Below are 125,762 nucleotides of genomic sequence, written 5' to 3' on the forward strand. Positions count from 1 at the left end.
AAGTAAATGTTAAGAAATGAATAGAGCTGAAGTGAGGAACATGGAAGTTCTTCCAGTGCCAAATATCAAGGAAGGCGTTACAGAGACTGATGGAGGTTTACAGTACATGGGAGCAAAGAAATACTGAAACATGACGTGAGCATCAGAAGAAAAAACATTCAAAATGAAAATGTATATTGTTAGTTGTCTGGAGTGAAATTTCTACACAAAAAAGGATAAATACTCTGGGCTCCTTTACTGCTGAAAAAAGTGAGATACCTTAACCCTGCGTAAAAAAAATAATCTTACATTTACACAAGGCAGTGAAAACAGCCAGCCAACAACCTTTCAATTCTTCAACCTGGGAGCACACACCAACATCATGTCAAAGGAAACAGCCTGCCACACCATCATGCCTGCTTGCAGGACAGCATACTTGGGCGGGGAGAGAAAAAAAGGCTATGGAGTATACTGTAGGTATATGAGGGTAAGAACACATTACATTCTGTATGTCCAGACCCATTTTGAGATGCTGTGGAAACTATTCTCAAAGCTATATTGCACACTACCTGTAATTAACAGCATCAATATACTGAGAAAAACAAACGAAAACACAAACTCAGGGTTCCCACTACTCCAATTCGAGTTTGAGACACGGATCAAGTTTAATTACTGTTACAACACGAGAACTGAGAAAAACATGCATCATTCAACTTCAATCAAGTGACCGCCGCACTTTCGAGGCAGGCAAGTAAAAAAAAAATCAAAATAACAAAATAACAATTTCTATTCTTGCACAAAATATATGGATTCAAGCACTTTCAATGACCCATATTTTCAAAAACTTTTAATGACTGGATTTTTTTCTCAAATTCCCAAACTTTCAAGGATTTCAAGGACCCATGGGAACCCTGTCTAATAAATAACAGCTTTAACAAGTAAATAACTGTTGAGGCCTGTTTATTATTTAAAAAAAATGCCAATGTATCTGGACAAACAGAATACCACAGAAACATAAGACTTTTCCATCCCCAAACATCTGGTTTCAAAGTTAAACATGAGTTGTTTTTAGCTTTAGGTTAGCAGCAGATCAGTGGCAAACAAACATTTTACACAAAGACCATTCATAATGTGTGAGGCGCCCATGTGTTTTATCAGCAGTATGGCTTGAACTTGAGTGGGTCAAACCAAGACTGATTGCTCACACTCCTCTCTGGCTGGCTTCAGGAGGAAGTTCCCCACTTATCACTCCATTTGCTCCTGCAATGCACTACTACAAACAGAAGAGTGAGATCTGGTGTGTGAGAGAAGAGGGGGAGGAAGGGGACGGCAGAGAGGACAGGGGTCAGGTAGATGAAGAGGGAAGAAGGAAAACATGTTGAGATCAGTTTCCTCAACGGTATGCTGAAACAGTGGTCAACAATGAACACATTCAAAAACAGTGATGCTCCGAGTTTACAAGATCGATTTGACAACCTTGTTATCGGATGGAATTTGTCCTTTTATGGAAGGTCATGTTGGTCCCATGTGTCACCACGTTTCTGATTCAATCAAGAACATCAACAATGTTTGCATGAACCAAACACTAACTCGCCCACCTAAAATTGCTACTTCGGGTTCAATTTTCAATATGAAAGTTGGCATGGGACACAAAACTGTGGCAAGATGCCTCATGGCAGGCAAAAAGAGTAACTTCAGTGAATGGTAGACAACCATTTATGCAGCCAAGATAATATGCTTAGGGATCTCAAATTGATACATAAATAGCTGTTAGGCATCTAAAATGACAAAATAATTACAAATGACATCTGCAAAAGATTTGGTTTGGGACAGCCTGGCATAAAATAAATGACTGTACTGCAATGATTTGAAGAAAGTAAATCAACAAAAATAACAGCTTGTTGTCAGGTGGCCCTAAGAGAAATTAGTACCAGAATCTGGCAACTATCAACCCCCTCCATTATATAATCACTGCAACGATAAAAGGCAAAGCAATTCATCCATCTTTAAATTTACATATTCACATCAATGGTCTTAATAGTCTTGCGAAAAAGAAAAAATATCACTTACCCCCCCTTGTGTGAAAAATTAAACAAAAACTAAGCTACACACTAACTGAAAAGAAATTCACAGCCATATGATACATTATTCACAAAAATATACTCTGTAGCTAAGCCAGTAGATTTTACAGTAAGCCTGCATCAACTCGTTCTTCAGTCAATCACACCACATACATAAAATAGCTCAAGATGTCTACACTAGCAAGCAAGCAGTAAATACTGTTGAAAGACATGAAAAGGAAATCATCGTGAGGAACATGTCAATCTATGTTTTATATTTTTGGACATTCATTTTGTAGTAGACCCAAAAGGTGGGGCATTCTAATGACCAACTCTCTAATGCCTAATCAATTGGACAAAAATATTCCCCAAATATTCCCCTTCCTGACGGGACAAGAAACGACAGTTTTTTTTGGAGGAGGGGGGGGGGGGGGGGGGGGGGGTCACGTGTAAATGCCTTCTCTAAGTACATATGATCCCAGCTGTGCCTTTATAGGAGATCCTGGAATGACATACTGGGTCACCACTATGACAATTAATGCAGGTAGTGATAAGCACCAACCTATAGAGGATCAATGGACCAAAATCGCATCAGAAAAAGCTCCTCGCTCCACTACAATCCCATTCCAATTGTCCTTGAAATATCCTTTCAATTAATATGACCGTGTCCTGCATATACTGGAGCTAAGGCTCGACTTGCCAGACTGGTTTAATGTAGAAAAATATTTAATGAGCAGACTGGATAAGTTGGACATAAAAGCACTACCTAACTCTACTTACACCCCGCCCCTATTTAATGAAAATTATTGTATACAAAAGTGTAAAAATCAAAAAAAAGTTTTGCTTTGAATACTTGACCATGACATTCAGACAGCAGCATATATTTGTGCATCCCTGGGATCTTACTCAATCCACTTTTGGCAGTTTAAAATTTGCTTTATCACCAATTAATTTGACCCAAATCAATAGGTTGCATTCAAAACTGACTGCAGCTCCAGAATTCATGTTTCTACTTTGCAATCGTGCCAGTGGGTAAGGCCAATACTGCTGTGCCAAACAAAAACAAAAACAAAAAGAGGAAAAAACACACAGATAAAACACTTATCATCTATGGATGTAAGCTAGCCATTACGTTATTCACACACACCGCGGGAATGTGAGGCGTACACCACATCACTGCAGTGCTGTCATCCAACTCCTTCCACAAAAGTCCCATTCTCTTACCAGCCATACATACGTGCTCTGCCTGGGCGACCAGAGCCATGGGTAGCATACAAACCACTCTCGCCGTTTCTCCATGGAGGAGCAACAGGGTTTCCCTGCTGCTTCTTCGGGGCAGAATCCATCCACCTCTGTATTTGAAGATCACAGCGTTGCTGCTTCCGTTTCTTTGGATTATGAGCTGACGACGTGCAGACAGACGGTGCCAACACTGGAGCTGAAGATTTAAAGATGTGATTCAACGCTGCAATCCACCATGAAAGGAAGTGCTGACCGGGCTACTCTGGACACCAAGCGCTGACCGGTGAATCTCTCTACCTGGGAACGATGGAAGCAGACTCTCTCTCTGCCTGTAGCTGCTTTTGGATTAGAGGTGGGAGGCCAGCTGCAGAGATGAGGGGATTTGGAAGGCCGTCTTGATGAAGAACACTGGTCTGCATCCATCACCATACATAAAGTCAATGCTCGTTAGATTGAGATGCATTAGAGACTAGGTATCTATCGAAGGCAAAGCTTTTCCAAATGCTGGGCAACCACTTCCAAAGTGTGAGCAGGAAGTGGTTACATACGCATGAATACAACTAAATCAGGAACCAGGCTTTGAATTGATCAGTCCATAGCTTTCAAAGGGGGGTATGGTTGGGCGGGCAGGAACAGGAAGAACGGCCAATCGTAGATAACTTTAGGGAATAGGGAGCAGGACAGGATATACAAACCACCATCTCTTCTTCCAGATAGGTTGCTGGCATCTTCTCACATCAGCATAGGCTTACAGTCTCTAGAGGAAGATGTAAAGTTGACCTAAATCCCTGGGCTTGGCTTCAAAGCGGATGAGGGCCTGATGCATGACTTGAAGGATAGCTTCCTGCATTTCCCTTTTGGTTGACAAGGCTTGACTCTTCAGGAGTTTGGAGCTGTTGACTTGAGGAAGGAAAAAACATAACAGAACACTGTTAGCTTTGACATCTGCGTGTGGTAATGGCTAGGGAGCGCTCTTCTCTGATCTGGTTCTGTTACTACTTGGCCTTTCAGTGAGGGAAGTACAGGGTAATCCCAATCTAAGATGTTCAACTCATGTTTCTGGCATCATAAATATCTTGAGGTAACATGGGACACTAAACTACAATATTTGATTGGTTGTGTATGCAGACATTCTCCCTCACGTTTAAAACAAGTCCTCATCTTTGAGAGTGGCAAGATTAAATCTACCCTTAGATCTTGAAGCGGAGTCTGCTAGTACTCCTCTTTCTCTATGGGACTTCAAAGTTCTTAGTCTACTAACTACTCTCCATTTCATCTACTCATCTTTTTCTATGGGACTTCAAAGTTCTTAGTCTACTAACTACTCTCCATTTCATCTACTCATCTTTTTCTATGGGACTTCAAAGTTCTTAGTCTACTAACTACTCTCCATTCCATCTGGCTGAGGTGTCTGAAGTGCAGTGCATTCATATTAAAGGGTCCCTGCTGGTCCCTAACTATTTCCCTTTAGTGTGCTTCCCCCCTCCCCAGAATCCCCCCCGCCTCAGGAGGCAGCCAAAACAGCTGAGCTGGCTTTGCAGTCTATCTTATTGGGGTCAGAGAGGAAGAAGGTGACTCCTAGACCAGTAAGATAGGCCATACAGGAGTCTAAACACGGGAAGCCCAGAGCGGACTGCACATACTCCACTGGCAAGTCGGGTCTAAATCTGCGGACAGAGGGAAGAGAGAACAGGGAGGTCAGCACTTTGGATTTGGACCTAAAATCTTTGCACAGACATCTAACTGGAACATGACTTACGTTTTGAGTATGGCCCGGAGTGCGATATTTCTCTCCCTCTCTAAAAACTTGTCAATGAGGTAAGAGGCCATGCGTGGGGCTGCCAGGTACAGCTTAAAGAAACGGTGATAGTTGCCTAGAGCCCAAGCAGCACGGAGCGCAAGAGCATGAGCCACACACTCATCCTCCCGCAGTGCTGGGGTCAGATACACTAATTCAGTGGTCAGATCTGGAGGTGGAGACAAACACTCACGATTAAACTGAGAACCATAACAACATAGCCCTGGAAATTAAAGTATTTGAGTCCAGTCATTAATATGCCATTTCTACTAGGTGCTTTGAGGCCAAATGTCCTACAGAAACAGTTGACAGTTACTATAATTAATGCAGAGGACAAGGAAGTGCTTACATGCATAATTGAATTGAATTGAATTGATTAGTTTATTTGGTCATATTATTCCAGAAATCAATTATCAATACAAGAATTTTCATATAGATCAAACAGGACCAAAAGGTGTAGACTGAAGCCGGGGCTTATTATGTCTACCCTTTTAACACAATCTCAAAAAGCCATTATAGTGCAAAAGAAAATATTTAGAGAATGAAAGAAGCAAACTAAAGAAAAATAAAAAATTAAATAATAATAATGCTGAGTCATCAAAAAAAAAAGCATACCTCCAGAGTTCTTGGTGAAGATGTAATACATCAGTCTGTATGCTGTAAACTCTCCGATGTTCTCCGATGGATTCTCCTTGTACAGGGCCTTCAGCTGCGTCTGGCACTGGTTGAACTCTTCATGGTCGCCCTGAAGACAAACATTTAACCAATATTTAAAAAACAACAAAAACACGATGCACAATGTTAATATTACCAACTACTGAAATGCTACCAGAGAAAAACAACTCACCTTTTCCAGCGCGATGCGTGCATGACACTCGTACACCTCCACAGTGAACTCAGTCCGAACTCCTTGGACCTGGAGGGTTGAGGAAGGTAGAGTCCAATTAAGAATTCTTCAAAAAGTTGAAAAATGCCAAAGACAGGAAAGGGGGAGCAATGAAGATAACTAACCGTGAGGTCCTGTCGTATGGACTTCATCTGTTCACAGGCGTAGGTGTAGTCCTGGTGGGTCCTCCAGTGAGTCTTCACTATCTGCAGAGATTTTCTCAGCACCTTGGTGAAAACGAGTTCAGAAATAGATCAGAGCCTGGATCGTTGCTGCTCTGTGGTGCAGCAGTGTAAGACTGTAAGGTACATAAATAAAATAAAATAAATATATATACATAGATTTATATCCATGATTGTTAAAGACATTTTTAAGAACTAAATCCTATCTCCTGGACTGCAGCAGGACTTCAACAGGACAATGAGGCTGTATCTCCTCAACTGCTCTCCAGAAAGATAAAGCATTCTCTTGGGGCTGTGAATCTACAGGAAGGAAACAAACAAAAGATGAGATTAACAAAAGAGTATGTCTCACATGCACAGGGCGCACGGTGGCGGGGTCGGGGGCACAGGTGAGCCTCAGGTAGGTCTTGGTGATGTCCTGGCAGGTTCCCACAATGGGGCAGTCCTCCCAGCTGAGGCTCTCCTGCGTTCCGTTGGGCAGGTCCAGGGAGTTGATGGAGAGGACCAGGGGCTCCGAGCGAAACTGCTTGTGGAAGCGGGCCGCCCTGCTCTGCTTCTTGGCCTCGCGGTTAGGGTCATGGAAATCCAGACCAGCATTGCCGCCTTTCCTCTTCTTGCCCATACCAGAATTGGTGTCATCCATGTTTCTGGAGGGAGTTTGGGAGGGGGACACTTTGTTACACCCAAGTTAGTCCCATGGCTTATTAGCAAAAAAAGACAGAGATTGGTTTTCCTCTAAATTCTAAACAGACATTTTATCCTACCCGAAGACCAGTGCTCAACAAGTTACATTTAAGGCCTGGTTACTCAATTAGATTTTTTTTAGGGGGGGGGGGGGATTGTTTGCCTTTCTTTAGATGGGACAGTAGGCAGGTGGGGAGAGGGGGGGGGATCACATGCGGCAAAGGAGCTCGGGTCGGATTCAAAGCTGTGCCACCGTTGTACGTGTGCTACCAGGTGAGCCAACAGGATGCACAACTTATTTGGAACATTATTTTTTGAATAAGATTCATTTACCTCCTTCCTCTGTTGGCTTTTCCTCCTCTTCCTCTGCCCCTCTCTCCACGTCCTCCCGCCCTGTCATTGCCACGGCCGCGCCCTCCTTTCTGATTTCTTCGAGACAGCTGAGGTCGGAGGTCGCTGGAAATACTGCCGTCTGACTGGGAGCCAGAATCACTGGTGGCACAGAGACCACACATTTAGAAAACCAATCCACTGGGCACCCGCAGTGATCAAAGACAAGGTGGGGACATGGTGTCTTACCTGCGCCTGTGCCTCTGGTTGCTTCGGTCCCTGTGCCGGCTGTGGGAGGGGGACGGCGAGCGAGAGGATGAGCGGGAGGAACTGGAAGACGGGCTCCTTTGAGAGAAGACATTCCTGTAGTTGCCCAATCTGTGTCCAACACCCCGGCCTCTTGAAGCTGCCGCTGTATTTCCACCACGGCTAATTGAGCTGTCCAATGTCCTCTGGGATGGCATAGACTCCCAACGAGACGGCTTGGCCTTCAGTCTAGAGGGGCAGAGTTGACAAGTCTGTGCATTATGTTCACACTGAAAGCAAAACAATCAAGTCATTGGAAATCCAATAATTTCCTATAGAACTGAGCAACCGGCGGCTGATGTGTTTGCACCCAACAAACTTGTCTGCTGCGGAAAGTTGGCCACAGCTGATTTTTTTTTGCATCACAGCAAAAAGATTTGCCTGTTTTGGCAGCGGCTTTGTTGAGTCAATGACAACAGTCGATCCCCCCCCCCCCCCCCCCCCCCCCCCCCCCCCCCCCCCGACAACTAGTTAACTAATTAAAACAATGCAATTATTAAATATAAATTCTAAATTTTAACCAGTAAAACAAAGCAGCTCATACACAACACAGGGGTTGGAAGAAATCGGAAAACGTCTAGATAACAGTTAAAACTATACTAAGTGGCTGATGTGTTTGCACCAAGTAGTATTCCTCTTCTCAACCTACTCTGGCAGTGGCTCATGGGTCCAGTCAATGGTGTAGGCAGAGCCATCCTTCAACCGGTCCTGCAGAACTTCTTTCAGCACCTTCTCTGTGCGATCTTTGTCTTCTTCCGTCTCGCACGCCGTGAAACAGCGCTGCACATACTCCTTCATGGCCTGGGGCCAGTCCTGGGGACTGCAGAGAGGGGGTCAAGAGTCAGGACATCATTCATAAAAGGGGAAAGGAGAACAGTCAGTGGAAACAGTCCAGTTCTCTTCTCACCGTGTCTGACCAGCTCCAGCTGTGGCACTGGCAGCAGCTGGTGAGGAAGGAGATGGATTCATTCCTGAGGGCTGCTCCCCGGGGGGGAACGTCTGATTGGGACTCATGGAACACTGAACCTGATAGGGCCTCTTGTTAATATTGAACTTCACAGCATTTGACCCAGGTGCCTCTGTGAGATCAGAAATTGTAAAACACAAGATATGAAAACTGATAGAAAATAAGCTTTTGATAATTGTTCATATTAATTAACTACACCCAGCTCTCTGTAACGATTCAATTGAAACATCATACATAAGCTGATTGAATTCGCTTTAGCTTAGAGTTCAAATCTTACGTTTCATACGGTGCCAGAGTTGCTGTCCTTGTTTTTGGTTTTTGGTTTTGTTGAGATCTCCTCTGCCAAGCCCTGGTCCATACTGGCCTGGCTGCTGCTGCTGCTGGGAGTTGCTCTGAGATGCCTGATAGGCAGTCTGGGCCTGGTAGCTCTGTCCATAGTTCGGCCTCCCCTGGGCATGATTGTAAGCTCGCATTTGGTTGGGGTCGCCAGGTGGATAAGGCATAGGGTTGTTGGGATTGTAAGCGCTTGGTGAAGGAGGAGGGGGATACTGGGAGTTGGGTGGGGGAGGAATGGGTGGGGGTGGGGGAGGAGGGGGTTTCTCTGAGGTTGTTGGGCTCTGGGGGGGCTGAGGGACAGAAGGGGGAGGGGCCTGGGGTTGAGAGGGGTAGCTAGATGACTGCTCATCCATTCCAGGCACAGGAGGTGGCTATGAAAGGAGAAAGGTGGTGAAAGGAGCTTTTTACCAATATAACAAAACTATGAAAGCATTAGCGACCAAAGTGTGCATCAGACCAAACACAGCAATTTAAAAGTCCATCACGCGTTTACTGTCCGATAGCACAAAATTAGCATCTGCTGCTAGGGTTTGATAGGATTGGCGATCAATTGTAATCACTCAATTACTTTGCCAGGCGCTGAGATTTCCAGCTTTCAAAAACTCATGAAGAGTGAATGACAAAGCCAACTCTCGTTAGCTCCACGATTACATCTATGAGGATTGGAAGGGAACTACTATGAGTAGTCAATAGTAGCAGAGGAAGTTTGCGCTCTTTAAGACTCAGGCTTCCAAACGATTGCTCAAGGTGTGTGAGTAACCATGCATTTTTAGAATTATTCAAACCTCCTTTAATTCAGTCTTTAGATTTTTAATCAGAGAGATTTAAGATACATAACATTCATATTTGAAACAGATGAAGGATCACTGCACCCCAAAATGACAACGCAGGTGCATGACTATTCACGTTCTCTAAAAACAAAAAAACTATCACGAGTTAAATATAGGAGGCAATTGGGTAAATCAATGCCTCTTTTGGAACTCTAAACACATCCTGTTCACTTCAGTTGTTTTTGGAGAAAACTGAGATGTGAGTATGAAAGCTAACTTGCTGTTAGGGCTGTCCCGACGCGTCGACTACATATATGCCCTCCGCCAACAAGTGAGCAGTCGACATGCATGTCTGTCCAGACTTTGACATTTGAGCCAAATGTGAAGACATTTTGTCAAGGTGTTACTGAGATATGGCGTTACCGAGCTTGAAAATGGCGTTCGTGACGTCACAGCAGGGTAGATTAACTTTTTTTTGCCCGTGAAATGTTTTGGGGGCATTTTTGATAAATTCCGGGGCATTTTTTTAATCAAATGTTTGGAGATACCTTAGTTGCTGTAGTTCTTCTATGTTGCATGACAGACCAATATTCAATAACTTGTATCCAATCTTATTTATTTTATTATTTTATTTCAGCTTTCATTGAAACAAGCTGAAACATCTGTTAGACCAATATCCTTATTTCTTTACTCTTTCCGTTACATGAGCATAACAGGGGTCACCACAGTATAGGCATCAAGAGTTTTTAAGGGCTCGTGAGCCACAAGGTTGAGAACCACTAGTTTAGTTAATAGTTAGTAGACGAATATGACCAAATTAAAATTAGGGATGCACCGATTGCAAAATTTTGGGTCGATACCAATTTGTTGTTGTTGTTACTTATTTACCCCTTTCGTGACAGGGAAACAAAGAAAAATCTTCATTATAAACAAATAAGTGAACTATCATCTTTCAGCCCTTCACACTATCTTTGGATGAGCACAAATGCAATCATACAAATTTAATTATGAAACAAAATACCTTTAATATAACATTTTACCACATGCCAAAGATTCTTGTTTACAAAATAACTTTCAACGTTTTTTTAGCCTGCTATAGAACTACCTACTCAACGTTGAATGTCTCAGATTACGAACAGCGCTTAGAAATGGTGGGTTTTTATTTTGAAAATCCTGACCGGAGGTGTTGTCGTAAATGCTTGGTTTTCTCTTTTTACAGTCTATAGTTTTCACACAGCGTTTTATTTTGAAAGTATCGGCCGGAGGTGTTGTGTAGTTGTCGTCGCTAGTTTGACGCTGCTGCATGAGCGAGCAGAGTGCAGCCAGAACGCAGAATTAAATGGAAGAAACTGTCTGTCTTCCTCCATCACGGACCAAGTCCTGCTCTTTGTTTAATGACGTACATGTGGATTGTGTTGGTGATATGGAAAGAGTCCATTTAACGCGCACATTCATCATTATCCCATCATGGAAACCTGTAGCCTACATGCATGCTGGATTGATTGACAAATGCCAGCGGCCACGGTGTGAAAAGGAGCATTTAGCAGAGGGGAAGAGCGTGGGTTCGGTTTTAACGTTACTGTCTGTGTTCGCCACCCTGTCTCTGTCGGGGGGGAAGGCATACAGAGTGCCCGGCGGGTGATTGTACTACTGGTGCGAGGACACGCTTTGCAAACAGTAATTGTAACATACAGAAAGTAAGTTAACTCATTATTTTACGAGGGCAAAAAAAAGCCCCCGTCATCCCAATTCCAAGGGCAATTTCAGATTTTTTTACAGGCAAAATTCCCCGAGCCCCCGCTAAATTTCGACCCTGCGTCAGTGACCTTGACCTTTGACCACCAAAATGTAATCAGTTCATCCTTGCGGCCAAGTCAACGTTTGAGGCAAATTTGATGAAATTCCATCAAGGCGTTCCTCTGATATGGCGTTAATGAACATCGGACGGACGTACGGACAACTCGAATCCATAATGCCTCTGGCCTGGCTATGGCTAAAAAAAAAAATCAGACCGGAAGTCATATTGTTGTTCTCCCTAGCCGAAGCCAGTCAGCTAATGTTAGGTAGAAAAGATGGCTGTGCCCGTCAAAGCATGTTCCCTTATTCCCAAGCGACAAGACAAGCTGCAGCTACAAAACCTGGTCTGCGATCATCTAAAGCAGTGATTCCAAAACTGTGGGCCGTGGAGGTACTTCTGCCAAACACTCCCCATTTTTGCGGGCAATAATGGCTGTAGCAGGGTCATTTTAAAAGCTACAGTGGAGATCTTGTTATCAGAAGAAACTAGAAGACCTCCATTGGTAACAAGCATAATATGCTAGCTTGTCAGGAAGGGGGCTAAATAACGCTCCAAACATAGGTTAAATGCTGACGAGGGAAAACTTATTTGAACGGGGCCCCTTGACCTCTCACCTCAATTTATCTGAATGAAAATTGATTCAATGGGTACCCACGAGTCTCACCTTTACAGATAAGGTAGCATTTTTTTACAGCTTGTGGATTGATTTATTGTTGTTGCTCATCACATTTTGTCTCAACAAATGTGTTATGTATGCAGTGTAGGAAATTAAAAACATATTTTGGAGGCAACTTTTGCCCCCACTGTCTAAAAAACTGGGGGCATTTACAAAAAGAATTGGGGGACTTAAAAAAAAAAGTAATTACTGCATAACATTTCGAAACAACAGCACTGTTTCTCTGAGTGTGTTCTTATTCTGGCAACCAGCTTGCAGGGGCTGAGTGTGTGTTTGAGATGGAAATGGAAAAATTAAATGAATTGAATGAAAAGAAATTTATCGAAATCTTGGGGGCAATTTTTGTCCTTGTATCATGGTTTTTAATTTTAGGGGCATTCAGAGATTTCTTTGTGCATTTTTGCCCTTGCCCCTGGCTAAATTCCTACACTGTATGCATGCAAATACTTCTGATGAGTAAGGGGGGAGAAAATGTTGGCAATCTGCTTTTGGGTATTTTGCCGAAATGTTTTTGTATGTGGATGGATTATTAATTTCCCTTATGCCCAAGTTCACATGCTGTTAATGAAACAAAAAATATGATATAAAAAACATACAGGGAAATACATCCCGGAACACTTTCAGATTTCAAAGTGGGCCGCGGCATTCTTAAGTTTGGGAACCCCTGATCTAAAGTGTGTACCTATTTTAGACCGAGACCCAACAATGTTCTGTTAAACTCTGCAAATTGGAAATTACGTTATGTATGGAAGCGCATGGAACATGGGCAGCAGACAGCACCAAGTCAGTCCTTAGTGTACTTTTTGGCCACGCATATTAGGATTATCAACACACAAAACATGTTTGTTAGTATAATGTTAGTCACTTACAGGGATGCAAACTAGTCACCTTTAGGTGACAGACACCTTTTTCATCCTAAAACAGGGAGGAATTCTGAGTGGTTTTATATCTCCCCTGGTATCAGTCACCTTTTTCACTACCCAAGACTTTGCATCCCTGCACTTAAATTAATGTAATGACTTCAATTACTTTCCTTGCCCCACACTAACGAAAACATTTATTTGCCAGTGATTATCTTAATATTACTCCAGTTTAAATATTAATCTGTCAGCAATCCTTTTGAATTTGAGGGTCAGTATTTAAAAAAAACGAAAAAATAGTCAGATTAATTGAGAAGAAAATAGTTGTTTAGGACAGCCCTACTTGCTGTGTTTGGTGGTTGTAGGAACTTCTGTTATGTACCTGTCCATTAGGAGTTGGGGATCCTGGGTAAGGCCCTGGAGGAACGCCATACTGATTTGGTGGATAAGCACCGCCATACTGAAAATTCGAAGAGACAACCATGTTACACAGTGGTGTGGTGGTGCATGGAGAAGAGACAGCCATGTTACCCAGTGGTGTGGTGGTGCATGGAGAAGTGGGTATACTATTAAGACCCCATTATTTTAAGCAGCCTGTACAGCAATGGATAAACATCCTCATCACTCCTGAGCAACGCGCCTTCACCTTCGTGAAGGGACATAACAATTGCTCAAGTGACATCACAATTGCTCGAGTGACATCACTGATGACATCACAATCGCTCAAGTGATATCACCACGCACTCTTCTGGCATGGAGGTTGAAGTTCTAATAGAAAAAAGTTCTAAGCGTTCCCAGGTGGTTCCAAGGTAACAGTATTCAATTCAGTGCACACCCTGCATCACTGAGTTGATCGTTAGAAAATGTAACAAAATACATAATTAAATCAATTTCTTATATACTTACTGGACCCATGGGGTAATAGTAGTTGTTGTAGGGATACGGGTATCCAGGATACTGCTGTTGATTTTGTTGGTACCACTGATAGTACTGCTGTTGCTGTTGCTGAATAGCAGCAGAGTCAGCCACTGGCACTGCTGGCTGAAACTGACCAGCCTGAAATGACACACATAGAGTTACAGACAGACAAAGCCTTGATGTTATGTTGGTAAATGGAGTATGATGTCTAAAAGTGAAAATAAATGATGCTCGAAGAACGCTAAATCTGTCAAGAAAATAAAGAAATGTTTGTTGATCTCTGAATACAATCTGTGCTCAGTTGGAATGTATTGGAGAGCAGGCAGCTGCAGCACTCCCTGCAAACAGAGGTTATGTACAGCTCTACAGAGAAGCAAAGCTAATTGATGACATTTTAATTGATTGGCATGAGAACACCTAGTCCCTATGTAAACTGACCAGCCTGAAATGACACACATAGAGTTACAGACAGACAAAGCCTTGATGTTATGTTGGTAAATGGAGTATGATGTCTAAAAGTGAAAATAAATGATGCTCGAAGAACGCTAAATCTGTCAAGAAAATAAAGAAATGTTTGTTGATCTCTGAATACAATCTGTGCTCAGTTGGAATGTATTGGAGAGCAGGCAGCTGCAGCACTCCCTGCAAACAGAGGTTATGTACAGCTCTACAGAGAAGCAAAGCTAATTGATGACATTTTAATTGATTGGCATGAGAACACCTAGTCCCATACTGTATGTTCCGCTGTTCTCCATTCCTCTGTGATCCACTCTGAACGAGCGTCACACAGCAAAGCACAAGGAAATTTGGGGGTCGAGTCAGTGTTCAAAACGCTCTCCTACTCGTCCCTAACGTCCGATCGCAGATCCAAAGATATAATAATATTCCAACAGAAGCCAGTAGTTTAGGTGGCGGAGTTAAAATGATATTCCTGCATTAAACTACCATTTAAAAACAATCTTTCCACAGCATGTGCCACATTTAGTAGAGAAGCTTCCTAGTGCCGACAGGAACCTTGGGAGTTTGAGTATTTCATGACGTTTTGCTTCCCAGGTGCTGGTTTTGATGATATGATCACTGTGCCGCAGTATCCGTGTGACTGCTATGTTGTTTGCTCGCTGCCTACAAGCAGTGTGCCATGATAGTGAGATCAAACACACCCTGCTGTAAATTCATCACAGGCTGTGGAAAGACTGCTTCTAAATAGTTGTTTTATGCAGGAATATCTGGTAGGAGAGGGTTTTGAAAGCTCGACCAGCCACACACACTTCCGGGATCAGAGGACAGCGGAACATATGGAGAGAGAACACCATGGGTTGAGCTACAGGAATAGCTCACAAGTATTTATTCTGACAGAGGAAAAATAATAGCGATAATAGCACACCTCTCGCACACACGTGTCTGCTGTGGTCCGGTTGGCTTGTGCAGTCTTAGTAGGGCTCTGATTCTTGCTAATGGAGGCTAGTGCTTGTCTTGCTTTCTCCCATTCTGGGTTCTCGTGAACCTGGCCTTCCTGGGCAGCTCCATATGACCTGCCATTAACACAAATATCATGAGTCAATGGCACGTATGGAAGAAAGAAATGTGTTAACGCTAAATCGAATTGAAACTAGCCCAAGTGAACGTTGGCCAGTGAAAAACGAAGCGAATTCTAGGCCCAACTTCGTATGTGTCGGGAGCATAAGCAACATTACCTAACGTTAGGCACTAGGCCAGATTTAGCTACACCAACTCCCGCACTCCCCGTAAGCATATAGCATGTATTTAACTATATAATATTGATTGTGAACTCATAAAGACTATACACAGTTACTTAATCTAATTCATCTGTGTTGGTTTGTCATATTATCTAGCTAGTATTAACGTACCAGTTAGCTGTAGGGGCTGTTTGTGTCGCATTGGCCGCCATTTCGCCACCGACCAGGCTGATAACGTTAGCAAGCTAACGCTAGAGCGGACGTTCGCTAGCAAGCTAGCGTTCTGGGCGACAGGACCAGAAGAGTAAACAAGTTGAAGTACGACGCGATAGTCAGGACTAATCAATCAATCAATCAAGAATAACGCTATTTACTCCAGCAGATCAGACATCAACTATGCTGACCAACCTACGAGATCTGAAATCAAGTGAATATTTTTATGTTAAATTTGTTCTCCGTTTGCGATCAACTTCGTTCGCCGGACTGATACAAAATGGCAGTTCAGTAAAATCATTGCCAAGTCAAGTGACGCTTTCCGTTCGTTCTTCACTTCCTCGTCTCATTGGATGAAGCCAGTGGATGAAGCCATGTCAGTGGCGGAAACGGGGGGAAATGTTCACTTTTGATCAGTAATCAATCAGCAATGATACAACAGCCTATCAGTTTGTCGAAATAGCAGTCCCCCTACAGTACTATAATTGGAGAGCTGTGTGCGTGTCCCTCCGTTTTTTTAACCAAGAAGCTCAATATCAATATTGGTAATGGACTGTAATACAGCCAAGAAAACCAAGAAAACCTATTGACATCACTGGTCACAACTGCTCGAGTGACATCACTGATGACATCATCACTGATGACATCATCACTGATGACATCACTGATTATATCATCACTGATGACTGACATCACTGATGATGTCACAATGTCTATGACATCATCAGTGATGTCATAAATCACTGATTACTTATGTACAGAATTGGTGATGTCATCAGTGATGTCACTCGAGCACTTGATGTCATCAGTGATGTCCTTCGAGCAATTGTGATGTCATAAGTGATGGTCATAAATACTTCCCTGCAGGACTCAGGAGGTCCCTGAAGATCATCAAATACACAAACCACCCCCACAACAGTCTGTTCTCCCTGCTACCCTCAGGGAGGAGATACAGGGTCCCAAGAGCACGCACAAATCGCTTGAGGGACAGTTTCTTCTCACAGGCCACAAGACTCCTTAACATACACAAATAGTGTAGTAGCCGTACTGTACCGCACTGCAGCTGCTACCATCACGTATGACTAATGTTCAATAGTATGTTTAATTAGGTATATGCTATTTGCACCTAACAGAATGTTATTATGTTTAATTATGTTTAAAGTATGTTCATGCCATTTGCACTATGGGCAGTGAATATGCCACTGTCTGTGGCGTGTCTTACTGCTTTATTGCTTGTTGCCTCTTGTTTTTATTTATTTATCTTTTATTTTTTGCACTATGTTGTAATGGAGCCTACAGCACAAGAATTTCACACGTGATACTTGTACTACGGAGTGACAATAAAAATCTTGAATCTTGACTTATAAAAGGTTGAGTAGGTTCCTCAGGCAGAATAAGTGAAAAAAGTGAACAGCGAGCACACCAAAAAATGTATAAATAACTTTGGTGCAAGGCATATACTAAGTCACAGCAGAAAAGGCCAGCACACAAAAAAGTCCTTTCAAAAGTTTAATACCTGTAGTCTGGGTAGGGCAGCAGCACAGCAACAAACAAGTTTCGGCGCGTAGGCCTTCTTCAGTGTTGTGGTCCTCAGGCAGAATAGTCAAGCCTGTCTGGCATTTCAGCAGTATCGACACTAACCACACTGAAAAAGAAAAAACTGAAAATGGCAGGAAAGATTGAAAAAGAAGAGCTGGAAGAACTGAGAGAGGCCTTCGGAAAAGTTGATCTTGATGTAACCGAGGTGAATCAGCGTTGATTCCTCGTGAGTCCAGTGTGGTAGCGAGTCAGTATAAAGGCATGTTAAACAGCTCTGCCAAGGGAGCTAGCTCTCTTGTACCGCTTTCAGACAGACACGGTTCTGGTTCTGGCTCTGGCTCCGTTCTGGAGTCTCAGAACCTTGGTGCTTTCTGGTGAACCAGCCCGTGTTCACACCAGTTTAAGCGGAACCAAAGTGGGAGGACATTATTCGGTAGTCCTTCTTCAGTTTATTAAGTTTATTAATTATTTGATCTGGCGTTCGAGTGAACCCAGCCTTGGTCATCTCTTCCGCAAGTTCGGCATATGACTTGTTCTTTCTTGTACTGCTTTCTAGCTTTTCTTGAGATTCGGTAGATGCCCAAATCGCCACCAAACATTTGGTTTCCTCAGGAGACCACTGCAAATTATTTTTCTCCATGTTGTCACTGCCTTCTCCTTCCTGTTCGTTTTCACAGCCTAGAATGAGACACGCCCACTGATGATGTCACGGTTCCCAAGGAAAAAACAACTATTTTTTGGTTCCGCTGAGAACCAACTTTTCAGGTTCCGAACCAATTATTTTTTCGGTCTGAACGCACCGGCCGGTTCAAATTTGGGTTCGGGAACCGGAACCGGCACGGAGCCCTGCCGGTGTGAAAGCCCTATCGGTGGAGTGGTTAGTGCCTTTGACTCCCAAGCCGAAGGCCGGCGGTTCGTATCCACCCCTGGGCAAGCCCTTAACATGGGTTGCTGAAAGTACCACCTACACAACGCCGTTGCTGCTTTATCTGTAACTATCAACTCAATGAGCTCTTCAAAGTGGCCAACCTTCCCCTGCCCAGATACAGGGTCCGAGAGATCATCCAGAAACTTGATCACAACAAGGATAATAACATCAGTTTCAATGAGTTTGTGGTGATCTTCCAAGAACTGAAGAGCAGTGAAATTGCAAAAAGTTTTCGCAAGGCCATCAGCAGAAGAGAAGGGATCCTGGCCATTGGGGGGACATCTGAGCTGTCCTGTGAAGGGACGCACACTCCTTCTCTGAGGAGGAGCGATTTGCTTTTGTGAACTGGATCAACTCGGCTCTGGAAAAAGACCCTGACTGCAGACATGTCCTGCCCATGAACCCTGAAACAGACTCTCTTCAATGCTATGGGAGACGGTGTCGTTCTCTGCAAAATGATCAACCTGTCGGTGCCAGACACTATTCATGAGAGGACAATAAATAAGAAAAAGCTGACACCGTTCACAATACAGGAGAATCTGAACTTGGCTCTGAACTCTGCCTCTGCCATTGGCTGCCATGTCGTGAACATTGGGGCTCTAGACCTGAAGGAGGGCAAGCCCCATCTGGTGCTGGGCCTGCTATGGCAGATCATCAAGATTGGCCTGTTTGCTGACATAAAGCTCAGCAGGAACAAAGCACTGGCAGCCTTGATTAGAGATGGGGAAATCCTGGAGGACCTGATGAAGCTGTCTCCAGAAGAACTGCTTTTGCGCTGGGCCAACTTCCACCTCGAGAACGCCGGCTGGCAGAAGATGAACAACTTCAGCTCGGACATCAAGGACTCCAGGTTATACTTCCACCTCCTCAACCAAATCTCCCCAAAAGGCACAGGAAGACCAGCCACGCATAGACATTAACATGGGAGGCTTCAGCGAGAAAGATGCCGTGAAGAGGGCAGAAGCCATGCTGCAGCAGGCGGACAGGCTGGGCTCCCGTCAGTTCGTCACTGCAGCTGACGTTGTCAGTGGAAACCCCAAACTCAACCTTGCCTTTGTGGCCAATCTCTTCAACAAATATCCATCTCTAACAAATCAGAGAATGATGAGCTGGAAGGTGAGACACGAGAAGAGAGAACGTTCCGAAACTGGATGAATTCCTTGGGAGTAAACCCACATGTCAATCATCTGTATGGAGACCTAGCAGATGCCATAGTCATCCTGCAGCTTTATGAAAAAATGAAAGTACCTGTGGACTGGACCAACAAGGTCAACAAGCCTCCTTACCCCAAGATTCGAACCAACATGAAAAAGCTGGAGAATTGTAACCATGCAGTAGAATTGGACAAAACAAAAGCCAAGTTCTCCCTTGTTGGCATCGGCAGGCAGGACCTGAACAACACCACCCTGACTCTCGCCCTGGTGTGGCAGCTGATGAGAAGGTATATTCTGAATGTATTGGAGGATTTGACAGATGGGCAGAAAGCAACAAATTATGACATTATTGTAAACTGGGTCAATAACACAGTCTGAGGCTGGGAAAGCAACCAAGATTTCAAGCTTCAAGGATAAGGCGATCAGCACCAGTTTGGCAGTGGTGGACCTGATAGATGCCATCCAGCCCGGCAGCATCGTCTACGACCACGTCAAGACAGGCAGCCTCTCTGAAGATGACAAGCTGGACAATGCCAAATATGCCGTCTCTATGGTGTGGAAGATTGGAGCGCACGTCTACCCTCTCCCTCGTGGAGGTCAAGCCCAAAATGGTGATGACGGTGTTTGCCTGCTTGATGGGTCGGGGGATGAAGCGGGCCTAAGAGACTTGCTGCATTGTTAGTGTGACGTTTGCACACACAAAAAGGTTCATGTATCCCCAACTCTTTGGATTAATAAAGGTGTTTACTGAAGAAAAAGTGCTTGTCCCTCTTGCATGGCACCGTAACGCCGGCGTTACGTTTCTGATTTTTTGCTGTTTATTTGTCATTTATGTGATTAATTAGGTAGTTAATTCTGAACAATGCTGTTCATGCTACATACCAAATTAACCGGCTGAATCTTGCGCATCGAACCATGTCTTCCTTTTTCAGATCAGATCAACACAGCAGAAGTTATAGCTGTCTTTGTACAAAGACAAAGACAACATTTCAGATTATTTGGCTTTTTCAAATGACTTTTTATAATGGCTTTTTGGAAATCCGCCTAGGTATCTCCCTACAAAAACCACTGCCAAATACTCATGTTTTGGTATTTTTTCATCTTCTTTGAGTTGGGATGTGGTAAGGCCTGTGGCTATGTCTCCATTGGGTTTCTAGCCATAAATACAACAACCACAGGTAACTGTTTACACTGTAAAAGTGTTTTTTATTCTAGGCGAGAATCAACCACTGTGTTTGAGCTGGTGTTACTCAGGGTGAGTAACACATAGAGTCATTCTGACACTTGGAACAGAAACTTCAAAGTCTTACCTTTCAGAAATGGTCAGGCAGTTGTCTGTAACCCTAGCGGTTCAGCCACAGTAAGCATTTTAGTTTGGGTATGTCGTTTTCACCATTTTCTTCAGAAATAGGCCCCTTTTTAAAGCCCACAATACTAAATTGCTAAAGACATGGGACTTGGGTTACAGAGGACAAATGGGTTACTGCTCAATATGCAAAACTTTATTAATGTAGTCTATAAGAATGTTGTTTTTTAACAGCAGCTGCAAGGTTATTGTTTACATACTTTTACTCAGAAAGACTTCTCAGTTAATTATATCCTGCAATACACATTCCTGGATACCATACTGATTAATTATTGCTAGACTTGGCAAAATGGAAGATGTTTGACAGGTTGGATGTTTTCAGCATGACACGTCATAACAAAGTACTTGGTGTAGTCTGAAGTATGTCAAACAGCAATATCAGGCTATTTTGGCTCAATTGTTGAGTATCTATGGGATCAATAATGATGCCATAGGCATCCACAAATTTAGAGAAAGTAAGCAAGTAAACTAGGGGGAGGCACCTTTTTCCAAGCTTTCCCTGAGGGGAGGCCCACAGTTGCAGACTGAAAACCCCTGATCTAGCAGGTTTTAACCAAAGAAATACACCTTTTCAAGTAGATACCTCTTGTCTCTGTGTGTGTGTGTGTGTGTGTGTGTGTGTGTGTGTGTGTGTGTGTGTGTGTTCTTTTTTGTTAGGTTTTTGTATGTACACCACATAATAATGTAATAGGAACACAACAGTCTGCCAACAATACACCAATGACTATAACAAAGAAAAATAATCAAATTAAGGGTATAAAAAGAGAAATAAGGTAACTAATAGTGCCATATAACCTTTCAATACAGTAGGTCACTGGTTCTCAAATGGGGGTCCGCGGACCCCCAGGGGTCCGTGGCACTTTGCCAGGGGGTCCGCGAAAAGTTTTCAAGTAAAATGCTACATGTTATTTATTCCTTCTCAAACTACTTCCTACATGGTGCTAGTCTATCAAAATATCTTGGCTGTCATTGATTGTGTTGCATAGTGGTTTTCTGTACTGTTGACAAATTGTGATATTGTAAGTCGCTTTGGATAAAACAAAAGTGTCTGCTAAATGACGTAAATGTAATGTAAATGTAATGTAATAAAAAAAAATTTTTTTTTTTTTTTTGCAAAATCTTCATAGTTCAACGAAAATAGTTTATGCTTTAAATCTAAAATGGTTCATGGATTACATTCTAATAACAAACCTATCAAATTAAAAGTCAAGCACGTTACCGTGGAAACAATTAAGCTTAGCCCAAAATCACAAATCAGAATGAGGGGGTCCCCGGTATATTTTTTATCTTGTAAGGGGTCCTTGGCTGAAAAACATTTGAGAACCTCTGCAGTAGGTTACTGATATACAGCAGCCTACACTCACAAAACGAATACCTATTCTTTTGACGTTTAAGTTACAACATTCACATTTTATATTAATGTTTTTATTTTATTTTTAACATCTGGTTTGTGGGATATATTGAATGGATCAATTTAAAATATAGCCTACATCTTATTGGTGACACAATTCTTGTCATTAAAGATCCAGCCCACGCAATATCTGGGGTAGCCCCTACGGAAGTCTCAGTGTCAGGCGCAGGCTGATGCACTGGCCTTTTCCTCACCATTATCACATCAAGGCTACTAATGTTAAAGTGGAAATCTAACAAGCCATCCACCCCATTCCCAATGAGTCTTATGACATACAGCTAGAACCCGCCAAACTTTGAAAAACCTCTTGTAGAAACAAGAGGCTCAACCCATAGTCGGCCTGGCCATCGGGAGCACCGGGACAAATCCCGGTGGGCCGGTGGGCCGCTTGACCAGGGCAAAAAAAAATAAAAAAAAATTGGTTGAGACAGTGAACCCCAGCGGCCCACTTTGGGAATGCGTTTTTTTTAGACAGTGACCCCCAGCCAATGAGATATTCCTCTAAATCTGTCTTCAAACAACCAACATTTTAGAAAAACAGACAAAAAATTTCAGCTGCGGAGGAGACCATTGGTCGTCGCTGAATGTTGCCCCCTCAGAATTCTGGCTTGCTCTTGTGTTTGTGCGTCGATGGGGCGGGGGTTGCAGAGTATCCGTGCCGCGGGCTGGTTGAGGTGGGCTGGTCTGGGTAGAAAAGTCCAGGGCCGTTCTTTAGTCCCAGTCTGAGCCTGGCACAACCAAGAGCTTTTTCAAAGTTTGGCGGCCATTTCTCTTTTACTTTGAACATGAATTTGTATCTAAACATCAGAAGTAGGTCTCCCTTAACTCCCCCCCCGCTCGATTCCCACAGTATGTATGTTTTGTTTTCTTCCCATTTCATCTGATCTGAGGCATATACAACGAAGCAAGATTAGTGGCTTAGCGAGGTAACTTCAGGTTTAACCCTGGGTTTGCCGTGCTACGACGCTAGTTAACTTCTTACCGAGATATATTTCCATAGCAACTTATGCTTCAGATTTAACCTGGTCCAGAGCAGGTTAAGTTGCAAAGATAAGATTAAACCTTGAAAGGCACCGCCCAAGAACCAATGAGCTTCCTGGAAAAGGAGAGAGAAGAGTCTTTTGCGACCGCCAAGACCCATTTAATCATACGTCTCCAAAGCGCACCGTGTGCGCAACGGAGATGCTGAACTTCGGTGGCGAAATCAAGCAAGCTGAATAACATTGAGACAATCTGCATTTTTTTGCCAGCCCTCCTTTCTGTGATTATTATGTGCAGCAGTGTTGCCTTTGGTTTTTATTACACCTTTGAATTATTCATATTTCCTTAAGATTATGGTTTGCTCCTCCAGTGTGAAGTATTAATTTTTATTCACTCCCAAGCACGACCCTGCCGATTGCAACTGAACGCTGCGTGGAGAAATATCACTAAATCACCTACATAAAAAGATGACCATAAACGTCTCCAAAGCGCACTAAGGTGCGTGCAAAGGAGCTGCGCATGTTTATAGGCTATTTTTTAATTCAATGCCCGCACCATATTGATTCAGAGCCTATAACGTTAAATCTATGATCTAAATAGGCCTACGGATTTTGGAAATTTAGACTGAGTTTACACTTCTACTCGCAAAAAACACATGCGGTATTATTGATTAGCCTATATTAATCTGCTGTAGGCAGAAACCAAATGGCAGCAGAAATCAAAGGACTGATGTGAATTGAATAAAAGCGATAACTTTAGACAGTCCTTCAGTAACAGACTCATATCCAACGCTCACTTTGATTCTGACATGCAGTAAAGCTCTGTTAATTAATAGCCTACACTTTGATGTGGCTTTCAATGAATGAGGAAATAGGCGTGTCTGACGCTGTAAAATCCGGAGCTGTCCATATTGCATTGTGATTGGCTAGTTGTTACAGACCACGCCTCTTTCGTGTGCATGAGCTCCTGTTCACGAGCATTTTCAGGTGCATGAGCTCAGAGCTGATAAGGAAATCAGACCTGGCTGATAACCGGCATCGTGGTACAGAATAGCGCGATCGCTTTGATCTGGTTAAGCCAAACCAGATCAAAAGACAGATCCTGGATCTGTTTATCCTCCATTCGCGGTATGGGCCTCTGTTCCATCTACATATTTGTTTGATGTTGTGTACTTTATGTTGTTTGGTAATATGTTGTCTTGACACCATATCTTTGAATATCTTAATAACAAATATTTAAATATATAGGCTATCATCATCATCATCATCATCATCATCAGTATATAAATGCGAGCTGGGGCTCTGTCTGTCTGTCTGTTTGTTTCTCTGTTTCTCTGTCCCACTGTGATTGTGCCACTGTGATGTCATAAATCCCACTGTGACATCATCTGTGATGTCATAAATCCCACTGTGACATCATCAGTGATGTCATAAATCCCAGTGATGTCATAAATCCCAGTGATGTCATAAATCCCACTGTGACATCATCAGTGATTTCATGAATCCCACTGTGAGATCATCAGTGATGTCATAAATCTGACATCATCAGTGATGCTGGTCTCATTGGCCACACAGCAGCCGAGCTGTGGGCAAGGCTGCGCAGCGGGCGAGCTGCGAATGCAAGCTGCAGGACGGGCGAGCCCGCGTAGCCTGTATACTAGATCCCTAGTATATTAAAGATCCCTACTCCCCAATTAATATTTTCCAAAATGGGCATTCAAAACACTTTTGCATTCAGTTGTACAGTAGACCCCTCTGTGGGAAACTGTCTGTGTCAATGACACTTCACCCCATCCACGTCTGATTTGTCCCCTTTACTATTTTTTTCAATGATGATGACTAGTTCCACAGGCCTACTCACTCACATTACATACAATGTTCTTCCTTTTCCACACTGCCTTTCTACCTTCCTGTCAAGTGCACAGCTGCAGGATGTGTGTTTGTGTGTGTGTGTGTGTGTGTGTGTGTGTGTGTGTGTGTGTGTGTGTGTGTGTGTGAGAGAGAGAGTGAGTGAGTGAGTGAAAGAGAGAGATAAGAGCAATCTTCTTTCCTCCAAATGATTTCTAAACATAATGAATTGGACACATTTATAGATCTTCATTAGTTCTATCAGGGGAATCAACTTATTGGCTCACAAATTTTGGCAGCAAAATATGTGACTATAATTGAAGGTAGCTATAGCAAAAGGACTCAAGCTCATATCGGCCTATACTGTAGTAGTGTATATACAGGTTAACTCACTATGGTATGTGTGATGTCATAGTTAGTTTACTTCTCAGGCCTAATATTTGTAGGTCATTCTATACCCCCCTTTTTTATATAAATGTATTGCTGTTGATGTGTTACTATTTGCTATGTAAGAAATCTCTTATAGAGCTTATTTGAATTAGATATAAGGAGGGGGAGGAGGGGGGGTCAATGCGAGGGATCAGCCGAGCAGCATTTTGGGAAACAAACCGTATCACTGGGTGGCAACGGCAATGGAACCCTATGGAGCCCAAGTGGCGCGAGGCTTGAATGTCTGACTCTAGCCAGTTAACTATGTTTACATTTTAAAAACTGCGACAGTTCACACAACTTTAACACGACATGCAGAATACTCACAGAGAGAGAAAGAGAGAGAGAGAGAGAGAGAGAGAGAGAGAGAGAGAGAGAGAGAGAGAGAGAGAGAGAGAGAGAGAAAGATAGAGATATTGGCTTATTGTTAAGTCATTTCCTGTCAGGCCAGCTGAGGGCCCTTCACATTATATCCTATAATGTTAGCCCAGTGGTTCTCAAACTCTTTCACATCAAGGACCCCTAAAGTGACACAAATTAGACCAGGGACCCCCATTTATTAAGATTTTGTCCCATGGGTCCATCTGATCAGATTTGAGCTTTTGTGACGACCCTCCCACTCTCTTGGTCCTGTCTTGCAGGAGCCTGGTTACCCAGGGTTAAGAAGACCTTCAGACCAATTCAGTCTCTTGCCCTCCTTTTCGATTAAACTGTTAAACAGCAGCAGATAAACAAATGTACAATTATCGAATATCGATATCAAGACTTATAATGTAGCACAATCATATATATTTATATATATATATATAAGAAATGTATCATGAAATACTACATTGCAGTGAGGTGAGGTGAGGCAGGTCCTAAACCTGCTAAATAGCCGATACATCATGTTGTGTGCTCATCTTATTTATTGTTATGTCTGGAATCGATTGATTGATGCCCGAGCTCCCCCAACTGGTTTTGCCAGATACTTTATTGCCCAGACAAACTGTATTTTGTGTAACGTTGCACTTGGCTGTTGTATCCTGTGTGTATGTATATGTTTATGTTTTTATGGCTGCAGTAAGCCCAAGACAAATTTCCCATGCGTGGGACAATAAAGTTAATCTTGAATCTTGAATCTTGCCGACGCATCTTTTGTTCTGTTCATTTAATGTAGGCTAGTTTGTGTTGTATTTTCTTTTAGTTTTAGTTAAGTCATACACCAAAGTAAAAGTTAAAACAATAATTTAACTAAGGGAGAATAACTAGACATCACAAACTGCATTAAACAAAAGAACAGAACGTGAGTGCACCAGGCCCAGGTGCACCCAATCAGCCTAACGACCCCAACACCAGGCTCCTGTGAGACAGGGCCAGGAGAATGGGAATGTTGTCACACTTTTAGATGTTTTATTACAGAAAGTATATGAAACCCATGACCAAAGTAATCATATATTCACTCACACATCATTGCACCCTATACACCAGAGTTCAGTGGCCCTCATTGGCCCTGCGCAGACTTCACTGGTACATTTTCATTTACAACTCCATCCTTGGTCTGCTTCCATCTTACCTTTGTGGGTATGTCTCCATCAAAACTAGAAATTATTGCCTGCACTCAAATGACACCCTGTTACTGTCCGTCCCCAAGGTTGGCACTGAACTTGGCAAGCAGGCCTTTATGTTCTCTGCCCCTGCAGCCTGGAACCACTTGCAGACAGACTTGCAGCTAGCTGAGCTGATCCCCATTAGTACATTTAAAAATATAGTGAAGGGCTTGGAGGCAGATTCAATTAGAGGTTGTGAGTGCTTCCATAGCTAGGCCCGTTTCCTCCTGTCTCTCTTTTAGTCATAGTCTTAGTCATGTCTTTGTTTTATATGTGCTCTTAATGTTTTCTTTCATACATGTTGTGTTTCATGTTTTGCTTTTGTGTTTTAATGTTTCCTTATGTGCTGCTTTCAGTGCTTTGTGTTCCTGTCTGTCGTTTTGGCTTTTGATTCTGTGATTTGCCACTGCATGTTTAGACATTATGTGCTTTTATTATTTGATTGTGTGTCTGGTTGAAACTGTATTGCTGCTATCTTGGTCAGGGCTCCCTCGAAAAAGAGATCTTGTCATCTCAATGGGACTCACCTGGTTAAATAAAGGTTTAATAAAAAATATATATATATTCTGTCATTGTGTTACTTACTGTATGCAGAATTCTAGTGAAAATAAAGTACCGGTACTACGCTTTTTGCTGGGGACCCCTGGAACTCCCTTACGATCCCCATACAGCTCATGTTGAGCACTACTGCTTCACAGAATCTAAAATAAATTATGATAATTTAGTTTTGTTGAGAACCACCGCTATAGCCTGTTAACATTATGCTGTGTGAGAGTATGTCTTCATCATCAGTTTCAATAAAATGCAAGAAAGTTGTAGAAGTGACAATCTGATTTCAGGATGTGTAACAGGCAAATAAATCAAACTGAATAACTGCCCAATGCCTTCATGATCTATGAGGGAACATTTTTTATTCACACTACTTGAGGTGCTGAGACAGGTATTGTAACACATATAAATATAGAATTCCACATTATATTATGTGTCTGCTGAGTGTATCTAATTTGTCCCACTTCTAGTCTTTCATCTTAAGGTCTGGGTAGGCCTACATCATCACACAAATATGTCAAGCATGTGTGAGAGGATCTCACAAACAATGACTCACTACCCTGCTCTATTGTATGAATACCTTGGGTTTGGTAATGCGTCTTCTGTTTTTCTAACCCATGGGAGGAAACTGAATGAGGTGGGTTCCTTAAAGCAGCAGCTCTACTGTTCTCCTGCTGAAATCTGATGACCTTTTCCCTCTGTCTTTCAAGAGGATCTCTGACTTGCTGGCAGTATGAGTGAGTGAGTGAGTGAGTGAGTGAGTTAGTGAGTGAGAAGTTAATTGAGTTAATTCTGCCCCACAGTCACGCCCTTCAAAGGACAAGAAATAAAAATGATATTGTCAACTGTAGTGGTGCAGCATGACTGAGGCTACATTCTGACTACAGAAATAGCCTCATGCCGACTATTCCTCATTACTGACTACATTCCATAAAAGGCTGCATAATTGCAGTCAGTTTCAAGTCAAACCCATCGTAATAAGTTCTGTGTGGTGCACAGAATTTGTCTGGTTTCCTGGTGTGCCATTATGCTTAACCATAGACTGAAAACTACTTTGAAGAGTCTTTAATATAGAGTGTGAAGTTCAGCCCAATGAGGCTTCAGCCACTCGCAGCTGTAGCCTATTATCTAGGGCCTATCATAATTCCATAATAACATGAGATCGCTGACTGAGAAGAACATCTTAAAGTGAATTATTAAACACTAAAGTAAAAAAAAGTTAACAATTAAGAAAATAGTAACATTTTAACAGTTTGGTTGACTCACAATTTGAACAGCTGTTAATATCTATTTAGAATATTCCCAATTAAAATATAATCTTTATCCCCTTTTGTCTGGCTAAAACTATTAAAACTGTGGTTCTTCTACCCGACAATGCACAACAACTTTCATCCAACACTCACTCCCTAATAACTGTTCGCGTCACTTCCTCAACCCATGCCCATCCCTTAGGAAAAGAAAAAAGAAAAAAGAAAAAAATCACACAGACGAACGACGGCGAGAAAAAGAGCGAGGAAAAGGTCGAGAGGGAAGCTAAAGCAACAAAAACAAAAAGCCAGATGACAATTTGGATACTCAGGAGGGAGCCAGCCAAACACCAGAGGATACAACACGTTGAAGTAAGTTTTCCATACTTTCATAAGTTTGAATGTTGTGGTAACGCTCACCGCTGGTGCTTGATAAGCAGAGTTTACAGCCTTTCCTCTCATTGCTTGCCCACACGCTCCATAGAGTAGAATTATCTCATCTATTTTAGCTATTCATATAGGGTAACATAATATTTCCTCAAATTATTTGGGATGACGTGTGTGTGTGTGGGGGGGGGGGGATGTACCCCCCCCCCTCTGCATGTTTTTTCCAAATGTATATAGCCTGCTGCCATATGTGATGATGCCGAGCTGATGTCAGGACTGCTGTCTCAAGTCAGCTCAGGTTTTGGGGGGTTAAAATAGGCTACTACTTGATCATTATTGAATAATTGATCATTAATGAAACGTGCGTCGATCAGTCTGTGTTGTCAACATGTTTATTAGAATTGATTGATTCATACACACGCCGATAGGCCTCTATTTGGCAATCATGATAACGTTAGCTGATAGCAAATCAGGCAGCAGACCTAGACAGCTTTTAGAAGAGAAAGTAGACTATAGTGTACAGTGTCTTGTTTCTCTTGGCGTGCTCCCTCGGGGTAGGAATGTAGAGACAAGTATGTGCTAACGCATGCGTGTGTCTCACGTAGCTACAAGTCCCAGCATGGCCTTCACGGCAGCGCCAGTAGCCTACCAAAAGACTCATTGCTTTCCCACAATCTTGCACAACACGGTGAAGTTTTTATCCTGGGCTGTTTTTTTACAAGGTCACTCAACAGAGGCCCAACATCTGTCAGCAGGGTCACTAAAGATCTTTCAGAGAAATCTCATTGGTTAGTGCAGTGGTTCTCAAAGTGATGCCCAGGGACCATCGATGTATTGCCAGGGACCCCCAGGGGTCCTTGAGGGGGTTCCTCCAGGGGCTCCCTACTGCTCATCAGCAAAAAGGGTAATCGTTTATTTTGACTATAAATCGATCCATAAGTAACACAATGACAATGTATGACTATTTTGGTCATGGGATTCATACTTTCTGTAATAAAACATCTAAAAGAAAAAAAATCCCATGGGGGACCCTCTGAGCAGAGCTCTGAGGTCAGTTTGTGCCCAGCTGAGATGTGGTATCCTGCCTCTGGCTCTGGAAACCGGGCGCTTCCACTCAATTCCTGAGGAGGACAGAAAATGTCACCTGTGTGATCTGGGAGAGGTTGAAAATGAAATGCACTGTTTTACTGTCCGTTATATCACAATCTTAGACATAGGCTTTTCTGTAAAATTTCTTTTGATGAAGGTCCTGATCTGTTTTCTATGTCTGATGATTGTAGACTTCAGTACTTGTTTACTGAAAAAGTGTTCCAGGTTGCTCAGTTTGTGTTAAATGCCTACCAACAGCGTAGGATGGTACTTTATGTTTGAGATATAATCTTTTCTTTCATTGTCTGACATGTTCTGGAGATGTATCATATTCTGTTCTTTCATTTTCTTTTTCTTGCTCCTGTATGCTTTGAAACTAGTGTCTTGAAGGCCCATGTGGGCTGGGCACCTTAAGGTGTATGACACTTTGAAAAATAAATAACTAACTAACTAACTAAGGACAAAATCTATCAAATGGGGGTCATTGGTTTAATTTGTGTCAGTTTAGGGGTCTTTGATGTGAAAAAGTTTGCAAATCACTGGGTTAGTGAATACAGCATTTAGTCAGTTTTTTTTAAATGCAGCGTTTTTGCTTTCAAAATAAACGAGAACAATACAGATATTCTGGTACAGTATTGTGTTTCATTGTGTTGTCAGCTCAAATAGCCGAAACAAATATTTCGTGGCTGGTTCATTCAAGTCATTATAGCCTTGAAGTAGCATTTGGCCTGTTTAAGTAGGCTATGCAATAATCTCATGTATCTTATCTAATGTGAAAGTACTTGTCAGTACAGATGCCTGCCACCATGTTATGATCCACATACAGTACATGTTCCAGCCTGACATGCCTTGTGCTGTCTTGTCTGTCACTCTCTTCACTCTCTTTCCAGTCTTTGTCTTATGTAACCTCTTTTGCTCGGTGTTTTACATCTCTCATTCAAATCTATGCTGAGTACCGACTTAAATAACTTACCATTCATCCTCTCTCTATCCTGCCCTCTGCTCTGTCTCCAGTCATGCCACTGCACAAGTCATCCCGGGCCCCACGCCTGGACCCTACCATGATCTCAGCGCCGCTGGGTGACTTCCGCCACACCATGCACATCGGGAGGGGAGGCGACGCCTTCGGTGACACCTCCTTCCTGTCCTCTCACGGCCCGAGCCCGGCCAGCTCTGACCTCGGTGCTCCTGGGATGCCGCCAGCTGCTGACTCCGAGATGCCAGTCAACCACAGCGACCTTAAAACAGACGGCTTGGGAAGTTCACAGGACAACCATCTGCAGCACTCTGAGTCTGTGTCTTCATTCGACCTGGACTTGGATCTGGGGCCGTCTATCCTGGGGGATGTTCTGGGTGTGATGGACGGACTGGGACTTGACTCTGAGTGGTCAAACACCAAGGAGGAAGAGGTGTTCGCTCCCACTAATGGTGCGGCCACAGTGGAAACAAAGCAGGGGAATGGTTTGGTGGAGATGTCCGTGAGTGTGCAGAATGAGTTGAACGAGAATAACTCGGCCGGGATTGATGGAAACCAGATGGGAGACGACAGGATAACAGATGGGAACGGGATCAAGCCAAAGGGGTTACGACCAAAAGTGAGATTCAGCGATAAGCGAGAGGAGATCATTCGCCAGGCGTCTGAGGAGGAAGGTCAGGGCTTTGACTTCCAGGATGAGGAAGAGTTGGAGTGTCCCAGCACAACGGCGGACGAGAGCGAGAGGGGCAACAACCTGGTAGGTGAAGCAGAGATCACCAATCACAAAGAGGATACACCACCTAGTCCTGCCTCGTCACATAGCTCAGAGTATGAAGGAGTCACCTCATTGGACAGGAGGAGGGTTGACAACTGCCATTCAGAGACTGACTCCGAGGAGGAGGCAGGTGATTGTGGAAGAGGCTACACATTTGAGGATGAGTTTGATGATGAGATCGGCCTATAGGGGAAGGGGATAGATATGGTTTGCCCATGAAAACAGATCTTTGCTGTCAAGTAAATCAATCACAGTTTATTTTCTTTAGTCGATCAGTCTAGTATCATTTGAAAGGGAGATTTACACCACATCATAAGGCAAACTGGACATTTCAAGATTTACAATGAAAGCATAGACAAAGTTCCTCAACTGGAAAAGACTTCTTTATATTTGATCTACATGGGTAACAGACTGTCGTTTGGACCAGAAACAAGCAAAAATATTGCTTAGGTGGAGTTATTACAGTGAAAGGTGTGTAGCACTTTGATTAATTTCATGCACCTGGGAGGTTTGCTATGAAACTGATGCTCAGTGGAAAGTTTAATTCAGGCTAAATGAATGATGCTTATTGATATGTTTTATGTTATATCAGATGTTTTCATCATCTGAAGTGCATACAATAGGTGATAATGTTTTTATATCATGGTGCCTTAAAGGGAGCTGTATACTTACATTATTGTACTCTGTCCTATAGCATTGTCTTAGTTATTTTTCATATTGCATGTTTATTACAATCTCCATGTCATTATTTGTTCATCAATATTCAATGCATTTGACTAGCTTTACAATCAAATGGTCCCCAGACCAGAAATATTGTAAGGAAATAAAGGTAACCTGTGTATCGTAAATTACTGTGAACTTGTCACATTCCAAATGTAGGCTATTGATGTGCAGTATGAAAACCTCTGGATCAGATCAAATCAAGCCTGTTTTCTTTGTCCGTTTATAACTGCCCATCTGTTTTGTTTTGTTGCAGTTCTTTTGTTTTATTGTTTACTATAGTTGCCAAAGCTCTTATTTTGTATTCTGATTTGTGTTGGGCTGTGGGGTTGAGCTACTATGAATGCTAAGACAATCTTTTATTTACAGATCATTGACAGATTGCAGATCAGGGCCAAGTGTATTTTTGTACATGCCTTTGCTTAGATGTATTTTTTGGAACAAATGGTTAAACAATGCTGTAAAAGGGGAGAGAACTTTAGGTTCATTCGTTTGTTCTGTTGAAAATGCTGGTTTAAACATCTTTCTGCGTTAGAAAAGTGTTTTGCCTTTGTTTCCCTACATGCTATCCTGTGGGTTTATAAAGATTGCAATGAAAACAATAAAACAATGTAATTAGGAGATGAACTTGATCACTATTTAATCATTTTCAGAAAAAGACTCTTGCGCAAACCTGGCGAACAGAATAACACTGTTCACTCACTGTGACTCTGAAGACGAGGATGTGATCCCCATGTCTGGCCCCATGGACATCAAGAAATGCCCTGCTTTCTTACATTATAAATAAAGAAAATACAAAGAGCAGACTGCATTCTCACCTAACAAAACTAGTATGAAGTCAAGGAGAGTAAAGAATACAGAACTACAGTTCGAAAATAGTTTTATTTTAAGCATGAAATTACAAATTCATAATAGTTATATAGTTAATAGTTCAATCATCTGTAAACATACAGATTGTAAGATCACTAGGAAAGATTGTAACCCAACATTATGGCCTACGTTGACCAATACAAAGAAGAAATATGAATACCTACTATGTTGTTTATGTACATTAATACAACCTCCATAATGATACGACATATATGGATTTACTACACACACACACATCAAATAAGTACTCAAGTACTACATTGGCACAGCCATCTGCTTCTCTCAGTATACAGCACACACACTACTCTAGTAGAGAGTGCATGCAGAGATGCTCACAAGTCATTTTTTGCAAGTCCAAGTCAAGTCTCAAGTCTATGAGCTAGAGTCCAAGTCAAGTCTAAAGTCTTTGAGATGCACGTCCAAGTCAAGTCTCTTATGGATGAGCGTTCTGTCATCTGCTCCTGCATGCTATCCGGTCTGCTTAGAACCCTGCATAGCTTAAAACGAAGGAATTCATAGCATGTACTGTACTATCCTCACTCCTTTATCTATTAGCATACAGTATCAGCATTGATTAGTTGACATTATTATTACCCATAGTAGACATTTCCTTAATAAAATAAAGATTGTTCACAAGTCCTAAATCTTGAGTTTGAGTAGTCTCAAGTCTTTTCCGGATGAGTCAAGTCACTGAGGCAGAGATGCTCACAAGTCATTTTTTGCAAGTCTAAGTCAAGTCTCAAGTCTTTGAGCTCAATTCCAAGTCAAGTCTCAAGTCTTTGAGGGGCAAGTCCAAGTCAAGTCTCAAGTCTTTGGTCACAAGTCTAAGTCAAGTCTCAAGTCTCTTATGGATGAGCGTTCTATCATCTGTTACATGCCATCTGGTCTGCTTAGAACACTGCATAGCTAAAACTAAGGAATTCAAAGCATGTACTGTATTATCCTCACTCCTTTATCTATTAGCATAGATTATCAGCATTGATTGGATGACATCAGTATAGATTTCCTTAACTCATTGAGTGCCAATGACGACTTTAGTCGTCAATTCGGATAGTAACGTTGAGTGCCAATGACGACTAAAGTCGTCAATTGCGTTTTTTGACGGTGGGAAGTGGATCAAAGCCAGATCCATCTCCTGTAAAATTTTGGGGCATGTTGAATGTGTGTAACCTATTTTACCGACCCATTAGGTGGCGACAGTGCTCTCCAGATTAGAGAAAGTTGAGGAAAAAAAAGCAGAAAAAGCCCCGTGATCAAAGAGAAACCGATTCATGAGCCAGAGCGGCACAGATTGCTCTGGCTGCCTGGAGCCAACGTTAGCTGCGAACAGCAGTCAATCCGCTCCCACAAATGTCTCTGTCTCTGCTGTATAGCTTCTCCACACGATTAGCCGCCAGAAAATAAAACCAAAGCCAAACCATTCTCATGAGAATGGTTTGGCTTTCAGTGTCGCGCTGGGAGCCGGCGCACAAGGCTGAGTGCTCCGAAAATAGACTGGGTGCAGCGCACTTTGAAACGCGCAGCAGAAAGCCTATAATCGGACGCAGCTTCATCCCAGCTCACAACCGAAACCCCAGAAACGCAGACGAACGCGAGCCCCATCCAGACTCCCCCGACGAGCGGCCGCCATCTGAACGTGGATCCGTGAGGCAGCAGAGCCTGCCATAGCAGGAGGCAGAGACTCGCCTGACACACGCAGCAGCCAGCACAGCGAGTAGAGCCACCAGAGACACTCCCAGGAGGAGGAGTTTGGAGTTGAGGGGGGTGTGGGTGCTGTTTATTGAAGGAAATTACTGTTCAGATGTTTCAGGTCAGAAAATATTAGTTCCAGAGTCAGTGATTTGCTTGAAATGCTTCATTTCACAAAAGGCTCAATATCTCAGCTCCTAGATGGAAACGCCTTTTTTTGCTGTTTTTGACCCATCTTCTCCGGCTGATAACTAAAGAACGGAAAATGATATCAATAAACTTTTTTTTGCTGCTGATACAATAGAGTCTCATCGTTCTTTGTGCGTGTTCGGTGTTTACATACGGTAGTAATATCACACAATATTCTGTGGGCCTCGAGAAATCACTGAAAACGCTCTGAAACTCTGGCACTGGGAGCGTCCGTTCTCCAAAAGTGGCTGGCACTCAATGAGTTAATGTTAATGCACCAAAAAAATAAAAATAAAATAAAGATTGTTCACAAGTCTCAAACCTCAAGTCCAAGTCAAGTCTCAAGTCTTTGAGGACGAGTCTCAAGACACTGTGAGTGGGACTTAAGTGCGACTCAAGTCCAAGTCCCAAGTCCAAGTCCCCATCTCTGCTGTGAGGCCATTTACACCTGGCACTAACATGCATTTTCTGTGATCAGATTGCAATCAGATAGTGCTTGACCACTTGAAAGTACAGGTGTAAAAGCCCCCAAGACACATTGAAGACAGATTGCAATCTGATCGGCCAAACCACCTCCGGAGGTGGTCAGGGACGCATTGTGAACACATTGAACACAAGTGTAAATGCAATGTGTCCTCTCAATCTGCATACAGCAACTGTATCTAGTCAGATTGCAATCAGATCACCCAAAACGCACGTTAACGCCAGGTGTAAATGAAATCAGGCTAATGTGGTCAAGCACTATCCGATTGCAATCTGATCACAGAAAACACATGTTAGTGCCAGGCGTAAATGGCCTCTGTGTGTTCCAACTTAAGCACGCCTTGAGTCCAAGTCCCCATCTCTGCTCTCTACACAGATATTGTCCTGAACAAGTTGAATCCTGACAGAGCAGTGGAGATCATCACACCAGGTACCTGTGGGTGCCAGTGGATCTCCTTCACCTCTGACTGTCCCTGGTGCAGGAACAGCAGCTGGGGAGGCAGGTCCTTCAGCCCCTCCGCCCTCGCACCCACATCACATGACTCCACCGAGAGATCCCATTGGCTGACGACGTCGTCTGCTCCTGCGGCGGCAAACACGCTGGAGTCCACGGGGTTCCACTCCACAGAGGTGACGGGAGCGCTGTGCTGCTTGAAGTTGGCCACCGGCCGCCCGGACTAGAGGGACGGGTCAAATGAGAGCGCTCAAGAGGTGACAGAAATCCTTCACATACAGCAGCTGGGCAGTTTTCTGTCACACTGCCTTGCAGCATGATGCAACATGGGTTCCAGTGACGGAATGTCAGCCATCTCGGGTCCCCAATTCAAAACAAAACTTTTTATTACCCGTTTAAGTGTTTGGGAGGACTGTTCAAACCATGCCCTCTTTGCACTCTTAATTACTCTTTCATACTTTGTACTAGGGGCGGGCGATATGACAATCTTAGATCGTTAACGATTACAATGGCTCCACGATCTGCCTTTCCAGACAGATCGTTAGAATCGCGCTACATGCAGTCAGTGCACATTCTATCAGTTGCATTTCTATGTCTGAAAGACGACTCCAAAGTCCCCCCCCCCTTCACAACACAGAGGAGGAGTTGGTTTGACTTGTCATGTGAACACAGAGTCTGTGTGTGTCTAGCCCTTTTCCCACATGCGTACCGGAAAATTACCTGCAAGTCAATATCGGACATTTCCCTGAATTTCCCTTCACACCTTAGCGCGCGCATATGGGAATCTAGTCGTCAAATAGCCGGTATGTTGGGGGGCGGGGGGAGCTTATTTGGGGGGTCGGCAAAACTTCACTCAGTCCTCCGTACTTATTCGCAGCAGCCTGACACAGGACAGACGCAGCGAGAATGGCAGAGGCTTGCAAGGCAAGCTGCCCAACGCTTGTAGCCTATGTATGTAGAGAAAGCAAATGCACTAAGCGAAATGTGGAAGTAGTTTGCTTTGTGTGCGCGAATGATTAGATGATGCACTTTGAAGAAGTTGGGATCCGTGTCTGAGAGAAATAGTTGCTGGTTCGATGTTTATCCGTTCACCTGCGTCGCGTTGAAGCACTTTTTACAGACTGGCTTCGTTTGATGTGTCCGGGGTTGCCTTCGGAAATCAGCAAGCTGACATACTGCTCTTATTAGGCTATCACAAGATCATTTCGCCAGTTTGCTTTAATGTGCGCGAATGATTAGATTATGCCCGCTGGAACATTAAGCAACGTGTGTAGGCTACACTTCGCCCATGATTGAAGGACCGCTGTCGCGGAAAATGACTGGACCCGTTTCCACTTGCGTCCCCTTAAGAGCATACCGCTCTTCTGACTGGCTCGAAACTGGTGAAATGTCGGGGACGACGGGGTCGCGCTTATACCGGCACGGCGCCTTTCCCACATGCAGGCATTACACCACGTTCCGGTCATTTTGCGGTACAAAGCGCATGTGGGAAAAGGGCTTAAGTGTGTGTGTCTGTGTCACAGCCGTCAGCGGCCAACGTCGCGTTGCCTCCACAGTTCAGACTTCATGTTTCGGTCACGCTGCCTGCTTGGTACTGTAGCTCACGACAGAGAGAGACGCGCTGCTCGGTGATAGCAGTTGCCTCGCTGTATGTGGTCAGATTGAAACAGTCCAGTGATTGGAGTTGCAGACAGCAATAACGTTACCTTGACGAGCAGCAGCGCCCTTGATGTTTGCCTCATTGGCTCGTTAATGCCGCAGCCTCTCTCATGTTGAAAATATTTAATCTTTTTGCGGCAACACAACCTGCATTTTGCTTGGCCAGGGCGGTCTGTTGCAGTTGCCCATGACATGATGTAGCCAGCCTATTTCTCCATTAACCAAGCGGCTAGTCTGCCTTCCTCCCTCACCGAGTTTATGGAAAGTGTCTCAGGCCACCACCAAACTAGTTTTCAGGTAATGTCGTTATTGAGCGCGTGCCTGCTTGTGTTAACGTTATTATTTCTTAGTGTTTCCCAAACTATGGGTCGGGACCCAATTTGGGTCGCGGACCCGTGGGGGGTGGGTCCCCAACTGGTCGTCATGGTAACTCATGTATCTTTTGGGTCCCAAGATGAAAAAGTTTGGGAACCCCAAACATGAATTATTGTAAACTCAGCATAAAAAATGAATTACATGAAAATATTTATGAAACCAATTTTAAATTTCCATGACTTTTCCCAAACTTTTTCTATAACTTTTCCAGGGCCTGGGAATTGTATTTTAAATTGGACTTTTCCAGGTTTTTCATGACCGTACGAACCCTGAAATTAGTTTGGATGTACTTGTACTGTTCAGTAACTTGTAAAATAGTCTTAAAAAGCAAGATGAAAAAGAATCGTGATAAGATCGTGGATCGTGATCCTGCCTGAAAAAATCGTGATATGATATTTTTGCCATATCACCCACCCCTACTTTGTACTACAAACTCCATTCAACTTTTAAACGGGTCACCACTTATAGTACTTTCACTATAGTGCTTTCACTTTAATTCAGCTTTTGATATTGTACTTTTTGAGAAATCACAGTTTAAGTTTTATACTTTTTTTTCCCAACCTTCCTAATGGGAGTCTATGGAGCCGGCTTAAGAGTGCATGATGTTGTGTTTTGAATTCGGGACTCAAGATGACAAGATGGAACCCATGTGACATCATGCTGCAAGCCATCTATAGTAATAATCCTAAAATCAGCACTGCAGGAAAACATGCGCTGCCTCTTTTCCCACAAGCAGCTGCCAGGGTCTAAGAGTATTCTCATGTTTGGTGAAAAAATAAACATTGCTGTTTTGGCAGGGAGGCAACATAACTGCAGTAATCAGACTATTGAGCAACAGGCACAAGATAGAATACAGATGATTAAAGTAAGCGGTTAAGAAGCTCAGGAGCTGTGCACATTTCTTATAGCACTGATGGTGAAATACTGTGGAAGGTTATGACGACACACCAATGCAGCAGGTAGACCTTTACTCCAAGTGTCACACAGCAAACATGTAATAACTCATGATTAAAAAGTAAGCTGATATAGTGGCTGTATGGCTATGAAGGCATTGATTTGGTTTTACCTGAAACTGCCGAAGGTCCCAAACTTTCAGGAGGCCATCGTCCCCTCCAGACAGGATGAATGGTTCACTCCTGTTCCAGCTGATGACGTTGACATCGGACGTGTGCGCTTCGTTAGCTGACAGCATGGAATTAGGCGGGGACCGAATATCCCAGATACGGATCGACTGATCCACTGAACAGGAAGCAAAAACCTGGGGCAAAGGAGAGTGTACTAAATATGAGATACTAGATTAAATATTTACACAACAAAGTCTTTATGGTCCTCCTGAACAATGAACTTCACCTTATTACCACTTGTAAAAAAAAACATTTTCTCTTTTATTAGGTGCATGGGAGGGAGGAGCATCTGTTAAGAGCTCTTTTGTGTTTGTAGCAAATACAGTGTGCGCTCTAGGGGTTGGAATCGCAGAGTAACTCATGATACAATACTATCACAATACTTGGCCCTCGATAACGATGGTATCACGATACCACGTGATAATCTATACATTGCAGGATATTTCATCAGGATATTTGTAAGTGAAGAGGAAAAAATACCCCTAAAAAAGGTAAAAAGCAGGAATTAACAAAGTACATACTGCGTTATTGCAGCGTTTATTTTTTCGGACCAGGTCCGAAAAAATAAACGCCGCAATAACGCTCAGCGAAACTTCGCCGTTGGTATGCACGGTTGCATTGACTGATATAGGTTTCGGAAAATATTATTGACGTGCAAATTAATCACACAAAAACACTCCCGATGTGTAAGGACCTTTAGTGTACAAACATACTGTAGCTTCAGTAGGAGACCACTGCAGATCCTCCACGGACTTGCTGTGGGAGCTGAAAGGCCGCTGGTCGATTTGCCATGAGGTCCCTCCCTCTCGTGGCTCCCACACATGGATGTTCTTTTTGCAGTCACCACTGACTAGACGACCTATTAAGAGATTAGAGGCATAACACTTTAGGGTGGATTCATACCTGTCTCATTCGGAGTAGGTGTTCCGAAACAGGGAGTGTTTTCCCCCTTGGTCGTTTAGGCATGTGTGAACACAGCAATCGCACTCAGATGCGATTGCATCTCGGTCCGCTTCCAAACGAACTCTGGAGCGGTTTGTGGTGAGAACGTGATCTGACACAACTGCAGGAAACACTGTGCATTTTTGGATAAACCAGCTCCGCTGCGCTGTGCATAATGGCCTGAGAATGGCAATTTTTATCGGTTAAAAAGATCTTCATTCTTCAGATCCTGTTTTGGCGACTCATGAACGCTAGCGTTTGCATGGATAAACTTTGATTGCAATAAATGATTGCAATCATTAGCAGTTTGGACTCAACCAACTTACAGCTGAGGCCCATACCACGAATGGAGGATAAACAGATCCAGGATCTGTCCCTTGATCTGGTTTGGCTTAACCAGATCAAAGCAATTAAGCTAATCGGTACCATGAGAGAGGTTATCAGCTGGGTCTGTCAATTTAGGATTTCCTTATCTAGCTCTGAGCTCGTGCACCTGAAAATGCTTGTGAACAGGAGCTTGTGCCCACGAAAGAGGCGTGGTTTATAACAACTAGCCAATCACAATGCAATATGGACAGCTCCGGATTTTACAGCATCAGACACGCCACGCCTATTTCCTCATTCATTGAAAGCACACATCAAAGTGTATTAATTAACAGAGCTTTACTGCATGTCAGAATCAAAGTCTGCATTGGATATGAGTCTGTTACTGAAGGACTGTCTAAAGTTATCGCTTTTATTCACATCAGTCCTTTGATTTCTGCTGCTATTTCTGCCTAGTACCTACAGCAGATTAATATACTCAATAAAACCTGCATGTGTTTTTTGCGAGTAGAAGTGTAAACTAAAAGTCTAAATTTCCAAAATCTGTAGGCCTATTTAGATCATAGATTTAATGTTAGAAATATAGGCTCTGAATCAACACGGGGGCGTAGTTTTCGTTTAATTAAAAAATAGCCTATAAAAATAGCAGCCCCATTGCACACAGGACAGTGTGCGCTTAGTGCGCTTTGAATGACGTTTATGGTAACGTTTTTATGCAGGTGATTTAGTGATATTTCTCCACGCAGCGTTCAGCTGCAATCGGCAGGTTCAAACGTGCTTGGGAGCAAATAAAAATGAATACTTCACGCTGGAGGAACAAACCATAATCTTAAGGAAATATGAAGAATTCAAAGATGTAATAAAAACCAAATGCAACACTGCTGCACATATTAACAGAAAGGAGGGCTGGCAAAATGCGCAATGTCTCAATGCGCAAGTTATTCAGCTTGCTTGATTTCGCTACCGAAGTTCAGCATCTCCGTAGCGCACACGGTGCGCTTTGGAGACGTATGATTAAATGGGTCTTGGCGGTCGCAAAAGACTCTTCTCTCCTTTTTCAGGAAGCTCATTGGTTTGTGGGCGGTGCCTTTTAAGGTTTAATCTTATCTTTGCAACTTAACCTGCTCTGGACCAGGTTAACTGTGAAGCATAAGTTGCTATGGAAATATATCTCGGTAAGGTTAACTCGGTTAACTAGCGTCGTAGCACGGCAAAACCCAGGGTTAAACCTGAAATTACCTCGCTAAACCACTAATCTTGTTTCGTGGTATAGGCCTCTGGTCTCCCATATGGTAAATGAAAACAAGTTGTGGTCATGGGATGGGAGCCAGCCTTCTTCTGTGATACAATCAGACTGATTGCAGTGTCTTCCTCGATATGTCCATAGGCTATTATTAAATTATTTATTAATATTTTATTCCTGAGGTGTTCATATGCGTAATCCTCTGAATTCTCCGTGATAGTAATAGCAGATGTTTAATATACTGTATATAAATAAATAAATAACCCCCCTCCCTCTCTCCCCTCGCACACCTGACGTAGCCTACAATGTAGGCATACCCAACGCACACACATACAATTTTATAAAATTTCTGGTAATTATTTTTTCCCATCCCAGGAGGCTGGCTATTCGTGGAGTCTTCTGGCCAATCCAGGAGGTTTGGCCATCCAATTTGGACCGTTTGATTTGTGGCTGTGTGAACACAAACGAACCAAGGCACAAATGCAACATTTGTATTAATTAAGCTCCTGAATCAGAACAAAGCAAACGAGCTGCAGGTGTGAAAACGCCGGCTACACGAGCTCGATTCCTAGGCTCGCTCGCCCGCCCTGCAGCTCGCATACGCCGCCCACCCTGCAGTTCGACCGCTGTGTGGGCTCACTTGCTCACTCGCCCGCCCTGCAGATGATGTCACAACTTCGCGTCACTGATGAGTGATGACATCACCACTTCTCTTATGACATCACTGATGATGTCACAATGCCTATGACAGCATCAGTGATGTCACAATGCACAATTGCTCAAGTGACATCACTGATTACATCACTTCTGGGACTTTATGACATCACTGATGACATCATCAGTGATGTCACAATGCCGGGACTTTATGACATCATCAGTGATGTCACAATGCCGGGACTTTATGACATCACTGATGACATCATCAGTGGGACTAATTTGGTAATTAGGGCAATCACCGAATTAAAAAATCTGCTCCGTCAGGTCACCCAAACAGGTGCTCTTTACACCCCCTGAAAGTTTCAGCCCGAGCGCATGTAAAACGGCATAGCTGTGGCCGGCACAAGAATTGAAACAGAGACATTGCCCACTTGCTCCCTTTTATAATAGGAAGGATGAGCCATCTACATGCTTAAAGGAACACTCCGCCCATTTTCAACCAGCTTTGTATCATAGAGAGGTCCAGGAACGAGTCCGCAAATCATCGATGCTAACAGCCCTGGTTCTTCACAGTTTTCGCCTATGGGAGTTTTGAATGGGTTTCTGGCGCGATGCTTCTAATAATCTCTCTGGGCAACGCTGGCTTAATCAAACGCGAACCAGTGTTTAGTAACATCATCTTCACACATGAAGACCACTTTTATGAGTTTTGAAGCTTTTATGTGCCGTTAAAAGGGTGGCTAGCTAGCAAACGGCTAAATGAGACTACAATGTCGACGCGGATATTATACGTCATCACGAGTGAACGCGGAAATTCTTTCTCTCGCGCCTTCGCGTGGACGCCTATGCGACACTGTGTGTAGTTCTGGATTAGCTTAGCACGAGCTTTTTACTTCTAGGGCTCGCATTTACGCTACAAAACTCATGAAAGTGGTCCTCATGTGTGAAGATTATCCCGCTGAACCTTGGTTCGCGTTTGATTAAACTTGCGTTGTCCACAGACCTTATTTGAAGCATCGCGCCGAAAACCCATTCAAAAATCCCATAGACAGAAACAGTGAAGAACCAGGAAGTTCGGGACTTCCGCATTCAGCCTACAAAAATACGTCATCCCTGGAGCTCTCTATTAGAACATCAGTAGTATATCAGAAAACTGTAAACGGTTTTGAAGTCTGTCATTTAATTTGACAGTTATTGAGTGTTAAAGTGTGGTCCACACTAACTCAAATTAATAACTCATTAACTCAAATCAACTCTCAATAACTGTCAAATTAAATGACAGACTTCAAAACCATTTACAGTTTTCTGATATACTACTGATGTTCTAATGATACAAAGCTGGTTGAAAATGGGCAGAGTGTTCCTTTAAGGCTAATTCTGCTCAATTTAAGCTTTAAATATCATTTATCAGTCATGTAACAGTTGACACCTGTCGGGGGGAACAAGGGCGTGCACGTGCCATTTTAACAATGGGCTTATGAAATGACTTTTCAAATGATTTTTTTCATCATTTTGGAAATAAATTGTAAATCCCAAATCTTTGCAAGTACCCCCTGCAAGCTGCCCCCCCCTAGGGGTACACGTACCCCCTGGTTGGGAATCACTGGGTTAGGCTACCATAATATAAAGCTCACTTTGATGCTGGGTTTCAGACAAACACTACGAATTGAAAAGTCCCTTTCCCACGCACTGTCAGTGCAGCTGCTCTAGGCCATGCATCAGTGTGACAAAATGAAGAATTTCATTTGAGTGGTTTGGATTGATTACTGGAAAAACTGACTCACTGCTTTTGGAATTATAGAATAAACCAACTTTGAACGTCTCAGGAGATTGTCTTAATCCACCCTGCAAATTTCAATGTAGTTAAAAGACTCACTTACCAGGTACTTTAGGTGACCAATCAATTGCAAAGCCTTCCGTCATGTGGCCCGAGAAACTGAAGAGGGCTGTGGCTTCCTTGTTTTTCTGGATGAAAGCCGTCATGGCGGCAGAACTGTGGACGGCCTCCATCTGAAGTCGGAGATCAAATATTTCTACCTGTCCCTTCTCTGACCAGACAGCAGCCAATGATTGCTCTCCGCGATGGGTCACCTGAAAGTAAAGAAGAAAAAACAGAAAAGAGTCCATAATTTAGAAAGGTAGGGAAAATAATATAGCTTTTTCAAGCTGGTTTTGATATTCATGGGAAGGTACACACAACATACTCTGACTCTGTTGATTCCTCCATAGTGAGGCATCATGGCCAGTTCCATCTGTGGCTTCTTATCTTCATCCTCCTCATCTTCATCACTCTCTCCTTCACTGCTCTCATCTCCCTCTTTCTCCTTCTCTTTCTCTGTTCCATGAAGGTTGTGCATGCGCATGACAAGAAGTCTGAGAGAAGGGGGAGGGGGGAATGCATAAGAGGACATACAGTTACACCTCTCCGATTCTATTATTTCAGAATGGTGAATCACATTGAGATTTTATTACAAAGTTTGCAGAGGATAGTTAGGAGTTGTAGGAGTCATTGCAGAGTATCATTGTATGCATAACTAAATTATTACTATTATTATTATTATTATTATTATTATTGCCATGTAATACAAATAACCTGGAAGTAATGAAGTGCAGAGTTTTAGAAAAAGAGAGAAAAAATAAAAACATACATACAAGTAAGTAACCAGTAACTGATTGAAAGGAAGCTTCCCACCCCTTCGCATACTATGTGGATGTGCGTTTCAAAAGATATTGAACTGCGCCACAAATTCAAGCCACATGCAGTCAGTGTGGTTTACGCCTCAACCCTCACACTTCCAAAACAATTTGCTGTTTATTTTACATGCTTAGTCATGTCCAGCCCTGGCCTCCACCACTGGCACCTTCTGCAATTAACTCATTGAGTGCCAGCCACTTTTGGAGAACGGACGCTCCCAGTGCCAGAGTTTCAGAGCGTTTTCAGTGATTTCTCGAGGCCCACAGAATATTGTGTGATATTACTATGTAAACACCGAACACGCACAAAGAACGATGAGACTCTCTTCTATCATCTGCAAAAGAAAGTTTATTGATACCATTTTCCGTTCTTTAGTTATGAGCCGGAGAAGATAGGTTGTTTTGAGCAAAAAGACACGTTTCAATTTAGAATCTGAGATATTCAGCCTTTTGTGAAAGGAAGCATTTCAAGCACATCATTGACTCTGAAGCTAATATTTTCTGATGTAATGACACCTCAAAAATAATTTCCTTCAATAAAAGAGTGAAAACAAAGGAATTTTGTTTGGCCAAATAATATTTTTTAGCTGCAACCAGCAGCGCTGGCCCCTGCGTGCGCAGACCCTACACCTTCTTGCTGGTCTTGATTTACTGCTGGTGGGCATCAGATAGCCTATTCTAGCTTGTTTGCCTGTCTCTGTGCATCGAGCCTGCTGCTGTGTGGGTCTGTGTTTACTGTCAATGGTTGTATGCTGTAGTGCCCTGCGTGCCCCACCCCCCTCCTCCTCCGTGGGAGTGTCTCTGGGGCTCTGCTGCGAGTGCGTTTGCTCTGCGTTTGCTCTGCACTGAAAAGTGCGCTGCACCCCGCTTTTTCACAGCCTGTCGCCGGCTCCCAGCTGAGAATAATGTAACTTTTCAGAAAGACGCTGGTGTCGGCAACTAAATCATATGGAGGGGCTATCGCAGCGGACACGGAGGGGCTCAATTGTGGCAGCAGATGACTGCTGTTCACAGACACAGCTAACGTTATGCTTCATGCATATCGATGCGATTTCCGTTTCCCCATTACTTCTTCTCTCTTTTTTCCTCGCCTTTCTCTAATCTGGAGAGCACTGTCGCCACCTAATGGGTCCCTAAAATAGCTTTTACACATTCAACAGCCACCATACTTTCACAGGAGATGGATCTGGCTTTGATCCACGTCCCACCGTCAAAAAACGCAATTGACGAACATACTCGTCCTTGGCACTCAATGAGGAGCCATGCTGTTTAACAGCAGATGTGCTGGAGGAAAGCTGTTCGAGTTTGAAACCCGCCTTCACAGTTCTGCAGTTCAGGCATTTAGCTGACACTGCAATTCAGAGGAGGCAAGACAGCTTTATTTGTGTAGCACATTTGAAGTATATATCAAGCTTTAATAATAAATAATAATAATACATTTTATTTGTAGTGCACTTTTCATTCACAAAGAATCTCAGAGTGCTACAGAGTTAAAAGTGGTTAAAAGCATAACAAGCAGACAATACAAATGACAAAAGTGAACATAAGTGAACATAAGAAAGCCTTCCTAAATAAAAAGGTTTTTAGGCCTGTCTTGAAGGAGGTCTGTGGTGTGCTTAGGTGATTAGGGAGGCTGTTCCACAGGCGTGGCGCTGCTAAGCAAAAGGCACGGTTGGCGATGGTGTGGAGCTTGGTGCTGGGGACCTGGAGGAGCAGGCTGTTAGCAGACCTGAGGGAGGAGCTTGGTGCTGGGGACCTGGAGGAGCAGGCTGTTGGCAGACCAGAGGGAGGAGCTTGGTGCTGGGGACCTGGAGGAGCAGGCTGTTAGCAGACCAGAGGGAGGAGCTTGGTGCTGGGGACCTGGAGGAGCAGGCTGTTAGCAGACCAGAGGGAGGAGCTTGGTGCTGGGGACCTGGAGGAGCAGGCTGTTAGCAGACCAGAGGGAGGAGCTTGGTGCTGGGGACCTGGAGGAGCAGGCTGTTGGCAGACCAGAGGGAGGAGCTTGGTGTTGGGGACCTGGAGGAGCAGGCTGTTGGCAGACCAGAGGGAGGAGCTTGGTGCTGGGGACCTGGAGGAGCAGGCTGTTAGCAGACCAGAGGGAGGAGTTTGGTGCTGGGGACCTGGAGGAGCAGGCTGTTAGCAGACCTGAGGGAGGAGCTTGGTGCTGGGGACCTGGAGGAGCAGGCTGTTAGCAGACCAGAGGGAGGAGCTTGGTGCTGGGGACCTGGAGGAGCAGGCTGTTAGCAGACCTGAGGGAGGAGTTTGGTGCTGGGGACCTGGAGGAGCAGGCTGTTAGCAGACCTGAGGGAGGAGCTTGGTGCTGGGGACGTGGAGGAGCAGGCTGTTAGCAGACCTGAGGGAGGAGCTTGGTGCTGGGGACCTGGAGGAGCAGGCTGTTGGCAGACCTGAGGGAGGAGTTTGGTGCTGGGGACCTGGAGGAGCAGGCTGTTGGCAGACCTGAGGGAGGAGCTTGGTGCTGGGGACCTGGAGGAGCAGGCTGTTGGTGCTGGGGACCTGGAGGAGCAGGCTGTTAGCAGACCAGAGGGAGGAGTTTGGTGCTGGGGACCTGGAGGAGCAGGCTGTTAGCAGACCTGAGGGAGGAGCTTGGTGCTGGGGACCTGGAGGAGCAGGCTGTTAGCAGACCAGAGGGAGGAGCTTGGTGCTGGGGACCTGGAGGAGCAGACTGTTAGCAGACCTGAGGGAGGAGTTTGGTGCTGGGGACCTGGAGGAGCAGGCTGTTAGCAGACCTGAGGGAGGAGCTTGGTGCTGGGGACCTGGAGGAGCAGGCTGTTAGCAGACCTGAGGGAGGAGCTTGGTGCTGTAATGTAAATAATAACCATTATTTTAAATTCCTTTGCTGTATGGCAGGAAGCTCACAATGTCATTGGTCTAAATACTTTATTGCTTCGTAACACTCCCCTATGGGACAACCCCAGTATTCCTTCCCCAGTCGCAGATGGGACATTAAAAAACTGGGTCAACAAAGGCATTAAAACAGTCGGAGACCATCAAGATAACCACCAACTTTCAGCAGTTAATTGAAAATTTTAATTTACCAAATCATAATCTATTTAAGTACTTTCAGATTAGAGACTGGGTCCGTAATAGCTACGCAGATTTCCCACAAATTCCACCAGGCTCCCCCCTTGATAACCATTTGCTTAGTGTTGCCTTGCACACTACTAGGGGTCTGACATCCTCTATCTATACTATTCTAAACAGCGACTTGCCAATCTATAATAGGATTGATAACAAAATTAAATGGGAATCGGATCTTGAATGCACGTATGATGAAATTGACTGGCACGCCCTCCTTGAAATGTCTCAGACTGTTTTAATCTCAACTAAACACAGACAGTTACAGTTTAATATATTTAACAGAACCTATTACACTCCACACAGACTCCACTACCATAATTCCTCTCCCAACTGCCAACGATGTAAAACCTGTGATGGGGATTTACTCCATATGCTTTGGAATTGCTCTCATTTAGAAGATTTTTGGAAATATATTGTTGAAACAACTTCCGGGGCCGGTTGCACCAAGTGGTCTTAACTATGCCTGGTCGTAACTCCTACGTCGGTCTTAGTTAAGACCAGTCTTTAGAGTGGATTTACGCCTGTTGCACCAACACGGCTTACGTCTGGTCTTAACTATGCTGGTCGTAGCAATGCGCGTTCATGTGAATTGTCGGGGAATGCCCTCTGATTGGCCCACAAATGTGCCTCGCGCCGTCACCCACTACTGTATGTGCGTCACTACACCCTCCCTCCTCCCACCCCCCTCCTCCTGTAGAAGCCCCTGGGGAAACTGGCGGCGGCGATTAGTGTCAGGCAGTCTGAATGAAATTGAATGTAACGTTCCCAATTCTATGTATTAAATTCAAAAACAATTAACGGCAACATTTGGGAAGGCTAAAGGCCGTTTCACACCGGTCCGGATTTTCGCGCGAATATTCGGCACGGAGATTTGCAACAAAATGTTTTAATGAGTTGCAATTGAACCTTGCACACCGAGGCGGAACATTCGTGCGGGGGTTTATTTTTCCGCACGGACTTTGACTTCGGCGGATTTTCGGATGCGGCAAGATACGTTTGACCAATGAAATCCTTTATTTACAACTGACGTCACATTGTAGTATGGAGCTGCGCTGCTGTTTGGCATGGTGATGATTCAATTTGTGTTCATAGCCTACTGTAACGTTACAGGCTATCTGCCTTCCTAGCGTGAACGTCCCCCCCAGTTTCGTCGTTTGTTTACAAACACTGATCCCTCGTATAGTGATTTCTTTTTAAAGCAAAATACGGTAAACAAAATAAATTACATGAAAATGCTCACCTCAAACACACTGCCAGTCGATAGGTTTGCGGTAGTTTGTGTGTTTCCTCATTATGTGAGGGGCTATCATCCCCAACAGAGCCTCAAATTGCTCAACTCCCATTCTGAAATACTGCCTGAAGCGACTGTGATACCGGCGCAGCTCCTGGACCAGCTGATGAAACTCGCCATGTTCTGTGCGCCTCTCTAAAATTGGGTGAACCCAGAACCTTCTTTTCCTCTTTCTCGTTTGTTTTCTCAGCAAAATGAGGAGCAGGTCATCATCACTGCTACTACTACTGCTTGACTCCATCGTGGTCTCTGCTCACTGTTTTTCCGCAGACGGAAAATTAACGTGGGAATGCGAATAATTCGCACCCGCACCTGTGTGTATAGTTTGCAATGTGGAAAATCCGCACAAAATATCGCATCGCATTTCGCAACGCATTCCGCACCGCACCAGTGAGAAACGGCCTTAAGCCACACAACTAGTTAGTTATAATCTTAACATCGTGCTTCAAAGACGGAGAACTGGCTGTGTTACGACGATGACGGTCAAAAAGGTCTCCGCGGAGATCTCTGTTACAGGCAGGCTCTACGCCTCCTCCTTACCAGGCGTAGGAGTAACGCCTGGGTGTAGTGAAAATAAGGCTTAAGCTGTCTTGGTGCAACCGGCGTAGCTGTTAGGTCGTAAAGTTACAACCAACTTAGCTTAAGACCAGTGTAAGACCAGTTGGTGCAACCGGCCCCAGATGTGTTAGAAACCCAGGTTCCTTATGACCCTAGGATCTGGATTTTGGGAGACACTCGATCTCTGGATGTGAGCATCAATAATAAATACTTATATATATTATTATATTATTATTATACATATTACTTGCAGGTACAGCTGGCAAAAAGCGTATATTGCTAAATTGGAAATCTGAACTGCCTCCCTCTCAGAGACATTGGTTGAACGAATTAACATCATATAGTACTCCTGAGAAGATCCTGTACAGTGTGAGAAGGAAACCGGCAACTTATGAAAAGAGATGGGGCTCCTTTCTGGCCTCATTACCTTCATTACACCCTCTTGGATAGTTGACTGGTACTGGCTTCATAAGGTTCTAATATCACCTTCATTATGTCCACTCCACATACCTAATTTGTTTATTGGTTTTGATTTGATTGAATATTACCTCCTGTAGTTTACTTTACTTTTATTTTATATTTGAAAGAGAGCGAAATGTCTACCATACCGGGAGGGGGGAGGGCGGATACCCTCTGTTTTTCTTTGTTGTTGTTTTTTTCTGTCTGTTTTTCTGTTTGTATTGTTTTCTGTTATGTATGGGAATTGAAAAATTGCCATTCTTGGTTCAATAAAAATATCTTAAAAAAGAAAAAAGTTAGTGAGGCATACTATTCAAGTCAAATGCACTCACGTAGGGATAGACTGTAATGGCTCATTTCCACCATATTTTACAGCCCTGCACAGCTCGTCACCACCCGGCTCTACTTGTTTCAACCCGATGGACGTTTTGCTTCCACCGCTGGTCATCTGCCCCCGCCCACCCCCGCCCACACCTGGTCGTCATAGCGACCGCATATCTGCCCTCCGCCCATAACCGAAGTAGTAGTAGTATAACGTTAAAATTAAATCCATACACAGAACTTCTAAACTGTTTATGAAATACTGGTGCCTCTAAATGACCTACAGTGTACATGGGCAAATGTGACAATCGGCCAGGAGAATGGATATCACTTTGTTGTTAGTCAAACTCACATGCATGCGCTGCGCGAGGGACAGGGGTTGCGCTACAGAGTGAAGCCTCTACCCCGGCGGCCTCTCACCAGGCAAGACCACGGCTTCACCAAAGCCCCGCCTGCGGCCTAGCGGAGCCGACGCTGCACACAGCTGCAAAGGGCTTCCTGAGGAGCGGATTTTTTTCTCTCTCAAAACAATTGAAAACCACCATCATGTTAAGCTGAGTAAGGAGATCGCTTTTATTTCACCAGAGCCGAAGGCAGCAACACAAAAGACTGATGGAAATAACATAACAGAAGAAGGTAAGCCCCCTGCTCCACTAAACTGGTATGCAGCTTCAGTCAGTAGATTAAACACGATTCTGCCTGACCAATCAGTCGTCTGCAGTGTTTTCACGTCACCGTATGAACCCGGGTTCACAGTGCTGGAACCTCAACAGAGCAGGGACTAAAAGCAGCACGACTCAACCCCGACTCAACCCGGGCTGTCCACGTTTTTGATCGGTGGAATGAGACAAAAAAGCGAGACGAGCTGGGCGGGGCCGCGTTGATACCAGCGGTGGAAATGGGCCATTAGGTTACTTCGGGGGATGCTAACGGTAGTGATCTTGTTAGGTGTAACTTAATAAATAATCATAGTAATAACGATCAGTGGGTAATCACGGTTAGTCCTCCAGCCTCATTTGTAACAGTTGTGGTCTCGTCTCGGGATGCGTTTGCACCCGTTTGCCACCCACAGTCTGATCTGCTGGCCACTGATCAGCTCCACTTTAGCGATTGGGGTTAAGGGCCTTGCCCAAGGGCACCTCAGTGGTGGTAATGAGGGAGGGGCAAGTGCTGCCTGTCACTTTCCGCACCCAGATTTATCCTGCTGGTCCGGGGATTGAACAACCAATGACCTTTCGGTCACAATTTCGCTTCTCTAACCTTTAGGCCACCATTGCCGACTGTGCAATTTCCAAAGACTCGTAATTAAGGCTATACACTGTGCAGTCAGTCTGCACTAGGGCTGGGACAGATCAGAAAACCCACGGATCGGATCGCGTGACGGATTTTGAGCCACGGATCACGGATTTTTCGGATCAGCAAAAAAATATATATATCAGATTTTTTCTCTCAAAATTAGATTTTCGATTAGATTTTTTTAATACTATTATAATTCTCTAACCATTTGTTGCCCTGCACAGCTCAAAAAATATTTTTTTCTCATAAGTGACACAATGTATGCTTTTACTCTGAAGGCAGAACAACCCAACTTCCTGTTTTAGGTGGCACTATGCCTAACTTCGTGGCTGTTGCTTGCACCAGTCACATGACACGGGTACAGACCTACAGACCAGGTCAGTCTGGAAATATAACGTTGATGCTATGTTTAAGCTACTCAGTGGCCCCACGTGTTGTTTTGTTGTTATGTGTCCTAAGGCAACATTTCACGTCCGGTGATAATGTGTTTGTGAAACGTGTGCGCGTGTGTGTGTGTGTGTTGTGGCTCTCGTTATCTTGTACAGCGCGCAACACGCTGATCGCATTCCTGTGCTTTTTCAGAGGTGTTGAAATAAGTTTGTGTGACGCTGTCTTTAGTAGCCACTAGCCACAGCCTTCAGAGAGACTTTACAGCAGCGACAAGGGATGAGGAAGCTCACTTGTGCTTGCCATGATTATGCCTGGCTGTGTCTGGCTGCGCTGGGCGTTCTCATACACTAACGTTAAACGTTAAATTAAACGAAGGGGGGGGGGGGGTCCGCGGACCATTGACATTCCGAACCGCGTTCCGAACCGTGGGGGCTGATCCGTACGGGTCACGGATTATCCGTGATCTGTCCCAGCCCTAGTCTGCACAGAATTAAATGTATTGATGACAGGATAAACCAGCAGGAGAAGTTTAATACCATTAATTCAAAACCATTAATTCTTTGCAGATTTTCAACCGGCTTTGTATCATTACAATGTCGGTAATATATGCAGATGGGCAGCTTTTACCTTGTCTCCATGTTTTCCTTCGCCAAGAGCTCTGCAATTTATTCCAGGCACTTCCATATCAGAATGATGCAAAACGTGTCATTCTGGACATTCTGGACGAGGACGTGAACAGCTGTTCTGCTCGAGGGCGGCTGTTCCAACTACAGATTGTTTATTTTCATTTTTTCTGTATGCGCACATCATGATGTACACATCATCACACATGGCCCATGCCAGCTGACAGGGGGCAGAGTTTCTGCAGGCAGACGAAAATGGTTTTCTCAATGTAGAAAACATATAGAGAAGGTAAGCACTGTCCATCTGCTTATATTACCGAAATTATAATGATACAAAGCGGGTTTAAAATCAGCAAAGCCTTCCTCTAAGAATTGTGATGTAAATTCTAAGCAAGAAAATCAAGATTCTCATTTTATCCAGAATTTTGCAACCCCACTATAGTCAAGTGTTGTAATCCGCTGTGACAACTTTATCTTTGTTATTTCCATGTAAGAAAGACATGGTACTGAGACAGTGCACCTGGCCTGTCAGTGTTCAGCACTACTGCCAATTAGGGGTGGGGGAAAAAATCGATTCACCTAAGTATCGCGATTTTTAATGTCACGATTTTTTGGATCGATCTTTTATTCCAGAATCGATAATCGCAAATTTAAAAAAAAAAAAAAAAAAAAAAAAAAAAAATTTTTTTTTTTTTGGGTGCTTGCAGTCAGGCCACTCACTGAACAGCAGGCCAGGCGCCGCCTACTGGTTTACTAGTGGTTTTATTACTTTATTAGTTAGTCTGAAGTAATAATTACACTTCAGGGTTAAAGTGGGTGCATCTCATTGTAAAATTGGACCCAAATCTGGCTTCAAACGGCCCAAATTTCACGCGCGTTGGCCCATATCGGCCTGGCCTGCTTGGTATCTAATGCCCGGCCTGAATTATGATCCCAGTCCGCCCCTGTTTTTAACTATATCGCCCAGCCCTACTCATGATATATAATATACAGTCTCTAGTGTATGATTCAACTTTTCCCATGTTCTAATCTAGTGTAAAAAAGCAAACAAACTGAAAAAATAAAAGAAAAAAATAAACAAAAATCGCAATAAATCGTAATATCGAATCGCAATAATCGTAGAATCGCAATAATCGTGAATCGCAATATATATCGAATCGGCACCAAAGTATCGTGATAGTATCGAATCGGGAGATAAGTGAATCGGCACAGCCCTACTGCCAATAGACAGCGACAGCCTGTCGTCTGTGTGTCGCTGTGGTGCTGAACCATGCGCTGTCCTCAGTGCTGAAACATCTGAGTGCAACTGCAACCTGTTTGCATTTTTATTCTTCAGAACAAGCTTGTCTGACAAAGTGGCTCTGGATTCACTGTATGTTTTCTAAGACATTGGCTTGGTTCAATTTGTGTTTATATGGATAGGATATATCAGCTATTTTACAGTTGTGAATTGTAATGATTTTATCTGTTGAAGGGCCCCTTGCAAATGCTGTGCCCCCTCTGTGCTGAGATTCTAGCTCCGCCCCTGTATGGTGTAGCGCCCATTATTCTACCATCATCAGTAATTGAGTACCAGCAGTACTCCCCTGCCACTGAAGCTTACCTATTGCTGAGCGCGGTGTCAGCCTGTGTCCCTGCACACAGCACCATGGACAGGGGGAACTCCTCCCTTCTCTCTCCATTCCCATCTTTGATTATGTCGAAGCTCAAACACGGAGCACCTGGACAGACACAACACACGCGAGACAGCGATAAGTATTGGATGACAGCAGTAATAAACAGTAATTTCTATATAGACAGTGCTGCAGTGGGCTAGTTGCTAAAGTTCGGGTCGACTCGCCTGTTTGGCACTCGTGGTACATGCGGTAAGCCGACCGGTCCATCTCCAGCTCCTCTCCCGGCTGAAGCGGCTGCATCCCGGGCACGAACACTTTGCTCTCCCCGTCTCCACCCGTCCGCTCTTCGTCCATTTCCTCCTCGTCGCTGGCGGCTTCGTCCATCTCCTCCATCTCCCCTGTTTCCTCGGTAAACGTGTCTTCGCCGGGCGCAGACATCTTGGGAGAGGGCAGGCAGAGTTTGCTTACTTCCGCTATTCTCGGCACGTGGTTTAAACCTCCTCCACCCCCTCGCATGCTCCCCCCCCTACCCGTTTACGGGAATTCAGCTGGGCCCTGGTGTTTGGCTCATCCATTGCCAGTAAAGATTAGCATTTGCCATGGAAGTCACCACAAGTACAATGATTTCTAAACATGAATATTCATGAGAGGGTGGTATTGAAGAATCTAATGGGTCATTTTCTTCACTGGTGAAGTGAAAGAAAACGATGTAACCAATTCACTCATGATTGCACAATATGTAGGCTATCAAACTTCTCTGGGGGAACACAGTGAAATATATATTTTGTTTTCTTGTTTATTTATTTATATAATTATTTATTGTTTGTTTGGTACATGCAGACTGCTGAGCACAAGTATCCATTCAAAGTTATGAGTCATAACTTATGACTGATACTTGTGAAGCTCCTGATGTGATCTAATAATGTGTTGTTCAAGATTCAAGATTCAAGATTTTTATTGTCACTCCATGGTACAAGTATCACGTGTGAAATTCTTGTGCTGTGGACTCCGTTTACGACATAGTACAAATAGGCAACAAGCAATGAGCAATAGGCAATAAGAAATAGGCATCAATAAGCAATACTAAGCAGCAATACTAAGCAAGTTGTAAGGACTTGCCTTTACCACACAGCCGCCTGGCACTGACATTGGGGTCAGTAAACCTTGTAATGAGTGTGAGCACCTTGCAGTGTGCTTCAGACTGGTGGGCAGCCTGCCTGCATGTTGCAGCATGCTTCAGACTGGTGGGCAGCCTGCCTGCATGTTGCAGTGTGCTTCAGACTGGTGGGCAGCCTGCCTGCATGTTGCAGCATGCTTCAGACTGGTGGGCAGCTGGCCTGCATGTTGCAGCATGCTTCAGACTGGTGGGCAGCTGGCCTGCATGTTGCAGCATGCTTCAGACTGGTGGGCAGCCTGCCTGCATGTTGCAGCATGCTTCAGACTGGTGGGCAGCCTGCCTGCATGTTGCAGCGTGCTTCAGACTGGTGGGCAGCCTGCCTGCATGTTGCAGCATGCTTCAGACTGGTGGGCAGCCTGCCTGCATGTTGCAGCGTGCTTCAGACTGGTGGGCAGCCTGCCTGGATGTTGCAGCATGCTTCAGACTGGTGGGCAGCCTGCCTGCATGTTGCAGCGTGCTTCAGACTGGTGGGCAGCCTGCCTGCATGTTGCAGCGTGCTTCAGACTGGTGGGCAGCCTGCCTGCATGTTGCAGCGTGCTTCAGACTGGTGGGCAGCCTGCCTGCATGTTGCAGCATGCTTCAGACTGGTGGGCAGCCGGCCTGCATGTTGCAGCATGCTTCAGACTGGTGGGCAGCCGGCCTGCATGTTGCAGCATGCTTCAGACTGGTGGGCAGCCTGCCTGCATGTTGCAGTGTGCTTCAGACTGGTGGGCAGCCTGCCTGCATGTTGCAGTGTGCTTCAGACTGGTGGGCAGCCTGCCTGCATGTTGCAGCGTGCTTCAGACTGGTGGGCAGCCTGCCTGCATGTTGCAGTGTGCTTCAGACTGGTGGGCAGCCTGCCTGCATGTTGCAGTGTGCTTCAGACTGGTGGGCAGCCTGCCTGCATGTTGCAGCGTGCTTCAGACTGGTGGGCAGCCTGCCTGCATGTTGCAGTGTGCTTCAGACTGGTGGGCAGTCTGCCTGCATGTTGCAGCATGCTTCAGACTGGTGGGCAGCCTGCCTGCATGTTGCAGCATGCTTCAGACTGGTGGGCAGCCTGCCTGCATGTTGCAGCATGCTTCAGACTGGTGGGCAGCCTGCCTGCATGTTGCAGCATGCTTCAGACTGGTGGGCAGCCTGCCTGCATGTTGCAGTGTGCTTCAGACTGGTGGGCAGCCTGCCTGCATGTTGCAGCATGCTTTAGACTGGTGGGCAGCCTGCCTGCATGTCGCAGCGTGCTTCAGACTGGTGGGCAGCCTGCCTGCATGTTGCAGCATGCTTCAGACTGGTGGGCAGCCTGCCTGCATGTTGCAGCATGCTTCAGACTGGTGGGCAGCCTGCCTGCATGTTGCAGCATGCTTCAGACTGGTGGGCAGCCTGCCTGCATGTTGCAGCGTGCTTCAGACTGGTGGGCAGCCGGCCTGCATGTTGCAGTGTGCTTCAGACTGGTGGGCAGCCTGCCTGCATGTTGCAGTGTGCTTCAGACTGGTGGGCAGCCTGCCTGCATGTTGCAGCGTGCTTCAGACTGGTGGGCAGCCTGCCTGCATGTTGCGGTGTGCTTCAGACTGGTGGGCAGTCTGCCTGCATGTTGCAGCATGCTTCAGACTGGTGGGCAGCCTGCCTGCATGTTGCAGCATGCTTCAGACTGGTGGGCAGCCTGCCTGCATGTTGCAGCATGCTTCAGACTGGTGGGCAGCCTGCCTGCATGTTGCAGCATGCTTCAGACTGGTGGGCAGCCTGCCTGCATGTTGCAGTGTGCTTCAGACTGGTGGGCAGCCTGCCTGCATGTTGCAGCATGCTTCAGACTGGTGGGCAGCCTGCCTGCATGTCGCAGCGTGCTTCAGACTGGTGGGCAGCCTGCCTGCATGTTGCAGCATGCTTCAGACTGGTGGGCAGCCTGCCTGCATGTTGCAGCATGCTTCAGACTGGTGGGCAGCCTGCCTGCATGTTGCAGCATGCTTCAGACTGGTGGGCAGCCTGCCTGCATGTTGCAGCGTGCTTCAGACTGGTGGGCAGCCTGCCTGCATGTTGCAGTGTGCTTCAGACTGGTGGGCAGCCTGCCTGCATGTTGCAGCGTGCTTCAGATGCAGCAGGCATCTTTGTGGTTTTGGTTTTGTGAAGAAGAGGGGAAAAAACATACAAATATGAAGCCCAGAAGAATGGTACACTTCCATTCATTTTTAGATTATCTTTTGTTTTCTGCATTCCCTTCCCTTGTTTTCTATGGGGAGGATTATGTAATTGTATTTCATGTTTGACCTATACTCCCTATCTGCTTACATTAATTTAAGTCTAAGTCCCCTGGAACAAAATGCCAGTAAGATCTCAATAGATGAAATCCAAAAGTCGATCGCTAGGGGCCAAAACAATGTAAGATTCCTTGGAAAAGAACTCAACAATACATATGCTTACTATTATGAAACAGCAGAGATGGCCCAGTGAGGATAATGGTGAAAATGACATCCGTGGCTGTCTGTAGCAAGTACAAAAGTGCAGCAGGCACCTTCAGGCACGACGGTGTGGAGCCCAGTTCAACTGCATTCCTCTCTCGCTCATATCTGCACTTTATCTTACAGGCTCTTATAACAGAGTTGCACCACAGTGATTAATTATCCGCTTGGTTGGAATGACTCTTTCAGTGATGATTTATAGGTGACCACACAACTACACAACTACTACTACTACACAAACGGCGTCTTATCAATGTCTCAGACAAATTAAATATTGACTACTTTAGCAGAATGGCCAAATAAGAATCTAAAAGTCTTCGTATTGAACAAACAGCAAGGAAGAACCAAAATAACAGATGCTACAATATTGTTTCCCAGATTTTACACAAACTAAAACAAGTTAAAAAGCAACTGACAGTGTTTGTATCTAAATGGCTTTAATTTACAATTATATACAAAAGTAAACTTATATGGACAACAATATCTGACATTTAAACATTCCTTGTAAACAGTGATGCATTTCACATCAAATAGACATGTCTTATGTGCAGAGGCTCGCCCAGCATTGTAACACTTGTTAGCATAAGAGCATAGCTAGCTGGAGCTTGTGGCTTGCTCTAGACAGGATGTTATGACTTTATAAGTGTGATATCAGCTGTGTGCAGTGAGCTCAAATATGTTTAAAACTACCTTTGGACAGTTAATGCAACCTGTGCATGTCACTTCATATTAACAACACTTATGGCATTACAACATAAAGACCATGTAAGAAATGGTAACACTTAACAATAAGGGACACTAAATGAATGGTTAGTTAATGCTTAATAAGCATTAATAAGCTTTTAATGCTTAATAAGCATGAACTAACCCTTAGTTAATGTTTATTAACTCTAACCCTAACCATTAACTAACCCTAAACTATTAAATAATGTATAAAGTAATACCTTACCATTCGTAAATTATTACTAGACACATTAGTTAAATGTTAATTAAGGGTTAGTTAATGCTTAATAAGCTTAGTTAAGCATTAACTAACCTTTAATTTAACTAATAAGCATTAACTACCCCTTAAATTAGTGATCCTTATTGTAAAGTGTTACCGAAACAATCATTCAGTGCCAGAAAATGTTTTTTGCATTTTGTGTGCATCATCAAAGATATCCATTTTAGTAACTATGGCAACAACCACCAATAAAGTCTAAATAGCAGAGCGCTCCAGACGGGAGCAGGAAACGATAGGGATAGCGGACCACTGTTGACCGGCAGTGATGTAATGTCCAACATGCTCTCCCTTTGTGGCTGTTCTTCCTCCCACCTGCGGACAGACCGGGTAGTCAAGAGTCTGACTCTGGACGGGGCGAGCTCTTCCCTCTCAACAGAGGAGGGGGGCAGAGTGGGGAGGGAGCATGTTTCAATGGAGGGTGAGCACCCAACCTTTAGCCACATAGAGAAGATCTCTGAGGTGAAAGTGAGCAGATCCTCTGGAGAGGACTCAATCGACGGGAGGCTGGAGAGATCCGTCTCCTCCTGGAACCTCTGTGAGAAAGGAGGAGCAAAGAAGTTAGAGCAAACAAATGGATGGAGTAAGTATGGAGTAAGAGAGAGGTTTCAGGTCACAAGATGTGTCTACAGCCAAACAAATACATGTCCCAGATGAATGTACTTTACTCAAGGTCACAGAATAAATGTAATAATGATGCCAATAGGGTCATGAATGCAGTAAACAATCACATGACAAGTCATGTGAGATAGTTCTGGTCTATTAAACATGTTTTTTTATTCATACCTCTGTATGCTTGTTCCTCTTTATAATTGTATCCAGTGTTTGCTTTAGATCGAAGATGAAGGAGTGATTTAGGTGTTCGTCATACAGGTTTCTGAGAAGCACATGCCAGGAATCCAAGAGGACAACTGCAGCGGGAAATACACAACACTGGAGGGAAAGAAAGAACAAATTCAAATTCATAATCTAATGATCTTTATTGAAAGTAAATTGTTTTTATAGTATCTGTTACCAAAGCAAAAAAGGTGTAATAAAAATAGCAAGAAGCAACACTTTATCATGCACACCTCTGACAAATGATGACAAGGATCACATCACTCAACCACTGATAGATGAAACTCAAGACAATTGGGAAGGAAGATGCTCTTGATGAGATTAACTGTGGGGACACAGAGCAAGGTCTGAGGGCTCTGTGTCCCATCAGAGCAAGGTCTGAGGGCTCTGTGTCCCATCAGAGCAAGGTCTGAGGGCTCTGTGTCCCATCAGAGCAAGGTCTGAGGGCTCTGTGTCCCCATCCCAAAATTAGGTGAAAGCTAATGGCCTTTATGTAAGAAAAACACTCAAATGTCTCACAGGAGAAGTTTGCTGTGGAAAAATATTGTAAGATCTATGACCCATTGTGTGTGTGTGTGTGTGTGTGTGTGTGTGTGTGTGTGTGTGTGTGTGTGTGTGTGTGTGTGTGTGTGTGTGTGTGTGTGTAATGCTTATTTTTCCTTTGTAAATGATGTAACAACTCACCGGATCAGTGTCACACAGCATGCCTTTTTTGTAGTGGTGCTTAACATCGTAATTTTTAGGGAATACTGTCCGCTAGAAGGGAAAAACAAGACAAAGATGTCAATAATATTTAGGAATTAAGGAGCATTTTAACTACAAAGGTAGCAATAGTATATAGTTGATCCTCTTGACCTTATGCAACTGGGCATGTGAATGGTGAACAGTAATACTTGACTCTAAGGGTCAAATGTATGACACTTTGTTAATTGGTTCAATTCAATCTCTTTAATAATTCATTACATTATATTTGTATAGTGCTTTTCTAGATACTCAAAGATGCTGAAAGACATGAAGAGTTTTTATTGAAAACTACACCTCCTTTGTTGAGCACATAGGAAAATCATTGATTGTACAATCAATAAAAGTGATGGTACGTTTGAATAGAAGGCAACTTAAGTCTGGTTAAGAACATGATAACACTCTTCCACACAGAAACATTGAATGATTGACTCACAGTCAGAGTATATACACAGAGTCAAGGTGGGAAGAGGGCCAAGTTAAAATCACTGTTAAAACTTACAAATCCGGTTGGGTTCGAGTCGATAGTTGTTTTTATGTTTTTGACACCTTCCCAGTCAAAGTCACATCCACCACATTGGACAGTCAAGAATGATAGCAACAGCAAAACTGTTTAGAAGACAGTGAGAGAAAAGAAGAGACAGATGTGGAGAGAAATTCAGATTAATTGGTGGAAACTTTCTGCGGTTTGCATGGAACGTTCAAACAGCATACTTTCTAAGAAACAACTCATTTCCTGCTTCAATTAGCTATTTGTGCAGGAACTATAAACATAGCCTCTTGCTGACTCAACTCCAATACAATGAATGTTAATACACTGGAAATTCAATGTAAATAAGAAGCCTGTCAAATAAAGTGTTACTGATTATTACACTGGACAATCTAATAATCAGTTCCGTTATTCAATCACTTTCCCATAGATTTGCAAATGAAAGTTTGTCAAAAAATTATTCAATCACTTTCCCATATATTTGCAAATGAAAGTTTGTCAAAAAATGCCTTAAGATGCACAAAAATGTTTCTCACCTGGCAGTGACATCCTTTTATCTTTCTAAGAATGGACACTTCTCCATTTCTCTTGTTGAGAGCCGTCACTCTGCAGAGGTTTTCAGAATCAGTCTGTGAAAGGCAAAGTTTCCTCCTCTGTGGTTTCTTGAGGTCTTTGACACAGAGAGCGTTGCTGTCTCTTCCTTCACTGCTCAGTCTCCAGTCTTCTTGTTGACATCTTTCAAAGTCCTTCCTTTTGTGTTCCTTTGGTACTTTCCAAACACAACCCCCTTTATCCAGACGCGCAATCCTGCTCTCACTTTGGATTTTCCCACTTAAGCCTGACTGGTTTCAGTCTCTCTGCCGCAGCTCTCTCTTTTTACAATATATCTCTCTTCCCCTGTCCCTTTCTGTGTTCCTGTTGACCCAGAATGTTCCTGCCCTGCCTGATTTGAATCAGTCCTTTCTCCGTGGAAACTGCTTAATGGATAGAGCGAGACAGACAGACCCAGGCCTGCTCTTCCCTCTCCCTCCCTCTGGGCGCTCTGTGTATCCTTACTCAAACAGAGGCTGGACTCAAAGTGAAAGTGCCTGCTATCTGCTCCCTTTAAGTCTCAGCACCTCCCACTACCGCACGTTTTACCTCACTATTGACTGACCCAGCCCCCTCCCCCTGCTCCCTGACCCCGCCAGCCCCCTACCCACATCCTCCCCCTCCAAACCAGACCCGAGGAGACTTAGTCATGCACTCAGAGCGTATGTTTTTCATTTCTACTCTCCCCCACACCTCTGTGCTTGTGGATCCATTTCCCGCCAGAGCCCTGAACACAATACCCGTCCTGACTAATCATCACATGACAAGGGACTTTCATAAATCAAGATAAAGAAAATTAAAAAAATTATACAAATTAAATTGAAACACTACATGACAAAACGTGTAAGTCAATCACTGACTGTGAGTTATCTTTAGTAATTACTGTAAAAATATGATGCAGTGAGGTGGAAGGTCTGATGGCAAAGGAGGTAGAGTGCGTCGTCCATCAACCAGAAGGTCGGTGGTTCGATCCCCAGCTCCTCCAGTCCGCATGTCGAAGTGTCCTTGGGCAAGACACTGAACCCCAAATTGCTCCCGATGGCAGTGCCAGCACCCTGCGTGGCAGCTGGCCGCCTTCGGTGTGTGAATGGGTGAATGTAGGCACATTGTAAAGCACTTTGGATAAAAGCGCTATATAAATGCAGTCCATGATGATGATACCTCACTTGGCACACGACTATCTTCTCTGCTCTGGTTTGTCCTGTCCTGTCATGTCATGTCAGGCTGTGTTGCCTCAGCTTGTGAGATTTGGAAGAAGAGGTATTTGATGAAGAAAGGAAGGAAGTTAGCACAGTTATTTCCTTCAGTCACACAGCCAGGACTTGTTCGTGCACATGTGCTTTGTAAACAGGCCAAAAGACGCAGTGCTGTTTCCAGCCCTGTCTCTCTGAGCGGAAATGGAAACTAGAGAGTACCTCCTCGTCAGTGCCAAGGCACTCTTAACTCTCCCTGAGGCATCATCAACCGAAACCTCGTCACAGATAGCCTGGGTAAACCCAGCCTCCACGTGACCTCCATGTACTATCAGTCACCTAAGAAACTTACACTACATAGTCTGTGACGTCACGATGAAGGCTGGGTTCACCCAGGCTACATCACCGATACTATGCATTTTAACAGAGGCTATAAATACCCCCCCCCATCATCAAGCCGTCTTCCCGTCTCCTATATCAATCCGAGAGTTTGTAATACGGGGCGGGCTTACATATTGGCCAAGTAAACACATGCAACTAATTTGAAGGAACTGTAACAAATTATCTTTGTTCTTTTAGTTTGTATCAGAACTTGCATAACACAACCCAGATTTGAGCCAGCAGATTTTGTTTTTAAAGTTAATAAAAACTCTATTGGGTAATAAAACTACTGTTCAGTATTAGATTAATTTTAATAAGACAGCTAGTCAATCTTAATATTTACAGAATTCAATTGCACTTCGTGTTCAGTAAGAGTAAACCCAATATATGGTACATGACAATGTTTTTACACAATCCCTACATAAATGCAGCGGGGAGGGGGGGGGGGGGGGGGGGGGCTGGGCGGTGGGGAATGTAGGTCTCCAATTTAAACAAAGCAGTATGTGAATTTTATTGACTGAAGTCTGCAAACTTCAGCAAAGCGACAGGCTCAAATGACTATGAAAACAAAAATTAGGCAGCTTTTTAGTGGAGCAATGTGTGGCTGGCTCATTAAGAAGCAAGTCCCCGCTGGGTCCGGCAATACCGGAGAAAGGCCTTGTTATGCAGCTATTTTGTGCACTAAAGAACGCCAGAAAACCTTAAAGTGTTGTCTTACACCAATTGAGATTTCTTGGCTGACAGCCACTCATAAAAAAGTGGGAGTGAGTGAGTGGGAGCTGACAGAGGAGCAGTGCTGCTCTCCCCCAGTTCACTTCCATTCCCTCTTTGTTCTGTCAGTTCACCACAAGATGGAGCCAATTATGGAATACAAGAGGATGCTAGACCCGACCAACCATACAAATATATTTATTTTGTTTAAAAACATCTATACACAAGTTAACAACCAGCCAATCATTTTGTAATAACTTAGATTTAAGATTATTTAGTGTGAAAACGTCTTTTACAAGAATTCCCAGACCAATAAAAACACTCGTACATTATACAAAACTGAATGTGTCACGGATTTCTCAAGAAGAGAATCATGAAGGAGCCAAAGCATTTCTGGCATCCATTCACACTCCTGTTCTTCCCTTTTACTCCCCCAAATCCCAGAATTAACAAAAGTGATGATAAAAAGTTCTTTCCTCCTACTTGTCTTTCCTCAATGTCAACCTTCTCTCTCTTGTCAATTCCCCTACCTCCTCCCTGCCTCCCTGTCACTGGCTGGGGCTCCTCTCCCCTCCTCTGACAGCCGTCATCAGATGACTCTTATAGGTTTTGCTGAGCCCGGTCATCCAGAACTTGAGCAGCCGGACGTTGTCCTCCTCGCCTGGCCCCGTGGCGCCCAGGAGGGTCAGTACTTTCTGGGTGTCCTCCCTCCCTCGCCCGTCCACTTTGGAGAACTTGAACAGCACTTTGACTTTACTGGAATATGACGGGATAGAACAGATAGGAAGGGGTAGAAGACAAAAAGGGGAGGAATGGTGAGTGACGGCGGGTAGGAAAGTAGATGCAGAATGAAATCTATAGGTTTTGTTTGTAGTTTGTACATTGTAAAATATAAGATATTTCATATATCGGTAACTTTTGTTTTATTATAGTATCCATGATTATGTGTTAATGGGAAATCTTAGTGTCGAAATTCAAAATTCAGTGTCAAAAAGTGTCAAACTCCAGCAGTCAACAGGTGTCTGAGTGATGAATGAATATACAAGTCTTACTCACTTCATCCACTCCTCCTTCAGACACAACAGGCAGTGAGACACCACATCTACAGACAGGTTCTCATTCGATAAAGCCACCTCAAGTTTATTGAGCAACGTGGGGCCTGGAGAAAGATGACAGAGATTCAGTCAGTTACCATCAGTTGCCTCTTCCAAAAGCAATCAACTTCTCTAGAATCACTTTATTTTCATTTGTTTTCAGGTATATCAATGAGGCAAAGTGCTGTATGCTTTCCGACATTCAGAGGAGGAGTAGACTTTAAGACGCTGACTATTTATTCATCCCAGTATGCATGCTCACCTTTATCTGTGGGCTGTGTGTTCGCACTGCTGATGGTGAACTGATAAATTGAGATGTCATCTGCATCTACAGCTGAGAACTGACTGCTTCTCTCTGTGCCGACGTCTACCAACACTGAAAATTCTACAGTGCACACGCGCACACGCACGCACACACACACACACACACACACACACACACACACACACACACACACACACACACACACACACACACACAAATCCAAAGTTAAAATCAACTCAGTCATACATGACCTGTGGGTGTGTGACTTAGTTTGGACCTCCTGTACCTGAGGAGCTGACGTGGGCTGGGATGGGTACATCCGGGCTGAGACCCAAGAAGTTGCATTTGTAGGCCTCCTCATACTGGGCGCTGTATGGCACGGACTGCACACAGCCTACTGGCAGTAAGGACTGATCGGATATACAGGACAACCAGAGATTCAGATATGGTTTCTTAGCATACATACAGATGAATATATCTCAGTAAATAAGTTTAAAAAAGCTAAATATTGTACTGGCATAAGCAGAAATAGTGTCAGCAGTTAATGTTAGATGGCTGTGTAGTGTAGTGGTAAAAGCCTTCCCGGTAGCGGTACTTCCGGCTTGGTCAGACATTCCTAAAGACACAATTGGCCATGTCTGTGGGTGGGAAGCCAGTGGGGTACGTGTCCTGGTCGCTGCACTAGCGCCTCCTCTGGTTGGTCGAGGCGCCTGTTTGGGGGGAGGGGAACTAGGGGGAATAGCATGATCCTCCCACGCGCTACGTCCTGCCGGTGAAACTCCTTGCTGTCAGGTGAAAAGAGGCGGCTGGCGACTTGTATCACATGTATCAGAGGAGGCATGTGCTGGTCTACGGCTCTCCCCAGATTGGCAGAGGGGGTGGAGCAACGACCGGGGCAGCAGGGGGAATTGGCCAAGAACAATTGGGGAGAAAATGGAAGAAAATCAGATAAGCTTCATAAAAAAATATGTAAATATATATATATATTTGAGATGCCTATACCAGGTACAAGCATGTCCTATTAATTCAGTTGAATTCAACTGATGACACATTTATTACAATGTAGCTCAGCTAATGAGGATCCTCACAGGTGTCCATAATTAACCCCCGTCTTAGATGATATTCCATAGGTCCTTTTCATGGTGGCCATTTTGTGTCTACAAGGTAGGATAAACACAGGTGTACCAAACATTAATTAGGCTTTCCAACTTCCAGTCCATTTAGGTGTTCCAGTGCTGGGGCCCTAATTAGTGAGTTGGTTGCACCTGTGTTTATCCTGCCTTTTACACACAAAATGGCGGCTGTGAAAAGGGTCACATCACGCCAGACTGTTTCTCCTAATGAGCAACAAGGGATGCAGCAGCAGCAGTACCTTGAGCATTGTAAAAGCTGATTGGATGAGCCCGGGGTCCGCGCCTCTCCATATGACCTGATTTCCCATGAGCACGTGCCACGCTAGCTGTCGGAACTCAGCAGCAGCGAGGATCTGTGGAGCAGATCTGTATTATAATAAGACAACTCATACATATGTGTGGCTTTAAAAGACTGAGTGGGAATTTTGAAGCAGCGAGCTGACTAGTGAAAGCAAAATAGTGTGCAATGTGAATTAACCTCTCACAGAACATCAAATTAATGTAATAAAAATGTGATTCCTTCCACAAATGTGTATGTGATGGTCCACCTAAACCTATTCAATGATTGGGGAAACAATGTGAGCATTTTTAAGCTCTCTCTATCTTTTAAAGGTCCCATTCCGTGCAAAAGCTGTTTTTACTTGTAAATGCATATATACTGCTGTCAGCCCTCCCTGTAATGAGTGGTCACACGCTCAGAACTGCCACAGTTGGATTTGTCCCTATCCAGCGTCCCTCTGCAGTCTCCTCCAAGCCACACCCCCAAACGCTTCGTTTGCCCAGAGGGGAATCTGGGGGAATCGGGACGTCACTAGCTTCCTTCTGCATACTGCGCGGGTCTCTCTCACACAAGCTACCTGCACCATTTAGTCTATAGCCACAAAATTAACACTTCTAGCTGGAGCGACGCCAACTGTACGTGATCCAGCAACTGCAGAGGTGCATTCGGTAAGTCTAGGCATTTTGAGATGTCCTCTTTAGCGTAGTACCGTTTAGTTAACGATAACTCGCAACCTAGCGTGCTGGTCCACAGACGCTAATCTGATTGGCCGCTGGGAGCCTGGGGCGGGCTCTCCCTCAGCGGCCAATGGGAACTGTTAGTTCTGAATATATTATGGAAACAGCCCGTTCTTGGAAAGCGACCAGAAGAGGGAGTGAGAACTCCGTCACAACAAACGGGTTTGCTATATTTTCGACAGATTAATCCAGAATCATGTTTTATGGACCAGAGACACACGTTTTTAAGAGGTTACAGCTGCACGAATTGGGACCTTTAACTTGTATGTTCGTGGAATTTGTCACAATCTCAAAAATTACCCAAAGATTACCTGTCTCAAGTGCCTCAGCGACCTAAACTTTGGGCCTGGAAATTCCTCTAATTTTGCATCATCACACAGGAAGTCTCTGTCCAGCTCGCTCTCTGATTGGTGCCGCTGTGGTCTGGACCCTCCCCCTTCCGCTCCCTCCCAGCAGCTCATTTCCTCCTCTTGCTCTTTGGGGAAACACAGCATAATTTAATTTAAAATGTATTTTTAAAGTCCAGGCCAAGGTTCATGCCTTGTTGGACTGTACGGCTATTCATGTCCAGCAGTATTGATTCACAGCTTGTTTGAAGGAAGTGCTAACCACAGGAAATCAGTACAAGGCTCTACAGGAATGTGATGTGCACATGACTCCCACTCATCCTCTTTTCCAAAACACTACAAATGCTGTGTAAATAAGCTGCCCAATATCAGTCATAAATCTGCCCTTATCTAGGCCTAATTTATATTACTACTACTGCAACTACTAGCACTACGATGAATACTTCTACTTCTACTACTGTAATACTAATTATACAATAGGGTGCTATAGAAAGTCAAAATTTTGCCTTCAATAAATGGTTAAGTGATCCAGCTCGGTTACAATTTCTCAGGACCCAAAACTGAGTAGAAAAGGTAACTTGACTTCTGTGGCATTTACATACACAAGAGAGGCATTGGTGTGCTACTTTGAGCCTGTGATGTTGGATTCAGGCTGGAGTGACTGACTGTTGGTCATGCCACTGAACTACGTCTTGTTTGAGATTATGAACATGCATAGCGTAAATCGCACCTTTACGTACTGTACTGTTTAAAAGTCTTAAGTACATATTCAAAAAATAATAAGAGGAAAAGTTCATAAATATCAAATAATTGTACTATTAAGAGCCGTCTACTGACACCAACACAAGACAAAATGTAAAACAAAAAAATCTAGGGTGCCTAAGACTTTTGCACAGTACTGTATACCTGTTAGTATTCATATTATACAGCACAAAGTGGTTGCCAATACATTTGGATCTCATTTCATTACAGCTAGGTAAGAATGAACAATCATTATAATCTCTGTAATGTTTCATTTCACTTTGGGTAATGGGTAATCTATAACATGAAACAATTTGCATTCAGCTAGTTTACAAACACGCACGAACACGCACACACGCAACCACACAAACATGCACGCACACACACACACACAGCCCAGGACTAATAAAACAGAACAAACAAGGTCTAAGTTCCAAAACCTAAGAGCCGTTCAACTAACAGAAAACACTTGACTAAAACGGATGCAAACACTTCCCAGAAAGCTAAGAAGTACCATGTTGTATATGAGCACAATGGAATTACACCCTTCTTTCCCCATAGCCCCTCCTCCGCACAGCAGACTGCTGCTTCAACTCCAGTACATTGTGCAAGCACATGACGTTTATATCATGGTCTTCAGGGGGCCAAACCTTTGCCTGGAAAGCAATAGACACTGAACCTTTGCCCAAACCAACTGATATTCTTTCTGATAATATCAACGTTTTTGGACAATTCTAGGTCTCCAACTTTTATCCATTTACAGGGATGAACAGATGGTTAGGCGAGTACAGTGAATGTGCCATGGACTACAGTCAAGTAAGGAAAACAAAAAGTCATGCCACGTGATGAAGAAAGACATGTCCGTCATTTGAATGTCTACCTGTCTGTCTCTCTATGAGCACCAGTGTGTCCTCGGTCGGCGCTCCTTCCAGCAACTTCTCTGTCAGTCGACTCCCACAGGCCTTCAGCAGCCTGGACATGACGGGAGGGGAAAACGTACAGGATGTCAAAGTTTGTGATTAAATCTCAGTCATGGGGGACAAGATGAGATTGGACGCAGTAGTGAAAGTGAGTGTATAGCAGCCTGTGGCAGTCTGGACAACTCACCAGCTGAAGGAGGAGTGCAGGCTGGCCCAGAGGTTGGGGTGCTGCGTGAGGGAGGTGAGGGAGCGGGCCGCGTTGCCGCTCCTCTGGTGGGGGAAGACTGCAGGTGAGAAAACACTGTTCATCCTCACCGCTCGCTGGGGACACACTCCTTGCTCGCTGTCAAACACCTGTGGAAGATTACAGGGTCAGGACAAATGAGCCTGGGACATACCGTAATAGTCTTTATTTTTTATAGCACTTGGCTGTTTACAAAGCTGCTTCACAAATAAAATGACAGCAAAGGAATTCAATGAAAAAGGTGGAGATAAAACAACAGACACAAGGTCCAGTATAAAAACAGACAATACATAAAATCATAACATATACATACCCCAATACATTACATTAAAGAGTTGTACCAATGTGCCCAAATGCTGGACTGGTACTTAATAGCACTCAGACCAGGTTGAGACAGCAGCATGATAATCAAGTTCTGAGACACATTAAGACGACAGATAAACTTGTATGTCAGATTCCGCAGCAGGGCCTGAAAGGTGTAGACTCCTGCACCACAAAACATTTCACTAGCACTGCAACACCTTGGCTTTCCGAGCAGAATCCTCATGCAGTCATTAGCCGCTTTCACACACAGATCGCGCAATATTGCAGCACCGCCACATTCCCGTCCTGGGGTGTGCTTTCAGGTGACACCCACCCCTCCCAGATTGAAAGGCGAGCGGAGGCATTTCCACCCAGCTCCTCTAGTAGCCCAAATTAATATTTTCATAGGTTAGTGTAGCCTAGGCTACTGTATGATGAACAAATTCATTCAACAACCATCGCCGATGTACGGCAGCCAACGTGCAGCTGTGGTCGTTAAGGATCAAAGTGAAAAAACACGAAAGTGTTGTCCACATGCAGCATGGTAACAAGCAAGGCTTTCAATATTCATCTGATCGACTTTATGGATCACAGAGGCACCATCATGTATTAGGTACAAGGCTAATTCTTATCTTTTGGTTCCAGTTTTTTGTAAAGCAAATTATTCCCATGAAGTAGCCTAATTAGCATCCGTTCTGAAAGATGACGCCCGCATATCAAACAGCTGCAGTCTGCATAACGTTCGTCGGGGGAATAGCATAGGCTATAAATGCACATGACTACTATTATATAACGTTAGTAGTTTTTGTAAGGGAACGCACAACTGGCTAGCTAGTGTATGCACGGGGCATTCTTCCTGGCGGCCCTGCAGTCATGATTGTATAGGCTACTTTTTTTTACTTTCACTTATGCCTTTCTTCCTGCATGAGGTGGTTTCCCCGGTATTTTTTTTATGAATGAGTTGACCATTCGCACCGTTCCGTGTCGCCGCTCCTACGCTTTCAGGTGGAGGCGGGTTGGAGGGTAATCCGGCGCTGTGACTAGGTCCACTGGCAGAACGAAAGGCATACACAATTATCCACCAACCCGCTTTCACATCGGAGGCGTGGATCACATTTTCCATGTATTTTACTGCTTTCATGGCCGGTGTGAAAGCGGCTATTGTAGCAACCTGAAGCTTTTGAATGCTAGCCTGCTTAAACTTGACCCACAGGGGGGCAGTATAAAGGGGAGTACAATAGGCTCTAAACAGGCTAATCTTGACCTCAACATATATATATTATATATATATATATATATATATATATATATATATATATATATATATATATATATATATATATATATATATATATATATATATATATATATATATATATAAACGAAACTTTATAAAAACTCCAAAGTTTTAAGAAGTGACATCATAGAGGCTGATGAAGAGGCTAGCCTGAACTCCTCAGGTAAGCTCTCCCAGAGCCTTGGAGGCCTGATCACTCTGTTTTCAGCCTAGACTGTAATAACAAAGACGGCCTGGTCTGAAGCTAGGATGTTAGGCTGCACACTGGCTCATAGGGGGTTAAAAGATCAGAGACGTAAGTCCGAGCCAGATCCATATGAGCCTTGAAATCAATCCTAAAGCTCACACAGGTAGCCAATGCAAAGAGGATAATATAGGAGTAATGCCTTTTCTTTTCTTGGCTCCAAGTAAGAGTCAGCTGCAGCATTTTGAGTACCGGTAGTTGTAATTAAGCTGCAATTAAGTTCCCTAACACTAACAAATGAGTGCCTATTCATAGTATTCTGTTCCATCACCACACAGCCTTGATAGCGACAGGTGATTATAATCAAATGACGGCCACAGCCAATCAGCAAGGTATATGGTAAATTACAATATTCATAGGAAATGCATCATGGTAATGAATTGAATAGGCTTTAATCATTCTGAGAAATATGAATGAGGGCTTTTATTTGTGAATTGTTTTTAAAATATGAGGATAGTTGGGCTGAAGATGTTTGGACAAAGCCTACTGCAAACTTAAGACATACAGTCTCATTAAGCACCAGTTTGCACCTGAACCCAATTTACCCATGATCTAACGAAAGGTAAAAAGATCATTATGTGCAGTTAAGGTCAGGCACATTACCTTTCGCTATTGAAACTGGACGATACAGTACAGTGTTTCCTCTAGTTGTTTTTTATTCAGCGGGTGGGGGGATGGTTTCGTTGTACTACCTGGGTCATGCACGTGTGGTACACCGCGGTCGAAGAATTGCACAGAACAGTGTGTGCTTTGCACCATTTATTTCTCTATAAACGTCCTGTTATTTAATGTGATGTTTGTTTGTAGTGCCTGTAACTTTGTGCTGCTTTTCTTTTTCTTGTGGGCTGAGCAGCAGTATGATGTATGGCACTATAATCAAATGAATTCAATGTGTCCTGCATGTGTATGTCCCTACCTTGAGGGCGGTGCTTTGCAGGCTCTGTATAGTAAGTCTAAGGTGGCGCAGCAGGAACGGCCAGGAGTTGATGAGGTAGATCCTGTCCATGGCAACCATGACAACACTGTACCAACGCTGGAAGCCCCTGGCCAGGCTGTCTTTGATAAAGAAGGTGTGCGAGAACACAAAACCGTGTTGTTCATCTCCAAAGAAGATGGGACCCTCACGACCGGGACACACCTGAGGAAAAAGAGAGAGAGAATAGGAGGGGGCACACGAAAAGAAAGAGGGATACAAATGGGGTATGTTAATTTGGTGCCTGATCCAGATGAAGTTGCCAAGAAGAGGTGTGGCATACAGTACACACACAAACATACGTCGCTGTTTACCTCACAGCTGAGGCTGCGTACGCAGGCCTGGCGCACCACACTGAAAAGCTGTGACTGTCGGGGATGCTGGTGGCTCAGGAAGCGGATACCTGTCTCATCATCAATGCTCACAAAGCCTGGGTGAGATGCAGGTAGAGACCGACAACCCTACAGGGTGAAGAAAAGGGATAAATGACACGATAGTGGACTCAATAAGTTGTAGCTTCCACACCCTGTGCTTGCTGTCCCGTCTGTCCACTCACCTCACACATTTCTCCTCTCTGTGTGGCCGAGCTGTTGGCCCTCATGGTCAGCCCCTCACCCTCCCGATCCCCATCTCGGTCCCTGTCCCCTGGCACCGGGGCGCCTGCCTGGGGAGGCGAGGGGGACGGAGGGTGCAGCGCCTCTGTGCAGAACAATGTTCGAGGACCATGGAGCTCACAGAAGTGACAGAGAGCAACCAGAGCATTCATCTTGAGAGGGAGAGAGAGACGTTCAGAGATGTTTATAGTGCTGTGTGGGTGAGTTAGATAGATGTGAACATAACAAGTAGCCTAGTCCATAACATCTTTTCAGCATGTTTCTTCTAGTCAATAACTCTATGACATCACTAGGTTGTTGAACTAATGCTAAGACACGAGTCACGACCTCATTACAGTTTATCAAATAACATTACCCTTACCTTCAGCGCAGAGCCAATTCACCAAATAACTGCTGCTCAATACTTCACCAAAGGACATTCATTGGTCGCAGTGTCCAAAAGCCATTATGTAAATAACGGTACATTTGAACAAGGACGAGAAACAAATTCTACATATCTTAATTCTGATCGTTTTTCAACCCCCCCATGTTTGATTCTTGGAGTTTCAGCATTTAGGTTTTGTCGTATTGTACACTTCTCTTGTGTATTCTCAGCTGCTCTGGCTCAACAACAGATCATGTGACGCACAGTCACGCGCTCGAGCACAAATGACGCAAAGCGTTTAATGTAACGCTACTTTTCTTCATTTTACTGCTTTGCTTGGTTTTTTAATCGAGAAAGCAGTCTTATAATCACTGATAACTCCTTTTTCTTTTTCTTTTCTTTTTATATCACGTGTGCTATTATTTTCCCATTTACTGTTTCGCCGGTGAAAAAAGAACACTACATTACCCATCATTCCCTCCGAGGAACCCAGGTCAAAGTGCGAGTACGGTAAGTCAGATTTGTCCGTTTGGTTTTCGCGAAGTTGTTATGGTAGCGGTACTATTAAAACGCTTTTGCTTGCTTAATATATTTACGTAGATGTTTATGTGTATGAGCTTGATATATTAATAAAGTTAGCTGCGAGTCGTTGGATTTTGAGCCTTTTATTTTAGGCATTTGTTTGTTTTGCTGCGCTAGTCACCACTTCCGCAACAGAGCGTGCAGATTGTGAGTTTCAAGTTTTGTCTCATTCTTTCAGATCAATCAAACAAAGGTGAAGGTATATAGCCACAGATACCGCAGTGACATAAGACTGTTGAAGTGACATCATCTGTTGACCCACAGACTGACCATGACTTCAGATGGGTCAGCACCAGTGCCTTTAGGTTCACCAGAAGACCAGAAAGAGGGGAACCTGAGGTCCAGCGGTCTCACAGACACACCCAGTCCAGGGACAGAGGTCCCATCTGGGGATAACAATGGCAAAGACACCTCGGGTAAAACCCCTCCACAGTTTTACACTAACCTGTTGTCTGTGTGAAATGCATCGTCAAAGGCTATTGGCTTCTAATGAGACAGAGTGAGCCCATATAATGACTGAGGCACATACTGTAGTGTGTACTGTGTAGAGAATGTGACATAGCCTACAGTATTTCAGTATGTTGAGATCAGACTGTCCAAAAATGTTTGTTTTAGTGAAGCTGAAGTGCCAGGTGGGTGGGGTTTGCCTTTTCGCACAGTTCTATTTATCATTCACATAACAGATATCTCTGGTAGCTTTCAGACAACGTCTGTTTTTATATTAATTCGGCCTGGTGCTATAGACTGTTTCAATTCAACAACATAAACATTCTAAAGTAAACCCAGCTCACTTCCTGTTTCAGTGTTTGCTAGTACAATAGGACAGGACTGCTAGGAAAAGACTGTCAATTCTGTGAAAACCGTCCATATATCAATACATTGACAAACTCCACCCACCTGGCCCTTTTAAGGAGGGTAAAACAAGAAAAAGTAGAGATCAGTGGAATGGGTCAGCATTTTCTCAGGAATGATCTCAGACTCCGTAATAACATTCCTAAGTCTGTGGCAGGTTTCTTTGCTACCGTGACTAATTTGTGTTCTGGGAAGAGGTTCTGAAGATCAGAAATGGAGTCCTGTGGTTCAGAATCTCCTGTCTGTCATGTCATCACCCCTAGTATTGAAGGGGGAAATGCATGAGTGAGCGGTGGCCACAAGCCATCGTTTTCACATGACAAGCGGCTCCCGCTGGAAATGTTTCAGGAAACCAGTATTAGCCAGGAAGTGAGTCAAGAGGACTATGTGTACAGTAGATTCCTGTCTGTAACTGTCTATCTACTCCCTCTAGTTTAATTTGGGTTAAAGCCAGATACAATTTCCAAGAAGTAAATGGATTAAAGACATGTAGACTTGAACTATGTAAGGGCTAGGCTGCGTAAATATCTATCCCCAATTATTTCTACCCTCTCATACTGAGATCTCATGTCCCTGGCACCAGTTGAAAGGCCGCTGTGGTCATCTGAGCCTCATGTAGCCTTGTACCTGCGTCTGCTCTGGACTGCCAGTGCCAGTCAGTGACATCTTGGTAGGGAAGTATTAAGTATGATTTCACAGTTGATTATTAAAGGATTAGGACCATGGGTCACATTCGTCACATTCAGTTCTCCTATCTGGAAATAGTGCTGCACCGTGTGCCCAGTGTGCCGGTATGTGATTGAGTATACAGGCAACTGCATAGTAACTGCTTGGCTGACATTTGAATGAGGTCAGTGAGTCATCACCACCTGTTAGATGCTCAGCCTGACATCTCCATTAAACCTGTCATCAGCTGGTGAATCTGGAAGAATGCCCATTAGAAATCAAACAATGGACGTCCTCTCCCTAACTCCTTTTAAATTCTGAGAAAACCGAAATGCACATTCCTCATCCAAAACAGATTAGAAACAAATCCAGTGATCTCACTCTGAACTGGTTCCACAATTTCACAAAGCCCTATTGTTATACATATCTCGGTGTCCTATTTGATCCAAATCTCTCTTTTGGTAAACATCAACAACATTACAAAGACTGCATATTTTCCATTTATGAAACATTGCCAAGATGCGTCCCATTCTTTCCATGACTGATGCTGAAACACTTGTTCATGCATTTGTCTCATCTAGGCTTGGCTATTGTGACACCCTTTTCTCTGGCTTACCTAAATCATCTAGAATCAAATTACAACTTGTAAAAATACTGCTGCTATGATATTAACCAAGACTAGAAAAGTTGATCATATTACCCCTGTTCTTATTTCATTATTGGCTCCCTGTACATGCTATGGGATGGCACGGTGGCTCAGTGGTTAGCACTGTTCCTGATGAGAGTGCGAAAGTACGACCACATAACCCCCATCCTTCACCCTCTTCACTGGCTCCCTGTTTCCTCCAGAATCGAATACAAAATCGCACTGCTGACACATCGATGCATCCACGGACATGCCCCCCTATACCTCAAGGAACTCCTCATAACACAATCCTCCTCCTGCAACCTCCGCTCAAATAACAACCACCTCCTCCATCCCCCCAGAACCAAGCTCTGCACTATGGGAGATCGGGCCTTCTGCTCCGCCGCTCGCAGACGGTGGATGCTTTTAAAAAGGGACTGAAAACTTTCCTTTTTAATAAAGCCTTCTCCTAGTTTTCTGCTTTCCTTAGTTTTTAGGCTTTTTATGTGATTTTTTATGTGATTTTTAATGTTCTTTTAATATTTTTATTTCTTTTTTATTCTCCTTTCATTTTTATTCTTTTAATAATTTTTTTTTTTTTTACTCTGTAGCACTTTGGGATTTTGTCCAAAATGAAAAGTGCAATACAAATACAATGTATTATTATTATTATTCACTGTTGCCTCACAATAAGAAGGTCCCAGGTTCGAACCCCGGTCTGTCCCAGGTCCTTTCTGTGTGGAGTTTGCATGTTCTCCCCGTGTTCGTGTGGCTTTTCTTTGGGTGCTCCGGTTTCCTCCCACCATGAAAGACATGTACCGGTATGTTAGGGTTAATACTCCTGTCAGTGCTCCTGACCAAGGCACTGGCAAAAGAACTGGAGTTGGTCCCTGGCCGCTGCACTGCGGCTGCCCACTGCTCCTAGTTCTAGGAAGGTTCCTAGTAGAGGATGGGTCAAATGCAGAGGATGAATGGGGATAAAGGACAAATTAAATATATCTGACTTCAAGACTACGGTAATTTTTGCTTCTTGCTGATTTTCTCAAATTTTCTCGTGGATTGTACTTGGCCAATTCCCCCCTGCTGTTAGTTACTCTACCAATCCCCTCCTTATTTAGGATTCATAATAATATTTATGATTTTGTAGTGTAGCATGAGGCTTCGGCCTCATAAGGAATCCGCTAAAGGTTTTTTCACACCCCCCACCTCTAGATCTGGTAAAAGCATTTATACCGCCTATCTACAATTTGGACTGTGAGTATGATTGAGCATTATCCTCTTGACCTTCTTGATGTAAACACTGATATTTCCAGGAGTAGATACATCACTGGCACAGTGCCTGATATAGTATACACCTCTTGCTCTCTTGGAAAAGGAAAAATAAATAACAGGGAGAGCATATTTTGTTATTTGCCCAGCAAGCTAGCTCAATAGGCTATTTGTAGGCTAAGTAGAATCTAGGGCCTTGCCAATGTTAGTGAAAACCTACCTGTAGACTAGTGGGACATCTTAGTCTTTATAGTGCTTTCTTTATACCGGTTTCTCCTGTCTTCTCTTCAGTGATTCTGCCTGTCTGGCTTCCAGGTTCAGCAGCTCCACTCTCCATGTATCTCATGGTCCTCAGCTCAGTCTGGATGGGGTCAGTCCATTTGGAGGCCATCATGATCTTATGGAATGATTGTATTCTGTGTGACTCCTGCACTGTGTAGCTAGCACCAGGCCCCAGAATAAAGCAGAATTACAGTGTAGGCATAATCTAAAAATAATGTGTTTTTAGGCTCAGGTCAAATTTGATATATGAACTTAATCAACATGTTGGCACGTGTAGAGTGACCATGTTGCCCTACAATGAGATGGGCAAGAAATCCTTCATGGTTTTGGCCTGCCCTCTACTACTTGGAACAGGTTGAAAATGATCTAAAAATGAAGGCTCTCATCCAAATGAGTGAGTTGAAGGCCTTCGTGAGAGATATGGTGTCAAAGTCAATTGGACTCTGTCTCTGCTGTTTGCTCACTCTCCCTTATCTTTGTGACTGTCTCTCTGCTGGCTCAGATATTTTGTGTTTTAAAAATAATCACTGTTTTATTGTTTTTTATCATGTTTACTTGCTTATAATACTACTCCTTATTTACTGCTATCTTGGCCAGGTCTCCCCCGCAAAAGAGATTCTCAATCTCAAGTTGGCTTCCTGGTTAAATAATGGTTAAAAAATTTAAACATTTGTAAGTCGATGGTTTTACAGTTATTTTTACCATGGCTGTTATTTTGTTGAAGTACTTTAGATGTACTGTAGAATCCATAGTGATTGGATCTTTAACATACGTTAAAGGTAACTTAACTGTCCCTCTGTCCCTCTCAATTCTTGCTGTCCCTCTCTCACTGACAGAGTCAGCAGAACAGGAGGAAGAGGGAGCCGGTGTCCCTCTCTCACTGACAGAGGAAGAGGGAGCCGGTGTGTGCCCGTTCTTCCTGATGGGAAAGTGTCGTTTTGGCCCCAGATGTCGTCTGTCACACAGGTCTGCTCCCCTCAGTCTGATCAGCAACCTCACCAGCGGGATAGCGGGAGACATTTGATGACTTAATTAAATTCTAAACATGTAACATTACACGTAGCACAGCTGCCAGCATCAAGCAGATGGCAGTCAGATTGTTAAGTCCCTCCCCTGGTTGCAAGGCTCCACCTGGTGACAGAGAAATCTTCAGTCTTTCTTACACAACGAAGAATATTTGTCGGTTTGACGGTCCGCATCAACAGGGCTGAATCATTGACAGTGGTGGTGTAGTTAAGAATGTCATACCGAACCGACCTGGATAGCTAGGCTTAGATAGTGAGGTAATATGCAGTTGTGCTGCGGTAGCATGGAGGGGGGTGTTTCCAGGACGCTGGATTACACCGTTAAGCCTTCTTGAGGTGTCGTGGGCCTAACTTAACGAAACATCAGTGAAGGAAGGTGCCCACTTGAAAACCCCAATGACATGCTTCATACTGCTGTTGGCTAGGGTAGGTAACTGGTGATTTGTGTCTTGTTTGTTAGCCTGTTAGCTTGTTTTATTCTGGATTGGGCTTCTAAATGTGTTTTTCCTCGGATTTTGGCACAAGGGATAGTAACATCTTGTCCTGTGTATTAATTAATGTCTATATTTAACTGATGCTCACATAGCAGAGAAGACTGAGATTCATAGTCTAGCTAATCATGCAGCGCTGCAAAGAAGAAACAGATCAGATAGCCCACCTAGAGATGAATGGTTCAAATGGAATTGGAAACATCTTTTTACTTGTCTCATGTCTCCCCTCTGTATTCTGCCCCGTTTCATCTCCTTTGTATCTCCTGTCTTAGCAACCCATCATTAGATGACCCAGGCGACCAAGATGACAGGAAGGATGACGAAATGGTGGAAAAACACAAGAAGAAGAAAGGCAAAGTGAACAAAGCAACAAAACAAAAAGACATTGAGGGAAAAGGTACATTCAGTATTTTTCCTAAGCCATCTGATAACATACTCCTAAGAGGCTAGTGAAAACGCTTGTTTCTCTCACTCCTGTCTCTCTTTCTTGATCTCTTTCTATCCCTCTCTATATATCTTTCTCTCGCCCCCCAGAGTTGAACAAAAAGCCTCGAATGCGCACAGCGGACGACGTCATCTCTAGGGTCCTGTGGGATCCGTCAGTGGAGGCATCAGAATTCGTAGTGGGGTACGTGGACCGCTTCCTCGGGGTGCTGGAGCGCCCCTTCTCTGAGTTCAACTGGGACGCTAACCCATGCGACTGTGACTACACTACGGAGCTGGCCCTGCCCAGACACAGGATCCAGTACTTCATCTACAGAGGGCACCGCGTCTGGGACCGCAACACCAGGATGGACAGGGTGTTTGGCTCTACTGGCCAATCTCTGGCTCCCCCCTTTGGAGGCCAAACGAAAGTAGAGGGTGAGAGAGCTGTTATTCCTGCCACCTCACCTTATACACACACACACACACACACACACACACACACACACACACACACACACACACACACACACACACACACACACACACACTTGCAAGCAGGGTCCAAAATTTACTTTTTGACCAATGGCAGGTTAAAGGAGAAAATTTACCAGCCAAAAATAACAGCCATAAAACAGCGATGCAATATTTCAACAGTTCAATAGTTTGTGTTGGTACACAAACACAGCCAACTGGCCATTGACCATTATGTTATGTTTCCCCAACCCCAAAATGTACCATGCATTCGGCATTTGGAGGGTGTTAATTTTGGACCCTGCAAACAAGTTTAGAACAAAACCCTTTACACACTACAGGATGTGGCCTGACATTTGCGCATGTTCTTACAGAAGAAAGCACAGGAGACGCAGAGCAACAAGAGACACTAACTTTAAAACAAGACCCCTTGCAAACGACAGAAGACCAGCTACCTGCTGTCAGTGGACAGGTAGAGAGTGAAACAGAGTATTCCCATACTGAGAGCGCACATCTGGAGGAAGAGAGGGACAATGAGATGAATATTCACGTTCCTGAGTCAACACAACCGACTCTGAAATGTTCCGGAAGCAATCCTCAGGCAGACCAGGAAACACGAGGAGGATCTAAGCCAGTCCAGGAGTAAGATGCAAATGGGTCTGATCATTTAAAAAAAACAATCTTAACGTTTTTATTAATATCTGCGTATTCTGTTTCTGTGCTCAGTTTGATAGGAATTGCTAACTTAAGACATGACCTTTGACATTTAGAATGTCCATGTAGAGAAGGCTGCCTTGACTAATTTCACTCTCCTCTTCTGATTTTAGACCTTGTACGTCAACAGACCAAATCTCCTTATCCCAAGGAGAGGGAGAGACAGGGGAAGCGGAGCGTCAGGAAGAGGCTTTGGATGAATGGAAGGAAAGTTGGGAAGGCAACGAGGAAGCTGAGGTGGGTGCAGCCCTGAAATCACCTTCAAATCACTCCAGGAGCTCTATAGCTCCCTCTGTCGGTCGGTTGGTTGATCCAGAAAAATTTCCCTACCCTTTGGCGGACACAATTACACAAAAGTTGATCATACTTAGATCTTTGTGTTCAGCAAAATAATCTTCACAAATGAACACCACTTTTATGATTTTGAAGCGTGATCAAAGTGGTGTTCATTTGTGAAGATTATTTTCCTGAACACAAAGATAAAAGTATCATACACTTCTGTTAACCACATACCTTATTTCAGGCATCTAACCAAAAACCCGTTCAAAAAACCGATCGACTTCGAGACGAAAGAACCCATGCTACTACATTTCCGGGTTTTAGGACTCCAACACATTTTGTTTTAGTAATAATTTAAATTGTTCAGGGAGTGAATTTCATACATACATACATACATGTAGCTCTGTATATGACTGTTCATTTGATAGTATCGGTCCTTAATTTAATTAATAATTTCGGTAGAGTAAAATTACCTACAGTGGCATGTTTAGTGATATAATTATGTTTATCCTTACTGAAGTATAAGTTCTGATACAAAATGAGCGGTGTCTTTGTAACAGAGACATTTCTATTACATACAAGTAATGAACACAGCAATCTGTATTTTACAACCAATTGAGACTCTTATGCATTGTAGCAGCATTTGTTCTATAATTACTGGAGTACTATGCGTGCTGCTCTATTTTGTATCATTTGTCATTTTATGATCATATCTACTGTAGCATTAGACCACACTTCTGGAAAATATTCCAGATTTGACAGTATTAGGGCCTGAGTAACTTGTTTAGTGGCTTTTGATGTAAAAAAAAAAAGATGCACATCTTCTGATAGCGGAGATCCCACTTCCCATTTTAGCAGTTATATTTATATGTTTTGTCCATTATAGTTTATTATCTATGATGATACCAAGAAGCTTTGTGTCATTCACATGGGCAATCCCCACACCCTGGGCTTTTACTGGTGGTGTGGTTTGAGCCCAGTAATATGCACTTGAAACACCCAATCAGCCTAACGACCCCGACACAAGACAGGGCCAGGAGAGCGGGAGGGTTGTCAGAAAAGCTAAAATCTTATCAGATGGGCGACCCTGGGACAAAATCTTATCAAATGGGGGTCCGTGGTCTAATTTGTGTCAGTTTAGGGGTCCTTGATGTGAAAGAGTTTGAGAACCACTGGGTTAGATGACTAAGTCAGAGCATCTCCAAAATGGCAGGTCTTGTGGGGTGTTCCCAGTCTGCAGGCGGCCTCCTTTTAGCCAATTGGCAAAAACACAAGCACCCCCCCCCCCCCCCCCCCCCCCCCCCCACACACACACACACACTTAAGGGTGGTTTCACACTGGCGACCCGGGAGTGGAACCGAGCACACTTGACCCCAAACTGACCCCAGGTTCGGTTCGTTTGATGAGTTTGAACCGTGACAGGGTCCACTTGAAAAGGTGGTCTGGGCGTGCCCGGGGATGGAACACTTGTGAATGTGAACGCCAACTGTACCGAACCACGTAGACAACACACGGGTGAGGAGGATACACTCCAGGCGTAGTTGATGACGCAAGTGTATTCTGCAAGTGTTCCGTTGCATTCCTGAGCATTTTATAATGTGAAAGATGGGGGAGGGGAGGGGGCGCAATCGTACTCGGGCACAGAACGGAACGAATTACGCAATTGTTCAAAGTGAAAACAAAGCACCATAATTACACTTCACCTCCATTCCAAATTTCAGCCTCCTAGGGTGAAAACAATGGCCGCAAAAGGGTGTGCAAATTCTTGTCTGCGTGGTCGCAGCTATTACAAATTTGCTCTTGTTTCCTAATATCCTTGTTCAGCTATTACTGTTCAAGTTCAGCATAGTGAAGCTCTTGAATGCAGCTCTATTATCCACAGAGTCATCTTGTAGCACTTGGCATTGCCCAGTGCCCCTCAGCGCCTCAGGAGCAGAGAGAAGAGAAGCCTGGCGGTCGGCCCCCGAAACAAAAACCCACCCACTTCGTCACCTTCCGGGCCAACACTCCCGCCATCCTCTGCTGTTTCCAGCAGCTGCAGGAGGAGCTCACCTCCCTCCTCCCCTCCTCTGCCCCTCACATGGTGACCTCGTCCAGCCTCCACGTCACCCTGTGCCTCCTGAAGCTGGCCGGCCTGGCCGACGTGGCCGCCGCCGGGGAGATCCTGCGACGCTTCGCCCGTTGGAATCGCAACCCCCCGGTGGCCGTCACCTTCCCCCTGAAGCTCAAACACTTCAGCGGGAGGGTGCTGTATGTGAGTCCACAGCCGCAGCTCCACCTGCAGCAGCTCAACAGTGGCCTGCAAGAGGCCTACAGGAAGGAGGGCTGGCTCCACAGGAACTCCTTCAACCCACGTTACCACCTCACACTGGCCAAGGTAGACAGCAAGGAGGGAGACAGGCCTTTTGGGGGGGTGGGGGACTTGAAGCTGGGTAAGGGTTTAAATTTTGGCCGCTTGCCGGTAAACACCTTACACCTGTGTGCCATGGGTACTTTCAAGAAAGATGGCTTTTATGAGATCTTGTGTACAGTAACTCTTCGGTGATGGATGGGTGTTAATCTGTCATTGTGCAGTTTCACATGCATATACATGCATACAGTACATGTATGACTGCCTGGGTGCAATACATTTGAGCTAGATTTGTACTGGCCATGTTGCCTCGTTTACGAAACTTCATATCTTTACCTTTTCTGGGGACATTTGATTGAGCATTAAGGTGCACTGTTCAAGATAATCATGAGATATATGGTACGATGATATTGTATTGTATTATACAGAGAGGACCTATGTATTGGTTTCAAAGGTTTGTGTAGTAGTCATTCATGATTTATAAGGGGAATAGATTATATATTTTCTTAACAGCCATAATTTAATATAAGAAGCTGTATTCCACAGTTCATAATTCCATGATTTATATCAGCTGTTTTATATGAATATTGTATGGATTGCCACAAGAAGGATGAACTTGTATGCTTTTACAATGAATTATGACCAGTAGATTGTCAAGGGCATTAAATATTGAATTGGTTATTTTAAATCCCGCGAGTGGTGATATTTCATCAGCGGTGTGACGGATGACCTGGATGTGGTTCTGTTGCTATGCTGTGATGGTCTAACATACAGAGAGACATGGAGGCTGGCTAAACGCTCTCACAGTAACTCTTGCATACATAATGTCATTTTCTGTCTCTTTCCCCACTTTTCCACACACACACACACACACACACACACACACACACACACACACACACACACGGTACATATGTGAGTCAGTGAGTATGGTCTCTGGCTCTCCAGTGTTTGCTCCCTTGCTGGCATTATCTCGCTGCCTCCCCTCCCCCACTCCCTTTCAGTGACACAGAAAAACGAAAGCCGCCCCCTCCCTCTCCCTCTCTCGCTTCTGCCCCCACTCCTCTCCTTCAATGGCAGACATATACTCTTTCTTGATGTTTTAACAGTGTATCTATCTCCCAAGTCGAGTCCCCCATGAGAACATCTCAGTCAACACTCTTTTCTCCACTCCTCCCATATCAGTTTGCATGTTGCACGTTGTTCCTGATTGTTATTGAATCAGGGTTGATGCCATTCTGCAGCCTTTGCTGGAAACTGGTTTTGCCTACAAATCCATTGCATGTCGCTTTCCCCCCTCTCTATTCATTGTTCACTCCATCGCTCCCTCCCTCTCCCTCTCTCTCAACCTCTCTCAATGAGAACCCAGATTTTTTCCCCCACTTGCAGTGTTTTATGTCGTTCCCCCTGCATCCCCTCCCCATGTCCATCTAACATGTGCGCTTATTCGCCTCTCTTACTCAAATTTTTTGTGCATCCCTACCTCACGCTGGCGCTCTGCACATCGCAGTCAAACAGCGCTATTTTACTGTAGGGAGGAGCTCACTCTTTTGCCTCCAATTATGTGAGTGGATTTTTAATCTCTGTTTCACTATTCCTGAGCACAATTGACTAGCAATTATGCATTTTTAATCTTCGTCTCAATAATCTGGTTAGAGCTCAGTCTGGTAGTCTGAGAGGGATTGGTCAGGTTGGTGGCTGTTGATGGGGGTCGGCATTAGAAGTGTGTCTGGTATCTCGCTATGAAGTGAGTGAGGGGATGGATCGCTTCATTTCTGTTAACGGATTAATAATCTTTGGGCAATATCGTGTCGCTGCCTTGTTGTGAAGTCGCCTGGGCGTTGAGCTACGATGGGCTACAATACGATAAAGAGTCCCTCAGGGGTGTCTCCTCAATCTTAATCCTCTCTCTCTCTCTCTCTCTCTCTCTCTCTCTCTCTCTCTCTCTCTCTCTCTCTCTCTCTCTCTCACTGAGACCTCCTCTCTCATCCATCATCACAAGCACCTTTCCACTGTGACCAGACAACCATACAATTATTAATTGGCTATTTAATTTCAAATTCCACAAGAATTATTGTCTTGTTTTTTTCATTGTTTATTTTATTTTGACATTTTTTGGCATGTCTCCAAGCCAATTTTTCAGGATGATTTTCTTTTCAAGAGCATCAAGCGTTGACGGCTGGCAGTATACCTCTTTGAGTGGGTAAATTTCACAGAACCCAGAGAAGAGAAAGAGAGAAAGCTCCAGCTCAACAGTCAGAGGTAAGAGACTGATGTCATTCTGTCATTGCTTGATTATGGCTTCATTGTCTTTGTGGTCATAAAAAGGAATAAGCATGCACATTTAAACCTTTACAATGTATCACCAATTTGGATCCACGCTGATGTATTTATGAGTTTATTTGTCAGGGACAATGCAAAAACAAGCAAACATTCTAACGAGTTACAATAACATGATACAGATGTGTTGATAAGATATGTAGCCAAGGCTAATTTGCGACCCCTCTCCTTACCTCTTCATGCTTAATGGATGTTCATGAAGTAATTCCCATTGACCTCTTAGAATGAGAGAATGGTTACTTTGGCGCTGCTATGCTTTCAATGCATCTATTGACTTTCCGCCCAAATTAAAACAGAATATAGAGATGCGAGACGTTTAATTTGCCTCAGTTATTGCATTTGGTTTAAATTTCATATTTTGCTCTGTATAGGTTTGCCAATTAAGTCAGTAGTGTGGAAGCATTTTGTCCCCATCAACTTGTCATGTTTGACTCTTGCACACATCAAAGCAGCGATTTGCACTGGCTTACCTACGGTATGCTGCACTCACTTTGAGGGTCGATTATTGGAACTAAACATTAATTTTGCAGAGGAATGCAAACAAAAAACATTTGAATTTTATTTGAAATTTGAGTAATCTTGCTTTTTTCTCTAATATGTTTTACTGTTACTATGGCTCTAGAAAGCAGACAGGTGCTTCTATTTTAAAGGCAACTTCATACACTTATGGATGTGAATGCCTCATAGCTGCTGTGGTGTGCCACTGGGCTATAATGCTGTCTCATAAATTGCAGTCATTTAGGGTGTCGTTAAGTGGTTGTTGGATGATTATTGATAGGACTTAATGTGAAACATAACATTTTATGAGGGGGAAATTGGAAATCTGCATAATTTCGGCTGCAGGACTACATTATTCATATCCTCTCATTCACACAATTGTCACATTACAATGTAAATCTAGATAAAAATGCAGCTGAATTCCCTCTCTGCCAAAGAGGCTTTTATACCCAGCTGAAGGAGATGGTTCCCGTCTTCAGCCTTTTCTCATTAGCTGTCTTACAAAATGGCCTCGTTCTGTACATTCAGACATTATGGAGTCTCATAGCCTGCAATTGATTTCATTCCCACGGCTGTCTGAGCTCATTGCAGACAGAACAATGAGGGAGAATCCTCCATTGCAAAATTATTCTCCTCTTTGTCTCCCTCTCAGAGGCCATGGTTGGGTGAGAGAGGCAGTGGTCTGTGCTCCACCATCTCTCTGCTTGTCTCTCCCTCTTCTCCCTAACATCGACTGGGAGCAAAATCACATTTATTTGCCTTTGGTTATGCAATGGTAATAACCGGCATGATAACAAGCTGGCAGGAGACATCACGTCAACTTGAGGCTTCCTCTCTGTGACAACCGCTGAGTAACTGCTGCTCTGGGACCAAAGCCCCCCATTTGCAACCCTCACCCCATTAATTTGCCTCAATAACTTTTTGGGTTGCAGTAGAGTCCTACCTCCATTTTAACATGATGTGTATTGATCGGTCACTGGTGTGGTTTCCCTCAGCCATTCATCTTCATTCAATGAATTCTGTTCTCTTCATCTGTAAGGAGTGACATCCCTGGAAGAGGACTTGTAGGATAGATGCTGCTATTGAAGCTGCTGATCCAGGCTTTTATTTTGATATTTCTGTTTGATCATGGGTTTCATATGGTGCATGGTGCTAAAATTAGCCTATAAGTCAACTATTATTTCTCACACTCAAAATCACTATTATTTTGTTCATCAAAGGAACTTATTTTTTATTTGACTCCATTCCGTCAGTGGTGGTGCTCACAGGTGGAGCAATTCAGTTTTGATTATGTGATTATTCTCATTCAAAAAGCCCTTACCCTCTCCAGAGTCTGATAAATGTACCGCATCGTCTTGGCTAAATCAAATTCCTATAATACATCTAATTGAATAAGCGCCTCTGTCTTGCTGAAGCCAGTATAAATGAGCATAAGGGAAGGCATCAAATGTTTATTGGATTGATGACTGTGGTATGTGAACCTAGTGGCACCAGACTACAGTATGTTGACACTGTTGGTGTGTGCTTGATAGATGCATGGCTCACAGTGTGTAAACCATTATGTTCACAATTTTATTAAGCAAAATGGAGTGCTGGCATTGATTTGATTTGTCAACTGGGCTGCTTATTGAGCGGAGCGGGCCTCTCGGGCCTGTGGGTGAGCTGTTAACTTGTTCTGGGCCATAACAGCCCCAAATCTGAATGGGAAATAGTCTGCCATTGACTGCTACTGTCTGCTGAATCAAAACTTTTCCCATGCATGTTATTATACACAATGACATTGACATGCGGTGGGTTGTGAGCGTCTGTGTACTGAGTCAATAGGGATAGTAGTAAGCCTCACACATGTAGAATGCTGTGTTTATTGAATGCTGGATTGAATAAATAACAGCTGCATTCAAAGAGCGTAAAAGCCAAGACAGGCCTTCAGTGCAAAAAAACCCCGTCAGACACAAATGCAGAATTGTATCCGTCGGTATCGTCGGCATTGAGCTGTGCTGCCGTATGAGCCGTTCTAACTAAACTTCAGTACTGTTGTTGTGAATGGACGTCTCTGTGCTGCCCTCCCTTAAGCTGTCTTGAAACACTCCTGTCTTAAAAGCTCCGATATTCTCTTAATCTACACAGCCAGTGTCGTGGGCCTATCTCCCCCCTGTTCCCCCTCTGCTCTTTCATTGTAATGAGGATTCCAGTGTGTGTTTGGGGCTAACCGGATTTGCCCTTTGTATTTACCCTACTCTCTCCCTCTTGGCCGGCTTTAGTAAGAGATGCTAATGCTAAGTGCTAAACAGCGTTTGATGATGGAGCGGAGCTATGAAGGCCGCCACATGCATCCTTCCTTCTATCTCTTCTTGGTACCCAATCTAAACCCTGTTCTTCTCCTGCGAAGCCCCCATACATCCCTTATATGATCCATACGGTTCCTATTCCTATAGTATACTCCCCTTTTTCAAAGGATAGGTTATGAGAGAGCTTTGGGAGTAGTAGCCAAGCTTGGTGCTAGTCAGTAAAGTAATCTCCCTATACAGTGTGGCAGGCTGTTGTATGCTGTTGCAACACACATCCATTGTTACACACATTGAATGCCTTTATGGAGCGAGAGTAGGGACAGGTAAAGGTTATAACATTCATATGAATGCAGGTGAAAAGATGACTTTATTTAGTCATTGCTTTATGTCATCTTTGTTTGAGCCTCTGCGCTTCTTGTTGGTTGATGTTGCCCGCAGGCACAGATCTAAGATCAGTGAAGGCCAAGTCCTCACCTTAAATATTGCAGGTAAAGCACAATGCTGAGCAACACTCTCCTCAGCCTCCTCTCTGAGTGAGGCGTGTGCGCTGATTTATGCTCCTTAGAGCTCATTTCAGCTAAACACGGCTGACATTTCAACCTTTACTGTGCTCAGGTGGTCACTGGCCGTAAATTGTTGGCGCTGTGCCTGGATGGAGGCGGGGGCAGTGCAGAGCAGGCAGTGACCTCTCTGTCCTCTCGGCTCTGCCACGGGCTGGGGAAGACCTTGGCTGTTCCTTTCCTCTTCCCCTCCTTCACTTCACATCATAACCGGCTGGCTACTCTGACTCCTCTCTCCTGCCTCCCACAGGGTGGAGGAGGGGACGATTGGCAGTAAAGCATGGCTGCCATGACAACGGTGCCCAGCTACACCCCTTCGCTGTGGGTGAGAGTGTGCCACACCCTCCCCCGGCTGGACCTCACCATGCAGATGAGGGACAACGTCTTCGTCCCCAACAGCTGGGAGTACCAGCAGGTAACTGACACCTGTCTCAACCAGCTGCACGTCTTCTTCTCTGTGTGTTCACTCTCGGTCTGAGGCCTCACATTGCGTAATAATGACAGATAAATTGCTCCATTCATAGTAATAACTGTACATTGTATCATAGTAATGATTCTGTAATTCATTGGGTAATTGTGAGTTATGGCCAATTTGCTCCACATTGAATTGTACTATAAATCCCTGAATGTTAACAATCCTCCGTGGAGTTATCGTAATTGCGTCGGTAGACCGTTTAAAAGACTTAATCAGGCCGGTTTATTGGCCTAATTATTGGCAGGAAGATAGTCCTAGACTCCTCTAAGGACCACTGACATGTTTCTGAACCCATCTCTAATGTTGCACCGTCTGTCAATCCACAAATCTTTTTTCACCTAATAATGCCTTTTTTAACCACAGTTTAGACGCGTTAATGTCGATCTGAGGGGCATGGTGACGTAGTGGTAGCGCTGTCGCCTCAAGAGCAAGAAGGCCCTGGGTTCGATTCCTGCCTGGGACGCTGTGGGCGCTGAGGGTGTGTCCCCATCCCCATGTCCTCAGTGCCTACTGCCTAGGTGGGCTCGTCAAAAGTGCCTTTCTACTGTATGTGGAGTTTGCATGTTCTCCCCGTGCTCCCTTGGGGTTGAAAACCTGGTTGCTAAAAACATGCAAAAAAAAGCCTATCTGAACTGTACTTAATCGTGGCATTATGCCACTCCTCTCGTGCAATCTGGTTTGTGTGAGTGTAACACAGGGGTGGGCAACATGTTTCTCCAGAGGGCCATACTGACTTACATCAAGTAAGTGAAGGGCCACACATTGGAGATCATACCTGCCAACACTCCCGAATTTTTCGTGGGAGTCTCCCTATTTTTAACCCTCTCTCCCGCTGTGATTGGTAATTTCTCGTTAATCTCCCGATATAATAGTGATACAAATCCAATGGCTGTAGCAGATGAGATTTACTAACATAATTCTGCCTTTTGTTGAGTTTTTGGGAGTTGTTTTGTTTTTCTTTGAGGACCGCATTTTGCCCATGTGTGGTGTAACAGATTCAGCATATGCAGTGTGAGCCCATTTAGCAGCCTACCACATTGGTACTGCATGGTACAGAGTCGTGCAGTTTTTGTTGCAAAATGCTGGGTTACATCCCTCTCTTCGAACAAACCACAAACAGGCTTATACAAACGCTCCAGCTAGCCGCACTGTAGCTCATGTGACTTTTCTGTGGTACAGAGAGGGGGACGCAAATTGTCCTCCAGAAGAGAAAGACAAAAGAGATTGAAAGTGCTCCGAGAGAGAATGAGAGAGGGAATGAGTAATGCAAGGAGGTTGATGAACAGAAGACTGGGCAGAGAGGGAGAGAGAGAGAGAAAGGGGAAAGCGAATGGGAGTGAGAGTGAGAGAAAGAGAAAGAGAGAGTGGCAGTGAATGTATTTAAGTAGGTCACAGATTATTAATAGAGATTCAGTGGCGTGGATAGAAAGAAAGAGAGAGGGGGGAGGGGGGAGAGAAAGAGAGAGAGCAGGCATGGGAGAATGTGGGGAAAGAGGGATGGGTGGGGTGGAGTGGTGCGGTGTGGAGAGAGACTATAGAGAACAGAGAGAGAGAGAGAGAGCTAAGGTGGAGGAATGGGGAGTGACAGACAGGCAGATGGAGAAGAGATAATACTGTAGAGATGTGTCGGAGCGAAATGCATTTCAGTAATGTTGACTTCATGCCATGGGCCCAGATCAAATGCGGCTCTGATATGGCTTAGTGACATTAATATTCACGACGCCATGCCTAGGGTATAGGCAGTGCAGAGAGTGATGGGTTAACCGTTAAAGCCATGCCTAGTGTATAGACAGTGCAGAGAGTGATGGGTTAACCGTTAAAGCCATGCCTAGTGTATAGGCAGTGCAGAGAGTGATGGGTTAACCGTTAAAGCCATGCCTAGTGTATAGGCAGTGCAGAGAGTGATGGGTTAACCGTTAAAGCCATGCCTAGTGTATAGACAGTGCAGAGAGTGATGGGTTAAAGCCATGCCTAGTGTATAGACAGTGCAGAGAGTGATGGGTTAAAGCCATGCCTAGTGTATAGAGACAGTGCAGAGAGTGATGGGTTACAGCCAGAGTTGGGGGTAACGCGTTACAAAGTAACGTGTTACTGTAATCACATTACTTTTGTCAGTAACGAGTAGTGTAAGGCACTACTGTACCTAAGTGCAGTAATCACATTACAGTTACTAATCAAACGCTTACCTCGTTACATGCGTACTAGTAAGATAAGTATAGAGAGAAAAGATCTCCGTTTTAGTAGCAGATCCTGTGTCCCATCAGACGGGTCATTTAACTGCACAGCAGAATCACCCATGGTGCCAACATTTCAACTTTGTATTAGCATGCAGAACAGCACTATTAGTCGACACATAGCTTATCAGATAACTGACATCATGCATATAGAACAATAAATAATTTTAACCTCCAAAACACATTGACAAACAAACAATTGACACAAAAACACAGTACCCCCAGGGCATGCTGGGAACTCCGCCCACTTTCCTCTTCCACGGGTTAAATTTCCCAGAAGGCTTTGCATAACTTCTTACACTCTGTTTTACAATTAAATCAGGCTAAAGAGTGTTAGATATCAATAATATGTATTTTAACACAACATGCAATTCTGGAATATCTGAATATTGGACAAAATTAAATTAAATTAAATGTAAACGTAAACCATAAGAGAAACCCACATACAGCGATGGGGTCTGTAAATACCCCTTGTAAATACAACGTGTTCTAGTGAAGTGGGCGCGGTGCGTATGTTCCGTAATAGTCTGCCAGCAATCTGCCTAAAAGCGCCGTCTTCTACAACAAGTTTTTGTTGCGCGGAAGGACAAGAATGTGAAACTGCAAACGCCCTGGACAGAAGCAGCTAGCTACGGTAGCCTACATAAACCTCTCAAAGCATCTGCAGTGGAAACATGCTAACACAAAGCTGGTTGCAGACCCAAGCTGAGTCGCCTGCCTCGACCCCAAGCAAGCAGCAACAGCTTGCTTTTCACCAGGTAACATCAAAATCAGAGATGGACAGGCCTGTTGCCTCCTCCTACATGGTAGAGGAAATGTTGCCAGTTTCAACAGTAGAATGAAATCGCCATTTTTCAGAAACATATTGAGCAAAATACAGATGGCAGGGAACGGACAGCCACCATCAGACAGGAAAAGTTTTGCAACCTACCTTACAGCCATGCCTAGTGTATAGACAGTGCAGAGAGTGATGGGTTAAAGGCATGCCTAGTGTATAGGCAGTGCAGAGAGTGATGGGTTAAAGCCATGCCTAGTGTATAGACAGTGCAGAGAGTGATTGGTTAAAGCCATGCCTAGTGTATAGACAGTGCAGAGAGTGATGGGTTAAAGCCATGCCTAGTGTATAGGCAGTGCAGAGAGTGATGGGTTAAAGCCATGCCTAGTGTATAGACAGTGCAGAGAGTGATGGGTTACAGCCATGCCTAGTGTATAGGCAGTGCAGAGAGTGATGCGTTAAAGCCATGCCTAGTGTATAGAGACAGTGCAGACAGTGATGGGTTAAAGCCATGCCTAATGTATAGGCAGTGCAGAGAGTGATGGGTTAAAGTTGAGCTGAACCCAAAAATGACTTATTTTCTTTTAGTTCAAATACCTGGGTATGCAGTGCACCTATTTAATAATGTATGCCAAAAGAATCACAAAAATTGAATTTCTTTAGTTTTTCACACTTTTTCACATCAAAAGTTAATTTTTCAAGATTTCATTCATAACAGTAATCTACAGTTTGCTGACGTCACCTAGTACTATCAAATTTCTACCCCATTTCAACCAATCATATCACGACATGGCAGCTGTCAATCAAATCTTCATTTCTGGATAATTTTCTCTTCCAAATGAAGGAGAAAATGGCGCCTAGTGCCTGTCATCTGACAGAATTTCTAGCCCATAAACTAACTACTAACTTGGCCAATTGTATGGAACATACAAAATAAATCAAACAGTAATGTCTGAGAATGCAAAGAAATGTAACTGGCTCGTTAAAACTTGCATTCCAGGAATATTGTCTTTACCGCAATAGCGATAATGGCGCGCGCCTGAGAGCCTGATTGTCAGGGGTCGCCCCTCGGAGATTCCAGGCGGGCGGGCAGCACCCATGCATCGGATTGTCCGCTCATTCCACACAGAAGTAGCTGGCTGCCTGGTACTCGGCGGATCCCACTCGCATAGCACGACAACACGCTGAATCCCACTCGATTTGGGGGTGGAACACGCCAGGATTGGCCAATGCCAAAGCCAGTCCCCAGAATTGTCAAATCAAATCATCAACATGCTACTATCACCTCTCAACCTGTCATCTCAGACACGTTATGTTTTCAGTCTGAAACGGACTCTGACCCACGTGCCACTTGGGCTCCGAATGGGTTCAGTTCGACTTTAAAGCCATGCCTAGTGCAGAGAGTGATGGGTTAAAGCAGGGGTGGGCAATTTTTTTTCTCCAGAGGGCTACTGACTTACATCAAGTAAGCGAAGGGCCACACATTGGACATCGTACCTGCCAACACTCCTGATTTTCGCAGGAGTCTCCCTATTTTTAACGCTCTCTCCCGTTGTGATTGGTAATTTCCCAATATAATAGTGATACAAATCCAATGGCTGTAGTAGATGAGATTTACTAACATAATTGTGCCTTTTATTGAGTTTTTGGGGGTTGTTTTGTTTTTCTTTGAGGACCTTGGGGGCCGGATTGAGATGGTCCAGGGGCCAGGTCCGGCCCTGGGGCCGCATTTTGCCCATGTGTGGGTTAAAGCCACGCCTAGTGTATAGAGAAAGTGCAGAGAGTGATGGGTTAAAGCCATGCCTAGTGTATAGACAGTGCAGAGAGTGATGGGTTAAAACCATGCCTAGTGTATAGAGAAAGTGCAGAGAGTGATGGGTTAAAGCCATGCCTAGTGTATAGAGACAGTGCAGAGTGTGATGGGTTAAAGCCATGCCTAGTGTATAGAGACAGTGCAGAGAGTGATGGGTTAAAGCCATGCCTAGTGTATAGAGACAGTGCAGAGAGTGATGGGTTAAAGCCATGCCTAGTGTATAGAGACAGTGCAGGGTGTGATGGGTTAAAGCCATGCCTAGTGTATAGAGAAAGTGCAGAGAGTGATGGGTTAAAGCCATGCCTAGTGTATAGAGACAGTGCAGAGAGTGATGGGTTAAAGCCATGCCTAGTGTATAGAGAAAGTGCAGAGTGATGGGTTAAAGCCATGCCTAGTGTATAGAGACAGTGCAGAGAGTGATGGGTTAAAGCCATGCCTAGTGTATAGAGAAAGTGCAGAGAGTGATGGGTTAAAGCCATGCCTAGTGTATAGAGACACTGCAGAGAGTGATGGGTTAAAGCCATGCCTAGTGTATAGAGACAGTGCAGAGTGTGATGGGTTAAAGCCATGCCTAGTGTATAGAGACAGTGCAGAGTGTGATGGGTTAAAGCCATGCCTAGTGTATAGAGACAGTGCAGAGAGTGATGGGTTAAAGCCATGCCTAGTGTATAGAGACAGTGCAGAGAGTGATGGGTTAAAGCCATGCCTAGTGTATAGAGACAGTGCAGAGTGTGATGGGTTAAAGCCATGCCTAGTGTATAGAGACAGTGCAGAGTATGATGGGCTAAAGCCATGCCTAGTGTATAGAGACTAGGGATGTTCATTTTGAAAAATTTCCAAAATCGATAATCGGTGAAAATTAACGATCAATTATCGATTATCGATCATATTAACACGTTCACTGCCAATGGCGAGTTGACTCGTCAAAAAAATTCCAACGGTTGACTGCCAATGACGAGTTGAGACGTCAAAAAAAAAAAAAAAAATCTTTTGACGGTGCTACGTGGATCAATGCCCCCCACGTCTCCTATAAAAATATTGGAGCCACCGAACGTCTACAACCCATTCCACCGACCCACTAAGTGGCGACAGTGCTCTCCATTCTAGAAAATGGATTGGCGAAAACGCTTTCGCGCTTGGGAGCTGGCGGTGGGGTTTTGCAAATTTGCATAATAGATTACGGGTGGAACACACTTTGAAACACGCAGCATAAATAAGACCAGAATCGCAAAAGCTTCATCAAAGCTCTCAGAACCCCAAGAAACGAGCGAGCCCATCCATCCAGACTTCCTCAAAGAGTGGCCGCCAGCAGACAGGCACAGCAGCAGCAAAGCAGTGAGCCTGGTGACGCGAGGTTACAGCAGCAACAGAAACGAGCTTGTGACACGCCCGCTGCAGCCAAGAAGAACACACACGGAGGGAGGAGTTTGAAGGAGAGGGGTGTTTCCTGCTGTTATGGAGGAAATTACTGTTCAAAACTATTGTTTAGATGTCTGACGTCTTACTGATGCCAAAAATGAATGGTTAAAGTGACTGTTCTATCGAATTTCACAAAAAGCCATTTATCTCAGAATAAATTTTCAGACGCTGAAACCATGCTGTATTCAAGTGCTAATGCCTACATAACTACTAACTCTACAAACTAACTCTTTTAGACAGAGAAAGCACACATTCTATTAGTTCTTTTGAGATATTGTGTGTTCACAAAATCCTAACAGAAACGAATCCTCGGCTCTTGAAAGATGAGCCAGAATCCTCAAAAAAACCCTCTGGCAGAAGCTAACTACAGTTTTGAAAAACGGCTGGCAGTGAATGTGTTAATACTTAGAAAATTTTCAATTTTCAATTTTCAATTTTTTTTTTTTTTTTTACAAAATGAATGCCTACGGCAGAAAATACGAAAGACAACGTGTTCTCCTCAATGAACTCTTTATTTCAATGTGTCTCCTCTCCAATGCTGCTGTCCCCGGTGTGAATTTCCCATGTTTAAAACAGTTTTGTTGGCACAAAGGCCCGTGCCCAGCCAGAAAACTAGAGACTATATGAAGCTCCACCTCACGTTAGTCGGCTGTGCAATGGAGTGGGGCGAGGAGGAACGAATTCCACCCAAACCTAGTCCAATTTTTTTTTTTTTTTTTTTTTTATAATAAAAAAATCGATCCAAATGCCACAGGATCGATTCCAATCCTTAACGATCAATTATCGATTTTCGATAATTGATGAACATCCCTAATAGAGACAGTGCAGAGTGTGATGGGTTAAAGCCATGCCTAGTGTATAGAGACAGTGCAGAGTGTGATGGGTTAAAGCCATGCCTAGTGTATAGAGACAGTGCAGAGTGTGATGGGTTAAAGCCATAGGAATGATAAGTATAGATGATCAGTATGCAGTAAAGAGTGATCTTATTATGAATTGTGTTAAATGCAGTACAAACTCATTCCTTTTGAAGGACACATTTCTGTGTGTGTGCGTGCGTGCGTGTGTGCGTGCGTGCGTGCGTGTGTGTGTGTGTGTGTGTGTGTGTAGTGGGAGCATGCAGTGTACCTGTGATTTTTGCTTGTTGCCTTTGATGCACATAATTCTCACACATTTCTAATCATCATCTGCTGGCACTAATGGGTGTGGGACAATATGACTAAGGCTATGGAATTGAACAGAATTAGTTGGTATTTTACCCTGTCATACTGCTCTTCTCCACATGTCAAAATGGAATTATTTTCAGATCCACTGACTCCCCTTCCTCTCCCCATTCTCTCAGACCCTGCTGGTTTTGTCCAGTGTGTCAGCCATTGCTCTCGTCCTCTCCCTCCTGGTGGTTCTCTCCTTCCTCATACACTACTGCTGCTGTCACCGTGGCGACCGGAGTGAGGGGTCCGAGGAAGAGGAGGAGGACGAAGACGCCAGCACGGGTCACGGATATGGCGGGAAGAAGGGGCGGGGCATCTGCTGTGTCACATGGGTGGCGGTGGCGGCTGTCACACTGTGCTGGTGAGAAGGCAGATTCATCATGAACCATAGTGTTCTTTATTGTATCGCAACGTCAGTAGGCTTTAGGTTCAGTGGTTCTCAATGTGGGGTCCTCGAGGGGGTCCCCAGCAAAATAGATGAATGAACCCTTTTCACAACAGCCATTTTGTGTTTAGTTTCAAGGCAGGGTATACACAGGTATCAGCCGTATAAGGTGCTTATAGTAGAGCGGATAAGCTCCCAAAAATAGAGGAATTATGCACTTTTTGAGAGAAATGTGAAATTTCACACATAGTTAGGGAATACCATAAGGTTTATTTTCAGATGTTGAGTGAATACCATAAGGTTTATTTTCAGATTGGGAGGGAAGTCAGATTTGACCAAAATTCCAAATTGGCCGCTATTTCCCAGCGTCTAATGTGCAAATGTGCAGTATGTTATATAATATGTTACAGTATAACAATTGTGCTCTTCTTCAAAAAAGCATGACATTTCTCACATAGTGAGTGAATACCATAAGGTTTATTATAGTGAGTGAATACCATAAGGTTTATTGTCAGATGTTGAGTGAATACCATAAGGTTTATTGTCAGATGTTGAGTGAATACCATAAGGTTTATTGTCAGATGTTGAGTGAATACCATAAGGTTTATTGTCAGATGTTGAGTGAATACCATAAGGTTTATTGTCAGATGTGGAGGGAATACCATAAGGTTTATTGTCAGATGTTGAGTGAATACCATAAGGTTTATTGTCAGATGTTGAGTGAATACCATAAGGTTTATTGTCAGATGTTGAGTGAATACCATAAGGTTTATTGTCAGATGTTGAGTGAATACCATAAGGTTTATTGTCAGATGTTGAGTGAATACCATAAGGTTTATTGTCAGATGTGGAGGGAAGGCGGATTTGACCTCAAATCCAAGATGGCTGCCATTCCCCCGAGTCCAATGTACAAATGTGCTTATAAAAATTGTGCACCTTTTCAGAGAAGCATGAAATTTCTTTCAAAAAGTGCACGATTATTGTGCTTATCCGCTCTACTCTTATGTGTTTATAAGAGATATAGTGTGCCTGGGATCCCGCGCAAGGGGTCCATGGGACACCAGCCGGGCAAGTCAACTGTCACCCGCAACCTCAGTCACTTATCATTCTTAACCTCATCAAAGTACAGTAGGCCAGAAACGGGTCCCAGATATTTGAGAACCTTTTAAGCGAGTTGGTTCTCAGGGACCTGAGTCTCTCCATCTGTAGAACAGAGATCATGTCCATCAGCCACACCTGAAAAGAAGGCGAAGAGGAGGACTTCCATTCCTTCAGAATAAGTCTTTTGGCGACAGTTGTCCCCAGTGTCAGAGATTGTTGCACAGCTGTAGGGAAGTTCAGAGAGGACTCCGAGCAGCCGAAGATGGCGAGATCTGCCTCCGGCTGTAGGGTTATTTTGTAGGCCTTGGAGTACCAGTCAAATATTTTGGCCCAGAATCCTGTTAATGAAGGGCAGAACCAAAAGGCATGACGTAGTGTACCCTCTGACACCTGACATGTAGAAGAGGTTTTGATCATAGTTTCTCTGTCATCTCTCTACCTACAATACAGAATGTCATGGAATTCATATCTGACGATAAATGTACTGTCAGATTTGGGTCAGAGAGACACAATCTCATCAAATATGGGTGTGTGTGTCTAATGTGGACTAATGTAGGGTCCTTGCTTTGAAAAATGTTGGGAATCACTGGATCAACAGCAACACTATGATTCACAAGACATCACCCTCCATCATCATCGTGTGTCACACAATCACCAATAGCTTAGGAAGACAGCACTATGGAAATATGACTGACACACACTGACTGCTGACCATGATGTTATGATGGTTACTGACCACAGCCCCATGATGTGTGTGTGTGTGTGTGTGTGTGTGTGTGTGTGTGTGTGTGTGTGTGTGTGTGTGTGTGTGTGTGTGTGTGTGTGTGTGTGTGTGTGTGTGTGTGTGCGTGCGTGCGTGCGTGCGTGCGTGTGTGTGTGTGTGTGTGCGGGGGGGGGGTTAAGGAATTCGGTGGTTCCCCATCAATGTGTGTGTCAGCTCAGGCGATGATCTCAGCTCACCCACCTACATTTACCCACCAGTGTTCCCCCTCGATCTGGTGACCATGCAGTCATCAAGTCACTACAATGATTCCAGGGATATGGACTTGAGTCTTGTGACTTGGACTTGAGTCAACTTGAGTCACTGCTTTGATGACTTGCAACTTGACTTGTTGACAGAAAATAAATGACTTGAGACTAGACTTGGACGTGGAAGTTAAAGACTTGCGACTTGACTTAACTTCAGACATGATGACTCAAATGACTTGTTTGTGTTCAATTTATGTTTTTAGTTTAAATATTACATATTAAATATTAAAATATTCAACATTGTCAATGTTCACATTACAAGTGTCTGTGTAACGTTACCCAGTATGCAAATGGTAATGGCATTGTCATGACTGGATGACTACCCTGTCAGTCAAGCTCCTCGCTATCTGATGTTTTGTTTTGTTTTTTCAACAAGAAGCACTCGCTACTACTGAACACCCTTTGACCTTTTTTTTTATTTTTCTCCCATTTTCTCCCCAACTGTGCTTGGCAAATTCCCCCTGATCTCCCAGTCGTTGCTTCACCCCCTCTGCCGATCTGGGGAGAGTTGTAGACTAGCACACGCCACCTCCGATATATGTGCAGTCACCAGCTTCTTCTTTTTCACCTGACGGTGAGGAGTTTCACCAGCAGGACGTAGCACGTGGAAGGATCACGCTATTGAGGAATAATGTCAACGTTCGACTATTTTTTTTTCTTCAATTTTGACAATATATGAATAAAACACAAAACAAGCTCAGACAAAGGAAAATAAAGGGAAAAAACATGCGTATAATATCAACAGTCATAATGTGATGCTACCTGTTGCACAGCTGCAGGGAAGCCCAGAGAAGTCTCCGACAACGTCCGACTAGCTTAAACAGCCATAAAGTGCAGTGATTGCAGAAATAGACTCAATAACAACAATTCAACAAGTACAGGAGTATGCAACAGTTGAGTTTCTGTGTGGAAAATATGTTTTTGCCGTTGGAGGAGTTGTCTGTCAAGGCAAGTAAACCCGCCCAACCTCCGCCCATTGCAAAGACTGGGAGAAGGCTTCAGGTCAGAGACGGGAACAAAGAAGGAAATGAAATGTGAGTTCACGTGACCGGCTGGTTTACCAGGCTACAGACGCCCCACCAGCCTCACGTGACCGGCTGGTTTACCAGGCTACAGACGCCCCACCAGCCTCACGTGACCGGCTGGTTTACCAGGCTACAGACGCCCCACCAGCCTCACGTGACCGGCTGGTTTACCAGGCTACAGACGCCCCACCAGCCTCACGTGACCGGCTGGTTTACCAGGCTACAGACGCCCCACCAGCCTCACGTGACCGGCTGGTTTACCAGGCTACAGACGCCCCACCAGCCTCACGTGACCGGCTGGTTTACCAGGCTACAGACGCCCCACCAGCCTCACGTGACCGGCTGGTTTACCAGGCTACAGACGCCCCACCAGCCTCACGTGACCGGCTGGTTTACCAGGCTACAGACGTCCAACCAGTCGCTTCTTTTAACCTGACAGCAAGGAGTTTCACCGGCAGGATGTAGCATGTGGGAGGATTACGCTATTCCCCCCAGTTCACCCCCCCCCCCCAGAACAGGTGCCATGTTCGACAAGAGGAGGCACTAGTGCAGCGGCCAGAACTCATACCCCACCGGCTTCCTACCTGCAGACACGGCTAATTGTGTCTGTAGAAACGTCTGACCAAGCTGGAAGTACCGCTGCCGGGAATTGGACCCGGGTCTCTGCGGTGGTTGGCGAGTGCTTTTACCACACTACACACCCCCTCTTTTATAAAGTTATTTGTCTTTTGATTAATTACATTTATTTAACTGAATATCAATAATTATAATACAAATTTAATTCATTGTCACACTTTTTGAACTGTTAGATAAATTGGCCTATACAGGGGTGGCCAAACCTTTTAAACTTTAAAATGGAAAAACGTTTTTAGCATTTTATTTTTTTTATTTTTCTAAATTCATGGCGGGCCACTTAAAAACGGGCAGCGGGCCGCAGTTGGCCCGCGGGCCGTAGTTTGGCCACCCCTGGCCTATAATATTATTATATAGGCACTAATACCAAGTCTTCCCTCTTTATAAAGACCGGATACTACAGGTAAGACTGTAGGAGAGTTTGTTTTTTTGTTTGTTGTTGTTGTTGTGTGTGTGTATTCTTTTTTTGGGAATAACTGAGGACTCCACTTGACTTGACATAACGTGTGACTTGACTTGCCCAAGCAAAAATGACTTGGGACTTGGACCAAATGACTCGAGTCACATGTCTGGTACATTGTCCTCACTGTGTACGTTATACAGGAATGCTACTTGACATCTGTCCAAGACACTCTCATATCACAGCTGAAGTGAAGTTTAAGTGGGAAGCTATGTGACAAATGGTGTGGTGTAATAGCACAATTTAATGCTTCAGCACCGCTACTTATTATATTCCAGTCCACTCCCACCATAGGCTTGTGGTTTTATATGCAATACTGACTGACACCATAGTGCCTATTACAGAACATAATGTACTGTAGGTCTGAGTTCAGCTGTCATGATGATGTCATCATACAGTGTATGCAGAGGTTGATGTGGCTCATGTCTCCCCCCCATGGCCTGCAGTGTAGTCACCTCTTTCTGCGTTGCTTGTGACCTCTCTGTTGGGGGTAGGATGAAAGAAATAATGCCGCAGTTTACCTCTTGGAAATATTTAATGTGACAGTGACGCCCTTTCCCCCGGATAGCACTAACACTGTGTATATTATTTGAAATGCAGCTGTATTTTAGACAGTGTATGTAGCTTGCAATGCAGCTTGCAATGCAAAGCACAGGCTTGCGTGCGCACACACACACACACACACACACACACACACACACACACACACACACACACACACACACACACACACCTCTTTTCCCCCTTGCTTGCTCTAATCTGGGTCACACTTTGTGGGAGATTGGGTCATACCATTCCTCTCGGGTTTGAGGGGATTTGATGAACATCTGGTCCGAGCCTTAATCTGAATGATATGAATGACAGAAAGACGTGTCAATATGTTAATCTGAATATGTGAATGACAGAAAGACGTGTCAATATGTTAATCTGAATATGTGAATGACAGAAAGACATGCCAATATGTTGCTAGCGTTATTTGTAACATTTCTAATATTTTTGTCTGTTGAAGGCCAACAGTCTAGGGCTACAGACTGTTGTTTTTCATTATCTGCTTATTCCTTCCCCTGCGCTTGGCTGTTGGTTCACTCATCTAGAGCACGCATATCGCATCCTCGCCAATTCTATATTGTTGTCTCAAATTCATTTAAAATTGACATACACACTGAATTAAACATTACTTGTATGCCCCCCATGTCTCTTCTTCTCTCTCCCACACTGTTTTCATGTCTCCCCCCCCCCCCCCCCTCTCTTTTTTTGTTGCAGTGTTGCCATAGGCGTTGGTTTCTACGGCAACAGTGAGGCTAATGATGGGATGTATCAGTTGACCTCGTCTCTTCTCACAGCCAATTATACGCTAGCTTCCATCGATATGCTGGTGAGTGCTGCTGCACGCAAGGAAAATGCCAGGCACATGCAGAATATATAACTGGTTTTGAGAGAGAGAGAGAGAGAGAGAGAGAGAGAGAGAGAGAGAGAGAGAGAGAGAGAGAGAGAGCCTCCGATGTGAAAGTCATGAACGCACGTTGGTGGGTAATTGTGGTACGCCTTTTACGCCGGTTTAGCAGGCAACCCGCCTCCACTTGAAAGCGTCGGAGCAGCAAGCCGGAACAGTGCGAAATTCTGCGAATGCTTCATAAAAAAATTACAGGGGAAATCACCTCATGCAGCAAGAAGGACAGTGAAAGTAAAAAAAGTAGCCTATACAATCATGCGCCAGGAGGAATGCTCCGTGCCTGTATTATGTTAGGCTTGATAGGGGTAAACATCAATAGGCTTTATGCTCAAACGATGTTGACATTAGTAGCCTAGGTAAAATTAACGGATATAATACGCTTCAGAGGACTATAGCTGTATACCATACTATACTATAGCGAGTTGGTCTGACGATATTCCCTCTGGAAACCAGCTCCAGAACTGCAATCTGTCTAGCTAGCCACTTGTGCATTCCCTACAAAAACTACTAACGTTAAGTAGTCATGTGCATTTATAGCCTATACTATTCCCCCGACGAATAGTCTCTTAGAACAGACGAGTTGGCTTCCGCAATTTTCAAATGCTTCCGCCATACCGTCTGTACTTCGTGGGGGAGAATCATGCACCAACCGGAATGGGAAGCAGAAAGGCGGGTCTTCCGCTCATTAGTCCAATCAGAATCCAATATGCCGGCAGAAAGGCGGGTCTTCCGCTCATTAGTCCAATCAGAATCCAATATGCGCATTCGCGTGTCGTGATTGGTCGGATTCCGTAGAACTTCCTTCCAGTCTGAAGGTTTTTTTCCCAACTTCCTTGTGCATGTTCTGGGGGTGTAACGTACAGACTGTATATAGCTGCATTCGCCGGATGTAGATGATACAGTCTGTTTTAAGAGACTACCCGACGAACGTTATGCAGACTGCGGTTGTTTGATATGCGGGCGTCGTCTTTCAGAACGGAGTAGGCTACGGACGCTAATTAGGCTACTTAATGGGAATAATTTGCTTTACACAAAAATGGAACCAAAAGATAAGAATTAGCCTTGTACCTAATAGGCTACATGATGGTGCATGATGCATCCATAAAGTCGCTCAGATGAATATTGAAAGCCTGGTTACCATGCTGCATGTGGACAACACTTTCGTGTTTTCTGCACCTGCACAGCTGCACCTCGTTGGCTGGCATACATCAGCGATGTTTGGTTGTTGAATGAATTACACAAGGTGACACCATATCGATCTGCTTAGTCAGTGAATTTACTTCTATGAAATGTGTTGTATAAATAAAGTTGGCTTTCCCTGAATGCAATTCATGCAACACTTCGCTGCCAGAAAGTCGGCAGATGCACTCCGCGGCGGAGCCCGTTTTGATATTAAGCCGAGTCCGCCCACCATGCGAGTGCATATCCTCCCTGCTCAGCGGACTAGCAGAAGGAGGGAAGTCTTGGTTGTTGAATGAATTTGTTCATCATACAGTAGGGCTACACTAACCTATGAAAATATTCATTTGGGCTAGGAGGAGCTGGAAATCCCTCCGCTCGCCTTTCAATCCGGGAGCAGGGGATTTCACCTGAAAGCACACCGCAGGACGAGAATGTGGTGGTGCTGCTCTGCTTGGCTCTGTGTGAAAGCAATTTCTGTGGTGAGGCGGCTGGCTTTGCGGGACTCCTGAACTGCAATTTTGCGCGATCTGAGAGAGAGAGAGAGAGAGAGAGAGAGAGAGAGAGAGAGAGAGAGAGAGAGAGAGAGAGAGAGAGAGAGAGAGAGAGAGAGAGAGAGAGAGAGAGAGAGAGAGAGAGAGAGAGAGAGAGAGAGAGAGAGAGAGAGAGAGAGAGAATGTTTACATGTGGTTTTCTTGAGAGAGTGTCAAGTGCGATATCGATCTCCCTGTGGACTGCTGTGGTCAGATGTGGTTTCTGTGTAACACTGCTGAATGTCCTCTTTCCACTGCTCTCTGGAAGTTAGAGCGATAGAGAAATGTAAAAGATCTGTTCATACAAAAAACTAGCATCCCATTATTCGAGTGTGCCATCCCTCTTCAACCTTTCTCTCTTCAAGCATCAGCTCTATAGACGCTTTTCAACACGACAACATACAGTCAACATTCTAAATTGCCCCCCAGCTAACTTCCTGTTGCAGCGTTTGCTAGTATAATAACTGACAGGACATGAGCTAGGTTCCAACCTGTTCCCTAGCAACACAATTCTGTGAAAACCATCTATAGTAGGTGAGGTGGAAAGAGACAAAATAATAGGCACACATATGACATTTGACAGCATAGCATGACCTAGGATTTTGCAGTCCTGATGATCAACTATGTTCGTTATTAGCAGACCGTGGCACCAAAATGCCCCCAACACCCTCAGTCCTCCATCTGCATAACACAACAACTCTTCCACGTGATGAGCTATGAACTATGAGCATCATCATCTCTATCATCCCACGTAACACTGCGCGTCCTCTTCCTTCCTCCCCAGGTTTCAGACACAATTACTGGGCTGCAGCTGTCTGTCTCCGGCCCGCTGACCACAATGGAGGAGCTGTTTACTGGCAGTAAGCCCTTCATGGTGTCGACGCGGAACTGCCGGAGGTTGTCTGAGAACGTGATCAACCTCCTCTCGTCTCTCTCCCTGGCCCGCTCCAGTGCCGGCGGAGGGCTGGGGAACGACAGCAGCAGCGGGGCGCCCATCGCGGCCCTCACCCCGGTTCCCCCCTCTGTGGCTCCTACTATGGTGCCTGCTGGCATCATGCCCAACCCCTTCTCACCCGGCTGGGCCGCCAACACTCTGATGGTCAATGAGGACTACAGGTGAGGCAGCGGGGCTGGAGCAGCTATATGTTGATTGTTTTTTAACCCCATGGATTCCCAGATTACCGGCCACCTGGCTTTGAGACTCGACTGTCAAAGGGTGCAGATTTGTTTTTGGGAGTCATGTGACATGTCATAAGATCTTCTTTTACTGTTCCTACAGTTTTCATTGCTTTGCAGCTCATTTAAAGGTTAAAAAACGACTAATTAAGTTCCACTAGAAGTGATGTGACTTTGTTTATAATGGTGTTTAATGTAATGAAATATGTTGCATGCAGAGCTTACATGGTGTGTGGTGCGTCCAGGTAGTACAGTGGTAGATTTCCTGCCTTCCAACACAAAGGTCGCAGGTTCGAGCCCCGTATTGCCTCCGCCTTGGTCGGGTGTAGATTCAGGCACTATTGGCTGTGTCTGCGGGTGGGAAGCCGGATTAAGAGTGTGTCCTGGTCGCTGTACTAGTGCCTCCTCTGGTTGGTCGGGGTGGGTGTTCAGCAGGGAGGGGAACTGGGAGGAATAGCGCGATCTTCCCACGTGCTACGCCCTGCCGGTGAAACTCCTCACTGTCAAGTGAAAAGAAGTGGCTGGCAACTGCACATGTATTGGAGGAAGCATGTGCTAGTCTACAACTCTCCCCATATCGGGAGAGGGGGTGGAGGAGCAACGACTGGGGTAGCAGGGGGAATTGGCCAATTTTCAAAAAACTTGATAAAAGAAAAGCTTACATGGTGTGTGTGTGTGTGTGTGTGTGTTGTAGGTGGCTGTCATACGTGTTGTTGCTGCTGCTGGACCTCATAGTGTGTCTGTTCATCCTGCTCGGACTGGCCAAGCAAGCCCGCTGGCTCCTCATCCTGTAAGCACGCACGCGCGCGCACACACACACACACACACACACACACACATGCACGTACGTACGTACGTACGAGCACGCGTACACACACACACACACACCCACGTACGAGCGCGCGCACACACACGCACGTACGAGCACGCGTACACACACACACGCTGTGTTGTGCCTTTATACATAGAGCAAACAGTGGGTGGAACATCAGAGTGTCTTCTTGGCTGAAGTGTGTGTGTTGTACCCCCAGGATGACGGTGCTGGCCTGGCTGGCCCTGTTCCTGAGCTGGGGCTCCCTGGGCCTGGAGACGGCCACTGTGGTGGTGAGTAGGTCCAATACAAGCGCTCTAAAGCCCGGGGCCCGGGCTGGCAGAGGGGAGGGGCAGGAGGGCTTATGGGAGTGAATGGCTCTATCATGGCAGGCTATTGCTGAGGGAAGAGAGCTTTAGGGGGCTGACCCGCCATGGCAGGCCAAAGGGATGTCAGGAATCCCATGCTGCGAAGAGCCTGGCTCTAGAACAGACCATCGTGTGTGTGTGTGTGTGTGTGTGTGTGTGTGTGTGTGTGTGTGTGTGTGTGTGTGTGTGTGTGTGTGTGTGTGTGTGTGTGTGTGTGTGTGTGTGTGTGTGTGTGTGTGTGTGTGTGTGTGTGTGTATCTCCATTGTGCTAAACTGTGAAAAGACCTGCCTCCTAGGGAACGCTGCAGTCATGGCAGAGGACCAAAATGGCAGGGAGAAATGGGGCAGAGATTAAAGATTCAATGTGCGTGTGCATTTGTGAGCAAAGTGTGTTTGTGCATGAAAGTGCATGTTTGCATGTAAGTGTGTGTTTGCCAGTGCGGGGGTGTTTGGCTTTGAGAAGTAAAGATGGAATATGAACAGAAGTGCTTTCAGCAAGAGTGAGGAGCGAGAGAGAGAGCATCTTATGCTCTCTTTAATGGAGAGAGAGGGGGAGAAAGTGAGTGAAGGAGTGAGATGGAGAGATGGAGAGAGAGAGAGAGAGGATAAACCATCAGCTTGTTCAGTGCAAGGCTTGAAGCCGTTGCTGCACCTCTGCTCCCAGAAGCTTAACAGCCCTGCTGCACTACAGCCATCAGCTGTCAGCCATTGAAGCAATGACTCCTTTAGCAGCACTGAAAGAGGCTCCACTGCTCGCGTTGTGTTGCATCCAAGCAAAAGAATCACAGAGGTTCAATTCTCCATGGCTGACGCACGCCTTCTCCTGCATGGAAATATGCTGAACTGATTGTTTTCTGGTGAATCCCATTCAAAAGTCACCACGCTCTGTGTGCAGCAGGGAGAACCACGCTCTGTGTGGAGCAGGGAGAACCACGCTCTGTGTGGAGCAGGGAGAACCACGCTCTGTGTGGAGCAGGGAGAACCACACTCTGTGTGGAGCAGGGAGAACCACGCTGTGTGTGGAGCAGGGAGAACCACGCTCTGTGTGCAGCAGGGAGAACCACGCTCTGTGTGCAGCAGGGAGAACCACGCTCTGTGTGCAGCAGGGAGAACCACGCTCTGTGTGGAGCAGGGAGAACCACGCTCTGTGTGGAGCAGGGAGAACCACGCTGTGTGTGGAGCAGGGAGAACCACGCTCTGTGTGCAGCAGGGAGAACCACGCTCTGTGTGGAGCAGGGAGAACCACGCTCTGTGTGTGGAGCAGGGAGAACCACGCTCTGTGTGGAGCAGGGAGAACCACGCTCTGTGTGGAGCAGGGAGAACCACGCTGTGTGTGGAGCAGGGAGAACCATGCTCTGTGTGCAGCAGGGAGAACCACGCTCTGTGTGCAGCAGGGAGAACCACGCTCTGTGTGGAGCAGGGAGAACCACGCTGTGTGTGGAGCAGGGAGAACCATGCTCTGTGTGCAGCAGGGAGAACCACGCTCTGTGTGCAGCAGGGAGAACCATGCTCTGTGTGGAGCAGGGAGAACCACGCTCTGTGTGGAGCAGGGAGAACCACGCTGTGTGTGGAGCAGGGAGAACCACGCTGTGTGTGGAGCAGGGAGAACGTCAATGCAGATGGCAACGCTGGTAGTGGAGCTGTAACATTAGAGATGGGCACAGAGAAAGCTGGTATTGAAGCTGTAACATTAGAGATGGGCACAGAGAAAGCTGGTAGTGGAGCTGTAACATTAGAGATGGGCACAGAGAAAGCTGGTAGTGGAGCTGTAACATTAGAGATGGGCACAGAGAAAGCTGGTAGTGAAGCTGTAACATTAGAGATGGGCACAGAGAAAGCTGGTAGTGGAGCTGTAACATTAGAGATGGGCACAGAGAAAGCTGGTATTGAAGCTGTAACATTAGAGATGGGCACAGAGAAAGCTGGTAGTGGAGCTGTAACATTAGAGATGGGCACAGAGAAAGCTGGTAGTGGAGCTGTAACATTAGAGATGGGCACAGAGAAAGCTGGTAGTGAAGCTGTAACATTAGAGATGGGCACAGAGAAAGCTGGTAGTGGAGCTGTAACATTAGAGATGGGCACAGAGAAAGCTGGTAGTGGAGCTGTAACATTAGAGATGGGCACAGAGAAAGCTGGTAGTGGAGCTGTAACATTAGAGATGGGCACAGAGAAAGCTGGTCGTGGAGCTGTAACATTAGAGATGGGCACAGAGAAAGCTGGTAGTGAAGCTGTAACATTAGAGATGGGCACAGAGAAAGCTGGTAGTGGAGCTGTAACATTAGAGATGGGCACAGAGAAAGCTGGTAGTGAAGCTGTAACATTAGAGATGGGCACAGAGAAAGCTGGTAGTGGAGCTGTAACATTAGAGATGGGCACAGAGAAAGCTGGTAGTGGAGCTGTAACATTAGAGATGGGCACAGAGAAAGCTGGTAGTGAAGCTGTAACATTAGAGATGGGCACAGAGAAAGCTGGTAGTGAAGCTGTAACATTAGAGATGGGCACAGAGAAAGCTGGTAGTGGAGCTGTAACATTAGAGATGGGCACAGAGAAAGCTGGTAGTGAAGCTGTAACATTAGAGATGGGCACAGAGAAAGCTGGTCGTGGAGCTGTAACATTAGAGATGGGCACAGAGAAAGCTGGTAGTGAAGCTGTAACATTAGAGATGGGCACAGAGAAAGCTGGTAGTGGAGCTGTAACATTAGAGATGGGCACAGAGAAAGCTGGTAGTGGAGCTGTAACATTAGAGATGGGCACAGAGAAAGCTGGTCGTGGAGCTGTAACATTAGAGATGGGCACAGAGAAAGCTGGTAGTGAAGCTGTAACATTAGAGATGGGCACAGAGAAAGCTGGTAGTGGAGCTGTAACATTAGAGATGGGCACAGAGAAAGGGAGGAGGGTGAGTTTGAGAGTGAAAGTGTAAACACAGTCAAAGTGAAAGTCACTAACGTGCTGATGTATGAGAGCTGGACAGTGTTCAGCTGAAAGGCCACACCACAACACTAGTGTGCCGTGTCCCTGCAGTGACATTTGTTGGACAAAACACCATAGAGAATGTTTGTATGACGCTGATAGAGGATTGTCCACTTTTTCAGCTTGGCGGGTGAAGTTTGGCTGGGGACAGACAGGCACTGGACGAGACTGTTTTGGCTGGAGCTGGTGGGGGGTAACAGGGGGTGGGAAGGGGGGTTGCTAAAGGGTGGCTGTTTTTCTGCACTTCTGTCTTGTTTAAGTGTCCCAGTGTCATGTGGAGATGTCCCAGCAGGGCCTGTGGCTCCAACACAGAGCAGCTCTGTCTCTGGCCGCTGACGGGGACACAAAGGGCCAGCTGTGGGCCTGCCCACTTTCTGCTGTCCCCACCCGGGCCCTCCCTTTCCCCTCAGGCCCAGCCTGAATGTGGGGCTCTCGCTCCCTCTTCTGGTGGGGGCCATCTCATGCTGTGTGTATCTGTGTGTACCATCTCATGCTGTGTGTGTTTGTGTGTACCATCTCATGCTGTGTGTGTTTGTGTGTATCTGTGTGTACCTCTCTCTATAGTGTGTACATTCTCCAAGTGTGTATCTAGCAGGTCAAAACAGAAGGCAGTGCAGAGAGATGGTGTTTGGTAGAGAGGGGAAAGAGAGATGTCAGATGTCAGAGTAGGCCTATCCAGGACAGCATGGGATTCAGCCAGCAGCAAATCAATATGTCAGATATCTGAGGAGGTAAGTCAGTCAGTCAGTCAGTCAGTCAGTCAGTCAGTCAGTCGGTCAGTCAGTTGGTCAGTGTGTCTCCACTAACATTTCCCTTGTGATCACTTCCTCCTCCTTCCACCATCCCCTGCCCCGCTGGTTTTTTCTTTGGCCATCTTTCTCCCCTCTGTACTTTCTGCTCTCCTTCTCACTCTTCCTGCTTTGCCAGGCTCTCAGTGACTTCTGCTCAGATCCAAACACGTTTGTCCTCAACTCCACCCACTTCAACTCTGGGACCAGCTCAGGTACAGTAGACTCTACCGAGTAGACCTTTACAGTACTCTACTACTACTCTACTGAGTAGACCTTTACAGTGCTCTACTTCTACTCTACTGAGTAGACCTTTTATCTCTGTCCGAGCGACAACCTCTGAAAGTGCTAGTGACTGTTGTTTGCTGTTACTCCCATGCGGTTCATCCCCCCCCCCCCCCCAGCTCTGCCTATGTCAGCAGATCCGAATATAATGACAAAGTTAAATGTTCCCACACCTTTGCTATTGTCTAGGCTACTGATCTGTTGTGCACTGGTTTTCTGTTGGCCATTCAGATGTGTTGGATTATTACCTGACCTGCAACAGGCGCATGAACAGTCCATTCCAGCAGGTAATTTGTCCTCTGTCAGTCACGTGTCTTGTAGTAGTTCAGTGTCTGGCTCAAGGACAGTTCCACAGGACACACCTGTTGATGGAACCATTGGCCGCTATGGGCATCAAACCTGTAACCTTCCAGTTATAGGGGGACGTTGTCCAACCTGCTGCCTTGCGTTCATAGAGAGCCCCAGGAACGAGTCCGGAAAACATCGATGCTAACACTTCCTGGTTCTTCACTGTTTTCGCTTATGGGATTTTTGAATGTGTTTTGGGCGCGATGCTTCTAATAAGGTATCTGGGCAACGCAAGCTTAATCAAACGCGAAACCAGTGTTCAGTAGGATAATCTTCACACATGAGGACCACTTTTATGAGTTTTTAAGCTTTTACGTGCCGTTAAAAGGGCGGCTAGCTAGCAAACGGCTAAATGAGACTACACTGTTGAGTCGACGGGGATATTATACGTCAATAACGTCATCACTTCAAAGGACGAACACGGAAATTCGCTTTCCCTCACCTGGTTCAGCCCGGGGTAATCAGTGCACAGCAGCACACACATCACAACAACAGTCCAGGTTGAGTGGTGATGTGACGGGGAAGCCTATGCGACACTGTGTGTAGTCCTGGATTAGCTGAAAGTCATGAAAGTGGTCCTCATGTGTGAAGATTATCCGGCTGAACACTCGTTCACGTTTGATTAAGCTTGCATTGCCCATAGACCTTATTTGAAGCATCGTGGCAAAAACTCATTCAAAAATCCAATAGGCAGAAACAGTGAAGAACCAGGAAGTCCGGGACTTCCGCGTTCCGACTACAAAAATACGTCATCCCTGGGGCTCTCTATTAATGGAGATTATAAGAATGATTATAGCAGTCTATTTTAAGGCTTGCTTTATGCAGTGAATCAACACTAAATCCCATTTTTGAGCTGTAAACATGGTCACATGGCTTCTTTATAGTGACTTGCATTAATCCTCTACTTAATTTATAAAAAAAAATATATTAAGCCCTGCATCTGCTTCTAGGCCTAGGGGAATAAATCTGTTATTGCACTGCTTTCTATGGGCTGAAACTTTCATCTGTCTCGCACTTTTGGCGACATCTCAGTAAGTGAGGTCAAGGCAGTGTCAAATGCTTTGCGCTCAGACATTTTTTTATTGCACCAAGTAGAGACGGGTGTTGGAAACCGTGTGTTACACACTCTTTAAAATCATTAGCCCCCTAGAGAAAGATTTTGGTATATTACAGCAGTAATCTTAAATATAAACTTCAATCCCACTGACTGTTGGTTCCAGCTGCTGACCCAGTCACAGAGGGCGCTGTCCAGCATTCACACGCACCTCTCCAGTCTGGACAGAAACGCTCTCCCACAGTTTCCCAAAGCTGAGGTATGTTAGAATGTGTAACAATGCAGTGAAAGACACTAAATGGCTCTGGGATGCAGTGTCCTTCTGATCATTTTCTCACACACAGTAATGTTTTGTCAATGTAGAAATCACTCAGGGAGGTTCAGCAGATACTCAACTCCACAGAGGGCAACTTTCATCAGCTGGTGGCACTGCTGAACTGTCGAGGTCTGAATAAGGTGAGTCTAGGCTCAGACTAACTCATGTACATTCATGTATATTGCTGCTGTATCTTTTTCCCGACTGGCCATACTGACATTTGTTATTGCGTTTGTTTTCATTGTCTTGTCTTTATACTCTGTTCTGAGATTATATTAGTTTTGAGATTTATAAACATATTGCTTTGCACGGTCTTATATATCCTATATACAGTACATTATACCTTGCACTGTTTTAGTAATGGAGTCCCCCAGCATAAGAAGTTCACACGTATACTTCAATCATGAGAGACCAGTGGGTAAAATTTAACAAGCAAGTACCCTAGAGAAAGAGGTAAACTCTAAGCGGGATATTGGTATATTACAGCAGTAATCTTAAATATAAACTTAAATCCCACTGACTGTTGGTTCCAGCTGCTGACCCAGTCACAGAGCTCAGGTACATATATATACATGTGTATATATATAATATATATATATATTATATATTCAGCAAATGGCATGGCAACTAATTTGGCGTATGACTCCATGATAAGATGTCGCTCCTTTTGTGGTGAGAGAGGAGGGCATCGGTGCAGACTAGGATAGAGAATCCCCCCTTCCTGTGGGAATTCTTCAGGAGTCAAAATGTTGGTGGTGGACTGGGGAGGTGGGTGGGGCGAAACAACAGCTCCAGTGAAGACGAACAGCCCGAGGTGCGACTAGCCGCTGAGGTGATCAATCCGGAAGAGGATGGTGACGTGGTAACCTCGGCATATATACTGCACGTGTCCTCTTCTGTGATTGGCTCAGCAGACAGAGATGGACAACGTCATAACAGACATATTTGCCAGCTAACGTGGGCTGATTGGCTATTGAGGATGGGGTGATATATCTGATGACACGACATCATAGCAGACGTCATATTTGAGAGATGTCATGGGCTGATTGGCTATTGAGGTTGGGGTGATATATCTGGTGACATGACTGGCTCTTCATGCTTGAACCTCGGTCAGAGAGACCCCACTTGTATAATCGGAGTGACAAAAAACATCTTGAATCTTGAGAACCTTGAATATTGGACTAATAAAAGCCTCATAGAATCTGTGCTGAGGACCAACTTACTACCAGGCTCCTGTCTGTAGATGATTTATTTTCACAGATCGATGTCTTTCTCATTTCCTTTGCCTTCATCGCAGGACTATATTGACTCTCTGAAAGGCCTGTGCTATGACGGGATGGAGGGATTGCTCTACCTCTCCCTCTACTCTTTCCTCTCTGCTCTGGCCTTCACCGCCATCCTCTGCTCTCTGCCCGGAGCCTGGAGGAGCTTCGCCAGGTGAGAGAGAGAGAGTGACGGAAGAGAGATTGGTTTTCAATAGTTTTCAATCTGATATTTTAATAGAATTTTGGTACAATTTGATCTCATATATAGCCTCTATCGGCAAATCTGTTTATTAGCCAATACTTTCCACCTATTTAAGCCTATAGGCTACCTATAGGCTTATAGGCTATATCGTATTGGAGCCTAAAGGAGCCTGGAGTCTTCTGCCCTCTGAAGTCTAAGTCTGTGTGCGTTTAGTGTGTAAGTGAGAGTCCTGCAAAATATGTATGTAATATGTCTAATTCCTGTTCTATTTTGGCATTGTTTTTATTATTTTCTAATGTGGATCAGCAGGACATTTCCATTTTCACGTACACAGCTACATTGGTCTTGACCTTTCACCCTCCCACACTACACACTCAAACATTGTGAGAAGAAAAGAAAGAAATTAAGAAGAAGGGAAGTCATAAGAAGTAACAAGGGAGTAGATTGACCAACAACAGCAGTGGAAAGTGTTTCAGAGGACAGTATTTGCAGAAGGCCGTCACCTTTTCTACATTTCCATATCATTATGTAAAACTGGTCCCAGGTTTGCATAAGAGCAAAACGTCAATAAGGAGACAATCAGGAGACAGGAGACAGGAGATTTTCATGAAGGAGGAAGACCGACTCTGTGTTAATCTATTTTAATGAATGGTTTAGTGATCCAGATTTCTTGATGAAAGAATACCATTTGAACTACAATGATAAAGGGACTGGAGATGGCTCTTGTTTCCACACATTATTTAGGGAAAGGCATAACTATACATGTTCTAAAATGTATTTATAAAGATCTAACATTACTATTTTCCACCTTGCTTGAGGAAATATTGTTCCCTCCATGGTACTCCATACGAGTAGAAAAAGAAAGAGGAACTGGGCAGACTGATCTTGGTTTGATGGTCTTGAATTAAAATGGAGAAGTCTATCTTGTCCCACAATGTCCTGAAGGATGTCCAGTGTCCACTCCCCTGCTGCTCCACTCAGGATGAACAATGGGCCGATAATCCAGAAGCATGATCATGATTACAAAATGTGGGAGTTTCTGCATGCCACTAATGCTGAATATTTGCTGCTTGGCATACAAGACATTATATGTATTGGAGATGACAGGCCCAAACTACATTGCAGCCATAAACGTTTCAACTTTAACACATAAATGACCAGTGACAAACCACTGGACCCTCTAGTGCTTTTGACTGCTGGAAGGTAGATCGTTTGATTTGTGGTTACTTCTACAGCCAGTTAAATACAATTTAATTCCTGTTATTTCTGTGCAGGTAGATTTTAGCTGAGAGAGTGGCTAACGCCCCATGCAGACTACAGTGACTTTTTTTGCCTGCTGGTCGCCTGGTGCTGCAGCTTGATTGGCTGTCTTGCTGTATTTCCGTCTTCAATTGGTCGATTTCAAACTGGCGGCTCCTCTCGTCGCTGCCGTCCGCTGCTCGTTGCCTTGCGAAGCATGCTGGGATACCTGGCGACCCGATCCAATACAAAATGAATGGGCCGCAGCGACAGCTGGCGTCTACACGCGACAAACGTCGCTGCAGTGTGGCCAAGGTGTTAGTGGTGTGTGCTGCAGATCTATAGCCTGATTTAATCTATGATAACCATTTGTAGGTTAGTACATCATTCTAAATTGTGCTTCAATATGATTGCTCTCCCTAGAATCTAGGGCCTAGATTTTAGCACAAAGGATTGTCGCATCACATCCTGTGTATTGGTAAATGTGTTTTCTCAGAATGTCAGTATTCAATTAAAAGTTAATTGTGAACATACAGTATGACAACAGTCCAACTAATGGCTCTTGTGTGAAGCCATTCACATCATGTCAGCTGTATGTCAAGAAAAGGTCAAGAGGGATGAATAGGTTCAGTATAAACGAGGCATGAGCAGAACACATTTCCATTCCTCTGCTCACACATTGTTTTCCTCTCTCTCTCTCATGGCCGGGGACAGTGATTCAGAGGAGTATGAAGATTCGGACAGCGAGAGTGAGGACCCCTTCACCTCCCATCAGGCACGTAGACAGGCGTCCACGGGGTCTCAGCGAGGGGCCATGCCCCCCTTCTATAATTACCCAGGGGCTGGCTGGACACCCCCCTTTTCTAGCGCGCCGCCCCTCCCGTGAGTAACACAGACACTCAGACACACAGACAGACAGACAGACAGAAGACTCAGGAGGAGGTTGCCCTTAGACACTGTTTTAGCATCAAGCTTGTATTTCTATTTCCCGCTGATTTGCTGTTGGAAAATCATTAGCTGATCCTCGAGCTGTAGCTAAGGGCAACTTGTGTACACTACAGCTATTGCCCCAGATCAGGGATTTTACCTAGATCCAGTATGCAGTATGCCAACACACAGTATGCAACACACAGAGACTCAGCAGTGACATGAACAATCACGCAAAGTACAAATCAGAACACATATTTCCCCTCACAACACACATTTATATTAGCATTGATATGATTAGTATTGATACAGTAGTATAAGAGATTAGGTAGCCCCTACAGAGCTCAACAGTCACGTGACTTTCCGTGACGTTTCCAGCACAGGGAGAGAGTTACCCATTCATTTTCTCCAGAGACATTTCGTAAAATCCATATATAACAAGTTTTAAGGCTGGAACCAAGCCAACAAAAAAGAATTTTATTTATTTATTTATTTTTTGTTTTTGCTCCATCTGAAAAGTTTTATGGTCACTCACGATTTAGTAGGTCACGGGTTGGCTTGGTTCCAGCCTTAAAACTTGTTAGCCTATACAAGGATTTTTCGAAAATGTCTATGGAGAAAATGAATAGGTAACTCTCTCCCGGTGCCGGAAACGTCATGGAAAGTCATGTGACTGTTGAGCTCTATATAGACATGCCATGTAGGAATAGTCCAAAAGCACAAAGCTGTCAGATTAAGCACATGCAATGCAGACAGACACACAGACAGGTCAATGTGGACTACAGTGTAGGCAGAGAAACAGACACAAATCCAGAGGTCGGTCTGTCTGTGTGTCTGTCTATTCGTCTGTCATGCGTTTCAAGACAGACGGTGTAGGCCGCTCGATCATCTCACAGATCTTGGTTGTGTCTCAAATGGCGTCCCATTTCAACACAGTAGTAGACTACTGCTGTATGGGGGGAGGGCGTCATTGACGAGGCTGCGCTCGTAAAAACGTCCGGCGATGTGAGGCTCAGGTTGACATAGGTAACCCCCAACCCTCCCCCATCATTCTCATCTACCATCCACACTGTGGCATCCATAGTCTCATGTGATCAAGTCTATCAGATTATTTCTCTCTATCTGTCCTTCTCTCTCTTTTTTGTTATCATGCCCTTTGAATCCTTTTTGTCGTTTTTCCTTCTTCCTCAGTTCGTACTCTGAGAATATGTACTCTCTGCCTAATCTCATAACACAGAACACTACCTAATCTAACAGCAGTTGATCATTCTGACTGCTCCCATAGCCAACATTAACACAACGTCTCACTCAAGCCAACATTAACACAACGTCTGACTCAAGCCAACATTAACACAACGTCTGACTCAAGCCAACATTAACACAACGTCTGACTCAAGCCAACATTAACACAACGTCTGACTCAAGCTAATTGGCAAGGTCCAGAAATTAAACCAACACCATTTGGATTTGCTTTAAAGGCTTTCTGGGTTTTAGCATGCAGATAACCAGGTCAATTAGGAAAGAAACATCCCAGCTAAAATGGGACTGGTAAACTGCTGTCCCAATTTATAAAAGCATGTAAATGCAGTCATTGTATAAATCCCTAACTGCATCAATCAAGAGTGGACTGTACGCCAGGCCACAGTGCTCACAGCACCCAGCAGCCCAGCTTCAAGAGGATATGAAACATTTGATCATATGACTCTAGTTCATTTGCATTTCACCTCAGACAAGACAGGACACTGCTTTCAAGTCTGAAATGTACCTCGATTTGCTAGAAAGATGAACAATATTTCAGCTTTTCACCAACTAGGGCGCTGCTAGATGATGTCACTATGTTGACTGTACAGTACAGTACAGTACAGTACAGTACAGTAGAGAAAAGTAGTGGAGTACAGGCTATTTAAATGTTGGTAGTAAGCATTTTTAATTCTAACAGGCTCACAGCATAATGCTGTTGTGTTTCTGACTTGGATTGTGGTCGTTTTGATTAATCAAAACATTCAAAATCCTTCCTACAGTACAGTAGGGCCTACAGTACAGTAGGCCCTAACCCAGTGACATCTAGCAGCGCCCTAGTTGGCGAAAAAGTGAAATGTTTTTATCTTTCTAGGAAATCGTGATACATTTCAGACTTGAAAGCAGCGTTCTGTCTTGTCTGAGGTGAAATGCAAATGAACCCGAGTCATATTTTGATCAAAAGTTGTATGTCCTCTTTGTAATGCCACTAGTTATACTGAGCTCTGGATTTTTCCACCCCCTATTTCTAATCATTCTTTCTCCCTCTCTCCTCGGCCCGACCCTTCCCTCTGTCTTTCTCAATGTGTCTCACCCCTTTTCTTGTTCATCCTCCATTCCTCCTCTCCCTCTTTCTGTCCTTGTCTCTTTCTATCTCTACGCAGGACTCCAAACGTTTCCTCCAATGGCAACCCTGGCTATGAGAGCCTACCCTTGACTGACAGGCAGTCCCCACCCCCCTCTGTGAGTTCCTCTGTTCTTGTGACATCATCATAATCTGTGCCATTTCTCATTACCGTCAGTGTACATACGCTCGCTCTTTGATCAATAACAAACGGACTGATGTGGTGATGAGCCTTCAACCTCGCAAGACCCTGTGGGCTGGCCTTTCTTTTGCTTACAAATTGATACAAATAATGAAATGTAATTAACATATTTCTACTGTTAGCATGTAACTCTGTAACTAACATGAGCTGGAGATCTGTCCGTGTGTTTATTATCACTGCCTGGCCATTTCCAAGAACATAATTATGAATTATCGTCGAGGTAGGCCAGAAACGGCTCCCAGACGACGAGTGAGTTGGTCCTCAGGTACCTGAGTCTCTCCATCCGTATAACAGAGATCATGTCCGCCAGCCATAGCTGGAAAGAGGGTGGAGAAGGGGACTTCCACTCCTGCAAGATGAGTTTCTTGGCAACGATTGTTCCCTGCATCAGAGATTGCTGCACAGCTGTAGAGAAGTCCAAAGAGGACTCCGAGCAGCCAAAAATGGCAAGTTCCGCCTCTGGCTGAAGGGCTATCCTGTAGGCCGAGTACCAGTCAAATACCCTGGCCCAGAAACCAGTCAGTGAAGGGCAGTTCCAGAAAGCATGAGTGCTCTCCGATATACGACACCTGACACACAGTGGTGAGACAGAGGGGTACATCTTGTGCAACTTATGGTTAGAATAGTGAAGACGGTGAGTGACCTTAAATTGGATCAGCTGGTGTCTACTGTTAACTGAGCAAAGCTGTATCACGGACATACTCTTGTCCCATATAATGTCAGACAAGTCAATGCCAAGTTCCCCCTGCCACGCTTCTCTAATCCTCTCAGTAGAGGCTGTGGTACAATTGTCAAACAGACATACAAATCTAGAAATGAGATGCTTGGAGTGAGCAGGGCTTAGCAGTACATCAAAAAATGCATTTTCATCTGGAAGCACTTCAAAAGTGCGAATTTTGGATCAAACATCATTTCTGAGTTGCAGGAATCTGAGCCAGTTCACCTTGTCCTTGACCAAAACAATATGTATAAAACATTCAGAAGCATTGTGATTTTAAGAGCTGCATCTCACTCTTCTTAATGGATTGGAAAGAGTTTTGAGGATGGAGGGACCCTCTCTTGCACCCTGAAATGCATTAGTTGTTGATTTGATGTGAAAGGCTTCTTAAAATTCAGAACCGTTCAGAACCATTCAGAACACTTTGCCATTTGAAACATTACAAATTCTGCCTAATTCATTCATGAGTGGTGGTCAGACAGTGAGCAAAACATGCGCCGCCTACTTCTTGACGAGTTGATCTTCATAACATGGATGAATAATCGCATCTACTTGTCTTCTTTTGTGCTCTTTTCTCTCGATACGCCTTTGGACCTTCCTGCACACCTCCTCTGTGAATCACATGATGTTTTCTGGACGTACAGTACTCTCCCAGCATGCTGACTGGTTACGGGGGTAGTCAATCACACCCCAACCCTGCCCATTCAAGGAACCTGTATTCACGTTGATTATTTTTTGTTAGAAAATGTATAGAAAAAAATGTTTAATTTTCATATGAATGGACACTTTACTGAAATGAAAAAGAACTAATCTAAATAAACTGAATGCTAGATGTGAATTAAAGGTGTGTGATGTCAGTACCATTGAGTATTATGAAGATTAGAAGCACTTAAAAGAAACAGGACTAAATGGACTGTTGAAATAACTCACAGTGAGCTATAAATGCAGTGATGTTATGCAAAGGTATGAACCGAGTTCACTGGGTTACTCATTTCTGTTCCCTAGTCTGTCCAAAGTCTGTGTGAACTGTGAACAGTTGTGAGGCAAGCCAGAATGGTATTGACGTTATTACGTTGTAGTTTTATATTCTTAAATGTATCAGTACCACCGCTTTATTTTCAAGTTTTTATATAAATATTGTTGTAGAAAAGCACTGGCACGTAGCAACAAGACACATTTTTTCTGTGAATGGTTATGCAGTTCCCTCACTTGGGATTTTTTTTTTATTATTATTTTTATAGGTGGCAATTCTGTATTTCCTTGTATTACATTCTGGTATTATTCTGTATATTTCATTGTCTATAATGTCTGAATAATCATGAACCTTTGCTCTTAAAAAAATACTTGAGGGCTATCAAGACCCTATTTTGAAGTCTGAATGGAGAACTCCAACTGCCAGTCTCGAGAGTGGAGAACTACAAATCCCATGCAATGATAGCAGGTACATAGCAATATGACTCTTGCTACTGGTGCTGCAGTAGCCCTACCGTAACTAGCAATAATAACTATGTATAGCATTGGGTTTCTGAGATCTCTAAAAGATGTTTTGTGTATATATGGTATGTTGGAGATTTCATTGAATCCACTTCCTTGCCAACTGACCTTGTTAACCCTTGAATTGAGTTTGTATGGTATTATCAATGCTCCTTTTGAATGGCATCCTTTTACACTCAAGAGTCTAATATAAATAAATAACTTCAATAACCTTACACTCAGCTGGTCTTCATCATGCCTAGCTATCAATGCATTGCATCCCAAAAAAACAGCATGCTTTACAACAGGATTAAACAAGAGATCAAATGTTTAATATAAATACGTTTCATTACCATGAACCTCTGAGTTTCCTTATGTTAGTTAGTCACTAGTGTCTACCAGATAGTGCTCCTATTCACTTGGATATGCATAGATCGATGGGAGAGACAGATGGACAAAATAAAAACATCAAAGCAATGAACATTGTTAATGCTTCACCAGCCTTCACAGCACCTGTGTGCCTGTATGAACACAAAGACAACCAGTCTTAACTGCAGTGCATAGAAGAGTAACAAAGATGGGGAGACAGATGATGCTTTCATGTGCTCTTTGTCAGTTGTAACTGGCACATTTTGACATGACCAGCTCATAGTGTTTGAATTTTGGCGCTTGGATCATAACAGGCAGGGCCAGTGAGAACTTATGTGGCCAATTACAATCCAACCATTTCCTCGTAACGCGTGTGGAACAATGGTATTTTAGGAGTCAAAATAGACATTATTGCAGATGTTTCATGCACAAGGTTTGCCATTTTGCCACCACAAAAAGGTGAACTTTCAGTCGTATGTCAGAACTTAAGCATCATCAAACTAGCCCAAAAGTACCACTTAAATGTGCAACTCTGTTAGCTTAGGTGCACCTTCCCATTGTTAAAACAAATGTAGCAAGAGTAGGGCAGACAGAGCAGGTACATGCCACATGGGTTATAACAGAACAGCAGCTTAACAGCCACCACTGTCACTGTTAGAATCAAAGCAGTTCTTCATTTCAGGAGTAACCCCTCGTCTTTGCATCTCTTTGGAATTTCCTCTGTGTGTAACGTTAGATATCTAGTGTATTTTTTCTATAGTGCATTCCCTGAAGAATTGTCTCTAAAGGGGTGTCTGTTTTAGAAAAATGCCTGTCTCCCCCCCCAGAGCAATTTTTCCATGCTGAAGGTGTGTCGTGTCTCAAGGCATCAGTTCTTGGGGTTGTCAGAGCTCAGCCATGAGCCGTCCTCCTCCACCTCTTGCCGTACGACCAGAAGCATCTCCGCCACGTCCTGAGACAGCTGTTCACTAAGAAATGTGCTGAAGGAGAGGAGAGAAAGTGAGGGAGGCAGATGAGAGAACGGTGGGAGACATGTAAGCAAAGACAGAGAGAGAGCGAGCAGATTACTAGAGTGCGGCGTACCAACACAAACAAAGTGAGGTAAGCGCCATGTGACCACTCATATGGGATGACTCACTCAATGAGACAGAGTTCAAGCAGGACCACACAGCACACTAGCTCTAATTCAGAATAACCTCACATTGCATCTTTTGTAACATTTCTCTTGTAGTAAGATAGGACATGCTCCTTCTAGGGATGGGTATCGTTTTGTATTTTTCTGGTAACTGATACTTTTTAAAATTTAAAGCAGATTTAAAGTAGATTTTTAATTATTTAAAGAGGATTTGAAGCGGCGTGCACTAATCGAGAATGTTTTTTTTGTATAGTATTTATTTTTGAGCAGGGAGCATTGCAGTTACAATACATTAACAAATGTAATTACTTTTTTTTTTTATTTTTTTTTACATTGAAACATCCCAACCAGCACATCTGCCCCCACCCGCCTCCCCACCACCCAATCCTACTCCCAATAAAATAAAAGTACATATAAAATAAAAGTATACAACAACAACAAAGAATAAATAAGAACAAAGGGAAGGGGGGAAAAACATATGGTGGAAAGTAGTATAGCAAGAAAACAGTAATAACTCAAAGTCATCAGAGTTTATACTTGCAAGCATCTGGGTCATACTGGCCTATTTAGGCTTCATGAGGTTAGGTGGACACCGCTCGGCTGTGAGTGTGGTGGGCAGGCAGCGAGGTACTCGTCCATCCCTGGGAGGGCCTAGGCCCCAGTTCTAAGGAGCCACGTCGTCTGGGGGAAGGCCATTGACATATTCGAACAGCGGTCTCCAGTGCGAGTAAAATCGGTCAGAGGAGCCCCTCAGAGTGAATTTAATTTTTTCCAATTTAAGCAAAAATAAAAATGTCTTCAAGCCAAGCTTTAAATGAAGGTGGCTGAGAGGATTTCCAAAGAAAAATAATTTTCCTCCGGGCAATTAACGAGGCAAAAGCGATAACATTGGATTGGGTGACCGACGTAACGAGCTCGTCCGATGGTCTACCAAAGATTGCAATATGAGGAGATGGACAGATTGTCACCTTCAGAATGTCCGAGCACATATCAAAAAAGGAATGCCAGAAACCAGCTAGTTTGGGACAAGTCCAAAACATATGAGTCACGTTACAAGGTGCTTGTGAGCATCTATCACATTCATCAACCACTTTATCTGGATAAAGTTTAGCAAGTTTGGCCTTACTATAGTGAAGTCTGTGTACTACTTTAAACTGTATCGGCTGAGTCTGGCAGAACTAGAAGAGGAATTGACGGCTCGCAGAGAAGGAGGTCTGCAGTTCTCTTTCCCAGCTTTCTCCGCTTTTATTGATGGCTGCCACATTCACTGGAGAGAGGAGATCATAGAAGTAGGAGACATGGCCCCTGGATAAGGCATCTGCTTTAAGCAGTAGATCTATTCCACTGGGAGACGGGATTTGAGGAAACGAGGGAGTGGGTTCTACCAAAGTTTCGTAGCTGAAAGTATCGAAGAAAATCTGAACGAGGTAGGTTAAAAACAGTATGAAGTTGATTGAAGCTGGCAAACACACCATCTATGTACAAGTCTCCCAGGCGGTGGAGACCTCTTCCCTCTGCTAGTTTCATAAAGTTTTGGTCGTCCCAGTTCGGAGCGTAAACAGACACTAAGACAACTGGTTTCTGGTAGAGTGTACCGGAAACTATGACATAGCGACCATTTGGACTCTCTCTGATGATCCGGTCCTTGATTTGATATCGGTGTATTCTGTGGCAATGAGCGCCCTATGTGCGCGGTCCAGCTCCGGAGGGGAGGTGAGGGTCTGGTCACCCAGCAGTTCGACTAGGAGCTCCGAGAAGAATTCAGTGGGTCGAGGTCCCTCACTGGACTCAGGGAGGCCGACGACTAATCGATAATGTTAAGGACCGTTTGATATTTAGGTGAGGTGAAAAAGGGGGGAGGGCATTTTGATTTGATTTTGAGTAGTGGGGAGGGCAAGGTATTTTATTTTGCTGTTTGCTGCCGAAGATGTGCTGGCTATCGCATTAATGTATGCACCTGGAGGACATCCACAATACCCACATGCTGCTCCTACCCACTCCACCTAAATATCAAACAGGCCCTTAGTGAAGGTTCGTGCTGTGCCAGTTTCGGAGCACCGGAGGGCAGATATTTCACAGAAATGAGGCACCTAAATCTGCGTTGCAATTTGGTCCGGTAAGTACCGGTTGTAATAGTAGCTGGTTTCGATACCCAATCCTAG

At 44.4% G+C, this 125,762-nt stretch overlaps 7 protein-coding genes and 1 pseudogene across 9 annotated transcripts; 4 read left to right on the forward strand and 4 right to left on the reverse strand.

The window, feature by feature from the left end:
- Positions 1-4,785: 4,785 nt before the first annotated feature.
- Positions 4,786-15,932, reverse strand: leng8 (leukocyte receptor cluster (LRC) member 8; the record flags this gene model as incomplete). Its single annotated transcript, XM_083636413.1, has 15 exons — positions 15,661-15,932; positions 15,177-15,324; positions 13,781-13,930; positions 13,257-13,334; positions 8,712-9,141; positions 8,375-8,546; positions 8,117-8,287; positions 7,411-7,656; positions 7,165-7,323; positions 6,500-6,794; positions 6,091-6,192; positions 5,927-5,995; positions 5,695-5,824; positions 5,041-5,248; positions 4,786-4,948 (listed from the first exon to the last, which is right to left on the reverse strand). Exons 1-15 carry the CDS (start codon positions 15,699-15,701, stop codon positions 4,786-4,788), a joined length of 2,562 nt encoding a protein of 853 aa, XP_083492539.1. The 5' UTR covers positions 15,702-15,932.
- A 1,436-nt stretch (positions 15,933-17,368) lies between these two features.
- Positions 17,369-19,985, forward strand: LOC310780389 (plastin-3-like; annotated as a pseudogene). Its single transcript has 2 exons — positions 17,369-17,446; positions 18,226-19,985. The product of its transcript is annotated as a plastin-3-like (transcript).
- Positions 19,986-28,983: 8,998 nt separating this feature from the next.
- Positions 28,984-33,316, forward strand: cdc42ep5 (CDC42 effector protein (Rho GTPase binding) 5). The gene is made up of 2 exons (XM_083644422.1): positions 28,984-29,114; positions 31,233-33,316. The coding sequence occupies exon 2, from the start codon at positions 31,235-31,237 to the stop codon at positions 32,156-32,158; it is 924 nt and encodes a 307-aa protein (XP_083500548.1). The 5' UTR covers positions 28,984-29,114; positions 31,233-31,234; the 3' UTR covers positions 32,159-33,316.
- A 2,358-nt stretch (positions 33,317-35,674) lies between these two features.
- On the reverse strand, positions 35,675-55,483 carry grwd1 (glutamate-rich WD repeat containing 1; the record flags this gene model as incomplete). The annotated part of the gene is made up of 7 exons (XM_083634903.1): positions 35,675-36,597; positions 39,475-39,666; positions 40,246-40,391; positions 44,579-44,789; positions 44,903-45,071; positions 55,033-55,150; positions 55,270-55,483. 7 exons carry the CDS (start codon positions 55,481-55,483, stop codon positions 36,289-36,291), a joined length of 1,359 nt encoding a protein of 452 aa, XP_083491029.1. The 3' UTR covers positions 35,675-36,288.
- A 3,605-nt stretch (positions 55,484-59,088) lies between these two features.
- On the reverse strand, positions 59,089-62,741 carry LOC310779471 (uncharacterized protein). The gene is made up of 5 exons (XM_083640003.1): positions 62,256-62,741; positions 61,732-61,838; positions 61,173-61,244; positions 60,438-60,584; positions 59,089-60,187 (listed from the first exon to the last, which is right to left on the reverse strand). Exons 1-5 carry the CDS (start codon positions 62,266-62,268, stop codon positions 59,825-59,827), a joined length of 702 nt encoding a protein of 233 aa, XP_083496129.1. The 5' UTR covers positions 62,269-62,741; the 3' UTR covers positions 59,089-59,824.
- A 1,667-nt stretch (positions 62,742-64,408) lies between these two features.
- Positions 64,409-74,385, reverse strand: flcn (folliculin). Its single transcript, XM_083641675.1, has 12 exons — positions 74,149-74,385; positions 73,730-73,939; positions 73,488-73,634; positions 73,117-73,338; positions 70,300-70,466; positions 70,073-70,164; positions 68,416-68,579; positions 67,327-67,440; positions 66,241-66,364; positions 65,952-66,074; positions 65,652-65,754; positions 64,409-65,351 (listed from the first exon to the last, which is right to left on the reverse strand). Exons 2-12 carry the CDS (start codon positions 73,937-73,939, stop codon positions 65,144-65,146), a joined length of 1,674 nt encoding a protein of 557 aa, XP_083497801.1. The 5' UTR covers positions 74,149-74,385; the 3' UTR covers positions 64,409-65,143.
- Positions 74,386-74,720: 335 nt separating this feature from the next.
- leng9 (leukocyte receptor cluster (LRC) member 9) lies at positions 74,721-84,815 on the forward strand. Of its 2 annotated transcripts, XM_083644250.1 has the most exons (8): positions 74,721-74,880; positions 74,998-75,149; positions 79,264-79,393; positions 80,216-80,340; positions 80,478-80,804; positions 81,215-81,482; positions 81,668-81,791; positions 83,717-84,815. In XM_083644250.1, the coding sequence occupies exons 2-8, from the start codon at positions 75,005-75,007 to the stop codon at positions 84,377-84,379; spliced, it is 1,782 nt and encodes a 593-aa protein (XP_083500376.1). In that variant the 5' UTR covers positions 74,721-74,880; positions 74,998-75,004; the 3' UTR covers positions 84,380-84,815. The 2 variants fall into 2 exon arrangements, with proteins under 2 accessions (XP_083500376.1, XP_083500377.1); XM_083644251.1 differs by lacking the exons at positions 74,721-74,880; positions 79,264-79,393 and having other exon boundaries at positions 75,031-75,149.
- Positions 84,816-90,150: 5,335 nt separating this feature from the next.
- On the forward strand, positions 90,151-121,351 carry ttyh1 (tweety family member 1; the record flags this gene model as incomplete). Its single annotated transcript, XM_083642061.1, has 14 exons — positions 90,151-90,285; positions 97,926-98,155; positions 103,691-103,802; positions 106,377-106,708; positions 107,463-107,558; positions 107,800-107,872; positions 111,845-111,920; positions 112,222-112,277; positions 113,559-113,651; positions 113,756-113,848; positions 115,006-115,145; positions 117,129-117,296; positions 119,744-119,822; positions 121,268-121,351. The coding sequence occupies 14 exons, from the start codon at positions 90,151-90,153 to the stop codon at positions 121,349-121,351; spliced, it is 1,767 nt and encodes a 588-aa protein (XP_083498187.1).
- Positions 121,352-125,762: the final 4,411 nt, after the last annotated feature.

The sequence above is a fragment of the Poromitra crassiceps genome, assembly GCF_964638095.1.
Source record: "Poromitra crassiceps genome assembly, chromosome: 1".
NCBI lineage: Eukaryota > Metazoa > Chordata > Actinopteri > Beryciformes > Melamphaidae > Poromitra > Poromitra crassiceps.

What these genes read in the sequence shown, in the direction of transcription:
- cdc42ep5 (XM_083644422.1), top strand. Translation starts at nt 31,235, where the DNA reads ATGCCACTGCACAAGTCATCCCGGGCCCCACGCCTGGACCCTACCATG.
- LOC310779471 (XM_083640003.1), bottom strand. An exon ending in TGCTGTGTGACACTGATCCG is followed by an intron (nt 60,585 to 61,172) that starts GTGAGTTGTTAC and finishes CTTTCCCTCCAG; the next exon opens with TGTTGTGTATTTCCCGCTGC. An exon ending in AGAGGAACAAGCATACAGAG is followed by an intron (nt 60,188 to 60,437) that starts GTATGAATAAAA and finishes CCTTTCTCACAG; the next exon opens with AGGTTCCAGGAGGAGACGGA.
- flcn (XM_083641675.1), bottom strand. Translation starts at nt 73,939, where the DNA reads ATGAATGCTCTGGTTGCTCTCTGTCACTTCTGTGAGCTCCATGGTCCT. An exon ending in AGAGAGGAGAAATGTGTGAG is followed by an intron (nt 73,635 to 73,729) that starts GTGAGTGGACAG and finishes TTCACCCTGTAG; the next exon opens with GGTTGTCGGTCTCTACCTGC. An exon ending in CTGAAGGAGGAGTGGATGAA is followed by an intron (nt 65,352 to 65,651) that starts GTGAGTAAGACT and finishes GTCATATTCCAG; the next exon opens with TAAAGTCAAAGTGCTGTTCA.
- leng9 (XM_083644250.1), top strand. Translation starts at nt 75,005, where the DNA reads ATGACTTCAGATGGGTCAGCACCAGTGCCTTTAGGTTCACCAGAAGAC. An exon ending in GGATCTAAGCCAGTCCAGGA is followed by an intron (nt 81,483 to 81,667) that starts GTAAGATGCAAA and finishes TTCTGATTTTAG; the next exon opens with ACCTTGTACGTCAACAGACC. An exon ending in AAGGCAACGAGGAAGCTGAG is followed by an intron (nt 81,792 to 83,716) that starts GTGGGTGCAGCC and finishes TATTATCCACAG; the next exon opens with AGTCATCTTGTAGCACTTGG.